This window comes from Seriola aureovittata, chromosome 4, assembly GCF_021018895.1.
Source record: "Seriola aureovittata isolate HTS-2021-v1 ecotype China chromosome 4, ASM2101889v1, whole genome shotgun sequence".
Classification (NCBI taxonomy): domain Eukaryota; kingdom Metazoa; phylum Chordata; class Actinopteri; order Carangiformes; family Carangidae; genus Seriola; species Seriola aureovittata.
The window spans coordinates 25,007,997-25,132,161 of record NC_079367.1 but is presented as its reverse complement, the minus strand read 5'-3'; the positions used below and the strand labels follow the sequence as shown (position 1 = coordinate 25,132,161).

The 124,165-nt window shown below is 41.5% G+C and overlaps 1 protein-coding gene across 1 annotated transcript; it reads right to left on the bottom strand.

Annotated features, from left to right (window-relative positions):
- Positions 1–35,663: 35,663 nt before the first annotated feature.
- Positions 35,664–111,969, bottom strand: nectin1b (nectin cell adhesion molecule 1b). Its single transcript, XM_056375000.1, has 6 exons — positions 110,866–111,969; positions 61,962–62,333; positions 59,560–59,859; positions 58,504–58,621; positions 52,626–52,777; positions 35,664–39,974 (listed from the first exon to the last, which is right to left on the bottom strand). Exons 1-6 carry the CDS (start codon positions 110,915–110,917, stop codon positions 39,466–39,468), a joined length of 1,503 nt encoding a protein of 500 aa, XP_056230975.1. The 5' UTR covers positions 110,918–111,969; the 3' UTR covers positions 35,664–39,465.
- Between the last annotated feature and the right edge of the window lie 12,196 nt (positions 111,970–124,165).

Here is a 124,165-nt window from a genome sequence, read left to right as displayed (position 1 = left end):
TTTTAACAGAAAACTACTTTATTCAGTATTTTTTACCAGTTTTCTTCACCTGGTCTGTTTGTTTTGAACAAGAGAAGATCTCTGTGGATAATTCGGCTCCTGGTAAAAAAAAACTCCTGAATGATTGACAGTGAAGGAATCCGAACCAGGAGGAACTGACTGCGATGACGACAATTCCGATGTAGACAACATGATCTCATGTTACTTCATGTCACCAAACTCTCTGCTTTTTATTATTGTTTTGACTGAGAAACCATTAACGGCAGAAAATTACATAATATGCGTTTGAGTAAAGGATCGGCACAGGGCTGTGCAGAGACCTTTAGAGGGGCAGGCGCTCAGAGTTAAAATGGGGCACATGGAACAAGACTTTAAAACACAGACATAATTTACAGCATCACTTGTTGAATTATAGCAGCTCACATTTAAACAAATTGTGACATGGAATCTTATAACAAATCACATCATACTCCATCATTGATTTTCCAATTAGTGTTACCATTGACCAATAAGTGGGTGGGATTGGATGTTAGTGGGTGGGAACTATTGACTACAGTTTATCCTAATTATTGACCAGAACCACTGCAGTCAGGACCACTATTAAACTTGTGTATCATATATTTAACTGTTAAATGTTCCTCTTAACGAGGGCCATGGGCAGGCCTTGACACACACACACACACACACACACACACACACACACGCAGACATGCACACACACACGCAAATAAATAAATTAAAATGTGTTTTGACGAAAGGGGCACTTTGGACATCAAGGGGCAGAAGGTCAGGTGCTGGAGCACCCTAAGCCCATCCCTCTGCATGTGCATGGACCAACATGCCTTTTAACCACTGACAGAAAGCAAAACAAGTAAAAAAATTAAAAAAAAAGCCACAGACAGCATTGATCGCTGACCTCCTCTCATTGAGGTGTCACCAAAATCAAGAAACACCAAGAACCCTAAAGAAAGCTGTAGAGTGTAAAAATCTAATAACCCTTTGACCTCCTTTGACCTCCTTTGATTTTTCACCTGCATAAAATCTGACCCAGGTCTACTGAGTAAGGCTGTTGTTCAAATATGTCTTGTAGCTGCCACTGAAAGATTGCTATTGATTTTCAATAAGTGTAAAGCACCCATCCATGCAGTGGCTCTCTCGGTGCTGTCAGTCCACCACCGTGGCACATTTGAGCTGACAGACTTGACCTTGGCTGTTTTGTGGCTGCAGCTCTGTCTGAGGTGGCAGCAACCTTCATTCTTGTCACATCTACTCCCCAGTGTTCATTGAGTTGCACCAGTTATATGAGCTATTGTTGTTTTTCTCTGCTGCACAGTGCATCCCAACACAGAGTAGAGACCCAGGCCTGCACGCAGTTCTCTGTCAGCTTTGATAGGCCTTGCGGCATTACGTCTACATCAGCTGGTGGCCCACAGAGAATCAAATTTTACTGACATCCATCAAGAAGGCATCATCGGCCGAGTGCAACTTCTCCCCAGCAGGTTGTTCTGTTTGCTGCAGAGTTCAGACGTGCAGCCAGCCAGAGGTCTCGTGGGATTCAGGGGACATAGACGTGCTCTGCATGTAATTATTTCTTATTCATTCCTCAGGCAGAGCCGACAGAGTTTTACAGTATGCATGGTCTCAACAGGGGGGAGGTTACTAAATCTGAAGAAGATCTGGCAACATTTTATGCAGCAAAAAGCTACTGATCAGCTGAAGCTGTGGCCTGAAAATTGATTACTTTCTCACTGCTGCTTGTGGCCCCTTTTTGAGTAAATGTGAACTGCATGCAGAGTGACACAGCAATTTAGCACATGGACCGTCCAAATGTGTGAAAACAGTGTAATCTCAAGCGCCAGCTGTACTCAATAGCCAAAACATGTGGGCTCTAGTGTTACCAGTCTCCCATAGAACATGTTAGTCACACATACCAGAGCAGGAGGAGTTCAGGTGAGAGGCCAAAGGGTGAACAGTCTCCAGCTGGATGGGCTTTGCCCACTCCAAATCCAATCTGTCACAGAATGCAGCAATGCAGGATTTCTATGTAGGCAGGTTTTTATTCAGCAGATTGCTGCCATGTACCTGCTGAGGCCTGGTGTGGTTCATCAAACACTGGCATAAGGAAGACAATTCACAGCTTAATGATGTATTCAAATGTACAGTCACCCATGGCAATCTGACAGAAAGAGGCTAAAAAGGAAGTGTATAGAGAGCCTGAAGCTATAAGGCATCACAGTGATGGTATTAAGAGGACATTTGTGTAGTGGTGCTTTGTAAAAAATGTTCCAGCCATAAGTCTGATCGTATTCCAAGAATGGATGTGGCTCCTGGCGCTCTCCGGCTCTCCCATCAGAAATTGTAATTGCTATCTCCTCTACAGGGGCCATAATACTTTCCAGCAATACTGGGGACTTTTCAAGTGGACAGATTGAGAGTCTGGCTACTAACCCACGCCAACTCCACACCACCAATGCCAGTCTGAGACGGCCACCTGTTCCAAGACCACAGCGACTGGTTCTGTACCTCACCTTCTACAAATCGCCGGTCGACCGGCACAGTGAAACAGTCAAGGTGTCTAGTTGCTTTTATCTCTCTATTCATGAGTTGTACAGCTACCTTATGTGGAAGTAAATGCCCAGGCTGTTACTAATTTATCTGGAGGAGATTTTTTATACCCTTTTTCCACATTTGGTAAATGCTGCAGGCCCCAATAAAGAGAAAGAAATGTGGTTTAATGGAGTTCATAAATCTGTATTTCATGCTGCCAACTGCGAGCAGCACATGCTGTTTCGTCTCCTTCTCCCATCCCTCCCGGAGTTGGTAATCTCGTTAAAGTTCAATGTTTCCAGAGCCGTCTCCTCTGGAAGCTGGGGTTCCTGATGTCATCCTCTTATCCGCAGTAGTTTACCCTCTGGAGAGGTCTGCATCCCATTTCACCAAGATGCACAATGATGGTCTGCTTCTCCAGCACCTCAGACCTCGTGTGTCAGAGTGGAGAGAGAGAGAGAGAGAGAGAGAGAGGCCGCGGCGAATGGGGGCGGGGCGGGGCGGGGATTGGGATGGAGTGTGATTGTTGTTCTGCATCACTCCACAGAGGGCAGCACTTCAATAAAGGCAAATTGTTAACACATGGGATGTGTTTATTAAGGTGAAACCAAGCCCATTATGAAACTAACTCTGTTGGAGCTGCTGGGCCTCCATGAAAAACACCTGAGTACAAGATGGTTTCATATTGAAATTTTTTAGTTTCTTTTATCCTGTTGGATATTTTTGCTTTATTTATATTTCTATTTCTTTCAGAGAGCCTCCTGCAGTTAAGGAGCAAATCGAGACTAATGGATGGCTGTCACTGCATGGCTGAATAAATCCCCGCTGAGCCGTTCTGTTTCACTTTACAGCCTCCTCCGTTCCTGTGTAAACATTTTGTGACTCAATGGTACGTTAAGGCAATCTGGGGAAATAATCACAAGCCTTCAATTAAAAACAAAAAAAAACACAAAAAAACAAAACACTTATTACATATTTCCATGCTTAAACAATGACAGTCAACCAAACGTTGGCGTGGAAAGCTGGAGATCTCCGTGTAACCACGCACACATCAACTGGAAGCGTCTGGTGCACCGCTGAGTCCGACGGGGTAGATAAAGTGACGACAAGCAGCACCAAAGCCCCTGTCAATGAATATGAGATTGCAGGCTGCCAAGCTGATGCTGATGCTGTCATGAAGTATTACCTCCTGTGACAGCCTAAATAACAACAGTTCTAATTAAAGAATGATTGGAATGGGTGGACCACTGGCTCCTAATGGGGGAATAAACCGCAACATCGCTCCAGGAAGTGAATTGCGCTCATTTATTAACTTCAGGAAACCAGTGGCTGCTGTCAAGATGTAATAGCTTATTTTAAAAGCTACATAACTTTCCATCTATCCTACCCACCTGCCTGTTCACTCCAGCGCTTTAATTAGAAAAAAATATAAAACACATACCGGCATTATATACAGCAGATTGTCAGCTGTTCTTCTGTTTTATGACGGGTGGGGGTGGAGGGTATTTGAAGGGAACAGAAACTCTGCTGCAGTTTCCTCTGCCGTGCATCATCACTAATCTGTAAACTAGCTTTGGCTCCATAAAAAGACCTGGCCATGCAGTGCTGGTGATAGAGCTCCCAGTCTGCTTTAGCAGGCGCTCTCGAGCCCTTTCATGCCCCAGCTGAACTCCTCTATGTGTTGAATGTTAATTTAACGGCTGCTCCCGGCTCTGAACTAGGGGGAACTGCAGCGCTTATACACATCTCTACCCTCGTCTCCACCTTGTCCTCCCCTCTCCCACCTTCTTCTCCGTGTAAGCAAAATTACTTGTCTCTTGCTGCCAAGCGCCCATGAGGTCACGGCTGTAATTTCCTTTGCCTGGTTAAAAGCTGACAGAGTAACGGACCCAGTCAGTCTGGATATGTTCGAGAGCAGCTTTTCAATTTGGCAACACTTGGGCTGGTGCGCCCGCAGATCCCAACCCCAAAGGCCAGCCCCCTTTTCCCTACCTCTGCTGCTAAGCAAGTGTGTCATCCCGAGCACCATACACACTGGAATGTATTCAGATAACCTCTGTGGGATTGAATATTAGATCTGGAGCACAACATATTTATATTCCTGGACTGGACTGTTTGTGTTCTCTCTGGAAAATTACCGTTGTTTCCTTTATACACACACTGGTGGTTCCTCAGGTTTTCAGTGCAGGAATATGAATTTACTCCTCGATATTCATTTGGTGAGCAGCTCTCTCCTGTCTGACATTTTCTTTCTGTATTTCCCCTCCACTGAGTCTTTGTCTCAGGGTATCTATCATCACCTGCTCTGCTTACCTTTTAATAGGTTATTATTTGTTTTTTACTAATTGCATTTTTTAGAGCTTTTTGAATTTACATATCAAGCCCAATTGACAAGGCACCAACAACACCTGCAGTAAATGAGGCTTGTTGGTCCATGAGACTCCACACATCCACACAGCCTCTGTCTGTCTCTGTGGGTTTGACAGCTTCAGTTTTATGTGCAATAAAGTCAATTGAATAAAACGTTGATGCACATATGGCCACTGCAGCCATGTGGTTTCCCGCTGAGATGATACTGAAAATCCAGAAATCCTATAATCAGCTACAACAAGAAAGAGACTACAGTATATACACTGTACACTATTTTATCTGGATGTCAAAAAATGAATCAGAATCTCCTGATGAAGATGATTCTCCACCATCTGGTGATGAAGAGCACTTAATCATCCACCTGACATCACTCTGTAGCTCTTTATGACTCGGCTAAATGAATTGTTGACAGGGTTATTGTCATCTACGCAGACACATAAAGTCATCAGGTTCATCACTCAGAATCATTATCCAAATCTTAATTAGAAATCACCTAAATGTTGTGATTGATCACACACACACACACACACACACACACACACACACACACACGAGAATCACACAATATGCTGAAAAGCTGGATCAAAAGTTGGTGACAGTAACCTCAGTGAACTCTCGTGCTCAACTTCCATTATATTAGAGCAGAAACTGGCTGTTTGAGTTCCTCTCCTCTCTCATCATGTATGAAGAAAATGAATGTAGCCAAAGGTGACATGAATTTTTATTAGTAAGATACGTTTCAGGCTATTCAACATTGTCTGTGAGTAAGACTCCAATTTTTTTTAATCAATCTGTTAATTACTGTTGTTCCTTTCTGCAGCACTGTATGTGTCACAATGAGGATCCAAAAAACCAAAGTGTGTTTAAAAAGAAATGTAACAAAATGAAAGCCACCGGTGCATCTTGGCTCAACTGATGCACAGCATGCCACAACTTCTTCCTACTTTTCAGGAAGATAAGAGAAAACAGACAAAGACTCAAGAGATGGCCATCACAGAGATAACCATCTTGTCTGTCCTCACCGGTTGAGAGCAGAGACAGAAGTAAACAAACATGTCCTCCAACATGGTGAGACCTGTCTGCTGTTGCTTTTCCAAGCTTTGTTTGGATGCTGGAAAATGTACGGTGGCCCTGAGAGGTCAAGGCGCCGCAGCTTCAAGAAAAACACATGCAAATAGACAAAACACAAAGAAATTCCGAAAACATCTTCATCGATTTGGCAACTCATGTGCTGCAAATACTCACAACACAATGGAAGAGTTTCCAGGGGACACCAAAAAGTGATGATTATGTATCATACACATACATACATTGTATTATAATACATACGTGCGCACTTCAAAAGTCACAAAGCATTGAACAACGAGTGTGTCCCAACTAAGTTTCCCCTGGAGACACTAATGTTATGTTTCTGTGCTACCTCCAGCCCGTTCTTGTATTCTGTTGTGTTATGGAGTGTTTTCTTAAGTGGCAGTGCGTTGAGCTCTCAGGGTTACCGTAGCGAATCTGTGAAATGTGTAGTGAGCGTATAACTGTGAACCTTCATCAAGCCAAATGATGTCTCCTGCCTAAATTTAAGAACAAAAATACAATCTTCACAAGACCTAATAAAGGCTCTGGAAGCAGCACAAGAAATGAAATACAGCATATTTCCCAATACAATTCATGGGCCGACTGTAATCTAACATATTAATGATGTTGCACTGGGAGAACCCTCACCTCACCCCACTTATATTCTTAGAGTTTTACATTATCTGTTATTCAAAAATGGTGCAGGAAGTCTTTCAGAGGACATCACGACATAACTCTCAAAATCCGGAAAAATAAGTGGGGTTCAGTTTTCCATTTATCTGTTATCTGCTCAGAAGCTTGTTTCGACGCAGATTGAAGAAAGTCCTTGAGAGGACATCATGACATAGCTCTCAGGAACAGGAAAATAAGCGGGGATCAGTCGTCCATCTAGTAGCTTACTGACACGTGAAGTAACCATTACTATCTTGTAAAAGACAGTGGTTGATGGTTTTGGTTCGTCAGCCATTTAACAAAGCAGCTGGATTCATGATTAGAACCTAACTCAAGACAGTCACTGAGTCATTTCAGCCTAAATGTGCAAACAAAGCTCCAGACTGCTCAGTGGAAATAGAAGAGATAGGGTGAAAACATAAATTGAGTAGATAAGACAAATATCACAACAGTCCATATCTTAGCTTCCATTTGTTGGGAGATGACTCTGTGTGCCTTAGAAATGACACTAACTCTCTAAAGTTCACAGTTAGCACCAGATTATAATGCTCCACATTGAGTTACAGAGCAGACCATAGTGCTGTGTTTGCCTGATACGAGACAAAGAAGATTTTCCTGCCCTGATGTAAGTCATGTTGTTGTCTTTCCGAACTGAAAATGAATTATAATAAGAAAACAATGAATCAGAGGACGTTCTGGGAGTAAAACAAACATTTGTTGAATCATAATACCACCACATACAAGTCAACTCTGTGTGAGTTACAGGAAGAAAATCTAAATATACGCTCTCTGCCAACAAAATCAACATGTTCGTCACTGCTGCTCAATCCGCGCGAGGCTGTTGGATGACGTCACGTGTTTTCTGTCTCTGTCTGCAGGGGGAATGTGTTCACGCACACACACTGTATATTGATCACACTAAAAGTAGAAGTAACATGACATCTCAGCTGGTGACTTTCAGAGGAAAACTCCTATCCATATTCATATAGACGTGCACACGGAAAAACAATCAATATGAGAGAGCCAGAACAATTACACTGGTGGGCATAACTTCCCTGCTGCTTAACTGGAATGCGGATCCCACAGACTGGCACTCGTGTGCAGTTTATTGCGGCGTGTGGAAAGCCAGGATGCTCTGAGGACTCCACGATTAGCTGTTTCCACAGTGCTTGAGATTTCAGGCAAACACTTCAGTGAAAACATGATGCAGCCCTCACGGTGGAGGGAGCAATCGATGGATGGATGAAATGCTTTCATCCTGGATTCCTTGCTCTCACAGAGGAGGAAGCTAAAGAGAATAACACAGTGCAGGCGCATACTGAATTTTCCAAGTGGAAATAAAACCCCTAAAATTCACTCAGGGGTTCGCTGGATCCCAACAATCCCCACCTCCGCTGCTAAGAAAGTACATTAATGTCGCAAATCTGTTATTGTCTCAAAAGTCATATCCACGCATGAAATCTGCACTCTGATATGAGAGAGGGTAAACAAGTGTATCTGACAGGTTATAACACTGGAGCAGAGGCAGTTGCAGTCATTAAAAACTGTGCTGACGCAGCAAAGAATGAGCACTGGGACAAATATGGCCCATCACCACAAACCGTAATTTTATAGCTATTACAGTCAATGAGGAGGAGAACTATTTGAGATTTCTGCCATGAAGGTGAGCCAAAGAAAATCACTGAGCAATCTCAACAGAGGATGTAAATCCCCTAGTATTCATATTGAAATTGAGATAGTATTTAAAAGAATGAAGAACGTACAAAGTTGAGTATTTTTACTTGAGCATTATGCACCGTTACACCAGTCTGCATGCACATTATCCACGGACGGACTGATTTTTTAAGGGCAGTGGGGTAATATAAACCCGCCTCATCCTCTGATGTCTGGCTCAGGGTTTAGAGTTAAAAGAAGGAGGTATGTCCTCTTCATGACAGACAAGAGAAAAATCTCTCCCCTCACTCACAGAAGCAGCCTTAACTCAGATCTGCTTCAGACCACGTAACAGGGGTGACTATTGGGATTCTGCACGCATACCATCACCCCCTCACCCCGGCAGTGCCGCTCCGCTGCGAGCACACACTCACCACTTAGACAGACACCAGAGTTTCAAAGGCATTTCATTGAGCTGCTGAGGCTACTTACTTCCACCACTAAATACTGCCGGGGAATCTCAAGACTCTGCTGTGGTCACTGAAAATTATCTGTGGTGGGAAATCTGTGAGGGGAAAGAGCACGGGGAGGAGAAGAAGAAGAAGAAGAAAAAGAAAAAAAAACTCTAAAAAAAGAAATAAAGTTGTGCAAGTCTTTAGAAACAAAAATCAGTGAAGTCAAAGAAAAATGCGATTCTTTCAACTGTTGCAATTACCTCTGGCTGAGGAGAAATTTGAGTGCATTATAGAAGATGGATGTGTCATTGTTTTGACATGAATGCAGTTAGCTTTCAAAAATATGCACAAACAGAGTTTAAAACTGCACAGGACAGTGAAAGATACCAGGTTTAAACATTTACACTTTTGCCTTTTTTGGGCTCAGTTTGTTACTTTTGGAAACCACTCAGTTGTGGCAAAAGAAAAAGAAAGAAGAGGGAAAAAAGACCCAGTAAAAACATACTTTATTATTCTCCAAGAACCCAGGAAACACACACACACACACACACACACACACACACACACACACACACACACATACACACACACACACACACACACACACACACACCTACACACACACACACACACACACACACAGTGCTTCGGATTTCTCCCAGAATCCAAAGCAAACACATCTAACCTTAACCCTACCTTGACAGCAGTGACACAGCAGTTCAGTTATAAAGACTGAGTGAAGATGTAGATGTGGGATGATTCCGCATATTTAATTTTTTTGGAGATGAAAAAAAAAAATAGTCACTTGAAACAACAAGATTTGATGATGCTGTATGTACTGTGACTAGGTTATGAATTCATGCCACATCTCAAATCAAAACAATCTGCAGTGTGTTACAGTTGAAAACAATGGTTGGTCTTATTCTAAAAAATGCATGAATTATTGAATTATATGCGATGAGACACCTCAGAGACTGAAGACAAAGGCTGAACTCAAAGACTGACGCAGACCTACTTTGTGTGCTGGTTTGTAAAGTCTGGGCCTGTGCATGTGTCACAACTTGCTGTGCCCCCTGACACTGCATTAATTACACATCAGAGTGTCGCCACCAACCATCACACTGCACTGTGAGAGAGGATGATAAACACAAACTGCCAAGTGGTTCTTTGACTGGTAATCGTGTGGGAATCAGGGTTACTGCTCTGGAGACGAGTCGCTAAATGGTCCCATCCACAAAGTGCTACCATGTGGAGGTCTGCAGCGCCTTTTGCAACCAAATGTTTCTTTGTTCAGTGTCAGTGGAGCTGCAACAGTGCAATTTCAAGGAGGATTGGAAGCGAGGACCCTCGTGGGCGACTTGTTCAAAGAACCAGATGCACAGATGATCCATTCAGTTTAAATTAATATTTAGTTTAGTGAAGGCGAAGATCCAAAATTGTTTTTCATGAAAGTAATGGATCTTTCAATAGTCTTGTTTGACATGGAGGAATGCTGTTTTTCTTAATTTTAATTTCCCCCATCATTACCTTTTCACCAGGTTCAACAGGCTTTAAATAGAACGTTGACCTGGTGAAAGCAGCGATGAGAAGCAACAGTGACTCTCGAAATATTGTACTAATCACAGACAATTTGAAACCCATCAAAAATACATTGTGATGCACAAAGAGTCTACCAGAGGTGAAATGTAAGTCACGGCTGAGTGGCTGCTGTTATATTAACTTCTATTATGTGTGAGTGTGTAGGAATGACAATAGTTTGTTTGGATTGTGGATCTTGTGTTTGCTTTGAATAGTTGTGCCACAGCTGCATCAGAGAGCGAACAAGCCCATGTTAAATAAGCTCCTTTGCTGTTGAGGTTTAGCTCAACTAAACTGCAATGTCATATTTTCTCTAGGGTGTAAATTATAAATTGTCAACTCATGTTTTTGTGCAGATTTATAATATTTTGCATTATATGGCTTTCAAAACATCAAACACAAAGTCTGTGAGAAACGATTTTACCTTAGCTTTCTGCTAACAGTGTCTCTCAGACTTTGTCTGAATTAACAGACAAAGTCCTCCCCCAAAAAAAACAGCCAGTGTACCAACTGTGCGGGTGTTAGCTGTAGTTAGCTTGAATAATATGAAGAAGTACACAAGTTGAAACATTTTCGACTCACAAGGAAGAGCCTTCGTCTGAATTTGCACTGCCTTGGGTGAATTCATAAACTTTATAAGCAATTGGCTCTAAAATGAATTTCTTAGTCTTAACGAACCTTTACTACCTTGACTCCTTCACGTACCCCTGGTATCTAGCAACGCAGTTAGATGTACTGCTGCTGCCAGCCCAGCTGCACATTTAATAACCTCAGCAGCAACCTATCTCTCCAAAAACAGAAACAATGATCAGGTTACTCTGCTGAGTTCTTTCATGGGATCTTTTTTTTTTTTTTTAAAGGTCCCATATTTTACATTTTTCCTTTATTTTATTTGAAGGTTTGATCCATAAGAAGATATATATTTGTGGTTTTAAAAACCAAGAAACCATCTCAATGTAGTTTTACATTTCCTCTCTCAGACTTCTCTCTAGAGCTCTAGTAACAACAGTTTCTTCAGAAGAGAGGAGGCTCTGAGCCTCTCTTCTGATTGGCTGACTGCTTTCTGAGTGATCAAATGAAAATATAGCAGATTTTCACTATATAAACACTCCAAATCAAATCCCACAAGGCTGGATGGTGGATCCAGGTGGGTGGGGCTTGTTGCATGGCTGAGGGCAGTGATGAGACAGTTTGTTGTCACATCACAAAGTCACAGATGCCCTGACCTGCCCTTGTTTTAAAGCTCAGTTTCTGAATACAGGCTGTGCTCATTTCTCTGTGGACTGAGCGCTTTGATACTTTCACAGTATTAATAAAGAACCTAGACCTGATTTATAATCAAGAAAGACATGGAAATCTCATTTAATACAATATGGGACTTTTAATATTTTTGGCAGGGTTAGGGTTCCTCCATCATATTGGGTTATCAATTGTAATCTCGATAAGATACCTCTAAACCTGCACAAATAAAACTAACACTATCTTCTTAGAAAGGCAGACATGTTTTTTGTGCTTTTGGTGAACTGACCCTTTAAAAATCTCCACTACACCTCTGTGTTTTATGACTGAAAGGACCATTGACTTTCAGAGTGTACCTGGCTGATTAATCTTAACAACAGAGCAACAGATAGAGAAGCTACAGTAAGTTCCAGTCAAGCTCTCCCACTCGCTGTCTACTGATCTCTTTCAAACAACTTGATTGCTCCTCCCGGATTATCTGGTGGATGCGCGACCACGTGCGCACAACTGTGTGAACCTGTGTGCGCAATGTGCATGCAAGTGTGTGTTTTAATTAAAGTTTGAGAAGGACCGGGAAAGGTTTAATTTAGAAAAGGCAGGGTGAAAAATTGTCTCGTTTTCTTGTCTTCATTTCTGTGTCGTTTCTTATCTTCCTTTGAGCTCGGTCACTGCACAGGTTATCTCCAAATTACCAACAGAACTCATTTATTCTTCAATTGAATTAGGTCCTGGAGAGAAGGCCTGCACAACCATCTCTCCTTTATAAAACAACCCACCAACAGCGGCTATCCACCGCTACAATGATTAGACCGCAGCATGACCTGGATCAAACACCTCAATCAGACACCACTGCTTGTTCTCGCTTTCTCTCACTTTGTCTCTCTAACAAGTCTCTCTCTTCTCATTCTCTCTCCTCCGCCGAGTCGTGACAACAGTGACATCAGATTTTTTTGAAGACCGCTTTCCAGGTCAAAAATATAAGCTTTAACAGATATTTTCATGAGGAAAAACTCAGCTGTAGCTGTTGTGAAATTCACCAAAACACATTTTAATTAGTTTTTCTCTCATTATTCTGATGACTTTATAGAAACAATGCGATGTGTTTTGAGAACCGGTGACAAGTAGCAAATGAAACATGGCACAATACATGCTGCAAAGTGTAATTATGTCTTCAAAACTGTCAACAAAATCAGTGGAGAGTTTAAAAAGACAACAACAGTGGCAACAAACTTTACACTGAACTCGGTAGAGAACAGAAAAAAACTAGCTTTTTATTTCCAAGGCAGAATCAAACAGCAACTCCACACCTCCAAAATGAACAAAACTTAACAAAACATCGAAGCAGGTGTGCAGCTCATTTTTCTTGCCATATGCATCAGACCATAGATTTTCGTACATATTACACCTATTTTTCATCCTGACTGCACATCTTAACGTGACCAATCCGACTAGTGCGTGCGACCTGGGCATGAGATTTATGTTGGTATTCTAGAGACTTATCCTCAACCGCATCAAAGGTGATCAGTCATTGATATTCCTTTAAAACCTCGACAGCATGATGGAATCGTATTTGTCCCATCTTACAAAACAAAGTTGAAGGGTTGGTTCCCCCTCCCCAATGTTTCCCACCTCTCATTCACACAAGCAACACGGCTGCATATCAAGGTTCGTATCTGTTCATATTCAAAGAGAGTGAAGGATCCAGCACAGCTGCAACAGATTTCTGTTAATTCAAACGAAGTCTGATAGACACTGTGAGCGGAAAGCTGAGGTAAAATCTTTTCTCAAGGACGTTGTGTTTGATGTTTTGAAAGCCATATTTTGCAATGTGATACTTAACTGAGGAGTAAAGAGAATCATGTGAAAGGGATTTGAAATCATTGCGAGTCCAGTGGATGTATTTGCAGTTGTTGGAAGAGACACAGACTCTGAATGCAACCAAACAAACAGTAAAAAGCCAAGGGAGAGACAAAAACAGAGGCTGTATGTTGAATACAACAGCAGGCAGTCGGACCAGGTGAGCCGAGTTCTCCCAAATGACCCTCAACTCCTGCAGGTAGAGGCGACAGTGTCCAACTGGTGCATCAGCTCTGTTGATCTCATTTGAATTCAGTTTGTTTCCCTGCTTTCAGTTTTTACAAACATATATTATAGACCGCTGGACCAGGAGGTATCTTCAGCTTAGCCTGGCTCTCTTGTGGGTTATTTGGCTTCAATGAGTTTAGGATTAGCCGCACTGGTTAACTGGTATCACAAAGCTGGTCATTGGTTGACTCTTATGTTGCACAAACTTGAAGAATATGTGATGCACTGCATATCAAATAGTAATGTCAGACTGCTCCCGCTGCCAAAGCAGAGAGGAGTCTCCTCGTGTTATTCTCAGCTGCAGTGATTGTATGAGAGTGTAAAGGCATCGAAATGAAAGAATCTAAAATGCAGCTTTAATTGTCAATGTGTACTGTAGTTATTTAGTGGTGAACCAGAGTGGACATGGTAAACATGGAGCAGCAAAACAATTCTACTAATCTATAAAAATTTGCTCTTTATTATTTAGTCACTGTTGTCTATGTCAGGATCCTGTAGGAATGATGATTACACTTATCCAGTGATCTGATTGGTCAGTGGTTGGGCTGTTGACGGGTTTTGATCTGATCCTGCCAGAGATAAAGATAGTTGAATAACGCACTAATCTCGTTTTGTGCTACAGACCACTGGAGTTAGAAATTATTTATTTATTTGTTTGTTTGTTTGTTTGTTTGTTTGTCTACAAAAGTGACCACTCTTTTTGTGTCCCTTTACATTTGACTTCATGCTGCTTATCAAATGAAACGCTCTCTATCTTTGCACATACACACACACACACACACACACACACACACACAGTGACTGAGCCAACACAGCTGTTACTGATTCATGTTAATTGGCCCAAATCTTGAGTGAATGTACCACTTTCCCTGCGATGTTTGCCTCAAAAGTAAAGGAAACAGTGTGAAGAGAGGTAAATATACTGTAAGTGAGAATCCGGCGAACACGGTTCTCAGTCGTGATCTCTGCATCGCTGCATGTGTGGTTGTTGTTGCAGAAAAAGAAAGCGAACAAACAAGCAGTGGAAGCTGAGGGAGACAGGACGGCTGACTGGATCTGTAGCGGGGGTCCGACCAGGTGAGACCAACTTTCCTTAACGAGCCTCGACTCCTCCTCCAGCCTCCTGCAGGTGGTGTAAATTAGGTAGCTGCTGTGTTCTTTTCCCCCTTTCTTTAGCCTATATATTTTATGGGATATGTAAGTAACATTCAAAATTAGGAGCAGGTAATATTACACTCTAGTTAGTTGCTACTTGATGAATATAGACTCTTCAGCTGCTGTTTCAAGCTGAACAAGCCTACATTAGCTTTCAAGGTGAGCTGGTCCCTAACATCATTAATACCAGGGTCTTAAAAGTTAATCAAGTATTTTCTGGGCTGCTAGAGGGTGTAGGAACTCCCAGTCGTTTAGAGCCAGTGAATTAGTTGCTTCTCTGTAGTGTTTCTGGCCACCTGATGAATGCAAATGGCATTTCCCCGTCTTCATTTAAGCTCTGGTTTTGGTCTGCACCCACACTCTTGCCCTCTGCATCTTTAGAGACATCTTTTTAACTCTTTAGCTGCTAAATGTTTGACTTTTTCTCACATAATTTTGCCTGTCTGCTGCTCGGTGACGGGCAGGTAGAGTGCAGTGTGTTTATTAGGGGTATTTTTCTGACAACAGCTACCTCCTGCTGCAGGAAGGGCTGCTGTTGAAAGCAGTGTGAGAGAACTCGGCGTGGGGATTTGAAGGCTGTAAATAAAAAGACTGAGATAAAAGAGGTTAAAAAGCGTGGTGGAGCAGATATTGCAACACTGAGAGATGATTATCCATGGGCTTCTCAGTTCAAGCCACCCTTTTCACATTAGACATTTCACTCATTGCCAATATAAAGAATATTAATTCCTCTTCTTCCCATATAATTATAATATTAGTGGAGCTTTAATGTAACTTAGCATGTTAGCCAGAAAAAATGGTGGTTCTTTGGCACCGCCCACTGTGGTTTAACCCAGCCAATAAGATTGTTTGTGCCTCGTGAGAAATGTTTATATAATTAAAACCCCACTTGGCTTGTGGTTCTGTATACAGCATATATTGCTTTATAAATATTGCTTTAGATTTATTCCTACAGTATCTATTGCCTGAGAGACCTCTTGTCTTTGATGGTTGCCTCGCTCCCTTCCTCTCCCCTCTCCCTCTGCTCCTACATCTGCTTTCATTTTTCTCTGTGTGTATGACAAACAGCTAAGAAATTCCAAACTGTGGTTGTCCTAAGCCAGCAGCCCCTCCTCCAGCTTTCTCTTGGCAGGATGGCTCGTGTCTCACATTTAATCATGAGTGCTTTGCCAGGCAGCTGGGCCTGAGGGAGATTCAGTGGGGGAACAGTAGAAACCTGATCTGGACAGGCAGGCAGCGTACAGTTAAACCTCTCCATAAAGAGCCAGGACATAACAACACCGTCATGATAGTCTTAACAGAAAAACAGCCGTGTCTCACTTGTCTCTGGTCAGCGGTATCAAATTAGAAGAAAGTGGCAGAAAAACAGAATAAGTTTAGAAAAGCACCGGGGGCACTTTTAATGGCAAATTAACCGAACAGATGGAAAAGGGAAGCGTCACTCTCTTGCATGCTGTCCCCTCATTTTTTTTCCATAAAGAATATGACTCTCGTCTGCTGAATGAAAATACAAACATTGCCAAGACATGTGTGAGCTATTAAGCTGACCAAATATAAAGCTCCACTAGTGGCCAGCCCGACATCACAGTCTCCAATATTCTCATTCACATCCATCCTGTATAATTGCATCGTCAAAGAGAACGCTTTAAGGGAACAGATAATTGAGTGGCACATGAACCTAATCATTTCTGCAGAGTCTCTCGAGGGCATCGGGAGTGACGAACTCTTTATCTCACAAGTCTCAAAGGAGAACCTTTTCCCTTACTCTCTCTCTCTGGCTCAAAGAGAAGGGCATAATAATGGTGGCCACCAATCTTCCTCCTTTTTATCCACCAAGTATTTCTGTCCGACTGTAGAAAAGCATGGCAGCAGCGTCTGTGATGTCAACCGCAGATTGACGAAGGCGCGTTTTGAAGGTTCAATTTTGTCCATACACTGACATGTCGGCAGTACCTACAGCAAGGGGAAAATCCAAATTTGTTCAAAGCAGACGAAGCCAAAGTTGAGCTCAGGTGAGACAAGCAAACAGCTGACTGGAGGAGACCCCTTCCAATCATGGAAAACATGCAGAAAAACATATGTCTTCTCAAGCCTTAACTTCTCCTTAAAAGAGTGAGGACAGAGTCCACTACTCTCATCCAAACCTGAAATAGAAATCAGTGGAAAAACTGCATGATAAGCACTTCCATTGGCTTTGTTACTCCAGTTTCAGTTTCAGCCCGGTATCCGAGGAATTACATTCATACGGAATGAGTCATGACTTACATCCAGCCCATCCAGTGTAGCATGTCAGACATTCACGCAGAAGATTCACACTCATTCATATTAAAGCAGCTATAATCAATATATTTATATTACCAGTGGATCACATTACTACATGCAGGTGAAAGGTGTTGCTTGTAGTGATGCGCCTCCAGGAAATTAACTCTATGGAGCGTTTCAGCGACAGGTTTGCTGTTACGCTTTGCAACTTTATTGTTGTTGGTTCACTCTCACCGGTGTCAGGGTGTCGCTTTAGACTACAGCTGTCTTCAGCTAAAAACCTCTAAAAACCCACAGTCCACAACCTGCACAGCACCAAACAACACACACACAAACAGCACCACACACACACACACACACAAGGTTAGCAAGTTTAAACTAGACTAAGACTAAAAACAGAGCTCAGATGAGAGAGAGAGTATTGAAGTGACATCATTCACGTGACCAGAAACATAACTCCAAATAAATGATAATGCTTCTTCGTACAATGACTGCTGAATGTATTGCTAACAGGTTCGCCATATCGTTACAAGACATTAATATGTCAGTGTTGTGCCCCTGAGTTATTAAAGGTTTAATAGGATTCTCAACCACTCAAAGCGGAATTAACTCATATCCTGAGTTAAAAAATAATAATTCATCTTGAATTTTGAGAAATGGATTTTGAAGGCTGGTTATTGAAGCCGCATCGAGGGATGTTTCTTTGCAGTTTAAAACTTGTGCAAAAGAAGGTATGACATTGATATTTACAACACATGACAAGAGGAAGGTTAACAAAAGGTAAGTCAAATTCTTAATTTCTCATAGTGATTAAAACTGGGACATCTTCTGAAAAGAAGTAAGAGAACCTTCAAAAATCACAAATATTTTCAAAGAACTGCTAATTTTCTCAAGAAATCTCTGATTGTAGGGGTCTCTGGTGATTTTTAAAAAAAAATGTGTTTTATAATATTATTGCAGTAGTCAAAAGCAGTTCACCCTGTCATCTGGAGTAAAACTATTCAAATCAGGCTTTGTCCAGTGAACTTAATAGACACGGCTGGGTTCCAATGTTTGCCTGTCATGACTCATTAGAGACGTCTGTAGTAAGCATGTCATTACCCACTCCTACACCACACAGCTGACAAAACTGTTCCACAGGAGACCTCAGAACAGACACTGTGTGGGAGCCATGTTGGCCTGGGCTGGCAGGGGGTGGGAACACCATGTTATTTCTTTAACTTTCACTCGGAGACAATCGAAAGTCACACCAAAGTATCTGCGAAAGACTGAGCCTGAGCTATATTTGAATGTCAGCCTAACAAGCGCTGTGGCACCGGGAGACACAGTCTGCCGTCATTATGAGGGACCTGGATAATTATGGTGCAATGTGAAAAACCACCAGGCACAGAACTCGACTGGAATTATAATAGAAAGAAAACCTGAGAAAAAGATACAAACGTAGTTGATGAAGCAAATATCTGAGAGAGAGAAAAAGACTGTAGAGTGAAGTATCATTTACTTTATGTGAGAAAGCTGATTAATTCACAGAGCATAAAAAGCTGTTTACGGTGTATTCTGAAAAGTAGTACTTGGAGTGTTTGTCATTGGCATCCCGAGGGCCGCATGATACTCAAACGTTTCTTTTAAAGGCATATTTACAAAGGAAAAACATTATGTAACTACTAGCACACCATCAAATCTGAAAAATGACAATGAGCCTCTCTAAGGACAAGATTGTGCATGAAGTTTCAACAAAAACAGGTGCTCAGAGACACCTGAAAAGGTAGATTGTTCAGATAAGAAGAGAGTAATTCACAGTGTTCCTTCTCTGTGTTTGTGTTGCTCTGGGCATTTGCAAGTTTTAGTGATAAACAATTCTGAGTGTCTGAATAGACACCGTTACCTCTGCTGGGTCCCGAAAAAATGTTGCAAATGCTGAGAACTGCTGATAAACAAGCTTTGACATCAGTGTTGTATTCAGAGAAATGGTTTAGGGGCTCACTAACCTCCAGGCTCGTCAGAATAATCTATTTTTTTTTTTCTTAACCCAAAACAAACATGCATTATTCCCAAAGTCCTCAACCACAGAAATGATGCACACTTTCAGAATTTCACCCGGATCCTTGTTTTGTCTCTGGTTCCCCTCCATCCATGGCTTTCTAAACAAAGCTTACACTTTGTTTATCCTTCGCCTGGGAGATCCAGCCTGAAGTACACAGGCATTGACTGACAATTCCAGCAAATTAAGACTTACAAACTACTCCTTCCCCAGTTACTCTGCACTCTTGCAAACAAGAAGTAAACGTGCTCACAACAGCTTACCACAGCCCCTCTCATCGATCAGCTGGAGCATCAGGCAAAACGGACAAACACAAATCAAACACCTGTTCTGGTTTTGTCTTATTCCTGTCTGGTGCTGACACACAACGAAATCCATCAACATTTGGTTGCTTTATGGAAAACAATCCTTCAATGTTCAATTATGTGTTTAAAAAAACAAACCTATACAAAAAACCTCAGTGTCAGGCTGATTAAATAGCTGCAATCAAGAAGGTTAGTGTTCTGTTTTTAAATGAAAAAAGCCGCTGTGCTTCATCACAGTCTTGGTTCTATTATCATTTACTGGAAAATGCCAAATAATCTGAGCTGCTCCTCTTGGTTTGTAGGAATCGCTGTACCAGAACATGATCTGTAGAGAATAATCATGAGAGAATATTGATGTAATACAAATTCTGTCAGAGCCGAGGCGCCGTCCATCGGGGTCACCTCATCTTGACATATAAACTGGTGAAATCATTATGAAGCGCAGCCCCTCGTTTTTCACCGTGGCTCTTTCATGTCAGATTATAATGTACCCCGCAAAGTTTCAATACCGTTGTAGCATCTGCTTTTTGCAGCAAGTCATGAATTCAATAGAGAAAGGTCCCTCGCTAACACAATAGATCACCTGATTGATGGCCATTCCTGAAAGAACTGCCAGAACAAAACAAGACCCTCTACTCCAATTCCCTCAGAGGCGATGAGTTTTGTCGTGTGTCAAAATGAACAAAAAAGAAGAGAAGCTGATTCATTCTGGCCTGAAAATAGACGACATGAGAGGAGAGCTGCAACATGCGCTGCTGCTTGGCCCAGGATAAAATAAAAGGGACATCACCAGACGGATGAACAGGCACTTAATTACGAGGAACACAAAATCATATCAAGCTCCTCCACAGCGAAGTTGCTCAAAAACACAGTGAGAGCTGTCATTATCGAAGTGGCAACATCAGCTCCGCTACAAGTCTCTGTCATCGGATAAATAATAATATATGATTAAACAGTGTGGACACAATAACACGACTAAATGTGCAAAATTATGCAATCTAGTACAATACCACTGTAACGAATAGTCCCTACACTACGTGGAGCTCATTAGGTTCCATTTTTATATTGTCTCTGCTGCTTCCAGTTCTTATCCTCAGTTAGGTTTTGTATATGTTGTTAATTCATTTCAATCATCTGAAAATAAAAAAAATTAAAAAAAACACTTTTTCTTTCGTAGCGTGTCTTTTTCCGTATTTAAACACACTGATAGTGTGGTTTTGTAATATCAAATACATCTGCCTGCTTGAAGTACCGCTTTCCATGAATTTCTGATTATCTGTTTAACAACCACATTAACACCTTAGACACAGGAACCAATTCTGAAGCTGTCGTCACTTTCCTGAGAAGATGCCAAGGTCAGAATTCATTTCATAATCAAAACCTGGAATTGTCTGTTCAAAAAAACTGAATAGATTTCCATGTCGGATAGAAAATTTGTCTCTGAAATCATACCTAAGAAATGTGTGAATGCTTTTTCTTTCCTTTTGTCGTTGATTTCATTCAGTTTTTTATTTTTTTCATTCATCTCTCTAGTGAAGCTTTTCTTTCTTAGCCCTGCAGATATTTCCAGGCTGCCCTGCAGCTCTGTTCATGAGCTGTTGCTGCAGTTTGTTGTCATTATTTTTATAAACTGAATAAAGCAGCATTATTTTTATTTTAATTAAAGTATGCCACCCAGGCTTTAATAAATATACATTTCACAAGCTCCCATTAGAAACAAGTGTTGAAGACTAAATAAGCCGCTCGGTGGTGAGGTGAATAATTAATACATAAATCTGGGTCTTCCCTCGTCTCAGATTTGATTACTTGACTTTCTGCAGAACAAAAAACCAAAACCAGTTCTGCAGCCACGGCAGTGCTGCTGTCACGTTGCTCATCCCGATGATGCTGATACTTTTTACCCTGGATAATTGACCTTTGGGTTGCTCAAGGGCAAGCAGCTCTATGATGATGAAGGTAATTGGTTGAATGGTTCGACATTGGAGCCAGTTAAAAGCTTGTGAAGTAACAAAGTAGGCAGGTATAAGGATAGGTGTGACGTGTGCCAATCAAGACAGACGACGTGTCAAAACACGAGGATTTTCAGGGTGAGTCAAACAGCTCCGGGCCTGTCTGTGGTTCTCTGAAAAGAGCACATCAGTTCTTAAAATCCCTTTGACTTGACATCTCAATAATAACAATCGCTCTGAGAAAGAAAAGGTGTTCATAAGAACTGAAATCTGATTTTTAATTTCACAACTTCTTCTTAGTATTTGCCCACTTCTCAATGACAACAGTCCTGCAGTTGAGATATTAAGATAGAATATCAAAACACCAATACTACTTCTTTTTAAACTAAAAAATATAACACAACAGCATTTCATCATGTTTAACAATTTAATGAACACAACCCCGCCAGACTTTTCACTTTAATATAACATCACTCCCGAGTGCTGAAACTCCATTTAACCACAATAAATGAAACAGAACTCCATCTCTTAAGATCCCACTGCACCGTGCTTACTGCTGCACTGGAGGGTATAGTTTTCATGTATCAGTGTCTATGTATAGCATGTACAGCTAATGCATTGCCGTATACCGTATCATGTGTTTGTTGCCCGTGGGGACGAATAAAGTTTATTGAACTCAGATGTTTTTCTCTCTTTGCAGGGAGCTGTTGTCTATAGGCTTCACCTTTTGTTTTTTCCTGTTCATTTCATATAATGTCAGCGGCATCGCAGACCTTGAACATATCTGGTTGTCCCAGCAGTGCAATAAATAACTGATGTAAAGCAATAGTGTGAGTATGATATTGAAAAGTTGTTGCACTGATTAAATAAAGTGAGATGTAACGTGTTAGTCACAGTCACTGGTCGGATCGTGGGATCTTTTGGAGGGAGCCAGTTCCCCCAGTTTTCAGTCTTCACACTATGGGTGCCATGACTGACGTATTGACGTGATTTCTAAAAGGTGAAATATTGATATTGGGTTAATAGTACACATATGATAATGGGATGATGGAAGATGTTTGGCCATGTGGAACTTTTGTCCATTTATCCTTTCTGGTTACGGACTCTCTCCACCTCCCTAAAGTCACATTTCAGTCTAGTTGATTTGCCAAAGAAAATAGACAAAACACACAATAAACAAAGTTAAAGGTGAATTTGACTGATAGCTTATTGTTATCATTATTATTATCCATCCATCCACACATGCTGACACATAGAGACAAACAACCACTCATGTGCACATACACACACATGGGCACTTTAGAGTCACCAAATAACATAATGTGCATGTCTCTGGAGTGTGGGAGGAAGCCGGAGCACCCAGAGAGAACCCACGCAGGGAGAATATGCAAACTTCACACAAAAAGGCCTCAGGCCCGGGGTTCAAACCCAGAACCTTCTTGCTGTGAGGCGACAATGCTACCCACTGCAACACTGTGCCATTATCATTATTATTATTATTTAGTTTAACTTTAATTGAAAAAAAAATGTATTTATTGCTTACATTTCTATAGCTATCGCAAAAATATCGTTATCATGAATTCTTTGGGCCATGATAATCACAGTCTGCTACTTCATACCAAGCTAAGTTAACCAGCTGCTGTACTATTGTACAGTCATGACAGTGGTGTCAATCAAACTGAAAGCACATGAACGCATTTCCCAGGTCATTAAACTATTACTGTAATTTATTTCTGCATGAGGATGTTTAAAGTGGTGTGACATAATGATACCCAGTACAGGACATTTTATTAATTTTTTCTGTAATAATGAAAAAAAAAATCCTCTTATATTTGCAGATCTAATGAATTATCGGTGAGCTTTCATAACAAAAGTGCAGTTTTATTTCCATCTTCTGTTGTTATGTTTTTTCCGAGCACACTGATTATCTATGTCCTGCAGTAGTGCGTCATCCTCTCTGTGTAATAGCGCTTGGTCCCTTCAGATACAACACTGTGTTCACAGTAAATTCAGCACACAGCGGTCGTCCTGATCATCATTCATTCATGTGATAGTGACATCAACAACAACAACAACAAAACAATCATGGCCACATGAATCATAGTGCAGTGCAGCTAATAGATGTGTTTTGTTGGGGCTCTACTTTTCTTTGCTTTTTTTTTCTTTTCAATGGCATGATCACATGTAGTGCTGCAGTTTGAGGCCCCAGGGCCACTCACAAGAAGACGTCCTTCAACTCTGTCATTGACATGGGAGAAAACAGCACTGTGCACTAAAACCTCTTTCTAGGCCACAAATACTTTATATTTACAGTGAGGATATGAGCTGAGTACATCCTTGTCTCCCAAAGAGTTTTTCTTTGTTATCTTTATTAATCTTTGTTATTTAAACCAAAAACAAACAAAAAAACAGGACAAATAAAACACATCTGACACAGTGGGCACTAGCGTGAAGCAACCGGACCTTCTGAATGTGAGTTAAGCTTTGTGGTGGAGCCGCTTAATTTGAAGGTTAAAGTGGAGCTGTGTTTTCTCGTGTATTTTCTTGTCAAGAGCCACATTATTCCAAGTTACTCATGAAGCAATCAGCCAGGTTCTACTTGCCGTTGCTGAATACCTTCTCTTCAAACAGGAAGCTTTTACCCCACAAGGCTATTCATTAGAAGAATGGAAACCTCTTAAATCAACATTAGTGTATCACATTTCCCTTTGACAAGATTCTTCATGGCAGGAAGTCCTTCTGCAGATACCTGTGCATCCAGAGTGAGTCATTCCATGTTTGTTTGTCCTGTTTTTGAGAGGAACCTGTCAGTGCCCCAAGATGTAAGTGCAAGCATAAAATGAGATGAACATAATGAAACTGGTGGAAAACGAATCCAGAGATTTAAATGAGTCGACTTTGTGGCAACAACTTAAAACCTTAAGCTTCCCGATTGTCTAAACATGTTCGTGCCATGGCATCAATAAATGTGATTGATGATTAAGTAAACAGAGAGTAGTTAATGCAAAGCAAACACCTCCTGCACAATTCAAGTCATGATTAAGATCAACAAGTAGTAAAATTACAGAGGAACGCCCCTGAAGCTCACGACTTGTGCCAACTCCTCAGCAAAGCAAGATGACAAAGCTCTTTAGAAAAAGGCCCAAGTGATTATCAGCCTCTTCGCCTTCATCGTTTTCAGGGAGGAAACAGACATAAATAAACATGTCATCAGTCATAGCGAGTATTAAATTATGCTAATATATTTCCAACTTTGATTGGCAAATTAAAGCTCAAACAAAAGTATTTTAACATCTCATGGCAGATCGACCAGAAAACACTCCTGCAAAATGGATAATTAAATCTGGAAGAAGCTGCAGGTGCAGTTAAAAAATCATAAATCTTTCAAAAGCCAATGACAGAAATTCATAAAGTTAGCCCCTTCTGTGAGAGCACTGTGCGTTCAAACTCACTGATCACAGTGTTCCTGAAAGTAACATACAAGGTTTTATTTGCAATTATATTTTCCTACAGATTCTGCAGTCTGTCCAGTTTAAAGCACTTGTTGACTCTGAACGATCTATTTATTTATTTCAATCAACAAACTTGAGATGTTGACTAACCTGGCACAGATTACAGACCCCATGGACCACCCACCCATACAGGGCTAAAATGAGGCTAAAATCTAAACTGCTCATCAGCTGGTTAGCATGCTAGCTAACATGTATTTTATACACAATACTGGCCTTTGGATAAATTCTGGTTTAGTACCAGCTGTCTTGGCTTTTCAACACCGCAGCCACATTTTAGATTCCACAGCTGTCATCTGCCAGCAACGTGTTTGTACTAAGTTGTGTCTGTTTGAGAAAAACTAGCATGGATGAATCCTGGTAAACATTACAGTGGTGGTGTGTATGCGTAAAGTATGTAAAGTTACTCAATAACAATGTATGGTTTCACTTTTTACTGATACTTTTTAACAAAGCACATGACCTCAACACAGTACACCTCCCGCCTTGCACCGATACCCAGCACTGGTTCTTTGTACCATGGCTGCGTTGTGTTTCTCACCTTAACTTCTCCACTAACCTTAACCCTGAATTTTTGTTGCCCAAACTCAACCAGATCTTAAAGATCTTTTCCATACATGTTTAACACTATGTAACAATACTCGTCTATTATTAATATTTTGTTTAACATGGTTTTCTCCCATAGGTTTCCGGGTGAAAGAGGAAACATGGGAGAAACTCATGTTTGGGCCTCAGTCAGACCCAGACTCAGTATTAGTGGTTGTGCAAATGTAAACTCTCGCTCTATGTAGTGACAAGGTTTTGGGTTTATTTTGCCCCTCCCCCCCCCATCCCCACAAGTTGACAGGATTGGTTCCTTAGATTTGTGACCTATGAATCCCCGGCTGTCTGAATCTGTTTTTATGAGACTGACGTTGGTTCACTGCAGTTTGAAGGTGGAAATACTCAGTCATGGCGTGGACTGCTTATTTTGCTCATGTTATGTCTTGTATTATACAAAAATATGGACATGTTAACAAGGTTAATAACTTGATTTTCATTGGAGGGGGTCTTTAGAGGTGGCTGTGACGGTCATGCGGGTTGTTCTAAGATAAGGACAAGCTAGCTATTTTTTCGATTACATATGAAGACATTTCACCAAGAGTAAGAGATACCGCTCTGGGGATGTCTGAGTAAGCATTATAATGTAAAAAATTAGGCGATCTGATCACTTGTTTGTTATTATTGTGGTGTTTTACGTAGAAATCCATCTCTCCTGTCACCATCTTGTATTTCCAACACCTGAAATTAGATCCAGTCCCGAGGCCTATTTTCTCAAATGGAGAGTTAAATACCACTGACACACTCACAGAACAGAGCAATATCGGTTCTGCTGATGTGGGCTCAGTGACTGGCCTCAGGTATGGGTATTGAAACCTGCTCTTGGAGGAAGCCAATCCTCCTGAGGTAGCTAATTGGTTGCAACTTGTCATGGCAACAAGCCATGAGACTTCAAGGGAATTAGTCCCGACTGGCTGTGTTGTAAGGATCAGTTAGTTTGTTTGCATTTTTGCCCGGATCAGCTTTTCAAAGATGGACTTGCAAATTGCATTGTAATCTAATCAATGGCTGGCTCTGCATATGTATTTGTAGCAGATTAGGAGATTTATTTTTGTTAGCAGTCGTTCGGAACCTTCAAAGACCAGAGTTTGGGGGTCGAAGCCTCCAAGTCCACAGCTACAAACTCCCTGAGACATGAAGCGGTGTAAGATGTAGAACTTTGGACTCAATTAAATATTCTCTGATGACCCCTGGTACCCAAAGATAATTGAGTGGTTAAGTCAGCCGCCGCTGCAGCTACCTGTGTCTGTCCCTCCTGGCGTATAATCAGATCCCACTGCTTCATTTTCTCTTCTGCCTCCACAGCTCTGTCTGCCTGCCTCATTTCCTACTGTGGAGAAAAAAATTATCCATTTTAAAAAACTTTTTTTTTTTTTAACTAATCACATTTAAATTTTAATTGGCACATTCCAAATTTTTGGGGGGCTTTAGCCTGCAGGGGGAAAGATTGTCAGCCAGAGATGACGACAGTGGTAAGAAAAAGTGAACTCTTTGGAATTATCTGCATTTATTAATAAATTTGGTCAGAATATGACCCGACCTTCACCTAAGTTACGATAATGAACAAACATGATCTCTTTCCCATACACAATGTAATATACTGTATGAACATTTTTTAAATTCCCATATATGACATATATGTACATATAAACGCACATATGTAAGAAATCATATGTCTAGCCCTTACAAATATGTATGGATATGTTTGAAATTAATGAGAAATTAATAAGTAACTTAATATAAGCATGTAGACTTTTTATATATATGTCGTTTTAATAAACATGTATATATAAATGAAGTATGTATTGTCAACATCTTATACCATACACAAAATTACAATATAGATTTTATTTTATTTATATTTTTATTATTTTATGTACAATATAAATTTTACTATGGGTATTTCATTTACGTTATGAACTTACTTCATATATCCGGACTGTATATGTGATAATAATATAGGTGACATGTCATATATTACATTTGTATGGGTTTAACTAATAACACCTAAATCATTGTATTGTTTCTGTCCATAATGACTACATCATTGAAATATAAGTTTGGAAAAAGTATGTGAACCCCTCTGCTAATGGCATCAACAAAAGCTAATGGGAGTGAGGAGTTATCAAACCTGGAGTCGAGTCAGTGGAACCAGATTGGAGGTGTAGATAGAGCTACTTTGATATACAGTATATTCGGAAAAAAAAGAGCACTCAAACATTTTGAGTTTGATATTTACAAGAAAGAAAAATCTGTTGATGTGAAGATGGCTCCAAAAGCATCAAAGAAGCTCAGTGACAGCTAAAGGCTTAAAGGAATCATAGAGGCTGGTTAACATCTCTGTTCATGAGTCTACCATACGAGCATAGTGTCCTACCGTGGACAGCGCAGAGGAAACCGCTGCTCTCCAGAAAAACATTGCTGCACTCCTGGAGTTTGCCAAAGAGCAGCTTCACTGTGCACCAGGACGATGATCCTAAACATCAAAAATAAATATACTACAGAAGGACTTCAAACAAAGAAAGTCCAGCTTTTGTGTGTGGCCAAGAGTCCAGACCTTAATCCAGCAGAGAGCCACTCAGTCCAGACATCCTGAGAATATGTTGTTGCAGTTCTGTAGGAAGAAACCTCCCGATCACTGAGCAGGTCTGATCAGCAGCTACTGGAAGAGCTGGTTTGAGGTTATTGGTGCCAAAGGAGGTTTGACTGGTTATTAAATCTAATGGTTCACTTAGTTTTTCCATCAGCGCAGTGAATTTTTAATGGCTGTGTTCAATAGAGACACAAAAGGCCGTCATTGTTTGTGTGATATTAGCTCAGGGACACTGTGTTTGTCTACATTTGTGACTTAGATGAAGATCTGATCACATGTTATGGTCAATGCAGAAAACCAGGTCAATCCAACGGGTTCACACACATTCTCTTGCCACTGTATTTGAATTTTTCAAACATCAAAAGCGAGAAAGTGTGTAGTGAACTCAACATTGTGTGGTGCATTATAATAAAGAATAGCAAACCAAACGTATGAGCGAGGCAAAAGAGCACTGAAATCAACGCTGAAGTGTCGAGTCTTTTATCTCTGCCATTAAGTAGATCATTTATACTCTTTAGTTCAGGTGCTTTGGTTTTGATGAATCTCTCCCTGTCATTGGTGGTGCACCTAATTTAGTTTGAACATTTAGGTCAGTTCTTTGGCTTCTCAATTTGGGGAACAAGACACTTTAGCATGAATTGGACTGATAGCACAGGTGTGTTTAGACGTAAAAATGCTCCAGCATTATTTGTTTTGAGCTGGGGACCGTCTCACTGATGTAGCGACTGAACAGTCCAGCCTCGGCCCGGTGGCTCTGCTGATGAGGATTGTTTCTGACAAAGGGTCATTGGCTGTGCATGACGACCGACATGCCTGCATGTGCTGATGGGCTGCCTCCTCTGGCACTGTTAGTCTAAATGTAGACTGGCACTGACACTAATGTACACCGATAAAGCTGTGAGAGTCAATAGTCAGGGAAGAGAGTGTGGGGGTGGGAGACACTGGATTCTTAATTTACCCCATTTGTCCCATTTGTCAGACGCTGGAACTCGTGGTAACTGGGTTGATGAATCATTCTGAATGTGGATGAGAGAGTTCTCCCCTGTAGTCGGCGGGTTCAGCGATTCTTAACAGGTGAAGGTTCGTTTCATGGCGAGCTTGATGTCTGGGGGCCAGGGAAATTTTAATTTCAACTGACATATTGATGCTGGGTGAGATTTGACTCATCCTGTGAGGCATTTTCTCTCCCAGTAAGAGCAGCGGGCTCATGCATGATAATCACCAAGGACACGAGCGAGATCTGAGTTTGGCCCGAGGACAGTTTTTCTTCATAGATACATGTCAATACAGACTCTTCAGAGACATAATTGGTCCTTCTGTTAAAGAATGGCGCTTTTGTCAATGCATAAAATGTGTAAATAATAGAGAGTGTTGTGGTGATGAAGAGCATGTTGATATGTTATTCTTGAATGTCATCGCTCCAAACAGCGTTACTGTGGAGCCCATTAGCTCTGAATATGTCTGTTTTAACTAATAATCACGTCAGTTGGTAAGCAGTAGCTTACCTTAGTGTTTCATTCCAATTACTTTTAACCGAAAGCCAAATTAAATCAATACACACATGTAGTGTGCTGTCATAATAATCTGAATATCTTCACTCAGCAAACTAAGATCGTGAAGTAAATCAGCACAGTAAATCATCGTGTGGGAATACAGCTCACACAAGGTGCTACATTTAAAAAGATTTGATTTTTGGAAACTAAATTCAGGATTTGCAACAAAAATAACCAAATAAAATGATGCCACAAATTAGAGAAAGGACAAATTGTGCCTGTTCTTTAATATAGCTGCTGCACAGGACGTATACTGTGCACATATGCATTAACATCCTGTAAATGCATAAAGGTGGAATCATGTCCTTGAAATCTATCTTTCTGCTCCTGCGGCCACGCCCAGTCTCTGCGTAATTGAGGAATGTCCGTCACAATCTGTTTCATCATCATCATCCAGCTCCTTCAGGAAAATTAATATTCAAAGGGATTTTTAATTTTAGGCCACGACAGAACAAGACAAGCTGTCAACAGGCGGATCTTTGCCTTTGACAAACCATTTTTCTGCAGCTTTTTTTTAACCACAATTGTGCACAGCCAACGCCAGTAATTTGCTTCACACATTTTCCTCACTCAAACCAAAAAAAAAAAACAAAAACAAAAAAGATCATGGTCACACACATGAAAACTGTAACTATGTAATTGTGTGTCTACGGTCACTCAGGCACAGTGCAGAGAAACAACTGATAAACAAAGGGATGAAGGGTACGCACACTAACTCCCTCTCGGCCCCTTCTTAAACCTCACTGACACACACACACACACACATGCACACACGCACGCGCACACACGTGCACGCAACTTCTCTGACGCTGGGTAAATGGTCACAGGGACAGAGTATTCCCAGCAGGACTTTGTAGATGAGGGTTGTCAGCACTTTTCTCACCAGAGGGTTTAGGCCTTTCGTTCTGCTCTGGGATGGCTGAGTTTAATTGGAGAACGCTAATGCGCAGCTGGATAGCAGAGCTGCTCATGCCATGACTGGCTCTGAAAACGGGAGGGCGTGGAAGCAAGGCTGGTGTGTGTGTGTGTATATATATATATATATATATATATATATATATATATATATGTGTGTGTATGTGTGTGTGTCTCCAGCAGCCACTGCAGGCATCCCGAAAGATGCCAGCAAATTTATTCATGGGATCCGAGCAGTTTGTTTATGAGCCGTCTCATTTACAAAATAATAGGCAATAATAATTTCAGCAGATTGATCCTGGGTTAATCCAAATAATTGCCAATTCATTATAATTCCACATTTTCTGGAAATAGAATTGACTTGTTCTGTCCATCAGCGAGCGCGGTGCCTGGTCGATGAGGTTGTACGCGAAACATGTTTTATCAAAAAAGACAAGACCGGGCAAACAAACGTCCGAAAATATGCTGCACAATGGAGAAACTTCATTTGAAAGCGCGTTTCAAACTTCACCGTACGACTGTGTCACAATTAAAAGCTGAGAGGTGTCGTCTGATGAATGGAAACGGTATAAATAACAGTGTCGGTGTCAGACGACGCATGACATAAAAGCTTGATCTGGGAACAGAGATGAAGCTTTTTGGGGTCGTTTCTTTTCCATAAACAATCTTGACTTGTCAGGTTTTTTATTCGTGCTTTATGACTGATTTCACTATTTTCTGGACCAGATATCACAGGGATGAGGATGTGTTCAGCTCTGACAGATTTTATTGTTCTCTGTCTGTGTTTCTCAACTCTTTATGAGAATTGCTTTTATTTGCTTTGAAATAAGAAGAATACGTGTTGGCCATGGATACTGTTGAGCTAGGATTTTTTTTTTTATCTTTTTTATTTTGCTTATTGTATTATGTGGTTTAAATTGTAATGAAAAGTTGTAGCCTGTATTTTAAATTTCATGGCAGGAACAATACTCCAGACTCTATTTAGTGTATTTTCTTAGTCCTCCTGTCGCAGACATCTCCCATAAAAACAATGAATGTCTGGTTTAAACTAAACACAGTAACAGTTATGGTGGTTTTGTTGACATGTAGAGCTGTGCATGGTTTTGAAGTCAGTGATTTAGTTCTGGTTCGTAGTGGGTTGGTCGTTATGTTGATGCCGTTGGTTACTGGCTGCAGCTCAAAGAGAGAGAGAGAAAGAGAGAGGGTAATGTATGGTAAAAGGTTAATGCCCAGTGGATCATCGTCTAAACACTGAAGACTTTTGTTTTTAACAGTCTTTGATTTCAGTTGTTGTTTCAAGTATGGAGAGCAGTTTCATACTGCTTCAAAGTTTCCAGGGTTGGTGCTTCCAAGTGGAGACCATAGAGGTAAAAACACCCCTGGGACCTGGGTTACATCCCTGCAGCAGTGACTTTGTTTTAAGAGGAGGAGGAGGAGGAGGAAGAAGATGATGTGCTTGCTTTTGAACAAGTCCGCCGGAACGGTCACTTCAGACAGTGAGCGTGAACGGCATGAGCTTCCACACGCATTACGCTCTCCTGTGGAAACTCTTTGCTGTCGGATGACAAGATGGAGCTGCAGAGCCTTCAAGGGAATCAGAAGCGGCATTATGAGGTGGTTTACACAGAGGGGTTAGCAGAGCGCTTAGCAGGGACAGAGGTACACACGAGGGAGCAGGGAGCAACTGAACAATCAGTTCATTGAGTTTTCGGAGCTGTGTGGAGGAGCGGTGTGTCAGGTGTAAGCACTGTAGCTGTATTCACAATTGCTTTTTTGGGTTTTATTTTTTAATGTAAAGCACATACACGAGCATTGAAAGAGTCCCTCATGGATAGCAAATACCTAATGAGCCCTAAAATGGCACAAACACCCAGCCAGGTGTCAGCCTTAGCGAGGAAAACAACACTTCTGATCAATTCGTTTACAATAGCGCTGGTTGCAGTGCGAACGTTCAGTCAGCTGCAGCGTTATGGAGCAAAAACAGCTCATTGTTGAGAGCGGTTTTAAGTGGATGGAAAGAACAGCGTGAGCTCACTCTGAGATGTGAATGCGCCTTCTTTTCTTTTTTTCACTGGTTTTGGTCATGGCAGGAATATGTCTCCACATTATGTGCCTTGTGTTTTGGATGGTACTCCAAGTGAAACGTGTGTCATCTTTAATCGCACTGTTCGTTGCCGGAGAGACAAAAGTGGAGGAGACTAAAAACCAACAAACTGACAGTGGAAATGCAGAAAAATTGAAGCGGGAAGATGACAGGAGTCAGCTCAGGACATCTTTGAGGAGATGACCAAGGAAAACACCACGAGTGAGGTGGGAAAATATTAGCAGCCTCTTCCCTGATAATTATCATGGAGCTGTAGTTTTGTTTGGAATAACATCTAGACTCAGAACAAAGTAGCAGTATGAAATAGCTGACGTTAATCTTTTTTTTTTTTTTTTTTTTAAACGAGAGGATGATAATGTGTTTTACATCACCAATTAAATGGTGAAACTCTTCATGTAGGAGACCCACAGTTTGAAAACGTGACAATAAAAATAACTAAATATTAGTTTTGTGGTTAATCCAGCTGAACTTCCAAAACAAACCCACATTAGGAATGAGTTCATGTGCCGACAGCTGTGTTTGTTGGCATCATATATACAGATAAATGTATTTTAGCCAGTAGTTTTCTATTTATTTATTTTTTGTTCTCGCTGTTGAGTTCTAATAGATATATATTCCCATGCTTCTTGCTAAACTGAGGCAGCATGCAGCATATCACGTCCAGTCAGACCACAATACTGAATATAGTAGCATTTTTAGCTCTAATAATATAATATTACTGCACTAAGTGGTGCAGCGGCAACATGAAACCATGTACCTCAGACACAGCTGCATATTGGAAATTGACAAAAGCAACAACACTCCTGATTCTCGCCACCACCTTTAAAAACCTTTCTCTGATGGTGCAGCTGATTAACCTGGACTGATTAAAGGTGTCTTTTATCCTTTGCGAGGCCGAAGGCTGCGGAGTGACTGTGTAAGGCTCCTTGCTATCAAACCTTGAGAGCAATCTTTACAGGAACAAACTTTTATTATGAACAACCCCGTGTGACCTGAAACTGCACACACTGAAGAGAGGAAGAAAACAAGAGCGAAAGAAGAAACTGATTTCTAGAAGCTGTGAACAATCCCTTCATATATGTATAAGAAAAAAAAAAGGTTATTATAAAGAACTAACGCATAAACAAACCATGGTATATGTTCTTTTTTTCCGGCTCTGACACTGTCTTTTGAGAACAACATTTACTGAGAGAACATTTCATAAAGCAGCTAAATAAAGATCTTGAGTGAAAACACCCGTCATTAGAAGAACTCAGATTTTCTCCCTCCTGTATGTGGATCTGTATAAAATGGACCTGCAGCCAATAGTCCCTCACTGATCACTGAGGAAACTCTCCAGCCCCAATGAATTGTTCATTAACCATTTAATCGCTGTAGTTAAACGACTCGCGGTATTGGCTGCCTGTGTGCTTTCCTGACGACGCTCGGATTGATACATTTTTCCAATTCTTAGTTTATCAGCAGCCAAACAATTACCAGTGAAGAGTTTATTCCAACACCAGCTGAATTTAAGAGTCCAGGCCTGAGTTAAGTGAGCAGTGGTGGCCTATAAAAGCAGACTGAAAACTCATCAACTCGTGGGTGCTGCACTGTACCCATGACTTCAGCTTCAAATACAAAGCTTGTCTGAGCATATTAGAAAATAAAATATGAGAACTATCATTATAACTGTAAAAAAAAACAAAACATACTGATCTACATAAAATCATGGCAGGCACAGTCACAGATCATTTTTCATTTTCCTCCTCAGAGATTGCAGCCTTTGATACGACATAGCTGTGATATGAATCCTCTGATTTTACACTGTGTCGAATGGAGTGACATCACATGCCGCACGAGGTGCTTTAGCAAACTCGCTTCTGGATTTACGGCCCATGAGGAACGTATTGTAAAACAAAAATCCAGCCATATTTCATCCTAGGAGAAGCTTGATAGAGGAAATGTTGTAGGATTCCACTGGCGGCTCTGTTAGGAAGAGAAATAACTAGACGGCCATGCATGTTAAAAGCCTATGTGCCATCAAAGCCCCTTGGGCTACAAAGGGCTCTTTTAGCAAATGGATGGCAACAGCTGCAAACTCTGGGCTGTTCTTAATGTGCACGGTGCAGATGTCTGCACTTGAGTCCCACAGTCTGAGACAGATCTGTCTGCCTCTACACTGGGCCTCTCTTATCATATCACTGTAGCTTCATTAAGCACTGAATTCAGTATCAGCATCTGTCTGACAGTTTTTGCTCTCCAATTAAAGGAAAAATCCACAAAAAGCTGCTGTAATATCCATCAGAGACCCTCCTTATGTGCTTCATGTATCCCTTCATTTATCTTGTGTTAGCCTCATAAAATGGTTATCAGTGTGACACCAGGACCGTTTCAGCTTCTTGCAATTACTAATTCTCAGTGGTAGAAGCTGTTTTGGCACCAAAAATGCTGGACCTTCTAACTCTGTAAGTAATATGATATAAGTGATATACTGTGTTTTGAGTATGAGACGTTTTCTGCTTCTATTTTTATTTCATTTTTATTATCATACTTGTCTCATGCTCAGGCACAAACACTGCAGTGAACAATGACAGGAACCGCAGAGGCTCCCAAAGAGAATCACCCTCCTTTAGCCTCTGTAGCCTTTTACTTCTGAAACCTGAAGCAGCAATGAAGAGCTGTGTGGCTCAGTCTAATGGCTGGATGCCTGAACACACATGAAATTGGCTCTTGGAGCAGAGCTACAGCTGGATTTAAATATTGTTCTAGCGAAGTCTATTTTTGTTCAAACTGAAGAAAAGTTTATTTGCAGAACAAAAAAGTCTTACACTGAAGTGATACAGCTGGAAAAGAAATCCAAATAATCACCCACATGAGGCGACGGGGACACACCACTGATCAAAGCTATCGGCACAAGCGCTGCTATTACTTAAAATCAATTGCACAGCGATAAGAAATGCGTTGCAGACATGAACCATATTCAATCAGATTACACACATCTATCCAATCAGTGAACTGGGACAGAACATTGTTGACTATTGAACTCATTTAATGCTTAAAACAAATACAAGTTACTTCACTGGGTCATCACAATTGAACAAGAGATTTTTTTCATATTTGTAACACCCTCAGAAATATACATTCACATGGCTGCATACAGACAATTTCTCTCTTTTCTTTTCTTTCCATAACATCAAAATCGACAAATCGTATGCCTCACCCCTTATTGTATGACAGTGAAGCTGCTAGTGGCGCTTTTAAAAACGTACCGGAGGAGCATTTTTAGGGTGGGGCTTTGGAAATAAGCTATGTGTCAACTTCATCTACCCATCATCGAGTCTCTATGTTTGCAGTCAAAATATATTTTACATGAACAGGGTCCCTACGCAATTGTCCCTAAATAAATCCCGACTATAATCTCAACCGTATGTACAGTATTTACAGTGGAATGTTGAACATACTGAATACAAAAAGTAGATTAGGATGGAATGAAGTTACAGTCAGTATTACAAAATAGAAACTCATAACACCCCGACAACATGAAGACAATGTTTACATCTACCAGTATACAGAACGTCAACTCAAATCTGAAAGGTGGTTTTCTCTCTCTCTCTCTCTCTCTCTGACATGTCTGAGAAGCAAGCGTGGCAGTGGTTTCATGAGGGATGCAGGAAAAGAAAATGAAATGAAACCGTAAACTTGTGCTTTAAAAAGAAGGTAGAGTTGGTCTTTGCTTTGGGCCAAAGATGTTTTTTTTTTGTTTGTTTTTTGTTTTTTAATTTAAATTTATAAGTTAAATCTCTTTTCACTGGATTAATTTCAATTGTTGTGCTTAGAAAAGTCAGCCATGTGTGACTAAGTAGCAAAAGTCTGATCTCTTTAGGACTCTTCAGGAAAAAAAAAGTGCCGTGTTACCATTTTGCCAACAATAAATGTTTACATGGTAACGAATACAGCTTTTTAGGAGATCAATTGATTTAAAGGTCGGGTATAGACGAACTGTTAGTATCATGCTGGAGCTCAGATGGAAGAACATCCCCACTATACTAATGAAAACTCACTGCAAGTTAAAAAAAATTAAATAAAATCAAACATATTTTGTCTGATTTAAAGACGTTTGCGGCTCATGTCATATTTCAGTATTATTTCTCATGTTTATCTGAGCGTGAATGACGGAGCAGCAACTGTTCAGACTAAATCATGTCTCCTAACTTCGATAGGCACTGAATGCAACAGTAAAATATAAAGACATGCTTCTCATACCTTTGTCTCTATTAATGCTATAACGTGAACCATGTGGAAAACTAAAGGCTATAAAACTGTAATTTGCTTTGCACTTTGAAAGCGGCAACCCCGCGACTTGTCAATTAGTTTTTCCCCCCTCTCGAAACTTTCTGTCACAAACCTCATGTATTGCTCTCCAACAATAGTGGATGCATTATACAGAAAAAAAAACAAAACAAAGAAACTGTAGAAACTGATGAACCTGAACTAAACTGAACCAAACCTTTAATAAGAACGTGTTATTTACCATTTTTTGATGTTAATTTGTGTTGAAAATACGATGTAGTTTGAGGCTCATGATTAACATGCTCATCTAAAAACATACAGTAGACAAGCATGAACTGTAAAACATTCACATCTCCTGCTGGCAGAGAGATCTGCTCTCACAGAGATGTTATTTTTTCATCTTTATTTATATATATTTATATATATTTATATACTTTTTTGTGTGTTAACTGCAATATTGTTGCTGGGTACTGTGTGCCCATAAACTCATACCTCTTTCAATACTGACAACACTGACAAAGTGCTGTCTTTTGAGCTGCAAATGAGGACAAACGCACTGGAATTGATACAGAAAAAATAGCAACATACTTCCACTCCCACACAAAAAACATGCATAAAATAAGGCTTAATACAGTATTTATATTGTTCAGAGCCAGTCAGATATGTCATTTATATCCACGGATTTACTCCTCTTTGCTTCTGTTTTATCCCATTTTTCACATTGGACTCTCTTTTTTTTTTTAAGTTTAGAAGCAAATACATTTCGCTGATTGTGATGGACCTCAGTGCTGAGGAGAAACACAAGTCATTTGCTATGCTAGCATCCACTGGCACTTGTTAACAATGACTAAAAAAACACATATATATAATGCCTTCCTCCCGACAGGGTCATTGTTATCCCCGTTGGCAGATTCAGACGCCAACATCAGCGAGGGAAGGACAACCAATCATTCCTTTAAAATCCCCCAAACAGCGAGTGAAATTTGTTTTTGTTTTTTTTTTTTTTAGAAAGAAACAGGAGATGGATTGAAAACATCATGAAAGCAGCAGGTGACTTATCATATACTCCAGCGTGGTCACCGTCATATTTTGATTTCCCTTTACATGTTTTAAAATGTTTTCTCTGTAGATGTAAATCAAAGCATCACTGTGTTGATATTTTCCTCCTCTCCGTGTCCTTTGTGTCCATGGGCGACTCCTCATAGAAAAACGATGTTGGTGTGAGTGGGGGAGGCTTTAGCCAATTCCTCAGCACCAAGTCACACAATTATAATGAGAGACAAAGTCATTAATGGGAAACTCCCCAGACACTTTTCTCTGACATCCATTTGATATAAAAAAGGGTTAGAACAAAACATAATTATGACAACACAAAAAAAAAAAAACCAAAAAAAAAAACCCAGACATTTCATTATAGTGGTAAGATTTAGAGCTCGTGTACACAGGTCAACCTGTTCAAGTCATGACACAATTACGACATTTCAGAGCATCATTGAAGGTTTCACTGTGAGACTCACCAAACCTCTTTTGGACGTGATTGTGATGCACCACTGAAAAAGGAGAAATTGTTGTGTATAATACGATTGCAGCCCTTCTCTCCCCTGCTGTTCCGATTCGCTGATGTGGGAACTAGTTTAACATGATTGAAAATTGAAAACACTCAATATTTATCTGTTACTGCCAATACGGCTCAGTAGACTGGCTCCCTATCAGTAAAGAGACAAATCAGGCAATATAAACGCAGAGGGTCAAGAAATACTAAGCATGTCTTTGGAAAAACAGCAATAACATATCTGCCTTTAATGCTGTAAATATACAAAAGTGAATCATTTCATGGACGCTAACCCCAGTGAGAAACGAGAGAAATGATGCAGGTGCTGTATGGCGGAATTTTTTTTTTTTTTTTTTCTTTCTCAAACATTTGACCACAAAATTACAAACACTTACAACGCCACCTGTAATTATGTCAAACATTATACTCTCAGTTCTCTGGTCAAAAATCATACAAAAAGACATAAAAGTAACAAAATGTCAATGATAATAGAAAAAAACCAAGACAAACAAAAAAAATAAAGGCAAAAACAAATCGTACATCCAGTGTAGGACTTTCACAAATGTGCTCAGCAAAACCTCAACCTGCAGTCTCTTTTTATACATTTAATACATTTATAACATGAAAAAAAAATACACAAAAAGAATAACACACCAGTATTAATCAACCAACCACCTCCCTGGCCTCGTAGGTCAGTGACAATAAGTCCTTTTTACATACCTTAGTTTTTATTCTTGCCCATTCACCTGATGGAACTGATACCAATGCTGTCGTGCTGAGAAGTTGATGTTGCTAGCACTTTAAATAGACGCTTGATTTTCTAATAGAGATTAGTTGGATGGGGTCTGATGTGGGGGGGGTCAGGGGGGGAGGGACCGTGACGGGTGCAGTTTGACGAATGGGAGGGTGGGGTTGTGATGGAAGTGAAAGGTGCGGTGGAATGCAGGTGGGGGACAAAGGGGTTGTTTGGTTTGGTTGTTGCATGCCACTACACATACCACTCTTTCTTAGAAATGACAGAGCCGTCGGTTTGAGAGATCATATCATCGGCTATCTCAGGTTCAGGGTCATACTGGAAAGCCAGAGTCCGCTCGTCATAATCTCGGCTCTCTCCTTCATCCACAGTGAAATAGGGCCTCTTCAGGTCCTCTGCTTCGCCATCAAAGTCGCGCTCACTCGCCTCAAACCCTCCGGGGCCGCCGATCTGGGCGGGTTTCTTCTCGTCGTCCGAGTCGTCCGGGTACTGCAGGTTCTTGGGGATGGGGGGATGGGCGGGCAGGCCGCCGGCCTTGCTGTACCCATTTCCGAACACGTGTTTCTTGGTGCTGTAGTCTCCTTTGAAGGTGCGCTGGCGGCGGCGCAGGAATACAAAGAGCAGTGTGGCCGCTACGCCCAATAGGGCGACTCCCCCCACAGCGCCCCCGATGGCGGCGCTTGGATTGTGCGGCTCCGCCGGTATCTCACTGCCGTTCCGTTCTGTCGGGTTGTTAGGGAATTCTGGGTAGGAAAAGACAGATGGAAGGGAGTGTGTCAGTGCTCTGGTGGGAGGAGGTGCATTTGTGCAGGTGCAGATTTTTTTTTTTTTTTTTTAGGAAAGATGAAGTAAGGGAGACAAGGACGGAAAAGCAAAGGGGAAAGGAAGGACCCAGCCCCACGAAAACCCCCCCAACCCCCCAACCCCAGAGGAGCCCTTACCAACAGTGTGGCAAGGCTCAGTCATTCACAGTCACATGCAGTTTCAGACATGGAAAGAATGAAATTAACAGCCAGGCCACTACACAGCACCATCAAAGAGAGAACAAAGTGAGTGAAGCTTTGTCAGCATGCATTAACCATCATTTCTTCTCTGTTTGGATGGCAGAGCAAAATGAAACACTTTAATGAACAAACTGTGAAAGAATTAATTCATGTGGCCTTTCACTTAATACAGTCAACTCTGCAGAATTCAAACAAGTCCAAGTCAACATATTGAATGATAGACTGCAGTTAAGCCCAGCATAGAATAGTACAGCAAAACATATAACCAAGTTCAATCATCATTGTGGTGGTAATGAAATGAAAGAGGACTGTCAGAGATGATTATCAGCAGCCAAGCATACACAGCCACGATGCATCAAGAGAGCTGATAAACATGAAGCTCTTATTTTCAGGCAGCAGAACAGACAGCAGAAAATAGCATATGCTTCCAAGAGAAAAGTATATACTATTCAGGAGAAACAGCAGAGAGAGACAGAGAAAGTTATCAAATGAAGCAAAGATGTGCTCTAATCTACCACAGAGTGACAGAGACTAATGGCCTACTAGAGACAAACAATGACTAAGATGCCAGAGTTGGAAGGCTGTGATTTTGCCTTGCAAATATAAAAAAAAGATATGCTTTTAAATTCACAACTGCCACGGCCATACCATATCTAGAGCTAAACTGAGCCATCACATCCACTCCACCACTTTAAGGAGCACAAAACCTCCACACAAGAAGATAAACAACACTCGTGACTAAAGCACAGTCGTCGCTTACAATAAAAAATGTCCCTTACATACACATCTTCACTTAAAACCGAAAAGAAAAAAAAAAAAAAATGTACAAAGCTCCTTCAAGCACAGAGACGGGAGAGACTTTTATCTGAAACGTGATCAAAGCCTCGGGCTGCACAGGTAGTGCTCGTCTAAAGCTGCAGAGCAGAGGCACATTTAACTTCAGTGGTAAACGCTGAATCCTCAATGGAAAGATGGGAGGAAAAAAAATAACAATGCAGTTAGTTACGCCGTCTACTAAACAAATTGTGGGGGAGATCGGCTGAAAAAAAAAAAAGTTCAAACGAAAACAGTGAGGAAGAGAGGCAGAAACCACAGGCTGGTATGCACAGTGTGCAACATGGCAGGACACGTCAGTACAGAAACAAAAGATTTACTGCTATTGATACTATTTGTACCTACTGTTGTACTTAATTAGAACCACCTCGTTATGACCTGTCATTATCTTGTTAGCACACACCATTACACTGTTGATCAGCTGATCTCTCCAGGAAACATCTGGATCTGATAAACATCTGATGAGCACTGAAATACTCAGGTAGCACACTTCATCGTGCCACGCCTTCATTTTCACAATAGGGTTTTAATAATAGTTTATATGTGCCACCAACTGGCAGATAACATCGTTATTCATAGTTTATTAGTATTGCCCTGAACTGTGACACTTAATATATATAATATATACTGTATATGGATGATATTGGTGGGGAAATTATCTTTATGAACCTCCAAACTCATTTACATAGTAACTGATCATAATTGAGCCTGAATGAAGGTTTATGTGAAGTTCCATTGCGATATTAAATTCCCTGTGTTGCCTTCAAATGCAGTCAACTCAATGCAAAATCCTGCAAATATGACAACCTCTGCCAAGAGGCAAAACAAAAATTACAAATTCTCCAAATAAGCAGAAGATCATTTTCAAATTATTGCCCTAAACTGTTGAACCAAACACATTACACTCGATTAGAGCTGTTTTTTTCAGTGGAAATGATGAATCTCCAGGCATTAATCTGCTAGAAAGAGATGGTATTGGGTTAAGTAAAGATGCCACTGAAGCCTGACTCTCTGCGTTAATTACAATGGCACTCATTCACTCAGTCCTATGGAGGGACCTCCCAAAAACTGTCGCTCTCCTCAGCTGCTCTTCCTCTGCACCCTCTCTCGCATGCAGGGCCGACAGCAAAGCTCTCCAATTTCTAAAGCGGTGCCGGGCACAGTCTCAAATATCAGCTCAGGTTTTAATCTGACCACCTAATGGGATTATTCAGACACCGGCCTTCATTACACACATGAATGAGAGAGCAGAGCCAGGTCACCCCTGCTCGAGAACACATCCTCCCACCAAGTCCAAAGAGGGGTGAAAATCCAGGGGATTGAAGGAGAGGAGAGAGAAGGGAGAACGTTCTCCTGTAATCCTCTCCTCTACCCCTCACTGTCTTCCTCTGCGAGGATCAGTCTTCCCACCCATCAGCCCCCTTATTCAATCTAAATTAGGGCAGCTTTTTGCCTTGCATTTCTAAGGCGGCAAAGACTTGATATTTACCACTTAGAGAGGTGAAAAACAGAAGGCGAGACCATTAAAGTTACCAAATAGTGGCAATAAAAGATGATGCAGCGAGCCTTCAGAAGCGCACTCCATCCCCGCCATTTCTATAAAAGGATCAAGTGACACCACCTCTTGACACCAGTATTTGAAGAATGTGAATGTCAACACTAATGATTTAAAAATATGTTATACTTCAAACAAAACAGAGACATGAAAGCAGTTATAAACATTCAGGTATTTTTCTGGCTTCTCTTGGTCTCCGCATCACCTCCGGAGGAAACCTTGGAAGTTGCTGTGCCGAAAACGAGTGCAGTTTTTTTTTACAGGAGTTAAAATGTTTTACTAGAGGGAGAATGGAAGGGAAGAGTGTTGAAGTATTCAGATGGCTCTACCTTGGTAATGGGGGAGGGGGGTACATTAAAAGCAGCTGAAGAAGCTCAGGAAACACCAGGAAAAGCTCATCAGATTGCTTGTGTGTAGTGGTAGGAACACACTGCTTTCATTCTGCAACTCAAAGACGCATGTTGACAAATAGGACACCCTGTTCTTGACGTGTTATCCAGCACACCTCTGCTGTGTACTCAACTCAGTGCGAGGTCACATCACAACACAGCCTCCCATTCAGCGCGCAGGGGCCTCGTGCGCACACCAAGATAACAAAATGGCAAAAGAAGATTTCTCAATTTCCCCGCCATTGTGGCTTTGTCGAGGACACGTACTCTGTGAATGTGAGTATGTGAAATTAAGAGTGGCTATGGTACAAACTAATCACATTACAGAAGCACTAATAATAAAACACATTTGAAATGGTTGGGGGTACGTATGGGTGTTTGACAGCACGGAGGAGGTAGGAGGCGTTCCACCAGCACGCCATCGCTACTGGCAACACCTGCCAACAGATAGATAAAAGAGCTCAAAACAGCACAACAACAGCCCTGATACAGTTCCAGGCAACAAAAGGCAGTGTCTATTAACACCACTCTGGAAATATGCAGATAGTCGGGTAACCTTGAGTTGCAATGACTAAAATGTACTATTGAGATTAATAGGTGCCAAGATGTGCTATGAAAGGCTATAATTCAATCCAGGGACATGATAGATTTATGCAGGTAATGAATAACATGAAATACTGCAGCTATTCAAACGCTGCAACCATGCTGTTTGGTATTACATTAATCACTCTATTTTGAATGTTCACATCTGACTTGATTGAGTGGATGATTTACTTCATCCAAACATCTTAGTGACAAAATCTGTTTCCTTCACAACTTGATGATGAGTGTTCTCCCTCTGAGTCATTTCTGTAAAACACAAGGGACTCTTTAAGAGAAACAAATGGGGCACACTCATTAAAAAAAAAGAAGAAAAAAAAAAAGCCATCTTGTTGCGGAAATGACACATCAGGTCCGAGCCGGAAAACAACATACAGGGTTTTGTGTTTCAGTGTAAGCCGCAGTATAAAACAACCAGCAGCAGCAAATATTCTGAGATTTTTAAGAAGAGGCAAGTCACAGGCAGAAGTGCCTGTAAAGTAGAGGAAACTGTTTCACAACTCAGTCCTGCAGGTACAGTTTCTGGGTGTGCTCTACTCATGTCTGCACATGAAAAGAAAGAAAGACTCTCATTCCTGAGTCTTAGCGCAATCACTTGGACAAGGTGTTATGACAGAGGCTGGGAAAATGAGAGAGGATTTCAAAGAGTGGTACAGGGTGTGGTGTTTTAATATGACTAAATGAGGAACACGCAGCAGACAACAGAAGATGAAAAGAAAATAGAGGGCTACTAAGTCAAGGAGTGGCAAGTAGAAAAAAAGAAAGAAAGAAGATGGAGCGAGTGCCTTTGAGAGGTTGGGGAGTGACAACAGAGAGTAAAGGATGGAATAATGAGTGAGTGAGGATGAGGACAATCGGGGAGGGGGGATGCATTAATTCAGTGATTCCAACGATCCTCATTACTCCCCTGTCTGAAATTGCCAGTGGTTGTGAAGTCATGGAAATATAATGCTGCCACAACGAATAAAAGCTCATCACTGACAGGATTTCAACGTGCTGCCTAGGGAGTCGACATCGAGGCAAAGTTCTTTTTCACCCCATCATATACTACTTTCCAATACCTACCATTTCTTTCTTTCTGTTTGTCATCATGTCTTTTTTTTCTGATTATTTCACAGCAGGCGTGAGTTTATCTCGTATACAGGTAAATGCCACTAGCGCCATTAAAACCTCCAGAGAAGTAATTCAAATTCCATTTGCTGTAAAAAGCCAACGGATAAGAGGCACCAGATGTGCTGGAGGAGATAGCACTGTGAAATACTGGCATCAAAACACAGGTGACATCATCTGTGACATGTTGTGAACATGCAGCGACTTGCAGAATGGTCCTGTCACACAAGGCACAGGCTTCTCTTTGTTTTCATCTCCACGCACCAGAAGCGGCGCATAATCTTTATTGGCTGCCACTCGGGACCAAGAATACCACAATACCTGACAGACTGCGGATTACGTGTATGGTTGTTTACATTTGGAATAAACTATAAAGTCATGTCAACAATAAGCATGACTACAATGGCAAATCATGGCAGAGGTGCCACAAAAACCATTTTTTTCATCATGATTTCAGATTTCCCTTGCAGATATAATATGGCCATTTTGTGCTACGAGTGGGTGTAACAATCATTCTTAAGGCGCCTTTAATGACCAATGAATATTTACACCGGCATCTAAACACCAATGCTCTTTTACAAATCATGTTTGCTCATAAGGCACCATTATTAATGCATCTCTACATTCCCTGTTAGCCTGTGTGTGGCTCTCCTGCTAAGCGGAAGTGCTGTAAGGGGGAAGTTATTGGATGAGCAGACACGCAGCAAACAAATCTAGATGTTAGTACGTGTTAAGCCAGGAGAGGTCGGGCCACGACACAGCATCCTACCCTCAGCTTCTGCTCTGTTGTTTTGTTTTTTTCCCCCCATCTTGTGCTTTAGTCTCCTTGTTGTTATTTTGGAGCTCTGTGTGTGTAATGAGTGAATCACCACGCAGCATCAGCATCAGCATCAGCATCAGCATCAGCATCAACAGCAGCAGCAGCTCTGGAGCCAGTGGTCAGACCCTGGGACAGCATCTGACCTACTTCATCAGGCTCTCAGGGAGGCGTGACAGATCCAACACCACACGGGTGGACAGAGAGAAGGAGGAGGAGGACGGAGGAGCAGAGCTGGGCCGAAGGGGCTCAGCCAATCCCCCTGCTCCATCTGTCTGCCACATCGCTCTCCTCTGCATATCCTCCGGAGAGAAGAAACAGCAAGCCATGCAGAAACAAATGTTAAGATAAATCACTACGATCTCAGCTGCTCTGCTCTCACATGCTCTCCCCTGGTGACATTTCCATTTCACTCCTCTAGCCGGGCTATCTCTTTTCTCCAAATAAAAAACGAGCCGCAGCCACGATGTCTTCCCCCTCAGTGCTTTCCCTGGCACAGAACAGCACAGCAGAGGCTTTATGGGGCGGCCTATGGTGTGTGAGCGCGGGAGCAGCTCATGCTAATGTCTCATTTGGATAATGAGGTGTGATCTTGGCAGGATCTGAGCAGCGAGCAGCCCCTCCTGTAGCGAGGACGTGGGGGCTAGAAAGTCGCTCTATCAGCCTGCAGACCCAAATCATTCCATGTTTTTTTTTTTTTTTTTTTTGACGTCTGATCGGGAAGTTCAAGGGTGATGAGAATCTAGCAGGGAGAGCAAAGACCAAGACTGTGAATATGCTCCTCAACCTGCCTGACAGACTGCGTCTACTTGAAGTGAGGGTGTAATGATATACAAGATATACACGTGTGTGGCCTTTGGATCTATGAATAATGCAGACGGTGCGATGTGAGAAAGCGACAGCGCAATGTGCTATAGCGCACAGATTGAGACAGACTCCACCATGACAGGCGAAGACAAACAAATTTCACATTGCTTGGGGAGCCTTTGCAAAGCTGACATCATAATGTCTCTTGTCTCTGTCAGAGAGAAGAAAGAGACAAACGGCTGCATAGAGCAGCTCTGCTGTTAGATGTTAGTAATATATGGTTCGATACTTGTTCTATTCAAGGATGCTCTCGCCTCGGTCTCACAAGTTTTATTACGCGAAGCGATCAGTGCGATATCACGTTGAGAAAACCGTCAGACCCTGCTGTAATGGAAAGAGTAACACGCCTGTTTCGCAGCTGATAAAAATGAACCACACCATCAACACCTCGAGTTATTTGCAGTTTTGCTGGTGTTTGTGGAGATCAGCGAGGAGGGACTGGAAGTGTTTTAATAGAAATCACAGGAGAAAGTCTGACTTTGGAACATTCCTGCAGATTAAATTCTTTTGAAAGCCAACACAGTTTTGGATTGTTTTGGGGGTTTGGGAGCCCCTGCGGACAATAAGTTGAAGTTGCCATGAGAACCAACTGTGAGCTTCTTGTCACAACATCTCCCTTAAAGTACCATGAAATGGTATTATTGTGTCTCTAATGTGAAGTATTTTTTGTTGTAACAAGACAGTGGGGAATCAGTCCTAGGTGTAAAACAGTCAGCTGTAAGTTACAGAGAGAAAAGGAAGTTTAATTTGATAGGACAGGCTGCAAGGCATGACTGTTGTAGTTCAAGTGTCCATTTCATTGGATGTTTAAACCATCCACATCCTTAGCTGCTAATGTGTTAAAAAGAGAGCGAACCAGAGAATGGTTTTTGGCAAAGATATCTTGTAAAATGTGAACTAATGAGGCTGATACCTGTCTAATAAAAGGATAAATGTCTACTAAATGTCTAATTGTATCTATGTAAATTTGGTACTATAATCTGACAATAGTAAAAAAAAAACGTGTGTTACGCAGCCATGTCTAGTTGTAATAAGTTTTATGACAATTATAACATCTAATGTCAGCTCAGAGCAACATATCCTGCACAGTAATTTAAATTTATGCTGAGACAGCTCTCCCTGCCACTGCCAACCTGCTGCTGCTTCCCTGCCAAACTGGTAGCAAGCATTTGGAGTCATTATATAGACATAGCTAATGTTCTCGGCAATGGCCTCATTTACTTTCACTGGTTATGTGGAGCCAGTAAAATTAAAACGAGATTGGTAAATAAACAGTGAAAAAGTCCACACGGGTACATTTTGAAGGATGTCAGCCCCTCTTGCTACCACTACTGTCTTTGCATATCATTGTACTGCAGGACCTGGAGGATAGAGAAAGTGACAAGCAGAGAACACCAGGAGCCGTAAACAGCCCATTTCTGGATTCCACTTTACCTCTGCAACTAAATTCCAAAAACCAAACCCAGTGAAGCATCTCCATCAGTCACATGGAAACCTTTATTTATTTATATTTCCATTGGACTGCTTATGTTTTATTCATCTCATTTTCACCATGTGGTTATGATTTTTTTTTTTTTTCCCCCTCTCTCAACTTCATTTTCTCACACGGGAAGGAACTATTGCTTGTTCAGGCGAGCGTGAACAGATGCCGGCACCGGTTGCCTGTGCTTACAGAAGGATCCATCCTCACGCTTTCTTGGTAAATTGAAGAGAACGCTCCCACTCCATCCAGTTTAACCTGAGTGGTAAAGCCCTGTAGCAAAGCTGACTGCACCTCTGCTCTCCAAAGCAGCTCGGTGCCACAGCTCCGACAAAAGGAGGATGAAAGTCAGCGCTGCTGGGCCATAAGTGGAATCACCGAGAGGTTCACATACTGTCTGACCCCCGGAGCTGATCTGATATCACCGCTCGCAGCTGATCCTGCTAATGTGGCGGGAATTATTCACTGTCTTTCCCTCAGTTCGGCCCTCGTCTCACAAAGATTAGCGCTGTTGTGTGGGAGAGTCAAGGTTAAAAAAAATATCTAATCAAGTTTACAAGATTATTTGTGTGGGTAAACAAATTAATTCTGCACTGAATGTGCTGCTTCACTGGAGGAAATTTTCCCACGTCACGTTAGCTGTGAACTGCCAAGAATAAAACCACACATCTCCTTTCTCAGGGGTGATAATGACATAATTGTAAGGCCATCCTGACAAAATGGTCGTTCATCACGTCTTATTATGCTCTGGGAAGAAATTTAAGATGGCAGCATCGATTTGTTTCGAGCACAAAGAGTGTGATGTTGGAGGAGCTGATTATCTTAATGAAAGGCTGATTCTGCTCTCTTAAGATGGGGAGGATCTTTGAGTTTAACCACACTGCTCAGCTCTCTTCCTGTGGCTTTTTGCAGCTGCAATATTTTACAGGAGTGCATGTTTGACTGGCATTCCTATTAGACAGTGAAACGCTGCGGAGAACGAATCGTCAAAAAATAACTTTCAATGTGAGGCTGTTTAATTGTCTCTTGTTTTTTAACTTGGCCTCTGATGCCCGTTAGTAATTAGCTGATTAATCAGATCTGACAACTTGTCAAGTTTCCCTCTGGAGAATTCTGATCTGAATTTGAATGAGGAGAGGTATTTGCTAAGAATAAAGCCTATTACACCAAGTCAGATTTTATTTATATAGCCCAATATCACAAATCACAAATTTGCCTTAAGGGGCTTAACAATCTGCACAGCATTAGGACACCTTCTGTCCTAAGAAGCTCACCTCTCTTGTTATAAATCCTCTCCCTACCCTCGCCTCCTGCTCTTCTCTTTCCATCAGACTTCCTTTTTCACCTTTTTTTCTGAGAATGAGGATTGATTAAAACAGGAGAGTGGTTCATTAGATTCTGACAAGCGACACCATATCTGCAGAACACACGTCCTTGGAGAAAGCCGTCTTAGCCCATGTGGCTTACCGTAGTCGATGCCATCTCCACAGCAAACACTATCCCCAAACTAATTGAAACAAGGTGCTTCGCTGGCCCGCTATCTGCTGGGGTGACAGTTATGCGGCTCTCGCAAATCCGTCCGTGAAAACTGAGGAGCTTGATTAAAATGTGCCTTTCTTAAGTGCTCCATCAGTGTTGTTTCCCAGTGTGGGAAAATAGCTTTTCTGTGATACAAACAAGTTGTCACGGACATTTTATCTTCCACTGACACTGGAAGCAGGGTTGTCTCCCTGGCAGGTGTATATTGCCGTGCCAATCTAAAAATCTACTTCAAAATGAAAACAAAAAGTGCTACTGCCAAATCCATGCATAATATAGCTAGTGGTGTTTACACAAATCTTGGTCTTGATGGTGACAAAACTATGTACAATGGTGGGATGAAGGGCTTGATAGCTTCTTTAAGTGTCTATTTGTCATTGCTCTGATAGAGTTTACTGAAGGCTAAAAAAAAAGCTATGATGGCTGAATTATTGACTCTAGAAACACACAACTCTCCTGAGTGCTTCTAAATCCAAAGACTATTAAAATGTGCCCTTTAACAAGGAAACAAAATAATTATTTCATGCTCTGATATTGTCAGTCCTGGTAGCTCTGTGAGCTGCTGAACAAATGTACTGCAGCTATCAGTTTGGTCACCTTCCTTCTCTGCAGACAACACTTGGCTAGCGTTTACTGAGGCCCAGTGCTGCAGCCTTGAACAGCGGCCAGCAGTGGGCTCTCTCACCTGCCATGTCTGAGCCGCGCTTGTCTAAGACTGTTGGGATGCACAAAGATGCTCTTTGAAGTTAATGAAGCATCAGCATACTTCTCTACCTCCACCACCCGGTCATTATGCACAGCCAATGTCAAGGCTGCACAGAGCACTTCAAAGAATTAGCAGGTAATGCCATGCTCACCCTCGAGTTCACCTCTAACAGTTTATTCATGTCATCATATCCGATGCGAAGTCCACCACGAGCTGATCTACAGTCACAGAAATCTCCTCCAAACTGAAAGATTTCTTTTACACGTGTACATGAAGCTTAATGGCGTTCAGTGGCGGTGTGAGGGATTATGCTGACATGCCCACATTAAGACAAGGATAGGCTAGCATTTCACCACGTCAGCAAGGAGCACAGTGTATGATCCTATTGTAACATATCCATGTTGCACCTGCATGAGACGCAAGGGCAGGACAGCTGTGCCCCTGTCTGTACACGCCGCTGCACCCGGCTCTCCATCCTACAGCACCAAACCATACTAACGTCTGACAGTCGAGCTGTTTTGCAATTTGACTGGGCGCCATGTTTGGAGCTGAGGCTCTGAACTGTGGAGGGGAGGACTGGCTCTCCTCCCTTTAACTTGTCACTGTTACTATGGGAACTGGCAACATGCTTTTATGGCTTGTATGGGACCCTTTGGGATTGCATCCTAAAGAGAAATTCATGTCTAACAATATAGAACGACACTTGCATCCAGCCAACCTATGACTACAGAGGAACAGACCACCAAGTGCTTTGTGACTAAATATATACTGTATATACTCAGGATATGTTCTGGCATGAGGGCACTTACAGTATAACTCCAAATATCAAGGATGGAGTTATTTCAGGCAAAGGAAAAACACTTCAAGTCAGAATTATGTCTCTGAATGAGACGTAAAAAACCAAGGCATAATGACAGGAAGTAACAACCATGTCGAGCTGAGAACCACAGAATTAAAATCAGTCATTGCATTTCCTTTAATCTACTGCTGAACATTTTTCTCAAAGTTAAAAAAAAAAAAAAAAAAATTTTTAGATTTCAATTTTGTGTGCAGACAAATTGAAACTGAATACGCTCAAATTATGTACCCACGCACTGCTCACCTCAGTCACTCCATAAAACTATACGGACAAATGATGAAAACAAACAGAAGGACTACTGGGACAATAGCAGTGTGGTTTGTTAATTTAAGCAATCAATGAAAAAGCAGAAATAGAAAATGACTTTAGTGCCATTGTTTTGTCTTTCCAAAGGGATACAGTACTTTATGCTTGGCAGTACAATCTTTTCGGAACACAATTACTCAATACAAGCTGGTGCAGGGCGATTTCCTGAAGGTAAATTACTTCCTCACTTTCCTGTCTGATAAGTAAAGGCTGTTCAAGCCCCTTTTGAGATCTATTATCACACCACTAACCCGCCTACATTGGATGCAGGTGCTGACATCACATACTACAAAGCCGCTTTGTCCTAGCCTTACCCTTAACAGTAGGAATAGCACGCTGAATGAGAGGAAACAGAAAAGAAGGTATGCAATGATACTGTAAGGCACAGCTGTTCACTTCACAGCAAGCACAGCGTTCCCAGAGACACAACATGAGTCAACATGCAAAGCAATGCAAGTTAGAACACCCCCGCTTCCCAGAAACCCAGCAGCACAGAGAGTCAAGGGGGGAAAATCTTACCATTCTGACCAGAGCAAAACTGTGACAGTCTCCCAGTACCACACACACACACACACACAGCTTGTACCAATAAGAGGAAGATCCCCACATCTTGTATACGTTGTAGGAAGGGCTTTGAGAGCAAAATATCGTCTCCTATGGATAAGAACCCAGAGGAACCACAGTGCGTGTGTGCCAACAATTATGTGGAAGGCAAGGGAACTGAATCAGTTTTGTTCAGCATTTTGTTTTCCCCAGAAGACAGACAAAGAGGAGACAAAAAGAATGAGCGCAGAGCTCAACTGCGAAAGAGGCACGGGCTGTTTGGAGAAATGTGAGCGTGATGCGAGCAAACTATGATCAATACAGTACCCTCACCTCAAACCCACATTTTGCTTGATGTTATTTTAGGTGCTGATAATAGACCTGCTTTATATCACTCCCACGCATGCGCCTGGGTGCGTAACAGGGCAGGCTGGGAGGGAGCGGCTTTTATGTTCTCACAGTGTGTGTGTGCATGTGTGTGTGTGTGTGTGCGGAGTTCTCATACACAAACACAGAGGCTTTTTTTTTCTCCTCTAACCTTCCACACGGTGCAGTAGGGAGCCGCACAGCTCGGGCAGGTGGGAACCACATCGAAAACATAGGCGGTCTGCTCCAATCACCCGGTCTGTGCTTGTGCATGGATGTTTGTGTTTATTTGTGCGGATGGGGGTCTGATGGTCCCAGACAACATTTTTTTTTTTTTTTGTGGGGTATTGTATTGATGCAGGCCATGCCAGACTCACTGAAGAAACAGAGAACGGAAAAGACTGCCGCAGACAACCTACCTGTGATGTTGACGTCCACGATGCCAGTGCGAGTCCCGATGCCGTTGGTAGCGTCGCAGACGTACGTGCCGGCCAAGTCGTAGGTCACCGGCCCCTTGAAGAACAGGGTGTTGTTCTTGATCTCCACATTACTAGGCAGGGAGCCGTTCAAGCTGTGGAGAGAGAGAGAGAGAGGCAATAATACAGACACCATAAAAAGGCGGAATTACACCAGACCACAGCAAAAAAAAAAAAGAAAAATCCCTCTCCCAGGAGCAGCAAAGCAATTCAAAGCGCATGAAAAATACAGTCTCTAGTGCCAAACAAACCTGAATGTGTGTGTGGGGGTGAGATAAATACCAGGAATATTTGACAGCGCTATATTTCAGCCGTCATCCATCAAGTCCAAACAAAATTATGAGGACAGGGAATCCCAGCAGGTCCAAACAGGTAAGACATAGCTGATGCCTGAGGACACTGAGGGTTTTTTTGGCATGTGAAATACAAAACAGACAGTGGTGGTGGGGTTGGTGGTGGTAGTGAGGGGGGGGCTTCCTTCCTAAACTACAGCACAGCTCACATGGCTGAACTCAAAACTCAGGGGAGCTGTCAAGAGAGGCAAATGATCAAGCGATAAATGCAGAATCTACCAAATGCTGAGCTGTCAATGGGAACTGGAGCCTCTTTCTCCTGCCCGAGATGTTTGTCTTCATGGTTCGCCGTCTCTACCGCGTTCAGACCCGCTCGTGTCCTTTGATCAGGTCAGCACACTTTGAGGTCATGGATCATGAGCACACCAACCACTCCATTCTATTATCTAAACCCCTTTTATGGAGCCCGGAGGCTGACAAAAAAAAAAAAAAAAAGGTATCAAATTGCGTCGCAATTAGCCATTTCCTGTTGCCTCCCCGTCGATAAGCCTCATCAGCTGCTCTGAATGGATCCAGCGCAAGTAAAGCTACAAACACGACAGCGATAATATTAAATAGGTCTCTGGTCCGACTGTGGTGAGCTGCTGCTGGGTGTTGGTGGCAGTTTTTGGTTTCTTCAAACAATAAAAGATGCTGCAAAGACTCCTGGGCTCGCTCTCCGTCAGTGAAACACTTTGAGATCCACTGGTGCGTGAGAACATTAAAAACAATGAAATGCTCCATTTATTACAGTGAAAGAAAAACAAAATGACATTACACAGGCAACAAAATTAGACCCCATGCTAACAATGGCCACACATCAAGCACTTAAGCTACTCTAAACAGGCCTTCAATAACAGGCTCTTCAGCGATAGGGGGAGAGAGAAACAGTGACGGGTTATTTGTTAATTAATCAATCATAAAATGTAAAATACAAACAGCTGGTCCATGTGTGGTTAAATTAATTCCACAGGGAGCATTTTCAGGACACGGCAGTATTAAAAAAAAAACAATTAGATTTTTCTCTATGAGGAACAAAGTGCTCATGGTTCAGAACAAAAAGTAATAAAAAGAGCTATGGTCGAGTTGTTTTTCATTGGCCACCGGTGTGATGGGTTTGCAATGGAGCTGCAAACAACCCTCAATACAGTATGTCACGATTCAATAATCAGTTACCTTGTGAGCCTCTATCAAATGCTGTTCTGCAAAGCCCAATTGATTTGCTGCAGAAATGAAATGCTAGCAAACTGCGATTCACCACAGATTCAGCCACAACCAGAGATGTCTGCATTTGTATGAGACATATGAATGTGTGTGTGTGTGTGTGTGTGTGTGTGTGTGTGTGTGTGTGTGTGTGTGTGTGTGTGTGTGTGTGTGCACGGAGCCTGAGGGGCATCAAAATGAAAGGCTAACAAACAGCTTGAGAGGGATGCAGATTCTTTGAGGACTGGCTGGCCTGCGCATGTGCATGCATTTATGTGATGTGTGTGTGTATAGATGTGGGTGACTTTAAGACTCTATACATCAACCCAGGATCCAGATTTCACTATAAATGGCAGGATGTTGTGGAGATGGCTTTAAACTTGAATGTAGAAAAACATGTATATGTGCCCCAGGCGCCAAAATCTGAAATTTCACTATTATTTGTATTCAGGTCTCAAAAAGACAACTTATTAGAGGAGATTATATTACATATTATATTCATTAAAAGAAGGAATAAAGAATGCTCTCTGGACTTGAAACTAACAAGTAAGTGGCATTAAAGGATGGTGTCGTTTAATCAAACATCCATCTGTTTAGTTGGCCTGAAAAGCTTTTGAACATTCATGTTTAATGTGGGATTTCATTCTGTTGGAATAGCCACAGTGTTTCCCTAATATGCATTCAGATTATGCGCGCTGCTGCTGAAATTCCACATGGTTAATTAATATTCATGACAAAACGTAACCTGGAGCTAGTATGAAACGAAGGGGATCCTACCACACACCCACAAACAAATACAAGCACGCACAGTGTATGCACATAATACCTGCACATTTCCCCCTGATTACTCACGTCAAGTTTCTAATTAAACAGATACAGCTATACAGTACGACAGAGTACCGCATCAGACATCTGTAGGGAATACCACCGAACCTTGTGGAAATACTGCACCTCCGTGGGGTTGGCACGCCATGTGATCAGAATATGAATAAAACTATTTCGATTCATTTGTGAACACAAAATAAAAATTTGTGCCCGAGTCATTATCGAGAAATTAAATATTAAAATTTTAAGCAAATAACTCAAAAGTGGTGTAATTTATTTGTACATCGTTTGTGCACATTTGTGCAAGCAAAACAAACATCTGCGCTTCTCACAGTTCTCACAATTTATTAATCTGGTGTGTAATGCTCATAACTTGAGAATTAATGAAGCAAACATGTTTGTTTTGCCTGCACAAACCTGCACAAATGATGTGCAAATGAATGAATTGCCACTTTGGAGTCATTTGGACATGATTGAGGTGCTGAGGCCTGCACTTAAAAATATAATGTTTAATTTCTCACAAACAGTGCGAGCACAATTTTTTTATATGGGGCGCAAACTTCAAAGAGGTACAAACTTAAACTAAACTGGTGTAACTTTGTCCTGCACACTCAGCATTTTTTTTTTCTGGAAATACATATGAATTTCCAGACTTCAGAGCCTGAAAGACTGGCTCATTAAGTTTATGTTATGAGATTATCTATGTGTTGAGGCATTTCATTCTATGGGATTTATTTCTACAGCGATCTGGGCCTCCAGAGTCCTTCAAGTGTCAAAAGCTGCTGGGAAATTGAACATGAATAACTCCATCTGTAGCGGTTTTAAGGCCATTTTCAGCTATCCCTCCACCAACGCACGAAAATAAGTGGCAGGATGTAACGCGCTTAGGGAAGCGCGCACAACAGCCAGGCTTCTGAAATCCTGAGGGAAACAATGACCCAGAGACAACATTAGCAATATTTAGTAACTGGTTATGTTAAATAAAAAGATGCATCAGCCTTTGAAGCCTCTGTGGTGTCAGGACTGGCTGCTCTGATGCTTTAGAACCAACCTGACTTATATAATTTAAAGGGGAATTAAGTAACGTGAGTTTTATCCACAGCTATTAGTGACCGAGGAAGTGAACCAACAGTTCTCTCTGGCGGCTTTTAATCGACATGAATAATAGAATCACATTTTCAATAGAGATAAGTAAGCTAGCTAATTAGAGCAGAGTTTGAGGTAATCACACTGCGAACAGCCGTAATAACAATAATACTGACGCTATTATTTATAGCATCCCATATCTGCGAGCAAGTCAAACTGTATCATGCTAACGTTGGAAAATGGCTTTTCAGGGAAACAAAGGAAAGGAACCTATTAAGTCTGAAATCTTAAAACACAAGTAATTGAGTTACTTGTGATAATAAACAACTCTGCAGCCCTCCCTTCCCACCACTAACTATTCCTGTGCCTGTTGAAAGCTCCAATACAGCAGGGCGAGTCAAAAATGCCCTACAAACAAACATCTCAAAAACAAACACTATAGTTCAAACAGGTTGTGTCCTTTTTTTACTCTCGTCTGCTGTTTCACTGCAGCTCCCCATTAACCCATTTTGAGAAACAGCTTTGGCATTGTGCTCTAAGAAAGAACAAAAGAAAAAAAATCAAAAGGTGTTTGGATTGTGTATATGCCAAGGCTTTATGCACACTCCACACACACAGTGCAGAGAAACATGAACAGAAAGTTTGAAAAAGTGATTGCTGATGTTACAAATAAAGACTTTTTTTCAGCTGCTGCAATAATGCAAATGATTTAGAAACACAAATTCTCTGAACTCAATGAATAAGATAAATACTATAACAATTGATTGTCTATGGAAATAATGTGGATCTGTATCAAAGTCATTAACATTTATTGGATGTGGCTACACCTTTACCGCACGTGCGCGCGGGTGTGTGTCTGTGGTTAAGTGTGACGCAATCCTGCCGGCCTGTTCCGGATCGTTCCGTCACAGTCCTGTGCTGACCTCCACACTGGAGCCCTGGGGAACCTTCACAACAGATTTGGCATCTCATTTTCAGTGCAGCAATGGCCGTCCTCTCCTATCTGTCAGCACAGTGCCCTCGTCTTTCTAGATCACATCTCCTCACCCTCCTCCTCTTCTCTCCCTATCTTCCCCTATCTCCCTACATCTCCCTTTGCCAGCGATTAAAAAAAAAAGAAAAACAAACAGGGCGAAATCTTCTCTGTCTTGTCTTCTTCCGCTGCTTCTGTGTTTACATCAGTGTTTCTGCCCTGGAAGCTAAATCTATACATAAGAAAAAAAAAAGAAAAAAAAAGTAAAAAAACCTCCACATGCCTCATTAAAATCTAACAGTGGCCCACTGAGAAGATAAAATGAGGGCACAATGCTCTATTAATCCACATCCACTGAAGTCCACTCAAGACATATTTTTCAACTCAACCGTCACCGTGCAATTACAGGGCAAATTGCTATATTTAGCTGTTAATTTTAACCTATAATACCTTTAATTCAAAACCGTGATTTGCTTTATATTCAAAGAGCTGCACTCACTTTTTTTTTATTTTTTTTTTATATAAATTTTTGTGTCTGACATCAAAATGCAGTGAAAAGTTTGATCAGTGCAAATTAAAGCAAACAGCCCTGTGTTCTAGTTGTATTCCTTCCATGTCGCTGTGCTATATATTTTAACGACATAATTTCTACATGACCAACTTTCATACCGTTACTCAAAGCAGATCAAACCTGGGGTTATTTGGTGAGTCCCAGAGGCCTTGAAAACATGTTTGTATCTCTTTCTTGCTTGTGTATTTGCAGCGATAGTCTCTGAGGCAAAAAACACTGATGTCAGCCCTGCGGTATGCCAGCCTAATCCACTGCTCCTACTCCAGCTCCAGCTCCAGCCCCCTGCTCTGTGTGTCAGGGACAAACCGCTGCCTTCTGGGCCCTCCAGAGAGCACAACAGCACTAACAATGACGCTTTCGTACCCCTCTACCTGCATGCTGGTCCTCAGACTTCAAAGCAAAAAGCCCCAAAAGCAAAGCTAACCGTGCTCTGTTTGCATTTATCTCCCAGTATCTGTGACCGTCAGGCAGATAGGGGTGTGTGTAGCTGCTGTAATAGGCCCATTGTGCTGTGCCTCGGGTCCTAGTCTTATCTTCATTACCCGTTTTATAAACAAACAAATAAACGGAGACACATTTCTGGTGAGGATGAAGGAAGTTTCTGTGTTTTTATCTTTGCAGATTACTTTGTTGTATATGTATGCCTTGAAACAAATGTTAGGAGGGAACAGACTCCATTAGCCTGGGCCATTTTATAAAATAGTCTTCCACAAAAACACTTTTTTTTTTTTTTTTTTCCAGTAAGAAATCTAACGTGAGAGAAACAACACGTAACTGTCTTTCTTTCTTTCTTCGGAGCCTTAAGGGCTTTTAGGGTTTAGTCAGACTCACAGTTTCCACTGGTAGATTGTGACAGGGGGGTTGGCATCGGCCCTGCAGGTCAGCTGAACATTCTGACGGTTCAAGTACCAGTTCCCATCGAAGCCCTCGATCTTCACGTCAGGTTCATCTGCAAGGAAGGCACGAAGATGTCAGCTCATCCCTCCACAGCATCACACAAGAAACATTGTTTTATCATAATACCTCTGCTGAAGCGTATCAATAATCCGGCAGTGAGATCATTAGAGAACAGTGATGCTCTAAGAACAACAGATCCATTCATTACTCTTGTAAGGCAGTGAAATCATCCTGATTATAATGTGTGTCCTTTAGCTAGGTGCGTATATGATCCAAAACTGTAAAATGTTAAACTGTTGCGTTTTCAAAATCCCATCCTTTGTTGTAAAAAATTCAATTTAACTCGACTCATGGGATAACAGCTGGGTGAGGTGTTGATCAGCTCCGTTTATTTGAACAACAGCTGAAAACATCAGAGCCGTTTCCTCACACCTTTAACCATTTGAGCTGTGCTGCTATTTTACACTCAAATTGATGATTCAAAATACAAAGTAAGTGAAGTGTAATTTGATGCACACCTGTAAGACAGATGTGGAAGGGAAGTAGTGAAATTCTGCAAAGTGTCAGCACAAAATTGATTAAAAAGTTACTCTGAATAAATTTATATATTTTTAAAGTTTTGGATTTTAGAGGTTTTATCTTGAGTCATTAACATAAAATCTAAATTTCAGGGGGGAAAATCATTTTAAAAATACTATTTACTTAAAGGAAGTCTGGTGCATACTACATAAGCTTATTTGTGTATATTTCTCTTCACTTGCTGTAACTGGAGGGTTTCTGAGCTGTGTTTACAAAAGGATCTTGTTTACTATAAACTATGCTGATCCGTGTCCTCTTGCAACTGGACACACAACTTTTGAGTGCATGACATCACAAAGTAGCAGATTAAAGCAGGTTTGAATCCATCGGCTCTGAACAATACAACACTGGAAACCGTCATATAAACGGAATTAGCATTAGCATTAGAGTTTTAGGAAAACAGGTTCTTACACTGCACATTGAGCACCACGCTGTCCGTGATCTTCTCATTTCGGTACGTCACGATACACGTGAGCCTCTGTTTGTGGGTCTCGCGGCTGGGCACCACCACGTAGTTGCTCCGTACCGTCACCGTCCCATTTTGGTTGCGGGTCTCCTGGAAAGTGGCCTCGCCCTTCAACCTGGTGTCCCATTTGATCACACTCGGGGGCTTGCCATTGGCCGATACACAAGTGGCGACGGTCATCTTGCGTTTCTGAGGCCTGGCCACAATCGTGGGCGTCGTCAAGGTCATACGTGTCATGGGCCGAGCTGCAGATGAGAAAAGCAATCAAATTAGCGAAATGGAATTAAAACTCATTAAACAAGGATTTTGCCATTTTTGCTTTCAGTTTCAATCTTACTTTAATGTGTAATTTTGTCTACTTTACCCACAACCAGCCTTAGATTTGATGAAAACCGCCATTTGAAGTAAATTAAACTGCGAGGCTGAGATGAAAACGGTGTTGTAACTCAAATCAGGCGAAGTTTTGCTTCTTTCCCCCCCTCAAAGCCAAAGCAGTTGTCAAAGCTCTCACAGATGTAGAAGCCACTTGCCTACCCAAATGCACAGTCATCCAATTTGAATCCTTTGTGAGTTGCCAATTAGCAATCTACTTTTAGTACATCAAAAGGCAGGCTTGAGCTTGAGCGAATGCACAACTGAAAGAGATAGGCCATGAGGAGGCTTCTTTGAACGCTGCCAGTCAGTTATCTGCACACAGGTTCCTGACGTTCACTGAGCCGCAGAAGCCTAAAAAGACCTGAGAGGCTCAGTGACACAAAATGGGGACTCAGAGCTAACAAGAAGCTCTTGTTAGGCAACAGGGACTACTTAAGCCAAGAGCTTTTTCTTTACTGGGACTTAATGGAAAACACACCGACACTTAATTTTGAATTAGATCTTTAATCAGAGTCAGCACACAACCTTTTCAAAGCTGCCTCTCTCCAAGATAAACTACATCTCAGGCCCTGCGTTTTTTTTCTCCACAAGATGAGATTATTCAAGCCGAATTACACACTCTGAAGTGGCCTTATTGATTTTCGTCTAACCTGCCATTTTTATTGACTGCTCTCTGCGGCGGTTTCCTATTTTATAAAAGCCATATGGGGCAAACTGGGATTGGTGTTAAACGACACGTCACTCCAATCATCACATCATGAATCCGTCACAATGATTTTCATCTCAGCGCCTTGCATGTACACTCTACGAACGAGACCCTTGTAGACTCAACCAAAATATGGCAGTCAGAGAGCTTCAGAAAACAGAGACAGATCTTCTGTTCTGAAGGAATTCAACCTATTTTACAACAAAGCCTGTGGCAATGTTACATTGAAGTGTTTTCTTTTAGTCTTTCACTAAAAAGGAAGATGTCAGTTTGACCCTGCTATCTGATTCTGAAAAATGTTCTTTTTCCGCCTAAAGTCAAAGAGAAACAACATTAGAGTGACAGGTTTAACATCCTCAGACTGCTCATCAGGGCAGCGGTAACATATTTGAGAAAATTGCTCCTTAACTCATTTTAAGATGTAGCTCCTGATATTTTTTTTTGTTATCTTGGCTTAAAACATAATTACACATTCATGATTCACTGCAACAATCTTATCTGTACAATCCATCTTTCTTCTAAAACGTGCAGAAACTTAACTTAAAACAACCAATTACTAACCGGGGCGTATAACCCTGGGTTCCAAAGTCATCAGATTGTGGCTCTGACTGTAGATGCTTTTCTGATATTACACAGTGATCCTATTTCTTTCCATCTCCGTCCAGTGAAAATCAGGTATCTCCAGATTTGGTGGTTTTGTATTTTTTAGACGAACTGAAGGATTACAGTTTTCCTCACTGGACTGAGAAAATTCTCCTTCTTCTTCAGCCAAATACAATAATGTAAAATCCCAGTGAATTATGGGGAAAATTCATCATCACAAAGCTAAAAAGAGGACTCGCAATTTGTTGGCAAACAACACTTTGGCAATACAGACTTCATCATTGAAAGTTGCTGAAAATTTTGGTGCGACTTGTAACAGGTCAAGCTTTTAAAGATAGTAACTTAAATTAAAGAAGCAAAAATTTCTTGTGTGGGCCAAAAACACATTGAAAACCTATGCTGAGTGTCCAACTACCGCCTCCATGGAGATAAATCAGGCCGGGATAAAGGAGAAAACAAATTCTATGACAAAAAAAAAAAAGAAGAACTAAAGTTAAATTGCTAACATTCAGAACTCCACAGAGGTTGGAGTGTTCTGACTAAAACACAAGATATTGCCAGTTTTATCATTCAAATTGCATCTGTTTTAGATTTAATCCTACAGTAAAGTCAGCAGTAATCTCCAAGATTTTAACATTTCACTATTTCTCTATGAACTCTTACCAAATACAGTGAGGTTGACCATGTTCTCTCGGTTGCCCGCAGGAAATGTGGTATACTCGCAGATGTAGGCAGCTTCGTCAGACAGCTGCAGGTTAGAGAACACGATGGTGGTGTCCTCCAGCGAGGGCGTGCGATGACGAACCGCAGCCTGCTTGAAGCTGACCCGCTCCTTGAAGGGCTGCAGGACTGACACGCCGAGGGCCGGGTTGGCTATGGCCACGTTCTGTTTGGTGCCGTTGAGCAGCTTCTGCCAGGTGACTTGAGAGATCTTGACTGGTGGGTTACTGTTGATGAAAATGCAGCGCAGCTCCACTTGCGAACCCACAAAGCCAGACTTACTGGGGTCCATCTGTACCATCTGTCCGTTGCCAGCTAGAAGTAACACAGAGAGGAAAGAAAAAAAAAAAGTAATTACGATTAACAGGTGTCCAAGGCCAAGCAAAGCACTTCATTCAATTGCAAGTACATGCACTAGAAGTCAAGGAGTCAATTCGGCCTCCTAGGTAGTACATGCACACATGACACTCAGAGGGAAACTCATGGATTCCGCCACGCACTCCCCATATGCTACGGAAGCGCCGTCTGCTCCCTATACATCAGCGTAAAAAGTCGGTACGCGGCGGTGGTTGTGTGCAAAAAAGCTGGGGGGAGTTGCTATTAACATAATGGGCACATCTATACAACGCTGTCTTTGTCCACGAGGGTGCTGTTTCTGATGAGATGGGAGGGCTGAGCGAGAACCAATACATCACTAATGAATGGGCACAAGGGCAATGAGTTGGAGCCAAGTCATCGTCTGCTGTGCTCACCCTCCACCTACCCAGCAACACACTGGCTAGGCCCATTGTAATTTTAATTACTTTTTACTCACAAATACTTCAATGACTGCCTGGAGCTCCTATTAAAAGAAACAATGTGGAGTCCTGTGTAGGCACTCAAAACAATGAGAACACACACATTAGCCATATAAAAAAAAAAACACAAGTAATTATGCCCTTCTCCTTACTATCTAAGCATATGAGGAGTTTGATAGTAGAAAAAAAAAAAAAGTCAATTAGCAAAGATGGACCTTCTGTAAACTCGCCTGTGGTTTAGTCTTTCATGCTTATGTTGACCTAAACTGAAGTGTCAGCTCCCTCCTCTCTCAGGATCATCTGCTTTTTACTCGATGCCTGGTATGGCCACTGATTAACAGTTGACATCCTTGAATTAGACACTCATTAAGACTACCTGCTTTTTATCTAGAACTGAAACAATTAGCTGATCGACAGAAAATGAACATGAATATGAGATAAATATGAGAAACATTCAATAGTTCCAGCTTCTCAAACTCGAGGATTTTCTCTGTTTTAGATCATTGTAAACTGAATACCTCAAGCAGTTCTTGGTTTGTTGGACAGACAAAACAAACACTGAAGTTTTAACCTTGTTACTGTGAAACTGAGACGAGTATTTTCTGACATTTTACCGACTAAATAATACAAAAAGTTTGAAGATCCATCCATATAAAATAATCATTGCAGCGCTTCTTTTATCAACAACACTTCCTCCTCACGTCCTTCAATCTGAGTCTTAAATGCAGAAAAACATCTAGAACCTTCATTTAAACCTGATCTGGGGTCTGAAATGACTGCAGTCTGAACAGATGTGTCATTAAACTACAGCAGGGCTCCTGCATCCTGTTGTCTTTGACACATCTTTGTTATCTCAGGCTCTGATTTATGTTCCTTTCCAGGTGAAGCCTGATGATGTCCCATTTCCTCGTCCGACAACCCCTGGCTGGGCTCGTATTTACAACCAGCCGCAGCTATAATTATCTCCTGCGGATAGGTGAGGACCCACAGGAAGAAGGACTGAAATTCTTCCGTTAATCACACCGGACTCATAAAGCCACCAGTGAATCAAGTCATAAACAGAGAGGAAATATGTTGTGGCCTCAAGTGGAGGACTGGGGCCGGTACACATGCACCACAAACAGAGCAGCTCTTTAACACTGAGTAACTGCATCACAATGATGAATAATCCCTGTGTTCAGAGATAAAGTTTCCACAGGGGGTTTTAAAATGTGTAAGAATACATGAGAGAGATCCATTTATGTATAACCCCACTGAATACAATATCTCATGTAGTCTATCTTCAACGATACAGGAATCTGAAGAAGAGAGGAGAGGAGCTCTGTGCATGCAGCTGTCAAACTGTCTAAGCAGCAACAGAAGCAGCAGCAGCAGCAGCAGCAGCAGAGACTATTCTGAAAATTTTTCTTATAAACTGTAGGTAGTCAGCCGAAGGACACCGGGGCACAATACATGCATGAAAAAAGGAAATAGTTGGTGCAGGCTGTGGCTCTAGAAGACCATTAAGATGAACAATTTATTTCTTTCCGTCTTTCACAGTGGGCGCACAACTCTCAGGTTGAATGGCTTATGCTGGAAAGCAGTGCATTACGAGAGAAAGACAATTTCTTTCCATTGTTATATGCTCTCATTCAAGTACAGCCTGCGCTGTCTACATGAAATCATATGAAAAAACAAAGTGACAACCTTTTGCAGTTACTGAGTACATATCATCTTTCATTTCCTTCTGACCACATCAGCAAGAACCCTCTCTATAGAGATTTAAACTTGAGGGATTCGAAGATGACAGATTGATTTACTAATACAGTTTGACAGGGAGGACTAGCAACCTTGTCATCTGTACCCTGAGAAACACCTGTGTCCTTGTGCACCTCAGGGCAATTCTTTACTCCATTTTATCACAGCTTAGATTACCAGTTGTGGCAGCTATAGTATGATATTTTTTAAACTAGCAAAACACAATTTACTGTGTGACAACACTAGTTAAAGTTTAATCTTAAGTTGGTGCGAAGCGGGGGACTGTGTGCTCAGGGGGGCTGTAAAAACTCATAAATATGTACCTGGCCAGAGCTCACCCACTCAAATGCTAAAACAATACTGGCAGGGGCTGGCTTTATAAGAGGTTTGCAGCCCCTCCCTCCATCGCTCTGCCCTTTCCTCCTTTGATTCCGATGCTCCCCACTCAGATTGAACCAAATAAACAGCAGCTCACTCAAATGGAATCCAGAGGAATAGGCATAATTATGCAGCCACAGAGCCCAAATCCCCTCCGTGAAGGACCAGGGGCACCCACGGGGACCCCTTTCACTCAAGGACTGGAGGAGTCCTTGGCTGAGCACACAGTAAAGCTTTAATTACAGACTACACCACAGAGCAGCAAAGCCATAGAAGAACAGAGCCACATACATACAAGAGGCATTAAGAAGGTAGATTTTGTGAGGGTTATGAGAGCCGGTGGTACAGAAACAGAGGAGGAAAACAGAGGAAGAAAAAAAAAAAAAAGGAAGGCAAAGTAGTGCAGACGCAGAACTGGCGAGAGGCAGAAAGAGACAAAGAGGAGGGAGGAGCTTTAGGGAGATTTGTAGGTGTGCTGCAGGTTTGAGGTTGGCCAGCGTTGAGGCTTGTGCTGCTGCTGCTGCTGCTTTGTTCTGACACTGACAAGAGGGTGACTGGGGGACAGTCATGCTCTAATACACCTGAGGCCAGGCATTGGCTTGAGAGTTGCCAGTGGAGAGAGGAACCCTGCTTCTGGAGGGAAAAGCAATAGGACCAACAAACAAAGCAGAAAGTATGCCCGAGCTGGCAGAGTATAAAAAAAGAAGAGTGGTCTGATTCACACCAGGTGAGCTGACTTGGATGAAGGGGGACATAAGGGGCGCTATTAAAACAGCTGCTGTACCGTCTGGCCCTGCACTGATAGCAAGAGACTCCCAAGGCCTGTTCACAGAACTGTAATAAGATCTTGCCTGTCAGGCAACAAGAAAAAGCATGTGCTTTGTGATGTTTGCTTATGGCACACTGGACAACGCATGGGGCAAATAACAACCCTCAGTCAAATGGCGATCCCATGGTGTGTAGTTGATATCCAGGAATATACAGAACTGCAGGGCAAATTTTCTTTTTCTTTTTTTTTTTTTTACAAAGAATTGTGATCATAAAAGCTGACGAGTGAAAGTGTTTAAACCGATCGCAAATTTTGTTACCTGGATGGGAAAACAAATGTGAATATGAAAAATGAATGAGAAACATGACATTAACGTTTAATATTTGCTTTTTGTCTCTGCTGCAGAGAGAGAAAAAAATCAAATTAAAGTTTCAAGATCAAATACACTGCATTAATCCAGCCTTTTGTTCCCAGACATTCTTCCGTACAATATTAAACCAGACCTCTCTCTACATATAAAACAATACCACTACCATAAAAGCCTAAATTGAAAACCAGGGCTCCAACCATAAAACAACTGCTATTTGGCAGCTCATCTCGTAATGGATATGTAACACTATTGTCTTTTTTTTTTCCAGCTGAACTGGCCAACAACCAACAATATTTCACAAGACAATTATTGGCTTGTTTACCATCACTTGGGCCATTCCCATCCAAAGAAATATCCATTTGAGCCTGAGTCAAATAAAGTTCAGCATAATTCACCTCTCGCTTCAGCGATGTGAAGAAGGCAAAGATTAAATAGGACTGAATGCATATTTTAGAAGAGGCACTCATTAATGGCTTCTATTTAAAGCGGCACCAGGCTACTTGGCGCACTGTCAGTCCCAAACGGCAGCTCGACATCACTGTTTGAAGTCTGAAGACTTCAAAACCCAGAAAATGTGTAATGTGATGTCATTAAACTGTACTCTTCTTGGACCTAAATGTCGTCTTCTCTGTGGCTTTTCGGGGGTGGAGATGAAGGAGAGCTTCCATTTTCACTGGACCGAAACGCTCACTTGTCACTTCCCGTAAAAAAGGGAAGATTTCATGATTCTGTCCAATCCCAACATTAAAATTCAATTTAGGGAAATAGGTCAAACCTGAAACTCAGTTTTGTAGAGCTGCAACAGTCTGGTTTGCATCCACTTTGTGAGGCAGGCAGCTGAAATGGGAGTATACTTGGGTGTAAACTTCTTGCCAAATGCAGCTTTGAAGCTTATCAAACGAAGACACATCATCTCCTCATGTTTGATATGGTTACTCCATTGTTACTTAAGTGGGATGCTGATAGATAAAACATGGATTCAGCCACTCGGGATAATGACTGTTTAATGTAGTCCCAGTTCCCACGGCAATGGAACAGGCCTCTGAGCTCCCTTATTCATGACCACACATGGGGTGTTTAGGGGGAGTCCAAATCTTCTGTTTTACACACAGAGACACACACACACACACACACACAAAACCCACCCATTAGTTTTTTTATGATGCTTTTGTCATTCAGTATTTTAGAGCTCAACCAGTGGCATTCTGCTTACAGCACATTATCAAGAGACAAAAGCGCTTTCCAAAATGCTTTAGAAAATACATTTTGCTACATTTAGGGGCAACTGGGAGCTATTTCACTGTGCTGGAGGCAGGAGCAGCTACATTCTATGTATAATGTATAATGCTACTGGTTGACCCTGGCCATTCAGCTTTTTGAGACAGAGCAGTGTAATGTCAGATAATTTGTTTTAATCTACACTCAGACACTATTTGGTGGTGCTTCAGCTGGGTCTCTTGGGTAAACAATGGTGTACCTGCCAAAGTAGCACTCTTTACCCTCTGTCTCCCCAAGCAAACATTCAACTGCAGAGGCAAGCGAAACCTCGCTGGAACAGATGGTTAGTAGACCTGTTACTAATTTTCCACTATCTGGTTCAAATTTGAAATGCTCTTTTGTACAACACACTCGTTCATTGAGGACAATGTAACATCTGCTGCGCTGTAAATGTTAATGATTATCGGGAATATTTATTATGTTAGGCATCTTCCCAATCTGGAAATGCTCCACGAAAGGCGCTGTGCATTTTCATTTGAACTATTCCCAATGGCTGTTTGTTTGTGGGTGGGGGTGTGTTGGTGGGGTAATGTAATGACCGAGCGCCACAGCACAGTAATCGTGTGTTTTCCACTGGGGTTCTAAAATTACAACTTTCAGGTTGGCAGTGCGTAGCATCGTCCAGTCAACCGTACACACCGACTCTAACACCTAATGTAGTTGCATCCATCGTTTCTGAGGCAACACGAGGTTCAGAGCACAAGCCCACACACACACACACAAACACACACACGCGCCCCTCGAGCAGCTTTAAGGCATTTCAAATGTCAAGGGGATGCATCAGTTCGCCTGCAACAGAGCTTCTCATCTTAGTTCAGCTGGATAATGATTCATCTTTGAATGAAACACTGGAAAACACTGCTACTCCATTTTGTTATCAGGCGGTTTCAAAGAACCCAACACAGATGACACAGCAGAGTATATAATGCCCTTTTCGGGAGGCTCTTACTCTCCTCTCTGAGTTTAATATACACAGTGGGTAACAGTGCTTTCCTGTAATTAATGCTTTTTATTCTGTTCTAATAGGAAATATGCTAGGAGTAATCTGGGATTTTAGTTGTCTTTGACCGCGGCAATGACAAATAAGGCTGGGCCAAAAATAAGGCTTTTGCCCTAGGGGGAGAGAGAGTGAGAGAAAGAGAGAGAGAGAGAGAGAGAGAGAGAGTGTATAGCACGTATCAAGTGTAAACACAGTATCAGAGAGCTCTGACCCTCCTCCCTCCCCCTGCAGCTTAACTAAACAAGGCCACCATGGTTTCGGTTCTACAACACAAAGTAAACAGCACTGACGTTACCTGACCAAATGGCGAAATGACATCACCCACTGATACCAGATAGCAAGCACCTGTCAGTAAACAAAAGGCCAGGTCCAAGTGAAATGGAGAGAGAATGTCCCCCTACCTGGTAAATGAATGACTGTAAGTATTACAACTGTGCTTGTTTGACTGAAACTGGGGAAAAAACACAGGGAGCAGATCCAGGTATCACGAGTGTCTGAAAGTGTATCCAAAATATGTTGTGGTGTAAGAGCAGTAACAGCTGTATAATAACAGATTTTATCAGCCCAGACACGAGGGAGCACTTACGTAGACCAGACAATTAACAAAGCATTTCATCCACTGAGTGGGCTCAGCTCACACAATATGGGCTGGTTATTTTTCAATAATGCAAAAGTTTCCCTGGGCTTTCAAACGAGGACAGCTGTTCGAAGATCTTAATAGGAAAGAGATGATCAATAAATAAAAAGGTGGCCACAGGCGTGTGGCAAAGTGATGCATTATGGTCTCCGACAGGCCTGGCCCTTGCGGGCACAGGTGTGGGCTTGGCGGGTGCAGGATGTAAGGGGTGGGGGTTACATAAACGTGCTGTAGAGGATTTTGGGGGAGTTACAGGGGAGGGTAAGCAGTGAGAATGACACGCAGTGGGTCAGACGTGGTGAGCAGATTAGAGCACTCAGGATATTAAAGTGGAGGAGAGACGATGCTGCAGGCAATACACCTCCCGTGGAAATCTCAGTATTAGCACAGGGTGACACAGAGGCTATGTCCACATTTCTTTTGAGTTGACGAATACACAACCGCTGCAGGAGCATGCTGCTCCTCACGCCTTTAGGAGGCAGTACCTGTGGCAAAGGTCAGAGCGGCTCTGACTGAAATTCTTCCTCATGGCATAGTACAAGGGAAATTAATTTGGGTCAACATTAATTTGACAGGAGCACAACAAATGCATAAAAAGTGTAGATATGCAGGTAAACCTAGGTCTGCAGTCTGGTTGATGGCTTCTCACTTCAACTGCTGAAACAGTCGTACGTTGTAAAAAAGTAACAATGTTTGCTGGTTCACATCCAGGACGTGAAGATTTGTTACTTTTCTATCATCTGATATCTTTGGGGTTTTCTGTTGGTTGGATAAACAAGCAGTTTTGGGAACTTGTAATGGACATTATTTTGAATTATCAGACATATTATAGAAGAAAAATCATCAGAAAAATAATGGACAGAATAAGAAATTACCACTGGTTACAACAGCTGCTCGTTTTGCTTGCATGAGTCAGTATTAATGTTCTGTTTCTCAAAGTAAGAACCACAAACACCATCACTGAATATGCATTAGACAATGAAGCACACAGGATTATCTATACGAATGGTCTTGGAGTGGAACGTATAGAACGGGGGTGGCTCAGTCTGAGCCAGCACCGCAGCAGTACCCTATACCTCTGCTAAGCACCCAGAAAATACAGCATGAAACGCATATAAAGTCCTGCCAAAAAGTGCTGAGAAAGAGTCTGGCCCTGGACAACCATGCATGACAAATCCTTCTCTCACACCATCTGTTCCATTGTCCACAAGTAAAGATAAGTCTTGCATAGAGTACAAACACTGAATACTTCCATGTGATTATGCCGAGCACTTGTGTTGGATACATTATAAAACATTAAGATTTGAAAAATCAAACAACTATTCAGCTGAAACTGGATGATCAATTATTGGCTGAGCATGAGGAAGGAAATGGACGTGTGATGTGGAGCCCTTCTGCATTCTCAGTGAAAACAACATCATATGGGTGTAAATCCATACAGCCCAACTAAGGTGACCTTTAGAAATACTCAGCGAGAGCAAAGAATATTGTTTTTGGCGTCTGACCTGTGTTGACCTTTATTGGTGGAGTTTTTCTCTGCCTTTTTAACAAAGACCAGCTGATATCTAACAGGCAAACAGGCGGATGGAGGACTTTGGGGGGTAAATTGGTCCAGTATAAGCATGGAGAGAAGCACTGTTGCATGACCAGTGGCTTATTAAACCAAGAAAAGAGAACGTACAATCAATATTTGATTAGAGTCACTTGTGATTTTTTCAGACATTTCCACTGTGTGTTATCGGAGCGGCCTCCATAGATTTCTTGAAAGAAATTAGTGTTGTGCATATCATGCATTTTTAAAGATGTGTGGAAAAAAATAGAAGAACTGGCTGTCATCAAAGTGCATCTCTAATTGTGGTTGGGACATAAACAGGACAGCAGGGGCAATGTGCACACAGCTCTGCTTGTTGGTGTGTTGCACTAAGCTATTTTTCTCCAGCATTTCTGGCACAGGCCATTTATACAGCAGATTCATTAACATATAGGAGAGGGAATTCACACTCCAGCTGGAGTGGGCAGTGGGCTGAAGCCCCAGTCTGCTATCAATTAACAAGCACACTTAGTATGTGTCTGAGTCATGATCATCATGGGACTCTGACAAATGCTGTGCATTTGCTCACAATAAGTATTGTTACAATAGCAAATCTTTAGCTGATTACAAGCCTTCATATCACTTCTGATGGTCTAAACCAACAACATCGCATGCAAACTGAAAAGCAATAAAATCTACTCAAGAGTGGCATCGGCCTAATACTGTAACGAACCAGTCATCTCTGTGCACGTGTACAAGGAATTAAGTACAAATAAACACGATTATGAATTTTGCCCTGCAGTCACATCATTTAGGCATGGATTAGTCTCCTGTTTTCACCACTGGAGGAATGAATGTGCACAGTTACTTAAGCTGATAAAGTTAGACATGCTATACTTACTTTATCCCTGAACATGTTATCTTATCTTGTTATTTAAACAATTTTTCACATCAGTAATGCATGTTCATTTTTAATATGCAGTTTAACTGAGACATTCACTACATGCAGTGGGAAGGTTTCAGGCTTTTTCATCAGGATCATTTTGCCCTGAATCTTCTGAAAGGAGTGATACAAAAAGACAAGATTAATGCTAAGATGTGGCAGAGATGGCTACATGGGAACATGGAGAGTTTCAGCATAAATGTTGGATTCTGGCCTTTGCCAAATTCCCCTTTTTCATGTGTGTTTTGATCATAAACCTCTATGAAATGCAGTGGTTCTCGGCAGAACTCCGAGACCAGGGGCTGAACCATTTCCTAAACCACGACCACAGCCTATCTTTCCAAGGCGAGTACGGCTCCATGTTCCACATACATATAACCGTTGGAATGCTCACCACATCTCAGGACCATGTTAGTATTCAGCTGCATGTGCTTTCCAGCTGTGCTGGAGTATTGTCTTTCCCACCAGTCTCCGAGCTTCATCATATACAGTGCTTTCTCACATCTCGGTATGTTTCCATACAGCGTCTTTCTGTACATCAAGCCAATGTGGGATATCAAGAAAATATCTTTGATCTTGACTTAAATGTCAGTCTTACAGCACATCCATTTCTCTTTAATAATTGATGTATGCCTGCCATGTAACTGATGGTGAGAAGAGAATAAACACTATTGGTGAATTGAGCTCTTTTGAAAGACTTAATGATAATATCAGGGGAAGCACTTTTCTGGACAGTTATCTTTCATTGTTCATATTGTGACATAATGTGATGGAGGGGAACAAAAAGAACACGAAATAACAGCACTTAAATGTCTGCACAGTTTGCTCTGGTCTTTCAACAGAGGAGCAACTGGCATGGAGACACGAGTAGGGGACCACAAAGCCACAGAGAGGGGAAAGGAACTGCCTGAAAGCTGAGTCGGTTGGTATGAGTTACTCCAGTCTCCACTGGTTGTTAGATGTCTAACAATGTGTATTGACTCAGAGACCCAGGACACAAAAGCCATTTAGTGCATTCTCAAAGATGTACGGGACAGGAGGCACTCCTGAAATGTGACTGGAGGGAGAAAGAACGGGAGCAGTAATCAATCGTTGGAATCAAAAATCACAAAACAACTCTGTGGGTTTCTCTCAGTTTCGTCTGAAAACACCGCAGTGGGTGGGCTGTGGGCTTGGGGCATAAAGAATGTCAGGAAATGAACTCATAGCTTTGTAGCCACCGCTGCTACCGCTGGAAATCGAGGAGTGGGATTCAACACGTTCAGGCCCAGACAGCGCTGAATAAAAACAAGCAGGGGGCTCAACAATCACTTGCTACGAATCTCAACATTTAAGTGTAAAACTTAACACTAAGTGGCATCCAGATAAAATGAACAATGGTGAAGAAAGCTGCCAGTGACTGGAGATAATTGTTTGGTTCAATGCAATTTCAGTGTGGCCAAATTGTAACTGTGTGTCTGCTGTGTGACTGCTACGCTGACAGCTTGTGCTATTAACTGCAATCAAACCAGCACCGTGATTACCCTCCGTGTTAAAAGATATTCTGTAGTTAAACCTCACTCCAAATGCAGGAGGATACAGAGGGAAATAAGTCCGTAAGAATGGAACAGGTTCTGGCTCAGAGGGCTTTGATGAAACACACACACAAAAAAAAAAAAAGTATTGATAGTGTATTACTATTGATCAGAGATTCAATAACTCAATTAGGACAGTAACTAATGGAGAAATGTACTGTTTTTTTTTTGGGATGAAAAAAAAAAAAGTCTGATTTCGGGAACTATCTCCCATGATGCCATGGAAGTCAACCCAAAGCTTTTGTTTGTAGCCGCGAACAAACATTATCCCAGAATGCCGGATGGCATCATTAGCGTGAACACCTACACTTTGACATTAATAGCCTCTGAAATCTGCTGACAGGGTTTAAACTACTGCTGGAGCCGGCTCAAAGACACCGGGGCCGGTCCGGCAAGAGACCAGACGAAATAACTGTACACTGCATGTACCGGCTTTTTTTTCCTTGGGGCTGCAGGAGTATTATTTGGAGCTCTTACCCTCGTGTTGCCCTCCCTTACTGTGTCTATACTGTGGGCTGCTCATTGTTTGACAGGATTGACAAGCTCCCTGGCAGAGCTGATTAAAAGCTTTAAGGTCAGAGAAGTGGGACAGATATCGAGCGAACACCTGTCTCCTCACTGCGAGCCAGTCCCCTTCTGGGTGTGTCCTCCATTGGCGCAGGATCAATGGCTCCATTAAGACCCAACGTGGACTCTTTTTTTTTTTGTCTGACAGTGCTGCTTTGGCTTGCAAAGAACCTTTGACATGCCTCTTCCTCTTTTGACTTCCCTCTGCTTTACTTGCAGTTATATCAGAAAGAGAATGAGTCGTTCACAGTAAGAGAGCAACATATTTTTGTACAACCAAGAGCGTCGGCTAGCTTTTGTTTAGTAAAAAGAATGTGCAGAATAAAATGTACATGTACACTCTGCAATGTATTTATTTTTTTTCCAGCTTCAGACTTAATTTCATCATGATTTCCACATCCTGGTAAAAATAACTTTGAAAGCCCAGCTGCCCACTGAAGATTTGCCAAAGGATTATAGATCATTAAAGAGATGTTTGAAGTTCACTTGAAGCCTCTCCAAATAAGTTACTGGAATCACAGAGTTTATGGAGTCTCAGCCGCACATTTTCTCTCTCGCTCACTGTAACCGGTTTTTCTTTTAAAACGAGGGTCTCACAAAATGCAACAGCTGGCCACGCTCTCTGGAGACATAATCCAGAAATTGACATTTCAATTTACTTCAGCTGAGTTTGGATGATAGTGAATTAAGATACCTGCTCCCGTGGATACCTTACTGATTTCACCCCTCCTGGTAGGCTTTCCACTCACAGCTTCACAGAAGAGAAAATGTTCTTCTTCTGACATTGTATCTCGCAATAATCTATAAAATGAAACCTAATACCATAGCTTTAGCCATGGGATAAGACCTCAAGGGATGGGTGACTTTCACCAAAAAGATATCTGGAACCGTGTCCCACACACCACTCATCACTACTTTCATCTCCAGAGTACTTCCATTTTCACAGGTTTCTGAATCCCTCCCCCACACAGTCACCTAACTGGTCTGTCTTGATATGATTCAGTGGCTGAGCACAGAGGCGCATTGTGCTGCAGTTTTTATCACATTGATATGGTTTGTAATCTTGTTTCTGTTTGCTGTGAGAAAATAAAGTCGCTGACTAAATCAACTTAATAGACACTGCAAAGATTTTGACATAGAGAAACAAGCAATAACAAAGTGTCAGATGTGCTCATTTTCATATTTCTAGCCTGTACCACTGAAGAGAATCATTACTTTTATGACTGATGGCATCATTTCATCGTTACTGAATGAAAAAGATTGGTAGGAAAGTGTTAATTCATTCTATTAAAATAGATATATCAACGCTTGAGTGACTGATTACAAATATAGACTAAAGAAAACTTGCTGAGCGAGGTGAACTGGTTAATGACTTGTTACACCAAATAACCTATTACAATATACTACTAATTTGGATGAGCATGGAAGTGCTTCACCGCTTCACTTTTTCACATTTAGATATTTGATGAAGATGTAGCACAACAGTGAAGTGAAAGAAGCGAGTTCACACTTCTCCAGTAGTGTTTTCAAATAGGTGTGAAACTGGGTTTCCACAAGGAAAGGGTGAAGGTGTTGCTGGAGTGCTAGGTCACATCTCCATTTGCAGCTGCTCTTTGGCCCTTTCTCGTGTATGTATTTTTTGTATCCTTTTATTTTTTGGAGCTGGGTTTGAGTCGAGGTCAGAAGGAGGAGGGGGTGCGGTCCAATGTCCCTGAGCTACACTGGAAAAAAAGAAAAGAACAGAGACTCGGAAAATCAATGGAATTTGTGGAAAATGTTTTAAACAATAAACTATTGTTGGTCTGACTTTAAAGTCTTGTTTACTTATTATAATGTCACATATTTACAGATTCAAATCATAATTTTGCCAATTTACAGCTTCTTTGAAAGAGCTTTGAAGAAAAACATGTTTATATTTCTCAAAGTTATGTATATAATGGTGCTGAAACTCAGATACCATGCTGACAAAAGAAACTTTCAAAATTTCAAACGATCCCCAGCCATTTATTTTTTATCTTCTATCTTTCTGTCCTGAAAAGATAGTAATTTCCTTTTTACATTTTGCATAATGCATGGAGCAAAATAAGGAAAGTTTATAGAAAAACATCACAGTTGTAAAAGCAGTTGTGTTCTTAAGGTGACGACATTTGCCTAACAAAACTATGGGGAAATATATCTTATCTTTACCGCTACTGCTGGCGACAATTAGAACAATGAGATTTAGACCATCTCTCATTGGTTAAGGGTCAGACTTTTGCCCTGCAGCCTGGGTATTTTTATAGACATCCAGGGAACACTTACTGGCTCCTGGATTATAAATACCAGTGTTTTCAACCACAGTGCATTAGATCTGTTGCCTAGAAATGATTGTTGCTTGGGTAAAATTTCTCATCTTCTCTGTGACCTTCACAGATTGCAAGTGTACCCTGAGCTCCCACACTCACTCGCTCGCAATCCCAGCCCTGAAGAGCTGGTAGAAAATGTTTGAGCAGTAATGAGCCGGGCACTGGCGTCTTGAAAATTGACGAAACTGCGTTTGGGCATTCAAAGTTGGGAGAGGCTCACGCCGCCGCACACACATATAACTGTTGTGAATGGATGCTGGAATAAAGCTCGACATATGGGCTAATGCAGGCCAGGGTAAAATAAAGGGCAGTGAGCTGTGACAGGTGTATTCCTTATGGGCATAATCTTGTGTTTAATCTTGTTTAAAGTTATTTATAATTTCAGACTGTGTTGTGCATTAATCTGCCATGCATATCAGTACGGTAATTACAGCTGGTATTAATTTCAGAATGATGGATATGTTTAGGATAAGAAAAGAAAGCAACACAAATAATCACATTAATCATTTTATCTTTGGATAGACATGAGCTGTTTGCGACAGTTACACAGACACACACAGCGGTGATGTGGCTACAAAACAACTGACAGGAATGTATCCAAGCATAAATAGCAAAGTAAGCTAACAGCTAGCATCGTGTCAGCCTTTTATGTGACAATACTGCACAAACAGTATTTATTGTAACCTACTCAACATTGTAGTTAAAACCTGTTACAGCCCCGAAACACATGTGGCACTTGTGCTAAACTGTAACACGCCGTCACTGTCTCGGAATAAAATCCAATAAATCACTGACTGATGATGGGGAGTTGTGGGCTGAAGGATATCAACAGAGACTGGGCTCTTAAAGCTGCTTTTATCTGCTCCTGCTCGGCTGCAATGTGTCCTCACATCCCGTAATAGTGACACAGCCATAAGTCATAGATGTGTTGGCGCTACGGATGCTAGAGGCTAAGGGGTTGGTGCAGGACATTTTTTTTTTTTCTGTTTTTCATTCATCGTTGAGCAGTAGCTGTTAAAACTGAACATATTAACCGATGACAAGTTTGTATTTCTCAACAATGGAAGCAACAAACAAAACAAAATCTATGAACCGTGACTTCACACATGGGGCGCTGTGAGTCTTCACAACTAGAGCAGCTCATTATTATGTCAACTTATTGTTCTTAATGAAACTGGATTAACGAACAAACTAACATTAATAGCAGATGCATTTAGATTTAACTGCATATTTTCTTCTGTTCCGGCAATGATCAAAGACATTAGTTTCCTGGGAGGTGGGAGCATCGACGGTGAGGAGCAATTAACAACGTATTGTATTCCTATTCCCCAAACAGTTAGTTATTTAACAATTATCATGTTCACCATAATTTTGCTATAGTTTTGAAATGCAATTTTCTTTATGAATACAAATGCCTCCCCCCCCCCTTTTTTTTTTTTAAATCCTGTTGTTGTGGGGAGAAAAACATTAATAAAAAAAAAACTGTTAAATATTTATATGCCCATTTTCTAGCTACGAGCAGATCTCGCTCGGCTGCACTAAAATGAAACTTGTTGTGACCTAGTTAGAAGAATGCCGCATGACAAGGCCGTGCCCGCCCTCTATCCGTGAGACTAGCCAAGCAGAAACAGCCGTATCGAGCATGATATTTTGCACCGGGATCCTTATCGACAGTTTGTTAGCAGGATGCGGGGCAGCAAGGTCTGTGTCCTACTCCTTGGCTGATTAGGTGGGTGAAGGACAGACCCTGGCTGCTCCGGCTCTTCGTTGCAGGAGGCTGAGGTGGCCACGCTTTGTTAATGTCCTGCCACTCCCCTGCAGGGTGAGCAGGCCTGGACAGGCTGAGGTGACGCCCGCCCTCTTTCCCACAGCTCAGCCAGCTTGACTTTGCTTGGCTGATGAACTGTGACGGGACACAACTCCAAGGTTGTTTGTGCTGCTTTTTTTTTTTTTTTTTTTCCACCACGCAAGCCAGTCAGAGGAAGAGTGTGAAACATTGTTGAACTCTGCTGATGGCTCTCAACCTTCATATCAGCTGGCTCTGCTGCACCCGTGACACACTCCAGTGAACACCTGAAGGATCCCCACTGTCAGAATGTACGTTGCAGGCTGTACACCCAGCTGCTTATGTTTCAATACTACAAGAGGAGCATAAACAACGTTACAGACCTGCCCAGACATGATTTACCTTGCACAACTTAAAATGAGTCACTCCTTTGATGGAAGACAGCGGAGCACTCAAACTCCACGAAACTTACTTCACAAGTCAAGCCTAAACAAAGCTTTCCGAGTAAGTGTGTTTATGTGTGTGTGTGGCGAAAGTGCTGTTCTTTTAAAATTATTATTCCGATCACTTCTATGGCCATTTCTACCGCCGCTAGAGAGCTTAAAACCACCATCTGTGGGTCTCAAAGCACACTGTAGAGCTTTCCTCGGGTAGTTTTGTGATAATTCTCCCCTTACAACTGTAGAAGTGTTACAAAGGGCCCTGTGTGCTGAGAAGGTTGTTATTTCATGCTGCTCTTTCAACTCCCTGCAAGTCAGAAACATACAGTCGCCCATGTCACTGTACTTCAAGATCTCCTTCACGTTTGCTGAAATAGAATCCAACAGCACCATAAATGCTCACACTGCTGGGGTCAAAGAGGGGGCTGCTACAAAAGCAATCAGTGAGGCCATTGTACATTTTTGCAGGGAGCTTGACAAAATCCCATAGCAGGAGAGGCTGCCAAAACCTCTGCATGCTTATTATACAAAGAGCTCTCTTAAAATGGTATGATGAATTTCCACAAGATGAATTCTTCTTCATGTTACAGCACAGAGAACAAATTTCCATCTATGTTCAACAATTTTTTTTAGTTTATTTTTTTTTTTTTTTTGCGCGCTACCTATAGAAATGTCTATAAACTACTCTCTTTGTTGTTCTTGCAAAAATATCACACCTAGTAGTTAGCTCCAAGACCTTGTTCACACCCATTGTCTCATTACTGCAATCTAACACAACAGGTAAACTGCACAAACCGGGGCCGTCGCAAAACAGCATTCACTCATCATCTGTAAGTAGCCGATGTACATGGAGGCTTTGCTGGATGTAAATCGTTCAGATTAACACATTCAAATTCAGCACACAACTCAGAGTGAATACAAGAGATAGGCATTGATGTTGGGAGAGTGACAGAAAGACAAACAAGTGCCATTATCACTTCTTCACTTCAAGAAAAAAAGAAAATTACAAATTTCTCTGTGATTGTAGGGTGTTAAAATCAAACTGCGCAGACAGACAGTAAGAAAATTGCAAAGCCAAGCAATTATGTTCCAATCTACACTTTTACTGTATAATCGTTCTTCTGGCTTAGTGCTTCATCCCTCACAGTTGCTGTTAACCCCTCTCCAAACACTCCACTACAGGTCTGTACTGGCCTTTTCCAGCCACTTAACAAGTGTCAGTTTTCCTTAAAGTTTTCTCAAGTTTTTTTTGTTTATTTGTTCAAAGCTAATTTAGCAGACTCGCCGTGTGTGGCTGTCAGGGGATTACTAGTTCTACACTGTTTGTTGGTTTGACTACATAAACCAATTACAGAATGAGGCACCATAAGAGAATTAAAAGTTTGATTAGCCGTAGGGTGGATGGCAGTTAAATTGGATTGGATAGCAGTTGGGTGGTTGCCATCTGTGAAGAAAAAAAAAAAAAGAGCTATGCATTTCTACAAAATGGCTGGTAATGGTAAAGAGTTACAAATAAATAACTTGTGAAATGTTGAAATAAATATATTTCTATGTAGTGACAGGACAGAGAAGGCACAGATAATTAAATATACACCAACTACACCATTTAAGAAATTAATTATAAATGAAAAGTTGAATACAAAGGTATTAAATCACATACATACTCTCTTTATTATAATAAGGGCTTTTGTTACTCCAGCTTTACTTGGTCTGGTATGACCGGTAGCTTATGGTAGCTAAAGTTAGCTAATGTCAGCAAGCTTAAGATGGATTTTGCTGTTCAACTGATGTTATCAAGTCAGTTCAGACCATGTGACTCGTCTCTAGTTGTGCTACCATTACACTACATTTTACCTTTTAGCATTATCCTGTAATTGCCACTTGAGGCTACAATGGCCATTATTCAGCAAGGTCTAACTTAAAAACTCCGTGGTAAGTAGCACATGCCAGTACAAAATTATTTTACACTACCAGGACTTCAAAGTATGTGTGCATGTCTGTGGCTGAAATGCATTGCAATGTGGAAGCATTAGCTGTCGTTGAGTTTCATTTGAAATTTCAAAATATCACACTTTCAATGCAGGTTTGCCTTGTAATTCTTAGCCGCTGTGAGTTGTTCTGTGTGTCCTCTTTTTTTTTTTTTTGCATTGTATTAATGTGATGAGCCAATCACAGCCCAGACTGCAACACAACAGTGTGACATTTGAAAATATCAGGTGAAAGTCAGTCAGGTTTGAAAGCTTTGATTTGAAGTTTACGGTGTGTTTAAGCTGCAAAATGAACGCTTGTGTGATAAATAAAAGAACTATGTAGTTGCTATTATAAAAAGAGTGACACCTACTAAAAGGTCATCCGCATCAATACAACATAGAAAGAAAAATCAAAACAAGAACACACATACAACTAGTAATATGTTTTCGAGGGATATGAAAGACAGGCAATAAAAAAATTGATGCATTTATTTTGAAAAGGTGTCTATTCTTGTAATCTATGTTGCTCTAGATTTTCTACAGACTCCAAAAGCCAGAGGGATAATAATGAACCCACTAGGATATAATTTGGAACTCATAAAAGTATGAGCTATACAGATGATTACAATGCCAAAATAATTATGGCTTTTTAATCAGCTGGGCCTTGGTCTGTCCCAAAGTGCTGGGAATCCTGAGTTAGTGAGCCAAGTCTGAAGAGTTTTCAAGTATGTGAACAGCAGTTTAACAAGTCAAGTGTGGGAGCAGTGCGCGGTGCAGCAATGAGCTGGGTTTAGCTCCGTGGATGTCACTATAAGTAATAACAATTCTAAAACTGTGCCATGAATTATATAAAGCTGCAGTGTTTGGTGCCCCCCCCACCCCTCCACCCCCTATTCTTAGGAAACAATTTGACACAGACTGAGCTGACATTTCTATTGCAGCCATGCTGACGGTTAAAGTAATCAGACTAGTTGCTGTCGAGCACTTCCTCGACACTTTTAACTCTTGCCCATATTTCCTCCTTATCATAGCAGAATGCTGCGAACTGAAAACTGATTACTACTTCTATTCTTTCTGCAAGAACTGTTGTGATTCATCTGAATCTGCAGGGACGTCCTTGAACCAGCAGCTATCTACGATAAACGCTGCATTAATCCAAACTTGTCAAGAATGGAGAGTGTTCGGATTACAGAGATATTCTCAGCGCTGTTGTAGATTAACTGCCTTTAATTCAGTATTCGGTTGAATATTTTTCATGCAGTTCAATGAAACACCCATCTAAATTCAAACACCTACAGACATGACTTAAATTGGGAAAAGTCTCTACTCTATTTAGAATTCATTGACCTGAAATGGCCTAAACCTTGAGCTGCTAATGAATAAAAACAACAGCGGAGATACATTTAAATTTCATCTTGTCTAAATATTCAATAAGTTTTACATGGTGAGCATAAATAAAATAACAGCTCAGCATTATTGAATGGTAAGGGTGTGGGTGTGTGTCCTCTCCTTGTGGCAACACTGTCCTTGACTGACCTTACTAGAGGCGATCACCCTGAGGTTTGGCTCTGACATGTTTACACTGACTATATACTGTAGCCTGCTCTGTATGGTTTGCAGTCATGTAGCAGATCCTCTGAGGGGGGCCACTGACAGGAAAAAACCAGTGAACGCTGAAATGGAAAAATACATCTCCAGCAGCAAATACGCCTCCTGTTTTCTTTCCAATAACTGACTGAGGGGAAGATCTGTATTAATTTTCATTCACACGTCCCAAACACTGTCACATCCAAGGGTAAGAGTAACCTACTACTATTATACAATACAGGGATGGCACGATGAAAGAAGGCGTGGGAGTTTTATGAGAAAGGCAAGGGAGAGACACAAAAATAGACAAACGGTGGGATGAGAAACGGAAAGAGAAAGAGATGAGCACTTTCACTCCTCTGAGATTCATCTTATCAGACGCCGCTTCTATTTGCTGTGTCTCCTTTGTCTCCTCTTACGTGTTTAGCAAGATACTGCGCTCTACCTTGTGAATGTGCATCGCCCACACTGTAAACAATAAAGTTCCTGATGAAAGAATAGGTGTTTGGCAAGGTGAAAGTGTGAGGGATTATTGTTGGAACTTCTACAAAGTCATTTCAAAGAGCTTACCAGGAAAATTAGCTGTGTTTAACATCATTATGGAAGGATTTTTTTTCTTTCACTTATTTTGATTTCAACTTTGCTATTGAAATCAGTGGCTCACGATGGAAAAAAAAAAAAAAGTCTAACAAAGTGACCAAAGCAGAAAACTAAGTGCATGTTAGGACAGCACCGCGGTTTCCCCCAGGTAGTTTCTTAAAAGCACCCAAGAACCATGTTCCAATGCTTCTACAATTCCTGACACCTAAAAGGTCATTCAGGGGTGAATTTTTCATGAAGAGGAAACATAAGCTCCTCACTGGCTCCTTTTGGAAGCTGGATGCACGACACCAGTGTTCCAGGGGTGCACATAAGCCTGTGAATTTAGACTTTTGGGCATTTGTAAGAAAAAAAAAAAAAAAGAGACAGGGAGAAACAGGAAGCAGGAGGTCGATAGAGAGGATAGAGAGGACAGAGAGCAGAGAAACAGCTGGGGAGCCGGATCAAATGGTAATGGGGGAGGGAAAGGCTTGTTTTGCCCCTGCACAGCAATGGGGGAGAACCAAGCGTGTAGTGCATCAAATTTTCATGTGAGCATCAGTGAACAGCTTAGAACTGCATTATGGAACCAAAGCAGCAGAAAATATCCTTGAGGAACAGCTGAATAAAAATGTGGCTTATTTATAGACCGTGAGGAGAACACAGTTGAATGATTTAATTAAGCTAATTAAAGGACAGTGAAGGGCCATCAAGCAAAATATGTATTTATATAGTAATGTGCGTGGAATTATTCTGGGATATGCCACATTATATTCCAATTTATACCTACATTTCATTCAACTCTGTGCACATATTAAGAATTAATGAGAGAAGGGAAAATCAATATGCTCACTAGTTTAAGCAGAATTTTAAATGAGAGTCTTGGTCCAGTGTTGTGCTCATATGTTGCTTTATACTGCCATGTTGAGTAAACATATACTGGAATGTCTCCGTAGAGATCACTGGCAAAACGCTCACACAAAGCAACATGTCCAGACTGGGAGAGTTGTTGGTGGTAAATAGGAATGCATTTACTGACATGCACATGTGATCCTGGGTGTGTTCGAAATATACTATACATAAATTATACATATATTGTATATATGTATATATATGTACACACATGTATACAAATACAGTATATATAGGTTAACTCCTATCATCGACTGTTTGTAATAGTGATGGCTTTGGGTTTTCTGTTATGGAAAAATTTCATGTTGATTGTGTTCAAACGTGACTGGGCTGCTGCAGTCAGAGCCACAATGCTCGAACAATATGAGACATGTGGCACGTGAGGAAACATCAGCATGTACTCTACAACTTGCAAGGTGAGTTTACTGAAACATATGACTAAGCTTCATCTTTTTTTTTTTCTTTATAAACGTAACGTGGGGCCCATAGTTCACAAAAGTCTGTCTTTGGAGTGAAATCTATCAGGAACATTTCTGCTTTCCCGGGAAATGTGTGGCTTTTAGAAGATGTTGTAGAAATGTTATTTTGTCCTCGGTTGATAAGATTTCCAGAGTGAGTTTTACAAGAAATTTGAACCCGGGTCCTTTCCAAAAAAAAAAAAAAAACACCTGGTGAAAGGTCCAGACTCTCAATAAATGTAAAATAAACAAATAGGTGGAAGGATAAACTGATATTTGACAAACCCTTTGTGAGCCTTTTCGAGAAAGCCGTCTCTCTCAAACTCTGATGAAGACCGACTCGTCAAAACGTTGATTTGGGATCCTACAAAAAATATACGTGTCCTTTTCAATAACGAGGCCAACATGTTAACCTGGCAGAGAGCCTTCTTAATTGCCGTGCTTGTCTGAAAAGGTCTGTAGTCATCAGCAGGTAAGCGAGAGATGAAAGTTCTGCCTGACAAATGAGGACTCTATAATCTCTGTAATACTTGGGTCATGTTTGGGAGCACACCTGGTTCCCAGCCTTGGCACCCGCTTCACAGATGCAGTTAGCAGATGTGCCATTGAGAAGATATAGCGCTCTGTTATGTGGGTGTAAAAAAGAATGACTAAAGAGCCCACAGGATTACAATATCCACAGACATAAAGCACGTTGAATAAATTGGAGGCAGGCTGCCTAATAATTTTTATCCAACAAAATGTGTCAACAAGCATCTCTCTCAGGGTAAAAACAACAAGCAAGGGTGTCCACATGTTTTTTTGTTTTGTTTTTGTCTTATCTCCTTCCTCAGAGACAAGGCTGTCTTTGGTTCAGTGCAGGTCAATTAAGCAATACACTTTGGGCTTCTTGAGAGAAGAGGGGGGCCAAAGCTCAGAACATATGCATCTATGCACGTGAAGTAAAAACTTGCACTCTGAATGAGACAGGCGAGAGCTGTGCAAGCCGGATAGCAGCAGACAGATTGGGCTGGTTGGCGTGATAAGGCTGTTTCATGGTCTCTGGTGTGAAATTCTGACATTTGAGAATGGTAAGGTAATGGTGTCACAACCGGTCCCGCTTTCAAAAGCCACACGATTTTCGTAGTGAAATTGCCATTAAGCACAAGACTGAAAGGTGTAAGTGGCACATTCCAGTTCTGCGAAAGTTCCATTTTGAACATCTGTGAAGGAGCAGACTTTACGGTTTGAAGCGAGATTCTGCAATAATGGCACATATTATACTAGACTATATGAGAGAAGAGAAAAGAGTTTGTGAAGAAATCCTTGTTGAACATTTAAAAGCTGGAGGACATTCATTGTGTTTCTTTTGCCATGTTGTTCAACTTAGAGTTCAGGTAAACACGTCAGCGGTACGATATAATGATGGGAATAAATGTGTCCGTGTTGCTTTTGGCTCTACTTCAACAGCTCTATTAAAATGCAGTCATTCATCCCTGATCCTCTTGCTCCCATCTTAAGACATGTTTGTTTACAAAAGTCAGCCTGGCACTGACACAGTGGTGCGAGCTCGAGGAAAAAAAACATATCCATTCATTGTTATTGGTGTCACAAGCAATGTAAGATGTATAAAATAATCATTTTACGTCTTCTTAAAATCGGATAAATGGGAAATGTTTCTTGTATAATTAAAGCTGCACAACAAAACTTTGTAAGATGGCTGATTCAGATGGGAGTATGAAGAAACCCAGAAATCCACAGTGACATGAACAAAGTCAGCACAGTTCTGGTGATTGGCAGGTCAAAGGATGACTAGATGTCTGGGTTAAAACTGGGCCACACGACGCACAAAAACCTGCACATTTCGACAAATTTGAAAAAAATGAGGAAAGGCTCGTTTTGTTCAGGTAAATTTGTTCCATAATATCCTTTACTTTGTTCTCTTAATCATTATCCACCTGGAATGATCTTCAGGACATACAGTAGGCTCACTGCTCACAGCTGTTCATGCCTGCTCACTGCATAAAAGTGACTCAGACACCCGCACGTATCACTACCCCTCCATTAATACAACAGGTTTGTGACCCTATTTAGCAATGGCAGGGTCCACTTGTGCAAACTCGACCATACTAATCCGCAGCTTTCACGGAGCCTAAACAACACACTCAATACTCGTCTCCCAAACTCAAACAAATCTCTAATGGAAATACACACTATACAAACACTCCCTCTTCAGCAAACCTACATGTACACACACCAGTCCAAACCACCTGGGGGTGAGTTTAACGGCTCTTCTTCTAGATTACAGCTCTCGTCCACAGACCGGTTAAACAGCTTGGTCCACAGCTGATGTCACCATGTTGGCTTTTTTTTTTTTTTTTTTCGGTTTGGTGCAGACATGTGGGCGAGCCGGGTGTGGCCGCCTCTGCCGCAGCTTACTCTCTGGCCAGAGTCACATATAATTTCTACACATTTCACTAACCACGACATGGCCAATATGAGACGCTTGAAACCCCGTGAGCGCCGCTGCCGGCCGAACACGCCTCAATCTATGCTTTGTGCAAACAAGCTTCAAGGTTTGACAGCCACTCAGTGCCCTTCCCCTGCCATTATCCATAAGAAAGTGGCTGTGAAAGGCTATGAAAATGCTCTAACCACACATGAAATCCCAACATCTGTACCAAGGACAGTGTGCCTCTTGAGGAAAACATCACAGGCGATAATAGAGCCTTGCTGTGGGGGACGCACCTTCCTCTTCCCCCATCTGCTTGGTGCTTTTTATTCCAAACAAATGACTTTATTTTGAGTTTTTCTTGGGGCGTCCACAAGGTGACAGTTTTTTGTTGGATCCCACCTCGTTTCTTCAATATCTGTGAGCTGACACTGAACCAATGTCAAGGTTTGTGTAAACTGTGCAGGTTCAGGAACATCTACAGTGATTCATGAGTGGAATATTCACATGACAACAGCTAAACAACAGCCTTATTCAGCGGACTGAGCCCCCGGAGTTATGAGTAATTGTTTTGACAGTGGCTATGAGACAGTTGGTTTGGCGTTGTAGGTACAGGCAGGGACTTGTCCTTCCTGTCAGAGCTCAAACCTGAACTTCCATGAGATGAGGGTGGAGGGTGCAGAGAATATGCAGAGCTGTCAGCTGATAAGTGCATATTGTGATTATTTATTTAAAACCCCCAGTGACACTTTGGCAGAGTAGCATTCTTAAGGGGGGGAGGGCAAACAAAGAAAAAGAGTGGAGGAATACCCAAGAGACAGCTGGAGAAATTGTTCAGATCTCCCTACAGCTGTAAATTCACTCAGAGGTGGTGACATTACACTCCTGTCTAACTCAGAGCATCTGCTACACTTAGAGAAATTCCCCAATTTATCTGTGCTGCTTTCATGTGATCTGTGATGCTTTTTTTTTTCTCTTTCTTCTAATTGGTTCGCTAACAGGGACGCCATGGAGCCAACCACGATGTATCCCTCAACCCTACTACTGCTGAACTTGCAATGTTCCACTTCGGTCCCACGGTACACTCCTATTTCTGCAACACCTGCTCATTGCATGACTCCTTGTTGATAGACCTCACATGAATAAAACATTGGAAATCTAAGCATGTATCAAGCTTACACAGGGGTAGCACGTAGCACAAGCAAACATGCCTGCTTTTTATTCTCATCACAGCCTGTATGGTGAGGTTTTAACATGTTGCAGCTATTAAAAAAAACTGACGAAAAATTAATCACCAACAATTGTGATAATGGTTTGAGTCATTTATAAAGCAAAAACAACAAACATTTGTTTCTAGCTTCTCAAATTAGAGGACATGTGCACTAAACAATAAATATGCTCATCAAATAAATTGCTGACGGGTTCATCCATAATGAAAATTACCTTCAGTTGCAGCCCTTGTTTTTATACCGTAACATTTAACTTAAAAGTCAACCCTAACATATAACAAAATGATTGCCCAACAGATACAACAGGGTGCCTTGTTAATGCTAAAGTACATAAACAAGCCAAATTACTTGCACATGAGTATTTCTGCACTAATTTTACACCATCATGAAACCTGCCAGGTCTTGTTAAGACTCCTCTGAAGCCTGAGGCGCAGTGCTACCACGCAGCCTTTCTTCGCTATTTCGGTTATGTTTAGTCCACATATTTAAAACTTGACATTTAAAGCATTCATAATAAATTCCCAGGTTCTGATGTCCTGCTTTTTTTTCTTCTTCTTCTGTGCGGCTTTGTGTCAACACAAAAGGTCTCCACCCCGCCTCTGTCACCAATCAGATTTGGCCGAGAGCCTTGCGAAAGCATCAACACCGTATCCCCCGTCAACACAAATTAGGGCTTAATTACTACAGAAAATACCCATTCACTATTGTTTCCCTCCAGAGTGCTCCCCTGCGCCAAACCATCTGCATTACTTCAATAATATTTATCATGTTATACTGAGCAGCCTCACTTTCCCACAATGCCCCTCCTTAATAAGCCCCGACCCAAAAGCACGCTGCGTGTGGATAATTTCCCCCACGTCCATCCCAGTTTATTGTTTCATATACTGTACGCTGCTACTCTTCCTCTGGGCAAATGTCCTCCTTTTTTTTTTTTTTTACTTCCCGTGGCCCCAACAATCCCGTCACAATGCTTTGCCAACACTTCTGTGTTCCATTTGCGTCTGGCATTCCTCCACTAATTGCATGAAACTAGGTCTGCAACCTCTTTTACACCCAATCAGCGGGGGGGGGCAGAAGGGTTCCCTCTCTTGATTATATGCCACAGGAGCTGGGTAACAGCATCAGTGCAGATTAGGCGAGCGACTCAGGTGGGTGTTGGGGAGGTTGGGCTCCTCTTACCTCGCCGTGTCACTCTGTTTGTCGTCACTGCCAGGAGTAAAAAGGGAGGGGAGGTGGGGAGGCGGCTGGTGACGAAGCCAATTATTTTCACCTATCTGTTGCTCCCTGCCAGAAAACATGTAATCTTAAACGGTCTCAGTGATCCTTGGGCAGGCTTTGAGCCCTTGGAGAATACGGTTTCACAGATGAAGCTGTCACAGGAAACAGCTTGCATTCGGAGGCAGGCTTTTCAGGCGCTTCTCACCTGTCGCTTATTAGAGCATTATGACTGGTATTTACAAAACCCTCATTTCCTGAAACAAAAAAAAAAAAAAAAAAAGAAGAAGCTTGTTAGCATTTTATCTAAGGATGTCTGTGTAATCACTTATATTTTTGTTCTTAAAACAAAATTTACTGCTTGCTCAGTGTCTTTTTTTAATGGAAATGAAGAAGTGTGCGGTGGCATATGAAAAAATGATCGCAGCAGTGAGCTCTCAGGGAAAGCAGGGTGGAATTTCAGCTCTGCGGCAGAGAATGGCAAGGTGGAGGGAGGGATGCTGTTACAGTTAAGGGATCAGGTGATGCAGACCGTCTAAAAGCTGGACTACAAAGTCTCCCCGGGTTATTACTAAAAATAAAAGACATAAGGCCAGACGAACAAAACTGTTAACTTCTACCCCAAGGAGAAAGCTGAGCCTGCTTTTGATGAGTCAGCCCTCCCTGTGGTGGGCAGGATACAAACAGCCTTTAGTGTCTCAACATTTCTATAGCACGTTTACATTATAGCAGGACCTGAAGCACCCAACTCTCCAGTGCATTTTCCCCATAGCCCACAAAGTTACACAGAGGTGGTTAATGCTGAAGCAAATGTCAGACATTTAAGCTACTAAAATCTAAAACTCACTTCTCTGGAGATACTATGGCTTTTTCCTAGAATCGCTAGGCTGCACACTAAATCTTTATCTTTCCTAATGGCAAGTGTGAAGCACTCTCTAGCTGTGCCATACCCAGAGATGGCGTCAGAATTGCTGTCCTTAAATAGGGAAGAAAGCTGGTTTTTCTTTGGGTTTTTTTTTTTTAAACTGAAGAAGTACAAAGTAGTGTGATATTCCACCAACGCACAAGTGAGTCTGCCTTTCAAAACATGGCTAAACCCATTCAAAACTAAATAAAAAGAGCCCCTCTTTCAAAACAACCTGTTTTGTGATTGTGGGCCCCCTCCCCCTCATCATGGTGTCCCCTAACCCTTTAAATAATGACAGCATTATAAGCCAGCAGTGTCTCTGTGTTGTCTGTTTGACTCCAGCTTTGAAAGCTCAGTGCCACTCCTTGACAAATGGTTTTTGGCAGCCTGAATCGTGAAAGTGGTCACTGGTAGACCAGAGCCGTATTTTGCTTTAATCATTTTAGTCTCTTTTACGCAAAACAAGGTTGATTTTAAGTGACACAGAACAGCAACTCAGTTCAACAAGTCCACAAAATAAGCAAAACAGCCTCAGTATAGTATCTTTCGCTTCTTCTAAAGACGTTACAGTCCATCAATTTGAAATTGAAAGTTTCAGTTGAAGGGTTTTGCAAATAATATATGAGAGTGAAGTGGGGAATTCCCAATGAGACACACACATGCAAGGTCTTATACAGATGTTGTAATTTATAAGTAAATGAAGCTCAAAAATTACCTAATGCTCCTTTAAGTAGAGAGCACTGAGAGAGTGTGAACCTCCACCAAGGCTGCACAATCCTTCACTTATGTTTTCATTAGACGAGGATATAAGATCTTGAGAAAATGGCACTAATGTTAAATATATACAGTCTCACTCTCTCTCTCTCTCTCTCTCTCGTGTAACATCTTTTTTAAAAATCGCTGGATTTAAACCTGAATTTGTAGCAGTACCAAGAACCAAATCTTTGGTCTAACTTTAACTACATTTGAGATTTGCAATGTTGACATTTCCAGACAGCCCGCTGACAAACACGGTGACCTCAGCTCTTGTCTAGAACCAGCACAGGGCACAAACATTAGGAACAACCGAGACTTTAGCATGTGTCAACATGTTGGTTCCTGGTAGGCAATCAGTCACCTGTGAGTGTGTAACGTGTAGCACTGCCCGTCCTTTGCGTTTATCTTTATTCTCATCAATGTTGGGTTCAAAGAGGTACGTTCTGGCAGAGCCACCTCAGATCTATAAATACCCTACATTTATATTTCATTTATTTCACTGGAGGCAAATCAAGGCGTGCTTTTCTTCTCGCTAATGGATCCCACACAATAAGAGTGACTGGACATCAAAGTTACATAAAAGGAGCTTTGAAATGAGGCCATTAATATAATTCTTCTCTTTCTGCTGCTGGACACATGTTTGCAACACATTGTGAAAGTAAATGTATTCTCTTCTGATAATCCAAAAGAACTTCTGGTCATCCGCTTTCATGTCCACAAATGTAAACTAGTCAAAACATTTCTGTGTTTTAAAATACTTGTATACACGGAAACTGGTGTGATACAAAAGGCACAGTGAAAATGGAATTATAGGAGACAATAAAGGTTTTACAAGTCACTAATCCTGGAAGATTACAGCCTTCAGCTGATACAGTAACTGCACAAACACAACTGATGTAAATACAAAAACCAGCCTCGACACACCTAAGCAAGAAAAACAACTTTGCAAATGGCAGGACTGTGTAATCTGACTACAGTGGGGAGACGTGTCTCTGTATCTGTAACCCAACAACAGATATGACTGCAGATATGGATGTACTGTACTGTACTTTATATTCAGCATTTTAACAAAAGGGCTCAGAGCAGCAGTTCTCCTCCAGGACATCAGAGAAAATGATACACGGTAAACTGAAACACCAGAATGAATATTATCATTACATTTACACTTGAGGCTTTTGGCAAACACTCTAATCCAGGGGGGGCTTACAATAAGACACAATGGTCCAGGTATTAGCTCGAGGACACTTCAACAGGACACATGGCTGATGTTACATGTTAGTTAGTTGTTGTATGAATTCCATCAAGTTAATGGTTCAACTCCAACCTTCAAAACCACGAAAAAATTGAATTTTTCAAAGTTGAAATGACATTTTTAAGATTTTTCTATCATAGAAATACACAGAAACACTTGATGAATATAATTTTTAACCAACACAAAGGCACAAAGAAACCACTGAGCGCTTCAAAGTACATTTCAATCCCACATTCAGCAGTCACATCAGTTCAGGGGAGAAAAGTGTTTCCTATCGAGGGAAATTACAAACATCAAAACCAGGCCAAAGAGGTGTCAAGAGCGGTGCTGTAATCTGATTTTGGGTTGGGCTTTTAAGTCAAGTCAAGCCTCTTCTCTATGGAAAACAGCCCTGTCAGGACCTGCGTGGTGGGCCCCCTCTTTGTGTCACTGTCATTTAGCATCTGCGCTGGCCTGTCAAATAGAATGCCACCCTCGCACTGGCTGCTAGCCCCCGTATGAGACAGGATGCTGAACAAAGGCCCCAGGATGATAGATGATGTTATACAACGGCCACTGTTTTTGTCAGTGAAGGGGGTGTGGGAGGGGTGGGGGTGGGGGCTCTCCCTGACATCAATTGATGGATATGATTCTGAAAATATGTCAGCGTGTGAGATGAAGCCGTCAGAGGAAGCAGATAGGCAGGCAACCGGAAAGAAAACGGAACCCTGACGATATCAGCAAATGTCTTGGGGACCCAGGTTAAAGTAATAATCTGTGACATTTTCATTTATAAATGTTTGTTTTGCTTGTTCTCAATCATTAATTCATAAAATTCATAAGCGAGTCAGGCCAGGTCATGAGAGCTTTTACGTTTGCAAGATATGCTGTGGCACAGAAAGTGATGTGGTTTGAGTTTGCAAAAGTAGAAAACAATAGTTTGTTGATATATAAACAGAAGAAGTGGGGAAGGGTTAGCATGAGCAGCACTGTGACAGAGCAGACAAAGAAAAGGCCAGTGCCTGAACAGATCAGCTAAATCAACAAAAAATCAAAAGAAAATCCTAGGAAGCAGATGCCACAGAGCTGGACACGCCGTTTGCTTGCAGAGGGAACTCCGGCGAACGCAGTGCAAATTCATCATAGTAATGACTGCTTAGCACCAACGATGCAGAGAGAAAAAGTACTTTTAGCACTGTGAAAATTGCTCTGCAGCCCCAGCTGTCGTGATGTGAAAATATTCACTAACACCTCCTCATAAGCACTGCCCCTATCCGCCCGCCCCCCTTCTCTTCTCTCACACTGACATATGTATTTCCGGGTGGTGAACGTTAAACTCCTGTGTCTTCTCCACGAGCTCCAGTGCCCAGAGGGTTCATGTGTGAGTCATGGCCAATGGCTGGTCTGATACACAATGACAGACCAGGCCTTGGGCAGACAGAACAAATGCCATCACGCCACACTCAGCTCACAGTGCTGCAGCACAAAACACAGCCATTAGCTATCTAAGTAGGCAGCTGTGTCTTAGGAGACGTATTCAAAAGAGGGAATTGGCATTTTACCACACAAATGCATCACTGGGAACTGAGAGAAATGATAAGCATATAACAGACTTAACAAGAATGTAACTGAGGCAACACCAGCTAGGAAAATTCCACATTGCAATTTGTGACAATACAAGGCCAAGAGACAACCTTGATGGTCTTTACTATGAACAACCTCTTTCTCAAATGAGCTAATAATGTCAAAACTAGTCATTTATTATTCCCTTTTAACAAAAAAAAAAAAAGGTTATTTTCCAAATGTAAACTAAGTCAATATTCCACCAAGAGCCAACATATGACCAAATCTGACTGGCATATTGATGACCAACTCCGGCCTTACTCAAATACAGTCTGTCACAAGCAATACCATCAGACTTACAATGTGAATGTCACAGATCAGTGAAGCTGAAGGAATAACTATTTTTTTCATGTAGCCTTTCTGTATTGTGAAACAATCTATGAAAGATAGAATGAACAACATGCTACAACGCGATCTGAAATCAAATGTCACAAAGTTGTATCAGAAAACCTTATCACCACAACCAACCACAACTTCTGACACAAAGTGAAACAAATTCAAGGTGCTTCGTAATTGTTCTTTGGCTACAGTGGTATTTAGTTGTCAGTTTTCACGACCTGGCCCTAAGAATTCTCTTTGATTAGCTTCAGTCAAAACCAAAGAAAACAGATTTGAAGTGTTTCATGACCACAGTTGTTGTTTAACTTTCCATCAAGAAAATCCTCAGCTCCTTCCTCACTTAAATCCCTTCCTGCTCATTCGGCAGGACTTGCATGTAAACTTGACATATAGGATGTAACAGAATCCATCAGGATCTTGAACAGACCCCGTTTTTTACGTGCTTCCGAACTCAGACTGCACTTGGTGTGAAAAGCAGAGGTCAGAGAGCAGCAACAAAAGGAAACCAACTGTACTTAGAGTGTGACACACCTGGCAACAGCGTTTCAGACCTCTAGATGAGTGTGATTAACCCCCTAGCCTGCAAGCTTTGTTTTCTTCTGCAGGCATCTGCTCCAGTGAAGCAGCTCAGGCTACAAGAGTTAATGTACCGGTGAAAGAAACGGGCCAGCTGCAATCTTTGAGGTTCCAGGGAGGGGGATATGGGAGGCTTCCGGGAGGCTACGACACTGAGAGGACAGCGGAAGATGGATCTGCCTGTCTTGGATCACCTTTGCCTGCTCTGTCTCAAAAAGACAGCAAGACATTTGTGGCAAACATGTCAACCATGGGGGGGCTGCAGCTTGTAAATAAGACATTAACCTCTGTGTTTACGAAGGAGCAATGTGGTTTTTTCATTGCAAAGTGCTTTTCCATGGCAGTGCAGTACTGTAGCACACAGCTCGCTATAAGGGTTGGGCGGGGGTGGCGAGGCAAAGAGTAATAAAGCGTGCCAGTTTCTTTCTAGGGATAAAAATATTAAATCTTTCCGTTTTCAGAGAAGGGGCCCATTTTCATTTTTCATTGCTTCCTCTGCCTCTCTACCCAACTTGAGAGGATAAAAAAAAATGTTTCTGTCTAGGATATTTGTGCCAAGGAAATCAATCAATTAGCTATAAGCGCGGAGATAAGTCGCTTTTCTCATTATGTGGAGGGGAGCTGCACACTGATGCTGCAGAGTGCACTTACTCGTGCACACAATGAGGTCAGCACGTGACCCCTCTCCAGTGCTGGGTACAAATACATCCCTTCTGCAGCGCTCTGGGCAAAGCGTTAAGGACCATCTGACTGAAGCCTTAACATGATGCCGCCCTGACACATCGCGTTGGAAACACAGACCGCTGTGTGTGCATGTGTGTTACTAAAAATACTTCCACACATGCAAGCGCACTCTGGAGGATTGGATAGTAAAGTAGTACCTCACGGACGTGTGTGTGTGTGTGTGTGTGTGTGTGTGTGTGTGTGTGTGTGTGTGTGAGATGACTTTGCATGAAAGAGAAGCCAGCACACTCTCCATTGTAATGCATGAGTTGAAGCCATGGCGCTGAGCTCATTCAGCCTCTTAGACATATTCATTTCCTCCAATACTTAAAACACATAATAGAAGTGGGAGGGGCAAACAGCTTTATACTAATAAATCACACGGCAAGCCTCCTTGCAGAAAGGTTACACATTTCTAATTGGTTCCTTTTTATTCATCTTGGTGGGATTTTTCTCAGCTCCGCCTTTGATTTATCGCACATCAACTGGCCCTTGAGTTTTGAGGCCTTGTTGATTCATAGGAGGCCGACAGCTCCTGACAGTCTGCTATAAATATTAAACATAAATCTATGGTTCAAGTCATGATTGTGAATAATCTGAAAGACAAAATCCGGTCAAGAATATTAATTAAGTAAATTTAATTAATACTCTGAATAAACTAGTACAGGAAGTCTTCTCGGCCAACCATGGCGACATTACCTGACTGCACAGTCTGTTTCAGCCGTACCTTTAAGAGCCGTGTGAAAGAAACTGCATCAAAATAAGTACATTAATTTAGCGTGCAGCTTTTAATTTTTAATTAAACCTTTGTTTAACCAGGGAAATCAGCTGAGAACAAAATTTGATTTACAATAATGACTTGGCAATTTTAAAAAGGCAAATTGCAGCCTGCGTATTCAGGCAACCCAACCTGAGGGAGCAAGTTTTAGACTCCCGCAAAGATTGAGAAATAATCAACAATTATGTGGATTCAAATAAACCTGCATTATCATGAAACAGTAATGCCTGTAATCCTCTCGTTATTCATAAAGTCTGCTTTCACATCGACTGCATGAAAATCAGCACGGTCCACATCCAGACGAGCTAAACAAATGAGTCTACACATGCAGCACAAAGGGCTTATTCATGCCTGGGAGATCCTGATCCTGCTACCCATCCTTAAAATGCCTTTAATTCAACATATAACACAGCCTTTAATGGTAGTTTTCATTGGCTCTCTTCTAAAATTCTCACATGCCTATTGAAATTAAAAAAAAAAAAAAAGATTTGTCAGATGAGAAGTCAAGTCTGTTCAAGGTGTGTGGGAAGGCAAATCTCACAGGCACAAAGATAGTCTTTCATTTCTGGCTTTTGTTTATCTCACAGGTAATTTTAAAAGGATATCATTCATTATTCAATCTGTATGTGCAAAATACAGACTCTTAGCTGTGCTTAGTTTAAGAGACACTCTTTGTGTAAATGTTAAATAAACCAGACCTTTGATCTGGGGATTACCTTGCAAATGCATAACTGGCGTTCCCATACTCAATAGAGAGGTCCTCCACAATGGGCCTATACTATTACACTATCATATGAAAGAGTATTTTGTGCAGCGCTTTATGAGTGAAAAAACTGCTAATCCACCCATGACGTTCCCATTTTTTCTAGCATAATACCACTCGCCTTCAGTTATTTAACAGCCCACTTTCCTTTGCATATAATACGACTGTGGCCATCTTCACAGCAGGCTGTACTTAACCAGTTCTTCCTGCTGTGACTGTTATGATCATTTATTTTGATCTTGTTGTGATTGTGACTGAAGATGCTTAATTGTGCTGAAGGGTTTTCTCAAACATTTCAAAATTTTTTTACATTTGCTGTGTTTATCCTCGCCAAAAGGGCAGCCACCGACAATGATTGCGAGTCAAAGGGCAATGTTTTGTTGATTTGGAGTAGATGCACAGCAGAGGAATTATGAAAATGACAGCTTCTGAGCAGGGACGGCTACAAATATTGCCGATTTTATCTGGTGGGATTTTCAGTTTTGTTTTTCTGTGTTTCTAAATCAATGAAATAAACTTCTAGAGGGACTTGTAAGTCTGCAATCCTTCCAATTATTTGATAGAGACATACTTTTAGTGCAAGCGTAACTTGGGAAATGGCCCTATTTTCACACTGTATGAGCATGTTGTCACTATTCATATGCAAGAGGAAACACGTCAACAAATACGCTGGGGTTCACTGCCCTTATGTGTCCATGTTAGGTTCTACTGCGAGTTATAATAACCAAGAAGGTACAAACAAGCAGAGTGAGTCAATTACCCCATACAATCAAATAAAGAACACCACTGAAGTGTGTATGCCTGAACAAACAGCAATGTCTTAATCTATGTGGTAAGTAGTTGTATTCTCCGATGGCACCGAGTTTCTGCTTGATGGATTCTCTGAGCTCAAAGCGTGAAAAGCAGTTGTGGATGTCAAGATTCCCCTGACACTCATTCACCGATGATCAATTTCCCATCCTCCATCCTCTGGCCTGCCCTCACACATCAGCATCAATCCAACACAAGTAAATACAGTGAGTGGCTTAATGCATTTTCCTCTCCAGGGATTCCGCAGACCAAAATGGCATCGAGAGGGTAAATAAATAAATATTCTGTTGAGTGGTGGAGTGGATAGCATTCTGTTGAACAGTGAACAACCTTTCTTCCCTACTGCTGTCCATAAAAAGTGAATGAAACTCTTTTTTTAGTGTAGGCCTCTGAGCATAAACAGCCACGGACACGGCTGCAGAAGCGAGTCTGGAGTTGGATGATACTAAAAGTAGTGATAAAGCTCAGTTCAAATAAGGAGAGAGGGGGCAGGCTTGTTAAACAAATCAAAAGGCACCACTGTCGAGTCAGCATGTGCACTTAAAGAGGGGTAATTAAGAGTCCTCTTTTAGCGTGGCCTCCATTCAGACTGCAATCAGGAGTTTGGCACAACAAGGACTATGAAAATCACTTCAGCTAACTAGGTCCATCCACAGTGCTCCACCATGACATAATCCTTTGGAACGACTGTTTATTTCCCATCACTGCAGCAGTTCATGCCAAGCTAAAAATGTGCTGCCCCTTAGACAATGGCAGGAGGGACAAACAAAACAAGATCCAACCCAGTTTAAGGGGCACATGTTGGCAAGAGTGGGTGGATGAAACTTTACTTGGTCACTCACTCATAGCGTAACATCATACGATTTGATTAATCTCTCCAAGCACATAATCTAGTGTGCTGCCCACAGAGCACAGCAGTTCTCATCCCACCTCTGCACAGCTGCAGCTGGATAAGCTGTGATAGGACGAAGGGCATGGTAGAAAATACAACACATCCAGCGCTCGACACCACGACCTTGACCGGAGAGCAGGCTGACAGACGGCCCTCTCTATCTTTTCACACTGCTGAAAAGGGCCTGGTCCAATTACAGGCACTGGGTATACTGTCTTGTTAACTTCAGCTCTCACTGTACATTTGGGCAGCTCAGAGATCAAGCACTCGCTGGAGTTTAAATTGACAGAGCTACCTTTTCCGCTGTCACAGCCTCCTGTGTTACTCTGTCACTGGCGGGTGATGGAGGAGCAAAATAAGATGTCTGAGGCATCTATGCAGATAGTGATGGCATCAAAGTCGGTGGTTGCTGACAGCCTACGCAGGAGGTCTGACTCTTGTTAAGCACTTTAACTCAGACACCATATTGTAGTAGAATTTCATGGGAGGAGATGTACACCTGCCGCCGTGGTTTAGTCTGTCTGCCATGACATTCCTGGTCACAGAAACAACTACTATAGCTACGTTAGCCTGCAACAGCACCATCGGGAGACCCATGTAAACTTCATGGTTGCTGAATTAATGTGCCAGATAGTTGAACACTGAGATGTAATTGAAAACAATTTGGATAATTTATTAACCATTCAACTCATTTATTAAGCAAAAAAATACCAAACATGCTCTGCTTCCACCTTCTCAAATGTGAGGATTTGCTACTTTGTTCATATCATTGTAAAAACCTTTGGGTTTTGAGCTGTTGGTTGAACAAATCATGCAATTTCAAGATGTCACCCTGGAAATTTTTCTATCCTTTTTTTTCCATTTTATAGATCAAACCATGTGAGAAAAACAGCATATTGAACATAATTGTTTGTTAAAGCTCTGGAGTCAAATAAACCCAGATTTCTTAACTAAATGATATCAAACATGTCAGGTTCTGTATCAGTGTCCTGTGGCTTTTCTCTGAACTGGAATGTAGAAATGGTTGCAAGCTCAGCCACATAGACAAGACAGCAGTTGCATTTGATCCAAACTCCACCAGATTACTAATGAGGTATTGACCTATAAATGGCACTTCAGAAATGACAGCTACCAATATTGACCTTTAAAAGTGGAGTAAATATAAAGAGTGTCTCCCAAAGCTCTGCCCTGTGCATGTGCCAGAGGTCAATACCAAGACTCCATCAGAGCCATTAAGTAAAACATTCTCCTGGAATAAAATGCCACATTTAACTATTTGGCCAAATGATCCTGTGGACCGGGCATGGAATATCTGAATGTTTAAACAACACGCAGGGCAGGCTTGATGCAAGTGCAGCTGACAGACTGAGGAGAAAGGGGCGACCTAGTCGTGCAGACCACAGCTCTGAAATACGCCTGAGTGTTAATTGGAAACACAGCACAACTGCTTCCTCACTGAGGCGTGTCATTGGAAAGGAAATAAGCAGGAGCAGCAAAATATACAAAGACACTCATGAGGATAAAGGAACACAGCTCAATGTGATCAGAGCAGGCAGATGAGACGACACTAAATACACATCTGACTGAAGCAGCACAGTAATCTGAACACAGACAAATAGCCATTTGTCTAAAAATGCCCTCATAGCAAAAATGAAATGTGTAATTTGTAATATTCAGAAAACTTTTTTTCCCTCTGGACACTTGAGAAATATTAAAAACTTTCATATAAATGCAAAAACATATGATGAAACTTTTTCATTTCTCCTGTTTGGTATGAGATATAGTTCACTATTGGTGTCAGATGAAATCCATGTAATTCCCAAGTTAAATTGAGGCATTAAAATGTTCAGTGCTCCTCAGGTTAAGGGGGAACCTGAAAATCATATTTTGTGGAGATCTGTGGGTTTTTTTTCCCTTAAAACATATATTTTTAAAAAGCCACTGGGAGAATCTGTCAACATCTGTTTCAGATGTATCTTACAGGTGTACTCCTGCACTGTCAGATGATACAGTTCTGGTGCCCCTGTGACTGTCCAACACCCTACCCCCATTCCCTGACCTCTATTTCCCTGTTGGTCAGTCCACAGCAAATCCGAAAAGCCTCCCAGCATCTCCATGGCGACGGGCCTCAGTCGAGCAGATGGCCTCAGTGTGCCGCGCGGCAATTAAAGAGGGAGCGACGGGCAGGGAAAAGAAAGTGGGTCAGGATCAGGGGGGGGGGAGCAGGGCCGGCAACGTGAAGCTGCCTCTGCCTCGGGCCTGCGCACAGACGTATGCATTTGCACACTCTGCGATGCGCACACACACCCGCACACACACCCACACACACACACACCCACCCACCACACACCCACACACACACACACACACAGAAACAAATGTGCGTCTTCATGCCTCAGTGCACTCCTTTCCCGGGTCTTCCCAGTAAAAACAAACACCCACCCCACGCCGGTCACAAAGCGTCAGCAGTGTGAGAGTGAAAAGAGGGGGTTAGGGAGACCGGGGAAGTGCGACGCATATCAAACCTGCCCCTGAATCTCACACACCCCGAATCTCTCCAACGGTGAGAGGTCAGAGAAACTTCCACCAAATTACATGGGCAAATCCCACCGCCCAATCAATAGGATTAACCCTTTAAACCTCATATAACGCCATACAGAATCAGCCCTGTGTTATTTGGATTACTTCCAATCGAGCGCCACTTACTCTGGCAGGGATCACCTCTTTTTTTCCAGCTTAAGCAAAATTTCATAAAACAGCAGGGATGAAACACACCCTTGACGATGTGGGGCAAATCCAATCAGTTTTATCTCCTGACTTTCATCGCATACTGAGCAGTCTTCTGAAACATGGGACTAACATTTCATCGTGACTTGGACTCACTTGTTATAAAAAGATCTGATTGAGCATCTCAATCACTCATTACTCAAATTAAGAAAGGCTTTAATTAAACTCATTTAGCAGACAATATGATGTTTAGCACATTATGGAATTGTTAATTTAATTTACTGTCTTATGTGTCATAATATTCTTACAATTATGCAACAGGCAGCCCCGTTTGTTTGAAGATAGCTTTAATGGAGAATGTAAGTTGGTTTTGGGGGGTCTACTGGCTTCCCGCATAGAAATAGAAAAAAGGCCTAATGAGCTGGAAAAAATTGAATGAACTTTTATTTGCACAAGTCTTTTCTTCCAGCGAGCAGCCCCAATGTGTCTACACAGAACTTCAGCCAAGAACACCATTTCAAGGCAAAGTGGAATCACCCTTGGAACATTTCCTCATTCACAAGCAGCACGACCTTCTGCAAACTCCCATCCCCCGCAGGGTCTACATGTAAATCTTTATTTCCCCGTTTCCTCTTTACATTTAGGCTGTTATTTTCCCTTGCAATTTTTTTTCTCACTATTTAGGAAGAAAGGTACAACCCTTAAACCCATTCTGCAGACCAATTTAAAACTTGGCATCCTGAAGGGTATGAGTCTGCAAGGCTGTAAGAGGGAAAGTATTTTAATAGTTTTGCTGCGGTATTAAGCAGCGTCTATATCAAGTTTCTCATTCCAACATTTGTTGCTCTTTAGTTCCTACTTTCATTTTGATAATGCTGACAACGGTGCCAGGAACAACTACAAGTCCCTGCATCCATCTCAAATAAACATTGACGATGCTCGTGCTGCATGTGAACAGAACATATGGTTAAAGTGGGAGAAGAAACTCAACACACATACATCAATAAAGGCAGGAAAAAATGCACTTTCCACTCTCACTCTTCATCTGCGAGACTATGAACTATGTGGGTGCAGGGTCAGCGAGTGGGTGTTCTTGTGGCCATTTATATCTGCATAACTTATCATCATATAAATGTTGTAACACATATATTCTACATGTGGGCGGGAGTGAAGAGGAACCCTTGACCCCCCCCCTCCCCCCACCCTTCTGTTTCTCTGGCCTGACGTGACATTTGGCATCTTCGTGGCTCGGCTGACAATTGCTGTGAACTACAAAATGGCCCTGCGTGATTCCTTTACTGTTATCAAAGCCCTCTCCAGATTCCTGACTGGTTAATTCCACTTGCAGACCCGTAGCCAAGCAAGACATGTGCTGCCAGAGTGGAAGCTCCCATGTGGAAACCCCTGGCAAAGTTATTCAGCTGGAAGAGGCAAGAAGAAGTGAGGAGGAGGACGAGAAAAGAGGTAGGTGGGGGGTAAATCAGGCATTTCATATGCAACTATTCTGCATTAGAAATTATTACCTTCAGGGGAAATTGTAGAAAGTAACCCAGACAAAATGTCAATGCTGAATAGTAGTCAAATCGAGGACAACTATGACCTGGATTATTCCATTACCACAACCAAAGTTTTTGTTTTTTTTTTCCAAAATGAACTACAGCTCAATCTTACTTTTAGTCTTACTTTAGTTTCCATGACAGTCTTTTTTCACATATATCCTGCATTTCAGTTGCCATGTGCTGCTATAACAGGATGATCGTACTGAAAAACATCAGTGAACATCTGGAAATGTGATCATTGTGTCTGACACTTTAAAGAACAACGCTCAACAGGTGGCATTACACTTCTCTGCAAAAACAATAAAGGAGGTAAATGTAAAACAACTGCAAATGAACACAATCAGTAGAAGAGAGCAGAGCCTGAATATCACCATAATACTGGTGTCACCATATGTTGACAGAGAGGCAAAAGGAAAATGCAGTGCCATATACTGCGGCAACAACTGTTTTATGTGCTGCATTTTTACTTCAATTTGACCTTCATGTTTAAGTTAATTTTTCATTTTTTAATGTTCAGAATCCACTATTAATTTATATTTGCTGTCATCTTTCATACTATTCATCATCAAAATATCCTGCCTAAGGCGTATTTTTTTGCAACTTTAAACAATTTTTTTTTTTTTTTTTTAAATGCAACAAATATCCACAGATATGTCATTAAAGAAACTCATTTTATATTTTCAAACCTAAATCGACCTCAACCACATATTGGTTAGGCTCTCGAAGTTACAAAGGATGGTGGCGGACAGGTGCAGGAGCAGGAAGACCTGCTTACAAGGCCATCAGTCCCTAACATAGTGCATTAGGGATACTGCAGCAGCCCTATGATGGAGACAGATGTGGGGGGATTCTGTATGTGCACATCTTCTATTCATGAGTATGAGTTTTCAAGGTTGATGTTTGTATAAGCTGCTCCTTAAATGTAAGGTATGAAAAGAACACGATAGGTGTGCTCCCCTTGTACTCTTCCTCTTACTGGCATATGATGTGTTGTATTTATTATTTAGTGTGCTGCTTTAGAAGAGTAAATTGATGTACACAGTGTGAATGGGGAAGTGGTCAGACTTTTGGACCCCACTGTAGTTTAAGCACAGCACAGCCATACCCTGCAGCTTTGCTTTTATGCATACAAGTCAATAGTGTAAATGGGTGCAGCGCTAACACAGACTCAGTCCGTTACAGCTCGAGATAAAGGGATAAACAGAACCTCTTTCTCTGCTCTGAGGTAGGGCTGGTGGTTAGATTGCTCACTCACCCACCCACCCACCTCTTTTTTCCACCCACACATCTCAATACAAAATCTACTGATAACCACATGCACTGCAATGCCGTTTAAAAAGAGAGGATATACAGGAAGGAGGCGGAGGCCATTTGGCACACCTGACTTTCTGAAAACAATGCAACATCGAAATGAAATTCAGCCAGGCTTGAAACTGGGGAATCGATAGCTGACTACATTAGTTGCTTTGGCATAGACCCTACTAACAAAATGGAAGGATCAATGCCAAACTGCAGGCCATCTCTGTGTTCATCTTCATCTCTCGCATGCAAAGTTGAACCATGTGCACAAAAAAAAAAAAAAAAAAAACAGGCAAAAAAAAAGAATTTCCACCACTCGGGTGGGTTGACCTCAATCTCACTGTAATGACAAGCACTGGGAAACGATGGTGTCAGCCGCAGCACAGGTGGAGTGAAGAAAAAATGGCTGAAAGATTTTTGAGAAATGCTCACATATAAGCAACTGAAGTCCTTTTGAACCGAGCAATTATCTTTTAAGTCGATCACAGCGGGGAAACGGTGCAAACACAAACGAAAGACGCACACAGAGAAATGTGACAGACACAGAGCTGACCTGTTATCAGTCATATTTTGCTAGTCTGTCTGCGCAGGACGAGGGCACTAAGGAGCTTTGCACCAAGCTGCAGCACACTGGGAGCTTAGCTATATGTCAGGGAGAATAAATAAACCTGTGTTTGTGTTTTCTAAGCAGCCCCCCTCCCCCCTCCCCCCTCCCTCATACCACCACCACTACCGCTGCTGCTGCTGCCCCCCACCCTACCCCGCCTTCACCCACTCCCATTTACAACCGTGCTGTTGCTTTGAAGCACAGTCAGCTCCCGGAGAGATATCAGTGCGGAATATTAAATGAGTGAACACCATCACTCATTAAAAAGGGAAACATTTCATGAAACAAACCCCCTTTTGTATCAAGTGCTAACCAAGCCGACTCTCAGCACGCAACCATCCTCAAAGGCAGAGCGAGGAAAGGGGAGAGGAAGAGATAGAGGTGGCGAGGGGGGGTGGGGGGGGTGCACCCAAGTTTGTAGAAAATAAAAGAGAAAAATGTGAAGTTCTGGCAGGAGATCGGCTCTGAGCCATGTGAAAAAGCCCACGTGCTGTGTCACAATGACTGAGATTCCGATGCTACTTTGATTCTGAACATTTCCGTAACGAAGGATTGAAGCAGCTGCTAAATTTTTTAGAAATGTTCGATATTTTCATTCGAATGTGTTCTGCAAGCTTATATTCCATTTCAGCTTCAACCCTGGAGGGTATTTATCAGTGGATGGCATGTGCAGTGGGTGAGCTGGAAGGCTTGTAATGGGATTGACAGATATGGTTTTTGAAGGCGGTGCAGATGTTTTTAGTCAGAAGTCAGGAGACACTTTGTGCTAATATTCAGTGTCTTATATCTTTTGACCCTTTTGAGGTCACAAATTTAGGAAAATCTGCTCTTCGCTGGATGGAAAAGGCACTGAGTTAGAAGTTAGTGTCAAAAACACAAGAAATCTAAAATGAAACCAAGAATAAAACGGCTCTTTCAAATTCTCAAAGCAGGAAGAAGAAAGACACATTATTGGCTTTGAAAAATGTATTATACTTATTACCATTATTAAAGAATGAAATGATACTCATTAACAGCAGAATTATTTAACAGTGGCAAAGGACAACATCAAAATGATATGGTAGTCAGGGGAAAACTCCTATCATATATTTAATTTAAGGCCTACACTTGCCCAGTATATATGCCAGCTGAAACATCGGTCTGACCCCGGGCAGTGAGAGGCAGAGCTGCAGGCCAGCTCTCATCAACAGACTGCACAAGTCAGAGCACAGTTCGACTGAGTCAAACATGGTAACACAGCATCAACTAGTCCATCACGTCTTGAAATGAATCACAGTCCGAGAAACTAGAACCACGAATAAAAAAACAGAAGTACAGAGCTGACTGAGACGAGCACACAGCGTGTAATGTGACTAAACCTTAAAGTTAAACTCAGTCGGGTAAAATTCACCGTACATCTCAGCGACACTGCTAGATGGGTTTGCTGCAGCACAGGCATCAGGTCAAAACTCCACTACCACGACAGACTTTCCACTTTCCACCTTACAGGATCCATTTTCTCCTTCATCCTCAGACTCAGCAGGTCGTTCACTGACTGGTTATCAGGACTTCTTTTCTCCTTAATGGAGGCACATCGGCACAGCTGCCTATTGTAAACTGACATGATCAGGCAGTCACACAGGTGGGGAGTGGGTGGGGGGGGACGGGAGCTGCACTCATCAGATCTGCTTTATTTTATTTTTTTTTTTTAAGGCATACAGCCTTAGTGGGAAGACCAGGAATTATCCACTCTCTCAATCCCAGATCAGCCTGTGCCTAAATGCCCCAGTTGTAAACCCAGACACAATGGGCAAAGAATAGTATTCTCATTTGCTTTCTTTTTTTGCTGGACTAGAAAATAAAAGAAGACTGCATAAAAAACATTAAAAAGATGCATTAAGAGGCTGCGTTCCCTCTTCACACAGCAGCTCGGAAAAACACAGAAATTGAAGCAGTTCCTGTAAATACATGAATATGATTTCTGTTAACTGAAATGACTGATTACAGGTAGTAACTATAGTAACTGACCACTGAGGGAAATAGAGCAAAGAAACTCTACAAGCTATTGGTGAGCCAAGACGGTGTCACATGAAAACAGTACAGACTGTTAGAATCCCTCCAACATGAGAGATTATTTACTTTTTCTTCAGAGAAGATTTACATCAACCCAGGAACCATAATAAGCCAATCCTCAGATGCTGGAACAGCTATCTGACAAACGCCAAGGAAAATATGGAACAAGTGTAGTCAGTCAATGCCATTCTCATTCTCAAGAGCGGAGCAGGAATTTAACCATTTAATCCCTTGACAAGGATTGGCTAAATAGAAAGAAAAAGACTTGACAGATTAATGCCAAATCAGAAACACTCAGGGCGAGATTTGATCCCCTTTATTGATTTCCTTTTTCCTTACTTTGCTGATTGTGCGATTTGAGTTGAAACAGAGAACAATTTCAAGGATTTAAAGCATAGAATTGCAGCTGCAGCCTGCTGATAAACGTGTTCTCCATCCTGATCCAACATGGTGTCTGTCTGGTGTGAAGGAGGCAAAGGAGCAGGAGGGGACACATAACACACACTACACAAGAAAATACAAGCAAATGAAAACACTGTATGTGTTACTGAAGTGCATGTTCTGACAAAACAAGCTATCTGGTAACCTTAGACAGCCGGCGTCTGGGACAAACATTACTTGTTTGATATTTGACTAAACTTCCCTAACCCCTAAAATAGCTTCATTCAGTGACGGGGGGATCAGATCCAAACAATTTCATCATCACGGAGACATGAAGAAGAGCTGTAAGCTCCTCACTCAAGGCCTTGAAACATTCATTCAATCCTTATCATGACCACAATCCTGCATTTGCAAACTGCAGACAATGGGAAAAGTGAACTTAATTCAACATTCGTTCAGTTTTTAATAGTATTTGTGCAGTCTTCTGCACGCAGAGAACACTCCATTTTGTCATAACCATTCCATTATTTAGGTTCAGTGCGTACAGTCATGTTTTATTCAGTTATTATATGATATGCAGCCTTTATGCAGAGGCCAGTGTCTGGAAATGTACATCAGGAACTTACAAAGAAAACTGAGAATGTGCCTCTTGGATCAACTGCTGTGGTGTATGGAACAAAAATTAGCTAATTTAAATATTTGCCAATGACAAGAAAAATCACTTGTTTGAGAGCCGCTCCTGAAATTAATGAAGGGCCGATCCATTTCCAGAATCATAGCAGACAACAGAAACTATGCTTCACAGAGACGTTTCACACAGGGTTTGGAGAAGGATTTGCTAAAGAGCTGACAGCAGAACCACAATGAGCTAAAAATGCTCAAAGAGATGAAGTTTGAGTGGCCAAGTGCCTCCATTAGTTCCTATGGCAAAAGTGAAGCTTAATCTCCTGTCAGCTCTCCTCAAGCTAGTCTCCCAGGACTCGGAGCTCTCTCTCCCATCCATCACCTCAGCAGGGACCAAAGGGAGACTCCCCAAAGGAATGAGGATCAGAGCAATTTGCATTCACACTCTAACCATAAAGGCCCAACAATCCCATAGCGACTCTCTCCATTTCACTATATCACAGCTGTCATCCAAATGAAATACAAAACTCCTCGGACTGGCAATTATAGTTTTCTTCAAAAGACAGAACAAATGAGAAAAGTCAAAATGCTAATTACAATCTTCCAAAGTGGCAGCAGTTTTCCTTCCATGACCCGTCAGAGGAGACATTTTCCTGCCTGTTTCACTGCTCAACATCACACATCTATTTCAACACTATTTATGAGCATGTATGCAATTGTCCTCAGACCCCCTGACTGTTCAGTCAATCAGTCAATCCAACTGAAGTGTGTGACATTTCATACACAAAAGGCCGACTTCAATTTTTCTCAGATGAGTCTGAAAAACAAATACACACTGCAGCAGCCCAGCATGTGACCGTATGTCTTGAGTCAAAATGAACTGTCGTGTGTCGGGCTTCAGTGACAAGCTTGTGCATAGAAATCAGACAGTTAGCTGTGCAATTAACCCTAAAGAGTCGAAACAATGAAACTGTCCATCAAAAATGAAACAGGAAGCGTCCCCCATGGTTTGCACATCTCTCAGGAGACATCACGTGAGAATCAAAACAGTAAATCAACACACTTGACAGACAGTGGAAAACAAAATAATGCAGCAGTGTTGTGATATTACTCAAGAGACATACTACTGAACATTCAAGAGAAGCTCATGTGATGTGAGAGACTGCATGAAATGACTGACAGTACTGAACAACAGGGGTCTCCAGTAGAGTGATTTTAGCTTGCATGGTGCCAAGTTATTACAAAGAGTATTATTCAAAGCTACACAATTTCCAAGCCTGAATTAATAGTACATTCAAAGTTGATGCTCGTCCACTATTCAGCATTCATTTCCCAAATGTTTAATCCAGCTAAAATGAAGAATTAGAGCTGGAAAATCTCCTTATCCCACCGCTGAGAGTGATATCTATATGGGCTGGTACAGCACCAGGACCCGATGATGGAGCCAAGCCATAAACAACCACCTGGTTGCTAACTCAATTCACACTCAATTAAATATCAGCCTGGAATACTGGAGAGACCGGGTGCTAATATAAGAAAGTGGGAACAGAGCTGCTGTTATTATTCACTGATCCATTATTCTCAATGTTCCTTTTATTTGATAATCTATTTGGCGAGCAGCTTGGAATATTTTCTGTTTATGAATTTGGCACTCTTGTGTTTTCTACAAATGGTTATTACCATGACAGGAACAAATGGTTTTCCCTGATGGATAACTGCAGCAGGGTTTGCTGCTACTTGCATTTGTTAGGGCCATTCCCACTTGTTTGTGCTTGAGTAATGAGGGAAGAGTCTGGAACACGTTGTATATCAATTAGACCATCAAAGACAGTGGGCATTTATGGCTGCACCCTTTAACCTCAGGGTGAAAGACCAAATTCTTGTTTTTGCATGTCAAAAGAAATGCTTCCAAACAACTGCTGAAATAAAAATTTTCCAGGCCCTTCCCTTCACGATGATGTCTGAAAGAGTGAATTATGGAGCCTTTTTGGTTTTGAATAAACCGCAGCAATGATGAAGAAAAAAAAAAAAAAAAAACAGTAAAGTGTATTTGTACAAAGTCTAATTAGGCTTAGAAAACACCTCCTGCTTTACTCAAATAAGACATTTTCCAGGAGCCTTTAAGTGCAATTTTTGAGACATTTTCCACTCCCTTGATTGAACAGCTTCAAAAGATTTCCTCCATGAATTCCAAGGGAACCAGTTAATCCTGATCTTCTCCACAAGCAAAGGGATCATCTCAATGTAAATCAGACAGGGCTTTTGATCAAAGTATTCAATCAGTCTTAAACACATGACGCCATAAGGAGCCTCGCTGCGAACAAGGTCAACATCTTAGTTGTTTCCGTGCTCAAAGCAGGTGAAAAAAGAAAAGCCCAGATGTGACTAAATATCTGACTAGAAAAGGCTTTTTTAGACTAATTACACTTAGATTTAAGGATCACCACAGCGAGTTAACTAAAACATGTACATTCTGCAGTCTGTCAGAGAAATCGAGAATATCAGTGCCTTTCAAAACATGATCTGACATTTCTTGACCACACTTGACCCTCTTCCATTCCTCACTTAAAATAGGGGCGCCAGGCGGAGTTTACCAGTCGTCCAAGATGTAAACAAACCAGTAAACTTTCGGCTAAGCCTCAAAGACCCCCTCTCACAAACACACACAGGCATGTATATACATGCTGTTTAGTTATTGGCTTGTTTTGTTTTCCAATTAGAAGGTTGTCAATATAACCAGAATAAAGATGCCCCTTCCAATACCAGTCAAATACACTTATTAAGCATGCCTTTAAACACTTAGGTCCTCTTTGGAAGCTTTGATATCAAGGTGATAAATGTCAAATTATCACTCCAATTATCAACTACCAGTTTCAACACTTCATCCTCCACCCAAAGCATGCGCGCACACACACACACACACACACACACACACACACACACACACACACACACACACAGGTGATCTGACTTCTTTATGAATTCAGGACAATTTTTCAAAGAGTTGAGACAAATCCTTGAAATACAAATGTCACCATATCTTTTGTCATCCTTCCTCCCAAAATATTAAATATGATTGAACATGAAAACAGCAGAGTACTGTGGTTTCCATTCATAGTGTAACAAAAAGGAAAGAGCTCTTTTAATAAGTGCTCATATAGTCATTATTTATTAGGCCATATTTAACAGACAGGAGAGCTGGGGATAACAGGCCACAGGTTTCAATTATCATTCAAGAGCACGCTGTGGCCCCGAGTTGCCATTACAATGAGGTATTGGAGAACTTGGAGAGTGCTGGCCTGCACGGTTCGCACATATCGCCATCTGCCTGCTGCCGGGGTAAGTTCATTATTTTTGCAGCCAAATAAGTATTCTGCAGCCGTTTAGATTGGGTTGGATTCTAGGGCAGGAAACACTTTCCAATTTTCTCGCACTCATTTGCACGTCTTGTTGCAAAAGGCAAAGCAGGCAATTACATCGATCCACCCATTCATGCATTAATCAAGTGTGTGGCATTGCAAAACATCATACAACACACACACACGCGCGCGCGCACACACACACACATACAGAGAGAGACACACGCACATACTGGAGCCAGGGGGTGATGATAAAATAAGGCTATAAGATATGTATCTCCCTGCTGAAGTCTATTTCTGCGGCTTACCTTGGATGTGCAGCGCCAACAGGAGTATCCATATCCCCACACACATCGCCATGGCACCTCAACTATCCGGATCTTCTCTGGAAGCCCGAGAGTGGATGGATAGGGCTCACTCGAGACGACAAAGACCACGCATGCAACTTCTGCAAATCCCACTTCGGCCCCCCAACTAGTCTACCTCTCTCAATGAGCAGTAGCACACTTTCGCAAAACTAGAGGATCGGTGGTGCGCCTCGCCGTACCAAAGCATCAATTTCACGTCTACAGCGACTCCCTGGCTGGCGGAGAGTTTGCCCTAAGTAGAACCTGGCCGGGTCCCCAAAATGAGATCCAAGCGGCTGCAGAGCTGCCGTTTAGGTGATGGGAGTCTTTTAGGAAGCAGCGGGCGAGGAGAGAAAGGAGAGTTGGGTTCTTGTCAAAGGAGCTCTTCTCGTTTAACCATCTAGCCTTTGTTGCTCCATCCACCGCAGCGGCTGCAGAACTCTCTCTCTCCCCCCCTTCCAGTAGCCTATTGTGGATCAGAGGTAAAGTGGGCGGGAGGTCTTCGATCGATGCTGCGCTGGGAAGTTTCCAACACTTGGAGAGTTCCTCCGGGGAAATGTCGCCTTTTTCTTCCGTCCGCAAAACTGACACCTAATCTGCTGGCACCGTCCCTGTTTTAGTTCCCTCAGTTCCCGGTTTTCCTTGTATGCAGCCACGGTCAGCCGGACAGATCAGAACACCAGGACGGTGAAGTTGTTGTAACTCTGGAAATGGTGGGATGCGCCCCCCCCCTTTTTTTTTTTTTTTTGGATGCAATACTGTGTAGCTTTACCCCGCTATGCGCACCGCCCCGCTGATCTGCCACCACAGTGTGTTGCTGACTATCGCTGACGCTTTGGGAGAGATCGGGATCGGGTGACGTTGTGAGAGGGAGGAGCCTGGATTGTCCTGCAAAATGCAAAAGCATCGCCTGGAAAGACTACAGTACAACCGCCTGGTAGCCTCCTGGGAAGTGAGGAAGTGACTCACAAACTTTTACAGCACGTCAAGGGTCTTTGACACGACACGTTTGGAGCAGCAGCTGATAAAACTGTGCGCAGAGGAAAATCAGTTTCAGGAATATAGAGATAGATCCGTCGATGAGGCAGGGTGGGGATGTGGGGAGACGACAGAAACACGACGTGCACAGTCATGCTTGAGTGAATCAACGCAATGGGCTCGTGGCTCGCGGCTCGTATGTTGAAATTCCCTCTTGAACCCTCAGAGCCACCGAAACCTTTGGAAAGTCCTTTTCTGTTTAACGACAAAAAGGGAAATGAGAATCATAACCTTTACTGTGGTGACGTAGTTGTCAGGTAAATTAAGGACAACATATATTTTAAATGATTATTTTTTATTAAGTTTTCTCCCACATGTAAATGCTCAAAATGAATTCAATTGATCTCATTATTATCCAGGGACCTAAAATCACACAACATTCTAACTGGCAGCCAAACCCATAAAAAGAGATGCAATTATCAATTATTACATCATTAACTTCAAATTAGTTGAATAAGTGAGAAAGTATTTTTCATCAGGGATCCCCTCAATGACCCCTGCGGCACCCCAGACCTCATGTGAACCACAAATCTGACAAATAAATCAGGGTGGGGCTGTGAAAGCTTAAATATGATCCAAATAGTCATCCTCCAATACTCTCATAGTGAGGTAAGGGTTTGTGATTTAAAAACATGAGAAGTGACACTGAGGGAAGAGTTCTTGTGTTAATATTAAAGGCAAAATGACTCACTCAAATAAAACATTTTCCTTACATCTACAACAATGTATGAGTGTGTGTGTGTGTGTGTGTGTGTGTGTGTGCGCACATGGGAGGGGGGAGTCTATTTTACCTCATAAGCCAGCTGTGAGAGCTGACTAACCACTACACAACCCCCCCATCTCTTTCTTCCGTTCCTCTTCACTCCCCCACCAGCTCACCCTCTTCTCTAGAAGCACAGGACACACAGGATCAGGCATTTGATGGTGCCGCCTGTAAATGAATGGGCGGATGAATGTGATAACACTTCCCTCTTGTGGACAGTAGTTCTTCAGATGCTTACAACAGACCTGGCCCTGCATGCTTGATGTTGCAGTCGATTGTGTTGTTTGGAGTTTGTTGGTTTGCATGGAGCCAAAATCATGATTTACTATCAGCAGCAAAGAATTATCTGCCGAACAGCAAGAGAAATTACCTGGCATGACAAACGAGAACTGGGCCAATTGGTTATTAGGGTCAGTGTAGTGTTTGGTGCACTGCAACATAAATCATGCTGTATAAAATGGAAACCCACATGCAACATACAATTTCCTTTCCAAGTGAAGGATGAGCGGTTAATAAACAAACCTACAACCCCGTTAGACACAGTAAAAGCGGACTTCTGCATTTGTCCTTGGCGCACACAGATAAACTCAAGCCCTGACATTTTATTTTGTCAAATACAAACTGCGAGTGGTGTTCATTAATCAGCCGTGGTTGCACTGGGCAGCTCGAGTCCAAATCTTACCTTACCGACAAAAAGCGCCCATGCTCGGCCAAACTTCCCGTGCTAGATAATAGCTAGAAAACTCTGAATTTGCCCCTTGACTTCGGAGCATTAACTCCGATGCCCCTTTCATCGAGCGGCTGAGGTTGTGATTGATTTACAGGCGAGCTGATGAAATTTGATACACTCGTTCTGAACTGCAGCTTGTGCCAGAGCTCAAGGCGAGGCCAGAGCTGCTGTGGAGATTTAGGAACTGTCCTGCATAATGAATATTTGGAGATGCATAAGAAAAAAGTAGTGATGGCTAAATTATAGGGTAGGCCCAATAAATGTATCTGATGAAGGGTTTTCTGATTAATATATCAGTGTCAAATAAACTGTGATGATGCATTTCACTGCGGAGAGAAAGTAATTGATATTTTGCTGATGACAGTTTTAGTGCAGGATTCATTTCGAAATATAAAGGCCGTGATATATGGGTGCCTGATTATTTCAGTTGAAGATACTTGCTCTAATGTTACATTTAGACGATACCCTTCCACCTCAAATGCAAAAATATGTAATATGTTGAAAAAGTTTTCAAACATCCAATTATCTGTAAAAAACATATAATTTTCATTTAAAAACATTTCCTTTTATTGTTTATTGTGATCTTATTTCATTGTGTGGCTTGAAGGAGGGCGTCGAGTGGCGCAGTGGGTTGAGCAGGCGCCCTATATGTAGAGGCTGCAGTCGGCCCCGGTTCGAATCCGGCATCGGACGGCACCTTACTGCATGTCATTCCCCCTCTCTTTGCCTCCCCATTTCCTGTCTCTCTCTACTGTACTATCTAATTAAGGCATAAAAAGCCCCCCCAAAAAAATACTTTAAAAAACAAATGAAGGGAAAATCAAATTCATTACAACCCCATTGAGCTCAGTAGGCCAATTCTTTAACTGTAAGCCACGTAGAAACGACCTAATTCACTTACATTATGTCATATATCAATAACTCTGACACACCCAAATTCTATAATTACCTCGTCTGGTGATGCAAACACTGATTTACAATGCACGACATTTGTCGTACTGGTGATCTCATGTAAACTGTCACAAACTTGCAATTGTGCGCACAAGAATTATGGCAGAACTTTGGCAAAGTGCTGATGAGCGAAACAGAATCCAGGTTTTCATCCGTCCAGAATAGCATGAAATCTGCATTGGGCCTGACCCAAGTCTGTCTCCCTGGAGAGCAGACAAGTCTTTTGATCCAAAACTGTTAGTTTCCCTGGCCTGAAAAACATTTGATAGAGAAATCTGTGTCCTATAAAAAAAAAAAAAAACGTCTACAATTGTCTGCAGTTTCTTCAGAACGAAAACAAATCGACAATTTTACAATTAAATTTAACAACAATGTCTCAACATATGGAAATCTTACATTATACTGTATGTTACCAAAACCTGCCTTCCTCAAGACAAGACAAGAAGCAGACACCACCCTGAGTTCAGCATCCAACATCTGGAAACAACAAGCAAACATACCAACAAGGCCGTTGTTCAGCGTTTAATACAGTGCAATTACATTGTACCAAACAAATTACTGGCCATTTAACTTAATGACTTGATACAGTGGCTGGTAATTGTTTTAGCAGACAGACAATGTCTTCAATTCAGCATTCTCCATAGAGACGGCTGTAGAGGCCTTATAGACGAATGATTTCCTGATTCAATTTTCTGGTTACAACATGTTGCTAAATCTCCCAACAGCTGAAAAATAGGGGCACACATGACTGTTGATAATTCGTAGATGTAAGTACTGTAATCTCAAGGCAGGAGACATAATTCATAGTGGACATACCATAATCTTTGCTGATGTGCTCCATGTTCCCAAAAACACAAACAACCAACACAGCAGAGAAGAGAAAAGCCAACACTGCGCTGTAAGAGGCAGCTAATCCCCGTCAGAGGGAACAGAAAGGTCTTATCAACCTTTTACACTGTTTACAGACAGTTTATCATCTTTTTCTTCAAATATCAATCAAAGGGACAGAAATTGGCTCTCAGCATGTTCTCCAAAATAACTGGAAGAAGAAAAGAAGAGGTCCGAAAGAGTTTTACTGTCAGTGGTGCCCTGGAAATTGATCAGGAAAAAAACAAAAATGATGACAAGCCATTCAACCTTGCCCTTCAGTAGCCCAGTGTTGGACAAATTGAAGGGAAAATACCTTTGTGACCAACGATAAAACTTTAAGTAAGATGGTTTATGAGGTTTCTAACAATGGACATTAGTAAGGTATTTTAAATATACATATATGCATTTGAGACCTGACCTCAGCCCACGTTCTGCACTTCAATTGCACAAATATGCAAATGGTAACATCTGGATCTGCTACCCCTCATGTTCACTATATTCTATATGTTCTGTTTAATGTCACTTGTATATTTAACCGAATCCCTCTTACAGTCCCCCACAGAGTAAATAGTGTTGTTGTGAACTGAACTGAGGTAAATATAGCCTCTAACAGCCCTGTGTGTTTACTAGCAGCTTGAAAATGATATTAAAGAGTGTTCAACATGGTAAAAAAACTACATATACACACTTATCAGACTACTATTTCTCTCTAAAATCCCTTACAGGAATACACATTTATTAAATGTTCTGTATTAGCTCTTACTTTTTAAACGCCTCCAGGGTCTAATATAAATCAACCAACGCAAACTTTAGCTTAAAACTCATCAATTCATTGTATTTAAGTCTTTAATAAAAGTGATTACTTGTAGCATGTCCCAGTTATTAGTGAACTGGTAGATTCAAATGAATGATGCTGGTGAAGCTGAGGCAGAAACATGTGCACTTATAAGTTTTATAGGGCAAGACAGGGTTGTAAGGATCAAAATAGATGCTTAATAATGAGAAAAACACACGTTATTACCCAGTCATTTTTCATTAGAATGGAAGCATATTTTGTAATAAAAAAAGAACATATCTCCTAATCATAACAAAAGACCTTGTTACTGCGACAAAACCTGGTGATTTTTCTTTGTCAAGCCAAATGCAATATACTTCTATAATTCAGGGCTGTTTTTGTTTCATTTTAAAACCAGGCTGAAACACAAAAATGATGGTTAACCAAAAAAATACAGATGACGCACTGTAGCCCACAGCATTTCAAATTGTGTGCACTGCGCAGTTATTCAGTCTTTTATTTATGAATCCTGATGTGCTTCAGTTACAAGACAAGGAAAGATGATGTACCTGCGCATGTGGGCGAATGTGTGTAGCCGTTGTATGTGTATGTGAACGTGCGAGAAAGACTTTTTTTTTTTTTTTTTTTTCTTCACCCTTCAGGGAACGTTGAGGAAAATGCCACTGTTCCCAACTTAAAGTGGAAATCAATCTGTAATAAAGCAGCTAAAGTCACATCCTGGTACTCACTGACAACAGTAGATGAGCAAACTAGGTAGCTGGCAAGTGAGTGAATAGCTCTTCACAGTATACTGAATTGGCACCGTTATATCTGCAGGGATACAATTGACCTGTGTCTGCTAACTAGCTGCTACTAATGAGCGAGCATTGGCCGTAGCGTATGCGCTAATAAACAGAGAATGAGTTAGTGTGGCAGAAAGCTGAGCTGACAGAAAATAGGTTTTTCACTGGCTCAACAAGAGATGTCGACACACTACCACACTCACAAAATAAAGTGGAAATTGAAATGTTATTTGCTAGTTGAGTTTGTGAATTTATGATTTCATCTTTAGTATCTAAAATCCAACTGTTAGTTACTGGTTTTCTTAACAGAATCTGACCTGTCCCATTTCTCAAGAGCAAATTAACCCCATAATATTCCCTAGTCTTTATATTTTCTCATGTTCAAAACTACTGATCAGTTCAGATTTTTGTGGCCCTGAAACTGTGCAGAAAGTGTTGTGATGGCATTATCTCTGCAAACTGTGGATCCAACAGCTACATCTCAGCACGGAGGAACTTTTGCAGTGGCAGCAGGATAAAATCTCAGCTCGTTGGATAATGAGATGTATCACATGCATGGCAGCACTTGCTAAGTTACATGGTTTTATCTATCAACTGACTCATTTTCAAGCCACTTCAATGTCCTATAGCCTAGATAGGCTGTCTCCACTTTGACTGGCTGCCTTGTTAAAATGTGGATGTTTCTGCTCTCGTACAGAAGCGGCCAGACTTCCCCTCACATGAAAAATAAATTATCATTCTGAGGGTGCTATCAGCCGTCCTTAAATCACTCATGGTTTCATAATCACAGTACCTTCCTGATGGCAATAAGCCACGTTTATTTCACTCATCAGTGCTAAAAATAGACGAGATTTAGCATAACTGTTCCCTCTAAAGCTGTGGAAGGCAGGTTACTGTCGTTGATGTCCATGTGTGCGCCAGCCGGGGTTGATTTGCTTTCAATCCAATCAGTTCAAATTGTAAATAGAAACTGCTAATGGTTGAGTATTCATTCTGATATCTCCTGGTTCAGTATGACAACCTTTTCATGCCAAAAGCTTTTCATTTTTTTGAATTTCAAAGAATATCCACTTTGCTGAATCGATTGCTGAATGGTGAACAAATTGAATCCAGCTTTTGTGCCAGCATTCAAAGCCACGGTTTAGCACATGTGCTTCACAAATTTGCTGAAAATTTTCCAGGCCTGTCCTGTCTGATAAAATGCCTAATATAATTGACATCCTTCCTGGTCCTATACAGCAAGGATTTACCATGCTGGAAAACAACCCCTGTGGTGCTCGAAGTCTCCTTGTAGAAAATCAAGACTCTCCATTACAGTGGCTTCAGGACACCACAGGAATATTAAAGGACGATTTAACATCAGCTACGCCCACAAACCACACCTTTAGACTCAGTATCTAGAGAGCAAAAAGTCGATGCATATGTCCACACGGTCGAAAAGTAATGTGGAAAAAAAACCTCCACATTGTTGTCAACAGAGACTACATCAGCAATTTTATAAAGTAATAATGGAAAAAAAAAATCCTTCTGTCAGAGTCTGAGGAGGACACCCGAAGGTGACACAGCTGCTCTGCCACTGTGTTCCTGTCGGAGTCTCAATCTTCCAGTTGGGATGCTTGATGATTCAGCATTAAGTTAACCAAATTACTTGTTTGTGTAATTATACTGTCTATCATCTGATGTCACCTACAATATGCTCATTAAACCCCAACCCTTTGTAGAGTGCATGTTTCCAGAACATGGCACCCCCCAGTGTGCCATTGATAAACAACAAATATCAGTTATTGCAATAAAAGTTGTTTACTGTTATATTTATGACAGATTGCCATTTCTGTGTTTTTGACTGCAAGTAATCACACACACACACACACACACACACACACACACACACACACACACACACACACACACACACACACACACACACACACACACACAAAACCAACAAACAAACAAAAACCGGGCGATGACAGAAAAAGAAATGATTTATAAGAAATGTTTCCTTTAGACTATGTAAATTAATGCAAAGTAAATGTATAAAAACCCAGATTGGACATTTTGAAATGCTGACTGCATCATGCTCAGGCTATTCCAGACTATTGCCTCCGGCAGCTGATTTCATTTCTTTATTTCAAAAGGAATACATCATTAAAAGTGTTTGCAGAGAGACACATGCTTTCTGTTGGTGCCTATTAACTTCTATTTATATTTCATGATTTATTTACCAGAGGCTTATTAGCATAAATTTATCAGGAAGCATTGACACAAAAGGCCACTCTTGGTTTTAGTGTTAATGCAAGAAAACACTTAAATAAGCCGACAGATCGAAATAGAGTATGAAAATAAACTTTTAAACCGCTAACCACCAGACTCCAAAATTTACTAGCTTCATGTTGCAGATGGCACCAATGTTCAAAGTATGTTTATGTGATGGGGCTGTTTTTCAGACTTCATAAGGGGTTAAAAAAAAATACTGATTCTGAATGCAACTTGTCATTATAGGCCTATTGGTGTAATAGCATGATCACAAATGCAACAAGCCACGCCTCCTACCACACTTATCTACTGATACCTATTGATCTTGGTTGCAGCTCACATTATTGCTACATTAGTACATTACTCAAGGGTTGGACCACACCCATCTTCAAGCTCAGGCTTCATTCTGACCTCAGCTACACAAGTGTAAAGTTTCCTGACTGTATCTTGCACAGCTGTGATGACAAAATCATGTCCACAGACGGACACCTGTCAAAGTACTCCAACCACCTCTGTGTTAGTTCCCACTACAAAAGGTGTGTCCAGGATGACATTGTGCCATCACACACACACACAATAATACCAGTCCTGCTGTCAAGGCTGGTAGCGCCATGAGACACTGATGCTGCTCTACCCCTTTTTGGGGGAAGTTAAAACATCATTTTAATGTTCTCTCACAAACAACAACAACAACAACAAAAAAAAAGTATAGAATTCAGCCTGAAATTGCATATACCCAGTAAAACTGTTATTACTATAAGTGGACTGAAGTATCACTGAATATAATAGTATCATATTATACTCCTACAATCACAAGTGTGTCATCAGTATACTTATAATAACCAGGGTTTGCAGGAGAGAAGCTTTGTTGCTCATCCAACACATCAAGAAAAAGTTGGCCTTGATTATTCTCAGATGGCCTATTTTTTACTTTTAAGTCTCTTTCAGTACTTTTATGCAAGGTAGTGGCCTTTAGGTCGAGTGACATTTATCTAAAGAGTACTTTTTTATTTCTGTATATCACAGTTTTCACTCTTTACTACTGACTATTTCTACATGTTGCATTTACACATTCCATTTTCTGGCCAAAGCCTGTCAACAGCTTTGAAGGAGGTTTGAGCGGTCACTGGCCAAAACTCCCTGCACGTTACATGTACATCTTATAAACAACGCAACTATGTATGATTAAAATTATTAGATGTTTTCTATATACAAGTTTAGCATCATATCCTGTTTTTCTGTTTTATGTAGGCCTTGTAGAAACACGTGGGGCTCTGAACTACCATATAATCTACTATTTTGTTTGATTTCTTGTATTTATGTTTCCTGAGGCTCTTTTAAACCATTTAATTGTCTTTGTATATGGTTGCATTTATCATGCCAGTGTATATTTTCAGATGTGATCATAAAAATCACGACACAGTTTTTATTAGGTGACATTAATGTGTCTACATAAAAAGGATGTCCATCATGCACCTCTGTTGCATGACATCAAAACAATGTGAAATCTACTTGTCTCGTTTTACGATAATTAGATCATCACAGTCAGAAAAGGTTGGTGTACTTCAATCTGTGCAGAATATAAGGGAAATACATGATTTGATTTTTTAGAGGAGACTGTCTGCTGATTCATACACATAAGGAAGACAGACTATGTCTGCACTCCATAAATACACTTTAATGCTTTTAACAGCATGGCAACAGACAGAAAGTAATTTCACTGCTTGTGTTCTTGCAAATTTCAATGTAATATTCTGCACTGCCATCAATATTAACAATTATAAAAGCCATCAGATGTGCATCCAATCAATAGCTCTTATGTTAAGCTTTCAGGAAATGCACTGCAAGCAGCAGATATAGTTTATTCTGTCTTTTGAGTGGGATTACTATTTGTCGTTAGCAGTCACAAACTCTGCACATGGAAAAGTTTTAGCCACAGCAAAATGTTACTTTGTGAGTGAACCATTTCAATGAATCATTTGAGGTGTAAAAATGTTAAAAGTAATGTTAGACTATTTAGTTATCTGAGAGGCCAGATGTGTAAATGAGGAATTCAAGATAAAATGTTTCAAAAAGAAAACAACAGTTTCAATTTGGTGTAGCAGAGAACCCTCAAAGACTGACATGTGTAACATACAATAAAATACAATAGTAAAATAGTAGGACACATATTACTGTGCATAGCAAAGTCTGTGGAGTTAAACTGCTGAGCAAGATGGAGAAAGAAGAAGTGCTTGAAGGAAAGGATTATATCTGGAGATCTTTAATTTCAGTCTTGGGCTTCAAAGGCCTGGAGAGAGAAAATGAGAGAGTTGGTGAGTGACCAGTGGGCTATCAGCAAATGGGTGGGCAGTGGCAGAGGGCTCATCACAGGGACCATTCTGGAGGTGCACACAAGACAAAATTACTTTGTCTGAATAAATTCTAGCTGTGGGCAACAGCCAGTTCCATTATATATTTTATTAGGGCTGAAACATCAGAAAAATGAGTCATGGATCTTATAAGATTATCATTTCTCATCTGTGAAAACCTCAGAGAAAGTGAAAGATATAACATATGTATGAGTTACATTTTTTCTTTCGTAAGATGAGGGGGAAAAAAATTCTGTTTGACAGAGATGGGAAGCTGTTTGTATCATGAGTGCTCCTGTGCACCTTGTTTATTTCCGTATTATCACAGCGGGGGCACAGAATCAGCTCAAGATCAATCCTCTTTAATGCTTATGTGAGAGAAACATCTGGTTTTCAATTAGATATTTAGCAAGCCTGACAACAGGGGTTACCTCAAAGTAGCCGTAGTGTCACTGAGCCTGCAATGATGATGTGGCTAATGTGCCTATCGAACAACACGTGGATCGAGAGCTCAGCCTGCTGCAGTATCTTAAGATAGCTCTGCGCAGTCTGTTTCTTCTGATAAGGTGCAATCTGATTCAAAGAGATCAAGCGTGCTGCAGGAATATAAGGCCGTCTAACAGAAAATAAAACCCAGTCAACAGCCAGATTAATAAATCCACACACTCAATCAGAAAAACGGAATCCTGTCATGTTGGTCTCATGTTCCTGTTTGAAACCCCAACAGTCCACCAGTCTATCTCTGATGCCTCTTTGCCTGCATGAGTTTTAATAATACCCTCTGAGCATGCCAGGGGGTTATCAGCTTTCACCTCCCGGTAACAACCGGTCTTATAAAGTTGTTGTGGAAAAGTGTTTTCCTTTTTTTTTTTTTTTTTTTTTTTCCAGCCAAGGTAGCAACATTTGAGAATACGGAGATATCTGAAATAAAAAAAAAAAATTAAAAAAAAAGAGGATCTGCTGGAGCTGATAAGACTTCAGGATGGTGAAACTGATTACAGACCCCTTTCCTCAGGATGTGAATTTTGCTGATCCAACGAAAATCTACCGAACAATAAAGTTGAAAGGAATGAATTTGATTTACAACATCCTGTATCTGTGATAGTCAAATAGCTTAGTTCAAGGGCCACTTTTGGAACATGATGGGAGCTGAGGGCCGGTTGATGAAACTCAGTCATCACTGCAAGCCTTTCAACATTCAATCTAAATGTTTATCTTTGCTGCAAAACATCACAGTTTCACGTTGTAAACCAAGTTCTATGGAGACAGGTGGAGCCCACTAAAGGGTCTACAGGTAGTAGTCTACAGGAGTACCACCAACAGAGTGGGGAGATTTTTCCTGACTGATACAACACTGTATCGCTCTCTTTGCATGTGTGACATGCTAGCAGAGGGGAAGTGAAGCATGTTCCCCTGCTGCTCCCCACACCTCCCCTCAGGCTTCTAACCTCCAAGAAGAGGGTACAAGTTAGCGATCATCAGGACGTTGGTGCTCTTCAGCTCTGAGCCTGACATTATCTGACAGCTGATCCAAATATACTGCTTGAAGCCTCTAAAGGTTAACGTCCGCATGTCTGCACAGACCCTCTACAAGTTGACATGACTCATGCAGTCACAATAGCTACATTTATAGGAAATACACCAATTTGAGTTTAACTGGAATTAACCTATAACATCCTTTATGAATAGCTTTTTAGAAAGTAGCAGTAAACTTCCACTCCTCACATTCTGTAGCACAGACAGCTCCTGCTGAAGCTCAATCTGTCTCACCAATCCATCTTGATTGGTGGCTTTCTACGAGGGCTCCTCTACACCGGCCAGGAGATAATAGGCGTGCTAGCTATCTTAATAAAAAAGAGTATGTATGTGGACAGACGCAGAGATGAGTGACTATATTAGAGAGGGTGAAACCCTTTTTAATTGCACATATGTTTTACTGGTGAGTCAAAGCAAAGTTTTTGGTCCTATATGATCAATACAGGCATCCTGCCACCACTGCAGCAGTCATTGATTGAATAATTAGCGAGGCGTCATGCTGTGTTTCAAACTTGTTAAAAGGAAATGTGCACTGAAGGCCTGCTATTGGAATAATAAAAAGGAAACTGGGTTCTCTTGCTGTAAAGACACAGAGCTGTGTGTCAGGGTGGAAGTAAAGTGAACATTGAAAAATTGCAGCATTTTGTTGTCATTTTAAAATACTGTGATATATACTGGAATAGATCTGATGTGATTCACTAAATAAATATGATCTCCAAAGAGTGAATTTCACTTTTGAAAACTTTGTCATTTATGTGCAGAACTCTCTCAGCCTTTGAAAGTGGCCGAACCGGTTGGCTTAAAATCAATGTGTTGTCTGAAAATAACTCTGCAGCCTGCGCACCAAGCGATAGTCAAGTCACTGAAACATGCTGCATGCAAATGACCAAAAGCCAATCCCTCTTAACTAAACAATTTTTAATATATATATTATATATTTAATGTTGTCATGGGAATGTAGCCAAATGGCCAGTCCCACAAGACTGCCAGACACTGATAGTGTGAGGCTCTTTTTTGATGATAACCCGACCTGACAATATTTTTACTGTCTCCATGGAAGTAGGAAGAAGCTATCACACACTGACTCAATCAAACACAATCTCAAAACATCATTTCACCATTCTTGGAATAGTGTCGTCTTTGCAAGTTAGTCTCGCTTTTGAAAACAGCGTTTGCATTGTGACCTGA

Coding starts and splice junctions, on each gene's coding strand:
- nectin1b (XM_056375000.1), bottom strand. CDS start 110,917: ATGGCGATGTGTGTGGGGATATGGATACTCCTGTTGGCGCTGCACATC. Junction 52,778..58,503: donor ACAATCTACCAGTGGAAACT/GTGAGTCTGACT, acceptor CTCTCTCCACAG/CTTGAACGGCTCCCTGCCTA. Junction 39,975..52,625: donor CGTGGACGTCAACATCACAG/GTAGGTTGTCTG, acceptor TTTCCTACCCAG/AATTCCCTAACAACCCGACA.